At 46.4% G+C, this 144,179-nt stretch overlaps 1 protein-coding gene and 1 long non-coding RNA gene across 2 annotated transcripts; one reads left to right on the forward strand and one right to left on the reverse strand.

The window, feature by feature from the left end:
* Positions 1-3,244: 3,244 nt before the first annotated feature.
* MAP3K1 (mitogen-activated protein kinase kinase kinase 1) lies at positions 3,245-85,828 on the reverse strand. Its single transcript, XM_066377618.1, has 20 exons — positions 85,462-85,828; positions 42,925-43,075; positions 39,348-39,545; positions 36,592-36,792; positions 35,537-35,653; positions 34,660-34,808; positions 29,277-29,398; positions 28,140-28,221; positions 27,842-28,025; positions 24,079-24,351; positions 20,511-20,632; positions 18,160-18,251; positions 17,706-17,895; positions 16,122-17,412; positions 15,619-15,771; positions 14,633-14,795; positions 9,756-9,887; positions 8,079-8,221; positions 7,248-7,379; positions 3,245-5,897 (listed from the first exon to the last, which is right to left on the reverse strand). The coding sequence occupies exons 1-20, from the start codon at positions 85,809-85,811 to the stop codon at positions 5,748-5,750; spliced, it is 4,395 nt and encodes a 1,464-aa protein (XP_066233715.1). The 5' UTR covers positions 85,812-85,828; the 3' UTR covers positions 3,245-5,747.
* Positions 85,829-124,207: 38,379 nt separating this feature from the next.
* LOC136400610 (uncharacterized) lies at positions 124,208-127,881 on the forward strand. Its single transcript, XR_010750343.1, has 3 exons — positions 124,208-124,594; positions 125,833-126,433; positions 126,840-127,881. It is a non-coding gene; the product is annotated as an uncharacterized lncRNA (long non-coding RNA).
* The last annotated feature ends 16,298 nt before the right edge of the window (positions 127,882-144,179 follow it).

Consider the following 144,179-nt stretch of genomic DNA (forward strand, 5'->3'; position numbering starts at 1 on the left):
AGAGCCGCCGCCGCCTGGGTGTGCAGCGCGGGCCCACCGTGCGGTGGTACGGGCGCTTCTGAGCTTGAGGGGAGACGAGCGCGCACGACCCTTTGGAGCAGAGGGGCAGGAAGGAGGCAGAGATGGAGCCCGAGGCGGAGGGGGTGAGGAGAAGGAGCCTGGACAGAGCTTGACACTCGCGTGTGGGTCACTGCGGCGTTCGGCCCTGGGGCGCTGGGAGCCCTGCGTAGCGCAGGTGGAACGCGGTCCTCTGACTTGGGCGCAGTTCAGCTGTGAGTGGCCCAGAAAGATGGTTCTAGTGACCTCTGAGAAAGATCTCCCACTGACCAGAGTTTCGGGGCTTGTAGGGGTTGGAAAAGAGAAGGGAAGACATAGCACAGCCCCCCCGGGGGGGGACCTCCTTGTGAGGAAGAGCCGCAGGGCCTTGCGGACCTGAAGGGTGTCCCATAGTGTAGGGCTGGGCTTGGGTTAGCATGAAGGGGCCCTCTTCTTCCCCATCTCCAGAAGGAAATGGAGACACTGAGTTTATGTGCACAGAGTAGCCGACACCCAGATATTTAATGATTTCTTGGCATTATTTATGTACTTAATATTCTCTATGGGACTAATCAGTAAATAGCTTAGAGCTTTGACTTGGTTCAACTAGGAAGTGTTTCTGAAACTATTAATTGGAGGACAGCCTTGGGTTTGCAGGAATCATCAAATGACAGATATTTCTTTTTCTTTCTTTCTTTTTTTTTTTTTTGGTGTGTGTGTGACAGAGAAGACAGAGAGGGATAGGGACAGACAGTAAGGGAGAGAGATGAGAAACACAATTCTTCGTTGCAGCTCCTTAGTTGTTCATTGACTGTTTTCTCATATGTGACTTGACCAGGGGGCTACAGCAGACCGAGTGACCCCTTGCTCAAGCCAGCAACCTTGGGCTCAAGCTGGTGAGCCTTGCTCAAACCAGATGAGCCCACACTGAAGCTGCAACCTCAGGGTCTCAAGCCTGGGTCCTCCACGTCCCAGTCGTATGCTCTACCCACTGCACCACCGCCTGGTCAGGCTCAAATGAGAGATTTTTAATCCCTCTTCCTTGTTCCTGGAGTAGAATGTGTGTACAGAAGCAGAGATGAGAATCCAGTTATCTTTTAAGCTGGAAATGAAACAGATTTGCCAAAATACTAAAAATGCCCTTTATCTCACTATTGGGAAGATTTAGCTACTTTTTATAATGGTATGTGTAATGCCGCTGATTGAAGTCAGGCAGGTTCACACTGGATTCTGGCAGAGGTTAGAGGAACTGTGGAGCCAGATAGATTCGGATGATTCTTGTTTATCGGAGGCTCGCAGAAACAGGTGAGCAAAAGAAATAACAAATAATAAATATTGTTATTATAAACAGACAGAATAAACAAAAGAAAACTGCTTTTCACAGTAGAGGGCAAGGGATTGGGAACACCGCCCCTCACGGTGGCGGGGAGAGCGATCTGGGAGAACCTCCACGGAGGGAAAGCACCCATACATAGCTTCTCATAGACATACACATGTGGCTTCTTGCCACGTGCTCACACACTGATCGTGCAGTGCTTGCAGCGGGTAACCTGGCGAGGGAGCCTAACACAGCTGTTTTTTTCCACAGTATGTTATCCATATTAACATGTAAGAGATTTTTATTTTATTTTAATGAGTTAATAAATATTTAAAATTTTATGTTTTAATATGATACAGTAAACAGCAGTAGATCCCTGGGATCTCTCCCAAGATTTTTGAAGTGTCATGGGGTCTGAAGGCAAAACCAAGAATTCATTGTTAGAACCACATATTGTGATGCAGAATTTTGGAGAATTATGTGACAGAGCATTTAATCAGTGGTTGAAATTCATGCCAAGTCTATGAATTACAGTCTATTGCATACTGATGAAATTAGATACAAAGTATATTCAAGTTATTTTGTGCTGTGGGACCTGAACTATTGCATTTAAAGAAGGGGAAAAAATGGTTTCTGCTAGCCTTCCTCTGAACTAGCAAAAGCCACATCTTCCTCCAGCCACTTGAGTGTCAGCTAGTGAGACTTCCATGCAGCTAGACTCCAGGTGGGTTTCCATGGTGGCTATGATGTGGAGGTGCTCACGTGAGGAGGCAAGCACAGGTTCCCTGCTCTGTCAGCTTAGTTGGAAATTTACCTAGATACCGTGGTCTTCTGTCCTGCTCTGCCTCTTGTATGACCCATCTGATTCCTACTCCAAGGTGTTGCCAGGGCGATTTTTATAAACAGCAAATATGATCATGCCACTCCCTGTGAAAGGATTTTCAGTATTGTCATCATACCTCATTATTCCTCCCCTGGTCTGTTGTTACCACCCCCTTCCTCCCTGTGTGTCTACATAGATGTTGAGAACTCTTATTAAGCAAATTGACTTTAAAGGAAAATAGCACTTATCTCAGAAATAAATTCATATTATGTGAAAGGACATTTGGGTCATGAGTGCTTTGTCTCACCAGCCTAGCCTGGTTTCCCTCTACAGGTCTGGCAACACTAAGCCAAGGGGCACAAGGCATGAGCTATAGTGGTAGCAGGTTAACTATTATGAGCATGATACCTTGACACTTTTTCTAGATTCTTTGTAACTTTCATTTTATGAAATTATTATTTAACATTAATGTTTAATATTAATATTTAAAATGAAATCATTGCTTCATAACTTAAATATTATAGAACCAAGGAACAGAATATGTTTATTTTCTTAACTCTAGCTTCTGATTAAGTTTGATCGTGTCAGAAATAAGCACTGTGCTCCAAGCGTGCGGGACAGACAGTGGTGAAGTAATCATTTTCCCACAGTTTTACATATGAGGACAGGTTTTATGCTTTAAAAAAAATGCCTTATTATATCCAGAGGGTTGTGTGACTAGAATCAGTTGAATGTGACTGCTGTCTGGGCACTGTGGTATAATTAAGGGGGCATATGTGGCACAAAGGAGGTCAGGAGGAACGCAGGAATGTTCCAGGCTGAGGGAGGGAGGAGACGGAATCGCTCAGGCAGCTCCCATCTTGCTGCCTTTAAGGACCCAGCAGGGCAGCTGCAGACCTGAGTGGGTTTCAGGGTTGAGGGAAGCTGCGAGTCCTGGGGGGTGTTCTTACCTCCTTGCTGTAAGTTTGAGATTATTTCAAAGGAAGTCAGAGGAATCACCTTTGTTCAAAAACTTTATTTACTATAAAGACAAAACACCAAAATAGGTACAAATACTATAAAATTGGTTCAATGGGGTAAAAATTTTAATTAAAATATCTTGATATATTTAAAATAACAATGGATACATTTAAGCCAAATTTTCTTAACCCAGAGATTATTATTATTATTATTATTATTATTTTGTAACATTTGCTTACACAGTAAGGTGCTAATAGTAGTTAGCCCTTAAGCCCTGGAAGTCTTAGGAATCATAGTCACACAGCAAATATAATTTCATTGTGAAAGTGAACTTTGGTAGAAAGAAAAATCTATAGGACACCTGAGGTAGTAGAAATTGGAATAAACAGCAGTAGACGTTATTTACAACTCGAGTACCAAATAACATTAAGAACACAAAAATAATTACACAATACAATTTTCAGTCCAGCTTTGATCCAAAGAAAATAAGAATATTACACATCACATTTGCATTGGAAAAAAAAAACGTAACACACACACAAAACAAAACACCACAATTACCAGCAAGCTGAGGGGAACTGCAAACAAACTCAAACAAATGGATTCGACTTCTAGAGGCTTGTTTGAGTTTGAAATGTGGTGGGCACGGTGATCTACAGAGTAATACTGATTAGCTGAGGTTCCTCAGTGTGTACAGTTTACATTTCCGTCAGACACAGAGTTGATCTGACCAGTGGTCTTCCAGTACATATATGGCAAGAGTGCATCCTTAAAGCTTGCACATGAGAGACTCAGAAACAATCCTATTAGAACGGTGAAAAGTCTTAAGTCGTCAAATGAGAGAGGAAAGAAGCAAGAAAGTCAAGTACAAACACATGTAGAACTACCAAACTTCACATTTTGGTACTAATTTTTTTTAACTCTTCAAATATTGCCAATCTTCCAAAAAAAAAAAAAAAAAAAAAAAAAGCAAAGGAATGTAAAATTTCACTAAGAAACACATTCACATTTTTTATTTTTAAAAACTGCCTTTTAGAAATTATATGCCATCTATCCCCTGTAAACTTGTTAACGTATTTTACTTCCAATTTGTGTTGTACATTTAAAATGTACTCTCGATAGCTTATTTAAGTTTATCCTGAGTCTTTGCGAATAACCAATTCTGTTTCATCCTGCAACAGTTCGGCTGGCGTCTGAAGAGTTATAACCGAACATCTCAACAAGCTGTTTAAATACTGAGTCAGCACTCGGTTCAAAGACTCACAGAGAGAAAGGAGGCTAGAGCCACCGTTTTCCTTTGGGAGTCCACGTTTCCAAACTCAGCTAAGTGGAAAACCCTAGATAATGGTGCAGAATCCAGTGAGTTAGTATGAACAAGGAAATTCAGTTCCTTACTTTTCTTCATGAAAACCTTTTCCAAATGCAAAGCCAACTTATTGTTTAAAAAAACGCCCTAACTCACTGGTGCTGAGTAATGAAGTGAATTTCCTCTCATTATGCCCCACCCGGGAAGGGGAAGGGGAAGGGGAAGGGGAAGGGAAACTGCACTTCCAGCTTCCATTAGCTGGACGGAAAGCAAGTGCTGCTGAGTTCAACCTACATGGTGTGAAGCTTCCTACAGACCGAGCTGATGCGTTAGACACTCAGAACAGACTTCAAGGTCACCTTGATCTTGGTCGTGAGCTGCACAACAGAGAACAGTTGCTTTTCACTTAATTTTACATTTAACCTGCCGGAGAGGAGCAGTGACCGACTCAATGAAGGTAGTAGGAGATTCCAATTTTAAAAACAAACAAAATTCTGTGTTAAAAAAAACTTCTTGCTGTAGCAAGATATTCAATAAACTCTAGTTCACACCTATTTGGGTTTTGTTTGTTTGTTTTTCTGGTTTGAAAAGATCACCTTTCCCTGAATATGAAACAAAAATGAAGGTGAAATGAAAATATAGAACCATAATTTCCAAAAAAACGAAATGAATGGGCCAACAGTAAAATGCACAATGAACCACAATTGCCCAGGCTTTAAAAAAAAAAAAAAAAAGGTCAACCGTGGGTCATAAAGAAGTTACCAACTTTAAAAAATATATCTATTTACTGCTACACATAGCACATTCTGACCTAAAAAGAGGCAGATACTGATTTGTATAGCCAGTGACGAAACAAAACAAAACAAAAAAAACACATGGAACTGCAGAACCCCCTGCTTGTGGATCATGGATCATGGTAGGAAATACAAGAATAGCTGAAAACAGTAAAAACAGATCCTGAGCCCCTCAGCTGCTAATAGTGCTGAAAAAGTGCTCCAAAGACAAGAATGATATGATGCTTCTGTTTACAGTCATGCAAACGTCATTGCTTTCCTGTTTGCCAGGGCCAGTTCCCTGAAAGGCACGGTTTGCAGTCTCTGCACAGGCTATGGGCTCTGCAGACTAAGCTTAGGTACAGACCATGATTTGTCAATCACATACTTAGGTAAGGGCTCCCCACGAGGCTGGTTCATAGCTGTTTGGGGGAGGGGGCAGGAAGCTAGCAGGTGGGTTGGTGTGGTTCCCACAAAAGTCGTCTCTCGTTTGAGCGTCCTGTCTCCATTCCAGGTCATTGGTATCAGCAGCTACCACGTCGTGCGGAAGACTGGGTGCTTCAGTAGCTCTCTCGACGGAGGTCTGTCCTGAGGTTGAAGTTCTAAACAGCGAAGAGCCACGTCTCGTAAACCGGGAGATAGGTGTGACGGGATCGACGGAGCAGTAGTTGCACTCGCAATCTGCAGGGGGAGGGAGGAGAGCAGAGCTGAGGCTTTCCACACAGAGGTGCCTGAGTCCAGGCTTCATGACCCCCCCACACACACACACAACTGTGCCCGGGGACCAAGCAGGAGGGAGCGGCCTCTGACAAGGAGGCCAGGCAGAAGCTCACCTACTGGAGGGTAGGTTTCTTGTAAGAATCCTCCGAATGTTAACGTTTTAGATTATGATCAAACACACCCTGATCAGAGGGACCCACTCTGTTCCTTACTGTCTCAAACAAACCAGGCTGTGTGCCTCCACAGGATGAGATGGGTAAGACACCCACTCAGGTGAGTCTGGCATGCTGCATGCCTCATGGTCCCTGTCCAGGGTCGTCTCTACCTGCTGCTTCCCTGCATGTTTCCTACTTTTTCAGGACAGGGAGATGTTTAGAGTGAGCAAGACTAAACCCCGCCAGTCAGCTGAATACATGGAAACCCAACGGCACAGAGGCTTCGAGGGGTGGAGAAAGTTCTAAGTGTCAGGAGGACTAGGAGAAGCTGCGGCAGGTGACAGGTCAGCGTGCGTGCCGAGGGCTCTGCTCAGGCCAGCGCCTATTCTGTCTGTCCTCATGACAACCCACCACGTAGGTGCTGTGTGTGTGAGACCCATTTTATACACACACACACACACACACACACACACACACACACAATGGGTGGGTGCTGTGTGAGACCCATTTTATACACACACACACACACACACACACACACACACACACACACACACACACACAATGGGTGGATAGAATAAGCAATTCCCTAGTCACATGGCTATGCCAGGATGGAGCCAGGCTTTGAAAGCAGGTGTATGTGACTCCAAAGCCTCAGCATTCCCCCAGCCCACTTGTGACTCACAGGCTAGATCTGACCCTCTGTGTTACTCTTTGGTGGAGGGTATGAGGATGGATTTGACTTGTCGGAAAGGCAGGACGGGCAGGATCTGACAACTGACTTTGTATGAGTTGTTAAAATACAGAGAGTAGTGAACTGGAGTTTAAAGAATGTGTGGGTTGTGTATTGTATGTGAAGAACTTCAAGTTTGTTCAATGTGAAACTCTGATATGTAGATTGACGTACATACTGCAGCCAGGAGCAGTGATTTAGTATCTGCTTAGTGCTCACAGCAACTTTATAGAGCAGGTTGCTGGGTAGAGACCTGACCGTACAGCGACCAACACTCCCGCCACAGAGAGTCCTGGAGTAGTATACATACACGTTTATTTAAAGAAAAACAGGCCTTCATCTTAGATTGATGGATAAGGAGAATCCATGAGTATCTGCTTCCTGCCAATTCTATCAGAAAGAAATGACTTATCTCATAATTACCTTAAATATCAAAGCAAGATGATTGGAGTGTTTTTCTGCATTCCAGGGAGGTTTAGCACAGGCCATTTCTATAATAGCACAGCCGACACTCCATACATCACAGCTCCTGCCGTACTGCTGGCCTCTCAGGACCTGAAAGAGGGCAGAGAGTTACTGTGGAAATATGACTGACTGAAAAAACAAAGCCACTGTAATTATGGATTCTAGTTTTTTACTTCAGAGGAAAACAGGTACAAACAATAATTCTGTGGACTACCTGATGTCTCATTTATTACATTACTGATAAGCTTATGTGGCACAAAAGTATTCTGAAGAACTGTGAGATTCTGACCAGTCACATGAAATGACAGAACCTCAGAGCTGCTCCACTGCATTCAGTGAACTGCAGGGAGAGAGGACAGCCTAGAGTCGCTGCGCGTGAAGGAACGTGAGGGGACCGGACACGATGGAAGAGGCTGAGGTCAGCACAGTGCACCTCGCTCCTCCTCTACTAGTAACACCCGCTTCTGCGTGCGCCTCTTGAGTATTTAAAATTGCCATTGCGTGTTACCTTTGAGTGAACTACAACTATTGTGAATTGCTCCACAAGTCATTGTTACAAACAGCCTTTAAGCAACTCTATTAAAACTTATCTTTCAAAGCTGTTTTCAGACAGAGAGGGAAAAGGCAGGGCTGAAAGGTCTGATACGAGGGATACCATAAAATCTTTTTAGGGCCACAGGCTTCTCCCTGGCAACAACACGCTGGGTAACCCTGCAGAGTGACTGGGTCTCATGCTGTCACATCAGCTCCCACGAGTTTCCCCCCATCACACGCAGAGCTGCCGCTCACCTCAGGGGCCATAAACGCAATGGTCCCTAGTAACTGTCCCTGAAACTCTCCTGCCCCAGTTCCTTTGGATGCCAGCCTGGCTGCCGCTCCAAAATCGGCAATTCTCAGTCTCTGACCTGTGCTGTCAATCAGCAGATTGGCACCTGTCAAACAAAAACAGCAAGTGATCATGCATGTTAAAAACAAAAGGACAGGGGGCCCAAGTTCTTCTGATTGAGCCCTTCCCCTGCCCCCCTCCCTCCACATTAGGACAGGCCCTGGCTGATTAGCTCAGTTGGTTAGAGCATTGTCCCAATACACCAAGGCTGTGAGTTTGATTCCCGGTCAGGCACATGTGAGAAGTGACTAATGAATGCACAACTAAGTAGAACAACAAATATATGCTTCTCTCTCCTCCTCTCCCCCCCTTCCTCTCTGTCTCCCTAAAATCAATTTTTAAAAAAAGGGACAGGTTACAAATTAATAAAATACTGCTGTTACTGACACAGGACAGTGACAGGAGGAGGAAGTGAACTCCAGTCTGAGGTTCAGGGGAACTGCTGTCCCTCTCAGTTCACTTCATTACTGCTGGAGGGACACAGTCTACTGCGTCAAATAAACCCCAAAGCCTCAGAGCGAGAGTCTGATTAAGGAGGTGATGGCAGAGATTTAGGGACACTTTTAAATAAGTGTGGGAAACCTTTCACAGGGTGAGCCACAACAAAATTCCTTCTTCTAAGTTCAAATCTGAGCGCAGTTTACCTTTAAAAAAAAGTTCTTAAAACAAACATTTTGACCTAGACTAATTCAAACTACTGTAATTTCATAATTGTGGTTTAATAAAAAATTGTCATTAAATTACTTGAATTCTAGATAAAGACATTTGTGGCCCTGGCTGGTTGGTTCAGTAGTAAAGCGTAGGCCTGGCGTGCAGGAGTCCCGGGTTTGATTCCCGGCCACGGCACACAGGAGAAGCGCCCATCTGCTTCTCCACCCCTCCCCTCTCCTTCCTCTCTGTCTCTCTCTTCCCCTCCCAAGGCTCCATTGGAGCAAAGTTGGCCCAGGTGCTGAGGATGGCTCTGTGGCCTCTGCCTCAGGCGCTAGAATGGCTCTGGATGCAACAGAGTGACGCCCCAGATGGGCCGAGTTTCCAGGGCATTGCTCTGTCACGACCAGAGCCACTCTAGCGCCTGGGGCAGAGGCCAAGGAGCCATCCTCAGCACCTGGGCCATCTTTTGCTCCAATGGAACCTTGGCTGCAGGAGGGGAAGAGAGAGACAGAGAGGAAGGAGAGGGGGAGGGGTGGAGAAGCAGATGGGCACCTCTCCTGTGTGCCCTGGCCAGGAATCAAACCCGGGACTTCCGCACGCCAGGCCGACGCTCTACCACCGAGCCAACTGGCCATGGCCTATCACAGTTATTCTAAGAAAACCAGAAGAGGAACTTATGGACAGGTCTATACTTGGTATGTAAATGTATAAAATTGGCAACAAGTGTGTAAAAAAGTCACAGCCTCTCTGAGAAAGTCAGATTATGTGACCCCAAAGGTTCCTTCTCATAGTTCTAGTGATGTGATTTAATCAGAGGAAATAATCCTACAGTTGATTTCAAGTGGGACTACCAACAAAGGTCCCCATTTTAAAATTCCACATTTGTTTCCTCCTTATTGCTAGGAAATAGTAATGAGAAGAATTCCCACCTTTGACATCTCTGTGAATGATCTGGTTTTCATGGAGATAGGACAGACCACGAAGCAACTGTTCCGTGTAGTTAATAACCACTGACTCCTTGAAGGCTCCATATTTACTGAGCAAATGAGCCACAGATCCCCCTACAAGGCAGACACAAAATAGTAATGATTATCATAAACTTAAGCCAGAATTAAGTTATTTATTACACTTGGGTTACACAGGTTGCTGTTTATGAGCTCACATTCACATGTGACATGTTCATTTATACTCTATCAGAAATGAAACTAACTTAAAAACTACTCTATTAAAATAATTTCAAAACCTGCCAATTAGGAGACATTTTCATGGAACCTTCATAAACTAAGTTTTTGAGAAGGTCAAGATTCAGAAAGCTTTAAAAGTTAACAATTTTGTATGGAATTATGTATTTCTGAAATGTACAATTCACTTCTCTTTTTGGCCAAGCTTTGCAAAATGCCCTTCTTAATGACTTAAGTGAACGGTGCTAACGTGCCATTTAGCAGAAGGTAGAGAGAATGGGAGGAGCTGGAAGACCGCAAGTTGGACTGGCTATCCTATTTACTAGCTTTGACCTGGGGCAAGTCACAGACTCAGTGAAAATGAACCTCACCGTAACAATCAGCCCAACCCACAAATGAAAGAGATAAGCAATCTTCATTGAAAAAATTCAAAACAATGGTTATAAAGATGCTCAATGAACTCAGAAGAATGGATGAACCAATCAGAACTGAAAAAAAAACCAGACTAAAAGGAATCAACAGCAGTTTAGAGGATGCAGAAGAGAGAATTAGTGATGGAGGACGAGGTAATGGGAATCACTCAATTGGAGTATAGGAGACTTCTGGGACAAAATCAAGCATTTTAGCATTCACATCATAGGAGTCCCAGAAGGAGAAGAAAGAAAGGGACAATTTACTTGAAGAAATAATGACTATGAACTTTCCTAACCTGATAAAGGAAACAGACATCTAAGTCCAGGAAATACAGAAAGTTCCGAACAAGATGAACCCCAAGAGACCCACCAAGACACATCATAATCAAAATGCCAAAAGTTAAAGACAAAGAATCCTAACAGCAGCTGATTTCACACATGGGAACCCCCACAAGGCTATCAGCTAATTTTTTGGCAGAAACTTTGCAGGACGGAGGGGAAGGGGGGTGGGGGAGATGGCATAATACAGGGTGGGGGCAAAAGTAGGTTTATAGTTGTGAGTATGTGAAACAGAGTTCATTCTATTCTTGTATTATTATTGTATTCTTTTCCATATAGATAACTGTAAACCTACATTTACCCCACCCTGTATAGTCAAAGTAAAAAAAAAAAGGAAATACCTATATCCAAGAATACTCAACCCAGCAAGCTTATTGTTCAGAACTGAAGGAGAAGAGAGACAAAGAGGTTTTTTTGTTTGTTTTTTTGTGACAGAGAGAGAGTCAGAGAGAGGGACAGATAAGGACAGATAGGAAGGGAGATGAGAAGCATCATTTCTTTGTATGGCACCTTAATTGTTCATTGACTTCTTTCTCCTATGTGCCTTGACCGAAGGGCTACAGCAGTCTGAGCGACCCCTTGCTCAAGCCAGTGACCTTAGGGCTCAAACCAGCCAGTGACCTTGGGCTTCAAGCCAGTGATCTTTGAGCTCAAGCCAGTGATCCATGGGGTCATGTCTATGATCCCACCCTCAAACCAGCGACCCCGTGCTCCAGCTGGTGAGCCCACGCTCAAGCTGGTGACCTCGAGGTTTTACACCTGGGTCTTCTGCATCCCAGTCCGACACTCTATCCACTGTGCCACTACTTGGTCAGGCGTGACATCAGTCTTACCAGTATTTTTCTGAATATGTCTCCTCAGGAAAGGGCAACAAAAGAAAAAATAAACAAATGGTATTACATCCAAAAAAGCTTTTGCACAGCAAAGGAAACCATCAAAAAAACAAAAGCACACCTACTGAATGGGAGAAGACAAGTCACAAAATGATTCATCTGATAAGAGGTTAAAATCTAAAATATAGGGTGGGTCAAAAGTATGTTTACAGTTCTTTTAGAAAATATAATACAGCCTGACCAGGTGGTGGCGCAGTGGATAGAGCGTCGGACTGGGATGCGGAAGGATCCAGGTTTGAGACCCTGAGCTCGCCAGCTTGAGCGCGGGCTCATCTGGCTTGAGCGAAGAGCTCACCAGCTTGGACCCAAGGTCGCTGGCTCCAGTAGGGGGTTACTCGGTCTGCTGAAGGCCCACGGTCAAGGCACATGTGAGAAAGCAATCAATGAACAACTAAGAAGTCACAATGAGCAACGAGAAACTGATGATTGATGCTTCTCATCTCTCTCCGTTCCTGTCTGTCTGTCCCTGTCTATCTCTGCCTCTGTAAAAAAAAAAAGAAAAAAATACAATACAATAATTAATAAGAATATAAGAACAAACTGTTTTGCATACTCACAACTATAAACCTACTTTTGCCCCACTTTGTATAGAAAGAACTCAGATCTCCACATCAAAAAACAAACAAAAACCACAAATAATCCAATTAAAAATGAGCAGGTGACCTGAAATTTCTTCAAAGAGGACATACAGATGCCAACAGACATAAGAAAAGATGCTCAATGTCAATAATCATCTCATCAGAGAAATGCAAATTAAAACCACAGTGAGATATCACCTCACTCCTGTCAGAATGACTATCATCAATAAATCAACAAACAACAGTGGTGGGCCAGGATGAGGAGAGATGGGTACCCTCCTGCACTGCTGATGGGAATGCAGACTTGTGCAGCCACTGTGGAAAATAGTATGGAGGTTCCTCAAAAAATAAAAATGACTATCATCAATAAATCAACAACAACAGTGGTGGGCCAGGATGAGGAGAGATGGGTACCCTCCTGCACTGCTGATGGGAATGCAGACTTGTGCAGCCACTGTGGAAAATAGTATGGAGGTTCCTCAAAAAATAAAAATAAAACTACACATGATCTAGCAATGCCACTCCTGGGTATTTATCTGAAGAAAAAAAACCCCCACAAATTTGAAAAGATATATGCCCCTCTCTGTTCACTGCAGCATTATTTACAACAGCCAAGATGTGGAAGCAACCTCGTCCAACAACAGATGAGTGGATAAAGATGTGCCGTTTTGCCATTGGTGACAATGTGGGTGAACCTAGTGGGCGTTACGCTCAGTGAAGTGAGTCAGAAAGACAAACACCATAGGATTTCCTTTACACGTGGAATCTAAAGAATAAAACAAACAAAACCAAAGAGAACAGACTCACAAAGAACAAACTAACGGTTGTCAGAGGAGAGGGAGGTGATAGGAGGTAGGGAATAGGTGAAGGGGAATAGGACGTATAAACTTCCAATTACAAAGTAAATATGTCACAGCGATGTAATGTATAGGATTGGGACAACAGTTAGTATCTTAATAACTGTACAGTGACAGTTATACCTTACAATGCAATATTCACTATGTTTAATTACTATATTGTACACCTATAAACATACTGTATGTCAACTATACTTCAACTAAACAGAACTGATTTGTAAATAGATATACACCCTTCAAAAACAGTCTAAGATGTTAAACCAAGCACTTATCTATTTAGTACATCCTCACTCATTTCTTTTATTGTATACACTGAATAATACAACATAAAATGCAACCTTTGTTGAAGCAGATGACAAAGTCCAGTTTTATGCTTCAGTGCTCTTTGCCTATAATAAAATTTTCACATAATATCTTTATTTTATTTTTATGTTGTTATGGTGAAACATCTCTTAAACCTGTCTAATTAATAAAGGCTATCTGGAAAAATATGGATCTTACACCTACCCAGGCTTAAAAAAAATTATTCCTATAAGACAGCTCTACACAATCATTTTATTTTATTTATTTATTTATTTATTTATTTTTTTCATTTTTCTGAAGCTGGAAACGGGGAGAGACAGTCAGACAGACTCCCGCATGCGCCCGACCGGGATCCACCCGGCACGCCCACCAGGGGCGACGCTCTGCCCACCAGGGGGCGATGCTCTGCCCATCCTGGGCGTCGCCATGTTGCGACCAGAGCCACTCCAGCGCCTGAGGCAGAGGCCACAGAGCCATCCCCAGCGCCCGGGCCATCTTTGCTCTAATGGAGCCTTGGCTGTGGGAGGGGAAGAGAGAGACAGAGAGGAAAGCGCGGCGGAGGGGTGGAGAAGCAAATGGGCGCTTCTCCTGTGTGCCCTGGCCGGGAATCGAACCCGGGTCCTCCGCACGCTAGGCCGACGCTCCACCGCTGAGCCAACCGGCCAGGGCTTTATTTATTTTTTTTACAGAGACAGAGAGAGAGTCAGACAGAGAGGGAGGGACAGATAGGAACAGACAGCCAGGAACGGAGAGAGATGAGAAGCATCAATTAGTTTTTCGTTGCGACACTTTAGTTGTTCATTGATTGCTTTCTCATATGTGCCTTGACCGTGGGCCTTCAGCAGACTAAGTAACCCCTTAAGCCGGCCACCTTGGGTCCAAGCTGGTGAGGTTTACTCAAACCAGATGAGCCCGCGCTCAAGCTGGCGACCTTGGGGTCTCGAACCTGGGTACTCGGCATCCCAGTCTGATGCCCTATCCACTGCGCCACTGCCTGGTCAGGCTCTACACAATCATTTTAAATGAAACACTAAAAAGGTTTAAAAGGCAGAAGTAACGGATGCTTTATGTTGAATTGGAATATAACACAAAGTATTTACAGTTCATCCTACCACGTTAGAGGTGATTTGCTTTCAAAAATTCAAACTATTAATAACAAGTGTTCACTAAAAGGATTTTCTTAAATAGTAAGCAAAAGGTTACATCCATTCATTGTTTTTGTAACTAAACGCACGCACGCACCTGCCATCCACTCGATGAACAGGTTGTAGTTGCTCTTCTCGCACGTGGCCCCCAGCATCCGGATGATGTTTGGGTGGTTCAGGTGGCTCATCATTCTTATCTCTTCCCTCAGAGCTTCCACGACTTCCTCTTGCTCAGACGACGTGTTTCTGACGTATGTCACCTGTTTCAGCAAACACCGTTACAAAGTTTTGCACTTTGATGAGTTTCTGTCTACAGTTTTAAATGGACAAATCCAAATTAGCTTACATAGTCATAGCAGATGGCATTTACGCTTGTGGGCGCAATGTAGCTACTTACTAAAATGAGAATCTAGCTTTAGAAGCAGTGAACTATTAGGAACATGACAATAAATAAATAAGCAAATAAATAAATAGATAGGTAGGACACAGGCAATTCTCTAAAACTGTCTGAAGAGTAACATGTCCCATTATAGAAAGTGAACAGATGTCCCCAGAGGGTCCTCGTAAAAGCAACATGGGGCCACGCCTCCCCTGAGCACAAAACACACCCGCAGGAAACAACACAGCCTGCAGGAGGCCCATTGTGAAGTGCATCTTCATGGTTTTTTTTTTTTGTTTTTTTTAATGTGTCTTGACCACGGGCCTTCAGCAGACCGAGTAACCCCTTGCTTGAGCCAGCTACATTGGGCTCAAGCTGGTGAGCTTTTGCTCAAACCAGATGAGCCCTCGCTCAAGCTGGCGACCTCGGGGTCTCGAACCTAGGTCTTCCACATCCCAGTCCGATGCTCTATCCACTGCGCCACCACCTGGTCAGGTGTGAAGTGCATCTTAACAATCCTCAGTCACACTTCAACTTTAAAACAGAATTCATGATACTTGAGCAATGTCTACTTTGAAATTTAGGTTTCTGAAAACCTAACTACAGAACAAAGGAATAGACACACAGGGACATCGCCTTTGTTTTCTTTCTTCACTCATGTTTTGTTACCACGTCGGTCATTCACATCCGCAGTAGGTATTTACCTGTTTAACAGCCATTAGAGTTCCAGTTCCCACATCCTGCGCCTGGTAACACGAGGAGAAGGCCCCCAGGCCTATCTGCTGCCCCTTCAGCCACTCTGTGTCTTCTCTGTAGGGCAGTTTTGCTTTGGTGTGTCCTGGCAGAGTCTCTGGTGTCTGCATAGTCAACAAAAGAAGCTTTTTACTGTTAAGTTAAAAAAGCAAGAATTTGTGAAATTAGCCTGGCAAAACAGGACTCGTGTTTCAGTATGGCTTCCCAAGGAAGCCCCCTGTAAACTTGACTTATGACCTATGTCAAATGCAGAAGTAATCACTATGAATAGTATCAACCAGAAACCTTTGAGACAAGCAAGGAGTATTTCTGTCCAAACAACGATATGGACGTGGTGTAATCTAGGGGAAGAACCTGTCCTAACGAGGAGCGCATGTTAAAAAGCAGCGTTTCTGAATTAAATTTATTTTAGCAGGGTCCAAGCAAGCGCAAGCCTCTTGAAGACTCTACTTACATCCTGTTGAATGATGATGACGTCATCTCCGTTTTCCACCTGCAGCTGAGGCACGCTGGGGAGGGCGTCCTGCGACGCGGACGTGGCCATGGCAATCGCTAAGGCTTCCTCCTCCTCGGCCTCCATCTTTTCCTTGCACTTCTGATTATGACTCACGTCATCTTTGTAGGTGTCATCATGGTCGTCTTTTTCAGGAGAGAGGACGGCCACTTCGGACTTAAAGGTGACGGTGGTGTCGCTGGAGGGCATGGACGCTTCGAGCAGGTCCTCAATGCTGGAGTTGAGCTCTGTGTTGATGTCTAGTCTGCACTTGTCCTCGACGGGGGTGAATGCTGTCTCGTCACTGGGGATGATGGCATCGCTACCACTGCCGCTGCCGCCACCGCTGCCAAAGCTGTTGTCACACCTAGAAGCACTGTCCAGGTCAAGTGTCATGCTGTTCTTTGAGATATCTCCCTGTTTACTGGTACCAGCCGGGGTGGGTCGAGATGGCTTTGGCCTGTGTATGTGACTGGAGGGCAGGGGTCTGGACTGGGTGAAGATCGGGGAAAGCTTTTCTGAGTCTTTGTTTTCGGGACAGTTTCTCTGGAACTGCAGGGAGAACTTGCGCTGTGCTTGAGGTGATGGGGAAGGTCCTGCGCAGGGAGCGAATCCCTGGGGTCTGTGCTTGGAGGCATCCAGGACGGGGCCAGCGGGTGCCAGTGGGGTCGAGGGGGACGGGGCTGACAAGGGCGGGAATGCAAGCTGGGGGTGCTGAGACGAAGGAGAGGAGCTCAGACACTGGCTGTGGGGCCGACCTTTGGTCTGAACCGCCGGCTTTGGCTGCTCCATGGTCGCTGAACTGGGAAGTCCTACAGACACGCCGGCCAGTCTGTTGGAAACATCCTCTGAGCTGGCACTCAGCCTGGTAGCACGTAGTCCTTTTCCAGTTTTCTCTGTGTGGTCTGCACACTCGGTGGGGCTGTTCGTGGTGGTCTCTGGATAGCTCGTAAGGGCGGACGCCGGCAAAAAGCCGTCATGTCGGCCATCCGAAGTGTCTTCCACGCCCAGCTGGATGGCCTCGGCAATGTCTACCTCATCCGCGATAGTCATCAGTCGACGGCGCATCCTGGCAAAGTGAGTGGAGCCGGACGCACCCAGCATCTCTAACAGCTTGGAGAACACGTGGGGCACGGCGGTGACCATCCTCGCAGAACTCAGGTAGATCCTGCGGGACAGCTTCCCCACCATGGAGTGGGCGTTGTCGATGGACTGCAGAGCAAAGGTGAGGAGGGACAGCAGCTTCTTGTACCTGCAAGGATGCATTCAGTTATCACACAAGTCAAAACTCACTGTCAAATACACACAGATACGATGGCAATACTTTACAGCTTGTATGTTTAAAAAATAAAGGAATAAATGTTTGTAACTTTTTAAGTAACTAGTCTAGACTTCAAGTCTCTATGTCAGTCAAATATTAGTAACCTACATATATACTCTGTGATTTCTGAGGCTTTCACGATCTAAAAATGTCTTCTTGGGGGTTAGGGGATGGAATGCGCAGGTAGGCAGCAGCAAGTAACATATTTGCAGAAGAAAAATCACCTGACTTCAACAGGCTCAGCCTGTGGCACATCAGGACTGACAATGTGAGGGTAAAATTCGGCGGGAAATTCCAACAGCAGTCTATCGATAAGACAGAGGCGGCCCAGGAGTTCTTGCCAGTTGTTTGATTCAGTTTGGTTTCCCAGAATGCAACTTAAGACATAATCAACACCACCAATGCCAATGGATCCTACAGAAAGAAAAGTAAAAAAATGAGAATAGTAAAATATGAAACAATGCATGATCAAATGGCATAAGGCTAACAAAAGTACTCTGAGTTATAGTTAAAAATTTCTCTTACGTTCATATTCTATTTCTAATGTTGGCTGACTGATTTAAATTACTAAATGACTTCAAAATCCCATAACTGCCCTATCAGAGATTACGAGATGAGACAGTGTGCTAAGGAAATTGATAAAACATGCTATGTCAGGTTTAAGTAAAAAGTTGTTACCAGCTTTCAGTATTTCTCTGCCAACTGCCAGCTCTCCGGCTTGGCCTTTACACAGCTCCAGCAGAGTAGACACAGACAGCTGACTCGTACGACTGGAAACAAGAGGAAGCAGCATCAGACTCGGATCTTGGGTGAAGTATACATTAAAAGGAGGGCAGTGGTCCTGGCTGGTTGGCCCAGCGGTAGAGCGTCAGCATGGTGTGTGCAAGTCTCAGGTTTGATTCCCGGTCAGGGCACAAAGGAGAAGCGACCATCTGCTTCTCCATCCCTCCTCCTTCTCACTCTTTCTCTCTCTCTCTCTCTCTCCTCTCCTCCTACAGTCATGGCTCAAATAGTTCAAGCAAGTTGACCCTGGATGCTGAGGATGGCTCCACGGCCTTGCCTCAGGTGCTGAAATTGCTCAGTTGTCAAGCAACGGAGCAACGCCCCAGATGGGCAGAGCATCGCCCCTTAGTGGGCTTGCTGGGTGGATCCTGGTTAGGGTGCATGTGGGAGTCTGTCTCTGCCTCCCTTCCTCTCACTGAATAAAATAACAAAAATTAAAGGAGGGCAGCAAGGTGACACTTTGTGAAAAGGAGAAGTAACTTCTCCAGGAGTGTTTGCTTTTCTATCTCTGAATTGCATTAATAATATCCCTATAAATAATAATGTTCATTATTAGGACAACTAGTGTTGATTTAAAGGTCAAACCAGATATGATGAAAAGCTTAAATTCATTATCGTATTTTCTTAAAAACAACCTATTTTTATCTCTGAATTTTCAGAGAATTTCTTGAATTAAAAGCAAAACCTTACCATCCTAAACTTTAGATTCTCTTATATAGCCAGAGTGAGTTCCGAATGTCAAAAATCTCTTTACGGTTATTTTGTACAATGTTCATTTAGGCAACCAGGTAAACAATCTAACTTTAAAATTTTAGAAAGTGGACAACACAATGTCACAAAATCATAAAGTTCTCAGAAAATGACCTATTTTAACACTGAAGAATAGCATGTGTTTTACAAATTATTAACTTGCCTAATGTTTTCAGATAGTATAGTATCCTCGAAGCAACAAGAATACCTCTCATACCTTGCCTTTGAAGAATTGTGTTCAGAAACAATGGAGGCAAAAGGCAGACTTCATGAATGGAGAATCAAGTCAAAGCTAAGACCCTCTACTCACAGGAGAAAGGAGGAAGGCGGGTTGAGACCCTCTACAGAATGTGCCACGTGACCAGGGAGGGCTGGGTGGAGACCTTCTACAAAATTTCTCCTGTCAGTGGGGGTCAGGCAGGGCTGAGACCCTCTATAGAGTGTGTCTGGTGACAAGGGCACAAACAGGACTGAGAGCTCTGAGTGGGTGTCATGGCAGAGGGGACACAGGCACATTCAAGGCTTGGACCACCGAGGTCATCTAGGACGTGAAGAGAGAATGGCCGGACCCTGTGCACAGAGCTCTGCTCACTCACTGCCAAGGCCTCTGTCCTCCCTCTGCGGAGACATGGAGACCAGCATCTGCTGAAGCGTGGCCCTGGCTCCTGCCACCGGCCTGCCCGCACACCTCACCTCCTCCTCCTCCCTCCAGTTGGGCTCATTCTTCCTCCTGTTCTGTGGCTAAGGATAATGTAGGGACGTGTGGAATTTTTCTTTCGGAAGTGGGGTGTGTTGTCATTTGATTAAACTGTCAGAGTAGAAATCCATTACACAGAAAATTATGAAATGAGTGTTTTGGGGGTTTCCTGGTAAGAAACCGAAGCATGTGTAATGATGTTACTGATCTAGGACCCTGCGCAGCTCCCTTATTAAGATGAAATGATACCTTAGAGCAGTGGTAGTGAACCTGGTCCCTACTGCCCACTAATGGGCGTTCCAGCTTTCATGGTGGGTGGTAGCGGAGCAACCAAAGTATAAATAAAAGATAGATTTAACTATAGTAAGTTGTTTTATAAAGATTTATTCTGCCAAACTTAGCGAAAATCCGACATAAAGTACTTGGTAAGAAATTATTATTATATGCTTTAACTTGCTGTAACTCTGCTTTATAAATTTTATAAAGTTACTTACCTACTTTATAAATCACCATTACTGTGGAACCAGTGGGTGGTTAGAAAATTTACTGCTAACAGAGATACAAAAGTGGGTGGTAGGTATAAAAAGGTTGACTACCCCTGTCTTAGAGGGTGTAGAGCAGCTACTGTTCTTATTGGCTGGCCTGCAGATGAGGGGACATAATGGGACCCATCATGGTGCTGCCCTGGGCAGGTCCATGACTTCTTTCTAGTCCCGAAGAGCCTCGCTGATCGACAGGTTCCAAATATTCACTAGTCCAGCCTTCTAACACGAGAGGTTTGACGCAGGTCAGGCCTTACCTGTTGGCGTCTGCACACTTGACCAGGATGGTGTCCACGACTGGCCGGAGAAGTCTCTGCAGTTTGATTCTTTCTGCCAAACTGTGGCAAGGAGTGTACACCAGCATGGCTCTCAGTGTTTTCTGGGGGGAATAAAACTGAAGTCAGTTTAACTGCATTTAAAAATCAGCAGAGACAATGAGTTCACCTGTGACAATAAATAACAGGAACAGACTGCAACCTATAAATAAGAACCCATGATACAAATAAAAGATTGAGTCAATAAATAGATGTTATAGAAAGGAACTCTGAATTATTTCTACAAATTTTTAACGTCTGAATTAGTTTCAAAGTGAAAAGTTTAAAAAGTTATTTTAAAAATTAAATGAGAACAGGAAGCAGCCTGCAGAGCTCCCAGTGGCCAGAGAGCCGAGAGGAAGGACATTGTTCAGAGAGTGGGGACTCTGTGTACAGACTGCACCGCATACTACATACAGCCTTGAGGTGGACCCTAAGTTTCCTGAGTCTGCTGACTGCACTGCGGAAGAGTGTATTTTTTTCTTAAAAGAGAGAAATTCTAAACTCTTTGAGGGTAAGTGTCACGAGGCCTGCAAGAACTCTCAAATGGTTCAGCCAAAAATTATATGTGAGGAGAGAGGGGATGGGACAGAAGGGAAGGAGAGTCCCAAGGCCAGGAATCATTTCTGCCTCCTCAGTGCAGGAAACAAAGCCACTGTGGTGGCCTGACCTGTGGTGGCGCAGAGGATAAAGCGTCAACCTGGAAATGCTGAGGTTGCAGGTTCAAAACCTTGGGCTTGCCTGGTCAAGGCACATATGGGAGTTGATGCTTCCTGCTCCTCCTTCCTTCTCTCTCTCTCTCTCCTCTCTATAATGTATAAATAAAATCTTTAAAAAAAAAAAGTTTCTGAAGCCACTGTGGAGGAACCGGGATAGACTAGGAGCACTCAGAGCCCGGTGCCCCAGGACCTCACACACCTGGGGAAACCCTCTGAACTTGAGAACCAACCACCAGTCAGCCAGTGCATTGAGCAGTCAGGTGTGTCTGAAGGTTTGTGCTGGAAATAGAAGAGGTGAAAGGCTGGGCCAAGAACACTGGTCCTTACTTTACAGCATGCGAGTCCCTCAAGACGCTACATGAGGAAACAGACCGTGGCAGGGTAAATTTGGGAAAGAATGATCCTACTCCTTGATTGTACTGATCAAGTCCCAATGTGTATGAGCTTACTGAAGAATCCCAGACACCTGTCAGTGAACAGATCCAACTCATCTATAATTCAGCGTTCATCAACTTTTTTAAAGTTTTTTTTTTTGTGTGACAAAGAGTCAGACAAAGGGACAGACAGACAGAAAGGGAGAGAGATGAGAAGCATTAATTCTTCATTGCAGCACCTTAGTTGTTCACTGATTGCTTTCTCATATGTGCCTTGACCGGGGCTACAGCAGGGCGAGTGACCCCTTGCTCAAGCCAGCAACCTTGGGTCCAAGCTGGTGAGCTTTGCTCAAACCAGATGAGCCGGCACTCAAGCCAGCGACCTTAGGTTTCAAACCTGCATCCTCTGCGTCCCAGTCCGATGCTCTATCTACTGTGTCACTGCCTGGTCAGGCTAAAGTTTTTATATTCATTACTGATTTTAGAGATACAGGATGGGAGGGAGGGGGAGGAGAGGAGGAGAGAGAGAGAGAGAGAGAGAGACAGACAGACAGACAGGAACACAGATCTGTTCCTGTTATGTGCCCTGACCAGGAATGGAACTGGCAACCTCTGCACTTTGAGACAACACTCTAAGCAACAGAGCTATCTGGCCAGGGTATGTTCATGAATTTTAAGTGAATACAGACATCTTTCTTCAGGGAACCTTTTGCAACCCTGCCAACCTTCCTCAGAATATACTTCAGGAAATGCTGAGGAAGCAACAGAAACCTCTGTTTCTGAGCTGGGGAGTAATCAAAGTAGCAATATAAAAAATGATGGTGATTAGTACATATTCAGTGTTCTCACATTGTGCTAGTCATTAGAGTTAGAGGTTTCTATTTCAACCCCAAGAGGTAAACATCTGCATTAATCTACAGGTGAGAAAGCTAAAGTTGGAGTTCTAAAGTCACACTACTAGCAAACGGGAGACCCAGAATTTGAGTCAAGGTCTTGATAATGTTGACCACACGTCCAGGTTGCCTAGGCTTGCCTGTTTAACTAGCAGATTATTCAGGTATCCCAGTTTGGATGATAAATGAAGTTATTCGATTCTGACTTCAGGCTCATGTTCATAACCATCACAGTATGCTACTCAAGATGCACTAGATACGGTTGCTATAGAATGGATGAGAAAAAAATTTGGAAGTGGAAGCAGAGGAAATAATGAGATTTGAAACAGAGCTGGAAAAAAATTTTTCTAAAGTAGCGGTTCTGAGCTAGGGGGGCAATTCTGACTCTCAGGGAACAGGCAGCAATTCCTAGGAATGGTCTTGGTTGTCATAACTGGTTGGAGAAAGGTTTACTCCTGGGATCCAGTGGGAAGAGGCAGGGATGCCGCTCAACATCCTAGGAAGCCCAGCCCGCCCTCCTGCCTCCAACACAGGGTGATCTGGCTCAGCAGAGCTGAGGCTGAGAAACCCTGTTCTCAACACTGTTCCGTACTCAGAATGGAAACAGTGAAACGAGCCTCCGAAATTACAGACAGACCCACCCCCTCCTCCTTCCAGCTTGCTCATGCAAGATAGCTTCTAACACATTAGGTTAGAAAAACAACTCAGTAGTCTTCTATGTCATGGAACCCTGTTTTGAAAATATTCCTGAATTTCCATACAATGTTTATTAGAAATAAGTTCTCCTTAGCCCTGGCTGGTTGGCTCAGTGGTAGAGCATTGGCCTAGTGTGAGGAAGTCCTGGGTTTGACTCCTTGAAAGGGCACATAGGAGAAGTGACCATCTGCTTTTCAACCCCCCCTTCTTTCTCTCTTTTCCTCCCACAGCCATGGCTTTGTTGGAGTGAGTTGGCCCTGGGCGCTGAGGATGGTTCCATGGCCTCACCTCAGGACCTAAATTAGCTCGGTTGCCAAGCAACGATGCAATGGCCCCAGATGGGCAGAGCATCACCCCCTAGTGGGCTTGCCAGGTGGATCCCAGTCAGGGCACATGCAGGAGTCTCTGCCTCCCCAATTCTCACTTAAGAAAACAAAACAAATAAAACAAAAATCAGTTCTCTTTAGTGTCTACTGATACCAAATTAAAAAGACAACAACAAAGTAATCAATCAATTTGCTATCATCCCATAAAGTAGCCTTAATCTGGTCAAGTGTAAAGTAAGGGAAATGTAAAGATATGAACAGCAAGACACAGTTACTTAGGGGAGGAAAGTAAATAGTATAAAATAAAACTTGAACAGGTTAAAATAAAACCCAAATGAAGAGATTAAATGGAAAACTGCAATTTCCTGGGATTATGAAATAAAAACAAACTTTAGGTTTTCAAAAATTAAATTGTTACTGGATCTTCAAAAATGACATCTATAAGCGACCCAACACTGACTAAGTGCCCCATAATGCTGTGGTTAGAGATGAAAGCTACTTACTAAAGCAGCAACATACACTTTGTAGACAGGGTCGGCACAGACCAGGGACAGGACGCTGCAGCAGGCCCCCACCACGTCCCCGGGCACGCCAGGTGGCGCCGGCCCCGCAGCGGCTCCAGAGGCACTTGGGCTGCTCCCGCCCGAGTGCCCAGTGCTCTCGCCATGCGCCAGCAGCAGCGCCCCGCTGACATCGTGGGACAGACGCCGGAGAGCCATCTCGCGGACGTTCCAGTTTCTTGAGAACAAGCAGCCAACGAGTTCCATTCCAAACACCTGCAATCGACACACGCAGGGAGTGCAACGTGAGGACAAATGCAGGGACTACAGGATGCTGAGTGAGCACCCGCTTTTATCACTAAGGGAAAACGGCACTTCTAAAACTTTTACCGCCCTACACAATTTCAAATTCCAAAAAGGAGTCCAGTCAGTTCTTGACAATCATAATAAGGAACTGACCCTTGAGAGTCACTGGTACGTATCAAAAACCCTTAGCACTTATTAGCACAGGTAAAATTAGGAGTGCAGGCCAGTGGTCAGGTGGAGATGTGTGTGTGTGCACTCGTTTCTGTGTGCCACTGCTCACCACAAAGCAGACACGTCAGAGAAGCCCACTCTGTGTTTGTATGCAGGAAGTTGACAGTAATATCAAGAAAAGGGAAATCAAGAAAGGCCCTGGAAGGGAGCGGTCAAGATACACAGCACTGTTCCTCCGAGGTGACAGGGGACACAGGCTCTGCTCCTCTGGGTTACAGTGGACACAGGCTCTCCTCCGAGGTGACAGGGGACACAGGCACTGCTCCTCCGAGGTGACAGGGGACACAGGCACTGCTCCCCAGGGGACAGGGGACACGGGCTCTGCTCCCGGGGTGACAGGGGACACGGGCTCTGCTCCTCCGAGGTGACAGGGGACACGGGCACTGCTCCCCAGGGGACAGGGGACACGGGCACTGCTCCCCAGGGTGACAGTGGACACGGGCACTGCTCCCCAGGGTGACAGGGGACACAGGCACTGCTCCCCAGGGTGACAGGGGACACGGGCACTGCTCCCCAGGGTGACAGTGGACACGGGCACTGCTCCCCAGGGTGACAGTGGACACAGGCACTGCTCCCCAGGGTGACAGGGGACAGAGGCTCTGCTCCCCAGGGTGACAGGGGACAGAGGCACTGCTCCCCAGGGTGACAGGGGACACGGGCACTGCTCCCCAGGGTGACAGGGGACACGGGCTCTGCTCCCCAGGGTGACAGTGGACACGGGCACTGCTCCCCAGGGTGACAGTGGACACGGGCACTGCTCCCCAGGGTGACAGTGGACACGGGCACTGCTCCCCAGGGTGACAGGGGACACGGGCTCTGCTCCCCAGGGTGACAGTGGACACGGGCACTGCTCCCCAGGGTGACAGTGGACACGGGCACTGCTCCCGGGGTGACAGTGGACACGGGCACTGCTCCCGGGGTGACAGTGGACACGGGCACTGCTCCCCAGGGTGACAGTGGACACGGGCACTGCTCCCCAGGGTGACAGTGGACACGGGCTCTGCTCCCCAGGGTGACAGTGGACACGGGCACTGCTCCCCAGGGTGACAGTGGACACGGGCACTGCTCCCCAGGGTGACAGTGGACACGGGCTCTGCTCCCCAGGGTGACAGTGGACACGGGCTCTGCTCCCCAGGGTGACAGTGGACACGGGCTCTGCTCCCCAGGGTGACAGTGGACACGGGCACTGCTCCCCAGGGTGACAGTGGACACGGGCACTGCTCCCCAGGGTGACAGTGGACACGGGCTCTGCTCCCCAGGGTGACAGTGGACACGGGCTCTGCTCCCCAGGGTGACAGTGGACACGGGCACTGCTCCCCAGGGTGACAGTGGACACGGGCACTGCTCCCCAGGGTGACAGTGGACACGGGCACTGCTCCCCAAGGTGACAGTGGACACGGGCTCTGCTCCCGGGGTGACAGTGGACACGGGCTCTGCTCCCGGGGTGACAGGGGACACGGGCACTGCTCCCGGGGTGACAGGAGACACAGGCACTGCTCCCGGGGTGACAGGGGACACAGGGCAACGCTCTTGGATGACAATGGTGAAGTAAAAAACTTCTGATTTTCGTCTTGTACAAAAAGGTTAAAAAAAATAAAAAGAAAACAGACTAAACAGGTGGGTCTGTGACTGATGGAGTGGAAATATCAAGAAGGAAAAAATTCTTGTGTTCTAATCAGCCGAGGATGCTACCACAGTCCTCACTACCGTGCCTGCAAAGCCGGAGTCCCTCCAGAAAGGAAGGCTCCACCGTCTTGACATTATGGGCCAGTTAGCTAACAGTAAATGTTATAACTAAGATAACTTATATAAAAAATTTTTAAATATTACAGATGGAAAACCAATTTTGGGAAAAGCAAATGACCTATTTTATGTGTGTATGTGTCATACAGTGAGAGTTAAGGAGACTGGATCGCATGAACCACAGGGAGCTCATTACATGCCCAGCGTGGGGAACAGCACATCGCTACTGAATCTTCTTGCTCCTCACATGTCCTCCTTCACAGAACACCTGAAGGTGCAGCCTCAACCAACCCACAGCAAGCACAGATGCAGGGTTCTCCTGAGGACCCATTAAAGGGCAGGCGAGGGGCTAGTTAAATACCATTCATGAACTAGACAAAAAAAGTCAGATGTATTTATTATGTTGCAAATGTTACCAGATTCCGAACAGCTTGCTAACATGGTGAGCAAAGACCCAAAGCTGCAGGAGACAATGAAAAAGGAAACAAAACCTAATGATATAGGAAGCTCAATAAGTTACTGTGCCTGTTTGACAAGTCCAAGAATATGAAACAGAATTTAACATATTATCGAAAACATACTGCTCACAAAAATTAGGGGATATTTCAAAATGAATATGAAGCGGCAAAATATCCCCTAATTTTTGTGAGCAGTGTATGTGGCTCTGGCCTGTTGGCTCAGTGGTAGAGCATTGGCCCAGCGTGTGGAAGTCCCGGGTTCGAATTTCAGCCAGGGCACACAGGAGAAGCACCCATCTGTTTCTCCCCCACTTTCTCTCTCTCTCTCTCTCTCTCTCTCTCTTCCCTTTCCCGCAGCCATGGCTCCATGGTTTGAGCACAGCGGCCCAGGTGCTGAGAATGGCTCCATGGAGCTTCCACCTCAGGCGCTAAAAATAGCTCAGTTGCGAGCATGGCCCCAAGACAGGGTTGCCGAGGGATGCCAATTGGGGTGCATGCAGGAGTCTGTCTCTATGTCCCCTCCTCTCACTTAAAAAATAGAAAAAAAAATGTTACTCTCCTTTGGCTACTGAAGACACTGTCTGGTTCTGGGTTCTAATAAAACAGAATGGACAAAAAAACCAAGTGACTGAAATTCCAGTTTACCAAGGATGAAAAGCAGTTAGTTATCTGGAGGGAAGGTAAAGGAATGGAAACCTTGCCCACTCAGCAATTGAAACCCCTTACAGGCCACAGGGACATGGAAAGGAGAGGCTGTTAAGTGGCCACAATGTAAGAAAAAGGACAGCTTCCCCCGGTGTAGCAGCCAACATGGGGAGGAGGGAGCCCCACAGGGCTCTGGGTAGCCATGCGGGTTGGCTAGTTCAGAGGGTGTGCCTCTGGGGGTATTTCTCACAGCTGAGCTTGGTGATAAGCCACACGGTGCCCAGACCACAGGAGGCAAGAGGGCAGGCCAGGCAAGTACCTTCTCCCACGGAAAACACCTGGGGAGACAGTGCCCACAGCCTACGAAGAGCAAGAACGCCTACCTGAATCCAGGGCTCGGCGAGGTCTTTGTAGGCGGCGGGGATCTGCTGAGCCCCGTAGTGGGTCAGGTTGAAGCTGCTGTCCTGGCCCCGGCGCTGTGGCCCGGACAGAGGCTGTGGCGGCGTGGCGGGCGGTGGGGCGGCCCGCAGAGAGGACGGGGCGTCACCAGGGCTTGACAGCTCGTGACTGAGGGAGAAATCAACAGAACCTGCTCAGAGTGACTCGCAGATTTCAGAACCACTTTGAGAACATTTTAATTTTTAATCTAACGTATCTGCATCAGTCATTCCAAACCATTACCTGTAGAAGTCATGGGATCTCCACTTAGATCTACAGAGGGGACATATCAGAGGCTCTCTATTTCTCCTGCATTCTTCTGCCCCTGGAGAGGAAAGACCTTAAATTACTGCAGGTAATAACTTCACAATGGTTAGTGCAGGACTGACATATGGAGCAAACCTCAGAAAGCAACCTGACGTAACATTTACCCGAGAGCAGGCCAACGCAGCAGCAGATTCAGTGACTCTGATGGTCAGACCCTTTGCAAATGCCATTTTGTTAGTTACAAATGTGGTTGCTCACTGGTGTTAGATCACCTGCCCACGTGATGATCTGCTGTCCTTCCAAACCTCGCTGTGACCTCTTATGGTGCCGGCCCAGGCGTCACCCCTACCCACCCTCCTGTGTGGGCGCCTTCCGGATCACCACTGTTTCCACTCTTTGCACGCCTTCCATCTGTCACACTCGACTACATTTCCTTGCTAACACAGTTCATCTCTCGACAGTTCCTAAACTCCCATCTGTTGAAAACATCACATAGGGCCCACCTAGTTCTTTCCTTCTCTCACCAAGCTCCTCAAAATCCATGTTCAAATCCTAAATAATATACAGTCGACCCTTGAACAAAGCAGGGGTCGGGACCCTGACACCCCCCCCAGCGCAGCTAAGTCTGTGTGTAACTTCTGACTCCCCCAAACACTACCTACAGAAGCCTAGTGCTGACCAGTTGACACACAGAGAACGTTCTGTGTGTAACATACCGTATTCTTACAATAAAGCAAGCTGAAAAAAAAGAAAATCCTAAGGACAAGATATACAGACAGTATTCCCCGAGAAACGGCCGTGCTATCTGCTACCCACTGCTGGGGGAGTGGGGCGGGGAGGGCACCTACAGATGGACCAGCGGGGGAGGGGCAGGAGGGCACCTACAGATGGACCAGCGGGGGAGGGGCAGGAGGGCACCTACAGATGGACCAGCGGGGGAGGGGCAGGAGGGCACCTACAGATGGACCAGCGGGGGAGGGGCAGAGGGGCACCTACAGATGGACCAGCGGGGGAGGGGCAGAGGGGCACCTACAGATGGACCAGCGGGGGAGGGGCAGGAGGGCACCTACAGATGGACCAGCGGGGGAGGGGCGGGGGCAGAGGGGCACCTACAGATGGACATGCAGTGGTGGTGCAGCTTGTTGCGGCAGCCGTCCTCACACACGGTCAGGCTCTCCTCGTCCAGCATGCCCAGCAGGCAGATAGGGCACATCTGCTCCTCCTCGTCCTTCATGCTGCAAACCACGGAGACAACAGTCAGCTCACCACCAAGGGGCCAACAGACGTAGGCCACATGCCAAATGGCTTCAGATTGTGAACACTGAGGGAATCTCGTTTAGGTCCCTCTGACACGTAACTATTTGAAAGATACTTCTTTCTCCTATGGATACAGTAACTTTACACCAGATTCACACCTCTGTGCATTTACGGACTGTGGGTACGAGTGAACCTTATCTCGGTAGGAATACCGCTCCGTATCTAAAGTACAATATTTGAGAGGTAAGTACTGTATCCCAAAATCTGCTCTTGCAACGTTTGCATAAACAAAACTGCTCTAGGATGTGACGCTGCACCAACACACTGCACACTGACAGTTCCAGGATCTCAGGGACTGGAAAGGACCCTACAGATCAGCCAGTCCACATCCCAGGTGTGAAGGCCCATTTCTGACACCCTTTATGGGTGTAAACTGGCCTAACATTTCTAGAAACTAATCTAGAAACATGTCATTTTTTTAATTATAGACAACCTTTCATCTGGATCTCTAGGAATATATCTTAAAGAAATAAAGAGACAGATACCCATACGAGAATTTTCACTGCATTATTATTTAGCATAATGAAAAAGTCAACCTAATGAACATCAAAAGATTAAAAACTGGTAACCCCAACACCATGAAGTCTTTAACATATAAGAGGTCCATAAATAGTAACAAAGAGCAATGCCCACAGTATACTATATGGTGAAAAAAGCAGGTAACATGACAGAATTCAAACTAGTATAGAATGATTCCATTTATGGCAAAATTGTCACTATATTGTGTATATTTGAATTATAGTGTGTGTGTGTATATATATATATATATGAATATACAAAGTGCTCTTAAAAATCAGTAAGAAAAATACTACCAATAAAATAATAAAAAAAGATAAAAAGACAAAGTAAAAATACCAATAACCAATAAACATGGAAAAAGTAGAAAATGTTTACTAAAATGAATGACACCATTTTGTCTTTTATTTTTTTAAATCTGATAGATGAAAGTTTATTAAGCTGGTCACATCTGGCCCTAATAATGAATAGGAAACAGGTTCTCATGTACTGCTGGTAGGAGGAAAAACAAATTTTTGGAAAGGAATTTGGTAGTATTTCTCAAAATACTAAATATACACGTCCATGACCTAAAAGACGGTGCAGACCAGGCTGGAGAGAAGCGTTTCATTTTCAACTTTATACATTTTTTTTGGATACTTCACAATGTGTGGAGTGGCTTTTAACATCAATAACCATGTCCATGACAACACAAAGACAAGGTTCTGGGGTATTGAATAAGGTGCCCTGGATGATAAAGGTGGTTTGTGGTATACTCATCATGAGCCTTTTGTTTAAGAAGGACATCCTCCTCCCTGCGGGCCCCTGGCCTGCCCCCGGCCCTTTCACACGTCTAATTCCTGAAAACAATCTGAGTGACTGACAGCAAAGTCACAGTCCCCCAGAGTCTCCTGAGCTCTACAGACAGGTCAGCCGAGTCGCCCTGTGAGATTCTCGTGCGAGGTCTCCTGCCCTCCCTCTTGGATACTGCCCGCCCGCGGAATGGGGAAAGCTGTCAAAATACGTGTGTTTTAATGACCAAGTTACCAGAGACGTTGTAGAGAGGATTTATACAGTAAAAATATTAGTGGTATAGATGACCCAAGGTCAACTAACCTTTCAAATATTCACACCAAAATTAGCTTATTCAGAAACATAAATAGAGTAGAGGAAAAATAAAGTTCTACAATTTAGTCAAATTTTAAGTGCAACTTATATTATTATTATTTTTAGCGAGAGAAAGAGGGTGAGAGAGAGAGAGAAAGACAGATAAAGGGAAAGAGAAGTATCAACTCATAGTTGCCGCACCTTAGTTGTTTATTGACTGTTTCTCATATGTGCCTTGATTGGGGGGCTTCAGCCAAGCCAGTGACCCCTTGCTCGAGCTAGTGACCTTGGGCTCAAGCCAGCGACCTCAGGGTTTTGAACCTGGGTCATTAGCATCCCAGGCAATGCTCTATCCACTGAGCAAATGCCTGGTCAGGTGTAAGTGCAACTTATTACTTAAATGATCTTCTGACTTAAAAATATTCCATTTTGGGGTATTTTCTGCCCATTTTTTCCCCAAGTATATATTTTTGTGAATATTATTCACAGCACTTATATATAAACATGTACAATTTCACATTCTTAAAATTTTTATCATAGAAATTACACTTGTGGCCCTGGCTAGTTAGCTTACTTGGCTAAGAGTGTTGTCCCAAAACAACAAGGTTGCCGGTTTGATTCCCGGTCAGGGCACACACAGGAAGCCACCAATGAGTGCACGATTGAGTGGAACAACAAATGAATGCTTCCCTTCCCCCTCTCCTCTCTCTCCCTTCCTCTCTCTGTCTCTAAAAAAAAAAATAAAAATAAAAAAATAAGCCCTGGCCGGATAGCTCTGCTGGTTGGAGTCTCATCAATATTCTTCAGAAGTATAATGTTAATGGCCGCACAAACCATCCGGAGAAGGAGTGGACTTTACCTCTCACTCTCTGCGTATTTAAGCTGTTCCCAACTTTTCACCATAAAACTGAAAAACAGCCATCTCTGTAAGTCTGTGCATTTCTTAGATTATAATTTTCTTCATAAAAAAGTGCCTTTACTGGGCCAACAAATACACGTTTTAGAAGGCCACTCACATACATAGGAACACGCATATCCTTACAAGAACTGAACTGTCTCATCACAAAGGTTTCCACTAACTATGCAAATAAATTTGGCATCTTTTATCAAACTGAGCATTGCCTTAGTTATGAGGTGGATGAAACAATTTTTATATGCTTGTTAGCCCTCTGAAAGTCTTCCTTCGTGTGCATCCTTTTCATGTTCTTTGCCCATTTCTGTACTGGAACCTGATGTTCCTGTTTGCAGGCTTTCTTTTTTCTGGTAATTACTTTTTGTAAGTCTATTAAATTTGTCCCAATCCTGTTTTTTCATTGTTTCTTATATACCATTAAGATTAATACAATGCAGCCCTGGCTGGTTGGCTTAGTGGTAGAGCGTCGGCCTGGCGTGCAGGAGTCCTGGGTTCGATTCCCGGCCAGGGCACACAGGAGAAGTACCCATCTGCTTCTCCACCCTCCCCCTCTCCTTCCTCTCTGTCTCTCTCTTCCCCTCCCGCAGCCAAGGCTCCATTGGAGTAAAGTTGGCTCGGGCGCTGAGGATGCCTCCATGGCCTCTGCCTCAGGCGCTAAAATGGCTCTGGTTGCGACAGAGCAACACTCCAGAGGGGCAGAGCATCGCCCCCTGATGGGCATACTGGGTGGATCCCGGTCGGGCACATGCGGGAGTCTGTCTGACTACCTCCCCGTTTCCAACTTCAGAAAAATACAAAAAAAAAAAAAAAAGATTAATACAATGCGACCAGATAACACAGATAAACTAAAAAAAAAACAAAAAACTGAGACGACAAACATGAGCATCCTCACTCACACAGCACCATCTCAGTATATCAAGATTTCACTCCCCGCCCCCCTGGGAACCACAGACACAAAAAACCCACCAACTGGTAGCCACCCCACATCTGGGAGGTGCTGCTCTTCCACCTCGGAGATTTCTATTCAAACTTTGGTTATCTAGTTGTAAGCATTTGTTATTTTTTTTCCAACATAAGGGGCCACAGAAATATCCATCAAAAGGAGACAGAATCTAGAATGAGTCTAACAGGAGGCTTGAGAAATAAAAGCTTATTTTCTTCATCATACTCTGAAGAGCCGAGGGGTGAGAGAGAGAGAGCCTTGAACTAGAAGCCCAGATAACTCCGGATCCGATGCTGCCGCCGCTCAGAGGAGGGGGTGAACGCTTTCGGCTTTACGTATCATTGACCCGTGGGAACTAGGCAAAGGTCCAAAAATTCTTAAAACTTTAGGATTCTAAAATAATTCATTAATCAAATAATAAAAATATAATTCAAACATGAACTTTTCCCATAGATAAGAGAGCCTCTCTTAGTTCTTCCTCCCCTGGGCCTTTGTCCGCACATCCCTTTTCGGCCATGGTGAATGCTGAAGCAGGTGCAGCCCTGAGGACACTGATGGGGGCCAGGGTGGGGCTTCATCCCTTAGACCTGGGCTTCTCAACCCGGGGTGCCCTGGGAACACACTGGAGTTGCCCTGGCAAGAGAACCAGCACTCCTTTCTGGGGTACTGCAAAACCTCACTTCTACATTAAAACCAAAGAAGAAACATGGAAAGCAAGGCAAATTCACACGCGTCTTACCGACAATGCTAGAGACGCCTGTCCTGTGTGGACGCAACGGCTGGCCCAGCCGCTGCCTCCACTCATCCTTTCTCCCTTCTTTCTGTTTTATCGTGAAAACCCTGCGAGGGAACAGGGCGGAAAGAGGGGCTCCCGGGCAGGATGTACTCAGACAGCCATAGAGAAGAGACACAGTACAGATGGTGCGCCCAGCCCTGCAGCAGAGGGCCTTCTGAGGGCCCGTGTGCACACACAGCTCGCAGACCCAGAGCATGGATGGCAGGAAGGCAGACTGGAGGCTGGACGGGTGGATGGACTCTGGGGAAGAAGCCGTAGGCGGAGTGTGTGGACACGCACTCTCCGGTCCCCGGGAGTCACAGCGACTCACCAGACACACAACACACAAGGGACATTGGGGTGACTCTGTCATCTTCAGCAACAAGGCAGCAGGGAGCCTGAGAACCAGAAGGTGACAGCAGCTGTGTCTAGTGTGACAACGCGCCTGTGTGTCTAGGACGGCACGCTTCTGCTCTCACAGGTGAAGTGCCCTTCACAAGCGCCCCCTGGAAATGAGGCATCTGCGGGTGACATGGTGGTGCCCTGCATTAGAGCAGCCGATGGTCTGCACCTGGCCTTGTCCCTTCTCCTGCCCGGTGACACGCCCGAGAGGCTGCCGTGCACACAAACAGGTGTATACCATGTTCGTGCTCGGCACAAGTGCTGGCCAAGAAGAGGGCCCCTCACTCCATCTCTGCCACACCTTTCTTGGGAAGTGGATGTGTATTACAGCCTGATATTTAAGGTGCCACTTCTCTCTCACATACACATACACACACATACACGCATGCTCATATGACCTTTAATGTTTACCCTTGACTTGAACTCAAAAGCCAAGATACGATAGTTAAATCATGCAGAGCAACTTAAGCAGATGTAAAATATCACTCTTAAAACTATAAAGCACCCCTGGGTTAATGCTTTTAACTCTTTAAGAAGGACTGACCTGTTTTCTGAACTGGACGTGGACGTGCTTGGGGATGAGAGCGTGTGCGAGTTAGACATGCGGGACACAAACTTCTGGATGGTGTTGCGAGATGGGGCTTTGATCCGTGAGCTGCGCCTGCTGTGATATTTCTGGAACAAACTCTCAACCTAACATTGAAAAAAAGAAAGTAACAATGACATCTGGGCCAGAACACACATTTGGAGAGTCCTAGAAGCTGAATTATTTTTTTGTTTCGTAAGTTTTTCATAAAGCCAATGTAAGAGCTTTATATGAAGCATACACACAGCTTTTACGAAGGATGGTATTCTTACAGCCAGTCAGTGCTTACTCATTTTTCAGTCTAGAAGAAAAAACCAGGCCCTGGTTGGTTGGCTCAGTAGTAGAGCGTTGGCCTGGCATATGGATGTCTCAGGTTTGATTCCCAGGTAAGGGCACACAGCAGAAGCGCCCATCCGCTTCTCCACCCCTCCTCCTCCTCCTCCCCTTCTCTCCCCCCCCCGCAGCCATGGCTCAACTGGTTTGAGCATATCAGCCCCAGGCACTAAGGATGGCTCTGTGGAGCCTCTGCCTCAGGTGCTAAAAATAGCTCAGTTGCAACCTTGCGCTCCAGATGGGCAGAGCATCAGCCCCAGATGAGTGTTACCAGGTGGATCTTGGTCGGGGGGTATGGGGGAGTCTGCCTCTCTATCTCCCCTCCTTTCACTTGGAAAAGAAGAAAAAAACAAGAAAAACCTAATTTGTCAATGGACAACTATTTATATCCACAAACCTGCAAAATGACCACTATTTAAATTTAGGGCTCATAGAAAATTTTTAGAACTATACCATAAAAATGTGTTGATCATTTTACTCTAAAGCATTTATTTAATATTACCTCAAAATTCTTTAGAGTTTTTCTCCATAGCATCGGGTCCGAAGGTTCCAGCTGAAATACCCGGAGCATGACGAACAGCAGGTGAATGCAGAACGTGCCGCGCCCACAGCTGCAGTTCTACAGGGTTAAAGCAGACCCAACATGACGGTTATGTGGTTCTGTTAGTTCCTCAGTCAATCACTTCTTAAAAAGCATCTCCAAGTATACTAGTTTTTCTATATTTTATTTTTTAATTTATTTCATTTTATTTTTTAAGACTGTATTTATTCATTTTTGAGAGAGAGAGCGAGAGAAAGAGGAAGTGAAGGGGGAGGGAGGAGGCAGGAAGCATCAACTCCCATATGTGCCTTGACCGGGCAAGCCCAGGGTTTCAAACCCGTGACCTCAGTGTTCCAGGTCAATGCTTTATCCACTGCGCCACCACAGGTCAGGCTTATACTAGCTTTTCTATTAATCAATATGCAAGTCAATAGGTATTCCCACAGATTAATCTCTTATTTTTGGTGAATTTATGAAAATAGATCAAATCTGCATTCTAAAGTATATTAAGTCAGAGTCAAGACCTTTATAAACACATTAAAAATAGTTATTAGCCCGCCTGACCAGGCGGTGGCGCAGTGGATAGAGTGTTGGACTGGGATGCAGAGGACCCAGGTTTGAGACCCCGAGGTCGCCAGTTTGAGTGCGGGCTCATCTGGTTTGAGGAAAAGCCCACCAGCTTGAACCCAAGGTCGCTGGCCCCAGCAAGGGGTTACTTGGTCTGCTGAAGGCCCACGGTCAAGGCACATATGAGAAAGCAATCAATGAACAACTAAGGTGTTGCAACGCACAATGAAAAACTAATGATTGATGCTTCTCATCTCTCTCCATTCCTGTCTGTCTGTCCCTGTCTATCCCTCTCTCTGACTCACTCTCTGTCTCTGTAAAAAAAAAAAAAAAAAGTTATTAGCCCAAAATATATTTTAAGCTCGCTTTTGTTGACCGAATTTCAGAAAGCTAGAGTGCGTGAGTCTAAGAGCAGACATCACGAAACACCGCGTGGCGGCGAAGCACACCTGTGGCCCGATGAACACGCGGTACTTGTTGTCGGGGCTGTCCCCTCCGATGAGGAAGGAGTTCGGCCCAATCTGCTGCAGCAGGTAGAGCCGGGCCCGCATCACCTTGTTCACCCTGCGGCTTGTCTCCTCGGGGCTGTATGGTGAGAAGCCATCCGGGGAGGGGGCTCTTCGAGGTGGCGTGATTCTCCCGCTCTGAAACTTCACAACATTGGCTCTTGTTAAGAAAACGGCTTAATTCTTGAAAAGAAACAATTACCCTAAAATGGTCCTATCAGACAGCCATGTGGCATTTTATATCCTGAAAAAAAAACATTGTCTCAGCATTTAATATAATGGGACAAAATGTATTTTGCAAGTGCTTTTTTGTCTGACATGCTCATCACAAGTAAACTTCTAAAATCTCAAGTCATCCCATAACCACGGGGTGATAGTATAAATATTTGAGTTCTCTGAAAAGTACTTTGGAAACCAAAATAAAATGCATAAAAAATTTACCCCACAAGCTGGCAAAATTATTTATTTCTATTAAATTTAAACATCCAGTTCCAGCCCTGGCTCAGTGGTAGAGCATCAGCCCAGCATGTGAAAGTCCTGGGTTCAATTCCCAGTCAGGGCACATAGGAGAAGCACCCATCTGCTTTTCCACTCTTTCCCCCTCTCCTTCCTCTCTGTCTCTCTCTTCCCCTCCTGCAGCTAAGGCTCCATTGGAGCAAAGTTGGCCCAGGTGCTGAGGACAGCTCCATGGCCTCTGCCTCAGGAACCAGAACGGGTTGGGAGCCCATGGCTCATGAGCCAGATGTGTCTCTTTTGATGGCTGCATCTGGCTCGCAGACAAATCTTTAATAAAAAATAATAACAACATTAAAAATATAAAACACTCTCATGTATTACAATCCATTCATTTTCTACTGCTCATGTTCATGGTTGCGGGTGGCTGGAGCCAATCACAGCTGTCCTCCAGGACAACACCAAATTTTTATTGGATAATGCGTAATGTACACAGGTTTAAAATATGTGGCGTTCATGGCTCTCTCAGCCAAAAAAGTTCCCAATCCCTGTGCTAGAATGTCTCCAGTTGCAACGTAGCAACATCCCAGATGAGCAGAGCATCGCCCCCTGGTGAGCATGTGCTTGGCAGATCTTGGGCACATGTGGGAGTCTCTCTGCCTTCCATCCTGTCACTTAAAAAATAAAATAAAATAAAAATAAACAGTAAACATCCAGTTCCTGGTTTTCAGTTAATGTGTTCTCTTCTGCAACTGGTAACTTATAAACAACTAATGCAACTGACTTCCCAGATTACATAGTCGCACTGGAGGCTGAAAGAAACTCTGCTGGCTCCCCTTGAACCTGGGCTCTCTCTCAATGCCCCAGGGCAATCCCAGTTCTGTCTAAGGCCTGAGTGAGGAGCTGAGAGATGATGAGGAGAGCTGGTGAGCACACGTGGTGGCGGAAACCCTCCTACAGGGAAAGCCCCGTGGTGTAGGGATTTCAGAAAACACACCACCCAGCAATTCTCCTCCTCCACACAAACCCGAGGGATGAAGATATGTCCCCACAAAAACTTGTACCCAAATGTTCATAGGAAACATTACTCACAATAGGTAAAAAGAAACACCCCAAATGTCCACCAACCGATGAATGGATAAGCAAAATATGTATATCCACATGACAGAATATATTATTCTGCCATTAAAATTGGTTGGGATGCTCACGGAAGTTATACCATGAAGAACTGGGATGCACAAAGCTAAGTGAAAGAAGCCAGTCTCAGAAGACCACACACACTATGACTGCTTTTATATGAAATGTCCAGAATAGGAGAGTTACACATGGAGCGAGAAATGGGGGTGGCTGCCCAGGGCTGGGGAGAAGCTGGTAACTGGTCTGGGGTCTCCTTTAGGCAGAGTAAGTGTATTGTAGAGCTAGGTCTGACTCTGTGATCATACCAAAAACCGAGGCATTATATAGTTTAAACAGGCAAATTATATAATATATGAATTAGACCTCAATAAAGCCATTTGTTTTTAATAGGCAGTTACTTGACAGGTAACATGTATGTGTACACATGCTGTTTGACACGCTGAGCATTCAGACTACGGATATGCTCACAGATGTGTAAAATCATGGATGCATACGAATACTTCTGCACCATTTTTTTGGTAATAAAAGGTTAGGAAGGAATATATAAACGTGCATTAGTATGTAGTTTATTAAATAAACTGGTTTATCCAGATAATAAAATGCTATGTAGCCACTACAAAGAACGGGGGTGGGGGTGGGGGGAAGACTTCGTCTAGTACAGATCCTAAAGTGTACAGTGGTTGAATGAGTTTTCTAAGATTCTAATTTTTGCTTGAAATCGCAAATTTTACCACTTCTGTTGTTTTCTTCTGGAGTGACCTCCACAAACTCCATCTGACAAAGAAGGTCTGCCCAACACCGAGGAGGGCGGGACAGCGGGGTTTCCGTGGCCTCAGTTTACCTCTGGTGGATGACCATGCAGCCTCCCCCAAACCAATGGGAGCCTCAACACAGCAAGAGGCGAGTGTTATCTCCATTTATTACAAAATTTGTTCTGATGGAGCCACAGAAAGGGTCCCATCCCAGACTTGCCCTGTCCCCCAACCGCGGGTCTGCAGACCGCACTTTGAGCATCGCTGCTCTGACAGGTGGTTAGGCAGGCTTCTCTGTGATACAGATGAGTCTGAAAATTACAGACACTAAACCTATCTGCTAAAACGCTAACTTACAGGCACCGGGGAAACTCTCTTCCTCCTCACTCCTGGGGACTCCGATTTCACCGTGCGTCCGGACGGGGAGCCGGGTGAGGGGCTGCGGCGGCCTCTGGGCGCTGGCGACGCAGGGCTCGTCTGGCCCTCGCCTTGTGACTCAGCTGCCAAGGTGTTGACTTCAGATCCATCTGCTTTAATCGGGATTGGTTTTACCACCTAAATGAAAACCCAACATTTGATTACTTAAAAGTATAAGAAAATAAGCCTATCTGAACATAATAGACTTAAGAAATAAGCTCAGTGGGTTTTATTAGGTGATATTATACAAATATTATACAAATTTAACAGACGTTACCAACCTCTATTTAATATTCCTTTAAGGCATAGATGTAAGACTGTCTTACCCACACAGATTTCGGTCACTCAGGCTTTTTCAGCAGTTAAAATGTTGTTATACATACTTTTTGTAATTTGGGGTTATTATTAAATGTCACAAGTCACTTACCATTCAAAACTGACAAAGGTTATTAAACAAATATGAAAAATAAGCACTTATCACTTCTACAATTTATTCAACCAGATTGGAGCAGGAGTTTCCTTTTTCATTTACACTGGAAAGGCAGGAGTCGAAAACAATATTGAGCATAACCTGAAGTGATCAAGTTGTCTGATTGATTAATAGGAAACCATTCTTGCTAGTTTGGGGGCAACATTTTATATTACAATTGATAGTTTAGACATGTTTTTGCAGAAACACCAAAATATAAGGTCTACCGGAAAGTTCTATCCGTTTCTATCACAAGTTTTGACACGTAAGCACATGTTTATTTGGCGCATGTGTGCCTCTCTATTTTTATTACTTAATGTATACATACTGATGTAGCAAATTAACTAAAACACAGTTGATCACGTTAGTCTTATGTGTGAAGCGATAGTGTACCCATGGCTACTGATAAAGTTCATTTACGCCACTATAATTTTTACAAATTTCAACAAGGAAGAAATGCTACAGAAGCATGTCTGTCGCATCCACCATATTCCCCGGACTTAGCACCCTCCGACTATCACTTGTTTTTGTCCTTACAAAATTTTTTGAAGGGCAAAAGATTCAAAAATGAAGAAGATATCAAATAAGCACTGGTTCAATTTTTCGCATCAAAAGATAAAACATTTTTCAAAAATGGGATATACAAATTGCCCTCACACTGGCATGAAATCACTAATAATAATGGCAATTATATTATTTAATAAGGTTTATTGACGGGAAGAAAAATTTGTATTTTGTTTTATTCCCAAAACGGACAGAACTTTCCGGTAGACCTTATAATAAGCTAGAAGCTTAAAGGTCACTCTCAGACACGGAAATCTGGTTTACAAGAAATCTGCTGTGTTTATAGCACAGGATTTCAGACCCAGTCCCGCTGCGACCCGGGGGTCTAGCCACCTCTGTGGCCCTGGTGAAGTCCTAGCTTAGCAGATATGGCCTGACTCCCTCTCCTCCATCCCACAGGCCAGTCGTGTGCCCAGACATGCCCCAGCCATCCTACTCCTGGGCTCTGACCATGCAGTCGCCTGAGCCTGCACCCCTACCCCCCAGACAACATGTCTCTGCCCGGTGAAAACGTGCCCCTCTTTAAGGCTCACACCCCAACCTCCCCGGAACGTCCCTGAGATTCTTCCTTTTGCTAAGTCAGTGCTGTCTGTCTGTCCCCTATCACACACACACTGGGCACAGCCACAAACTGTTGTGACAGTTCATACCTCACACTATGGTTACTGTGTACAAGCTGGAGATATTTATACCTCTCTTATATTTTAAGAAGGATTTGATATAACTCACATAGAACATAAAAGCAAATGAAATCAGATTTCCCCAGTAGACTATAAACTTCTTAGGGACAGTAAAAAAATCTGAAAATGAGGAGATGGAACGGGTGTAATAGGCACCCTCCTCACCACCGTCCTGCATGCAGAATTTGCTGGGAAGGGAACACTAAGAAAAACCAAAATCTGGTCTTAGGTGACTGGATGGTTTCAGTTCATATGCAATAAGGACACATGGATGGCTTCTTTTTAAAAAGCTGTGATTTCTGCTATGATATCTCAAAAGACCCAGACTCTCCACCAGGTCATGGAGCTCCGGTCCAAACTTTAGACACGGCTATGATTGCTCCAACTTCTCTGTATCACATGGGCAGAAATCCGCCACCTTCTTTCTATGAAATGTTTCAACTGCACGTTCTCCTTCCTAAGGTAAGTCCCCGATTCGTCTGTTTTCATCCTCTGCTGTGATCACCGAGGTGGGGAGGAGTCTCAGCCCAGAACCTCATCCGAGGAGCAGAGGGAAGAAACGCAGCTGCTTAGCTGGACAGGGGAGGACTCGTGGGCAACGTGGCAGTTGAACAAGTTGGCGCAGAAAGGAACGGGCCTTCTTCTGAGCCAGGTCCCCAGGGTACAGGTGGCGGGGAGAACGGGCAAGACCGAGGGCACGACCGTGAGGGGGGTCTAGAAGCTGAGGGTTCTGGGAGACTGAAGAAAGAGGCTGGTTGGCGCTAGACGTCTACCAGAACTTTCTGAGAGGACAGGAATGCTCTCAAACCGCACCGCCCAGTGACAGGGGCCACTAGCCACCAGGGCTGATGAGTGTCTGAAATGCGGCTAGCGTGACTGAGGAACTCACTTGTACTTTTATTCATGTTTGGACGTGACCAGCCATATGGGATGGATACCGGGCTAGACGATCATTTGGCAGGGATATAGTCGAGGGGTTTCAAACACCAACTGAATGGTTTGCTCAGTAACTTTTATGACTATATCCCCTTCCCCTCACCCTGACACACACACACACACACACACACACACACACACACACACAGCCCAAATCTAAAGGGTCATCCCTGTTGAGAAGGATCAGCATGCGGCACGGCATGGACTGGCCCTGGGTCACTGTCCCCACCTGCCCCCCCCCTCTATGAGAATGGAATAGATCTGATGGGCAGGTACAGCCCATTTCACTGCCCACGGCCGTGCTGGGCTTCACTGGGGCTCAGTGGTTTACAAACTGAAGGACTGACCCTCCACTGCCAGGTCGTGATTGGCTGCTGCTTCAAAATGGAAAACCGTGGCGAAGGATGGCGTGCATTTCCTTCCCTAACCCAGGATTTGGTTGCTTCCCCCAAACCCGGGGCATCTTTTAAACTTGATCTCAAAGCCATTAGTTTATCTAATCTTTTTCTGACTTCCTGAAATATCTTTGGAATTAAGATTCAAATATCCTACACCTTAGAGATACAGCATCAACACAATGTTTGAAAAACAATTTTTCTTCTCCAGGCTGTTGAGGGACAGGGCAACGCTCCAGCGAAAGGATTGCAGAGGCAGACAGCAGAGGGCAGTGTGGCCTCACGTGTTCCGGCCCTGCAGGGCCAGGCTGCCACTGGCCACCACACTGCCAGGTGCCCAGTGAGCACAGGGCCAGCCTTTCCTCCCATGTGGCCAGTCAGACCCCGGCATCCACACCGGAGAGGGGCACAGAGCTCCCAAGAGCTGCAGACACACTTGCCCGCCCCGCTCCGCCCTCCGGCGGGCCACTCACCACGGGGCCCCGGCGGCTCCTGCGTTCCAGCCACTCGTGCCGCCAGGCCGGCATGCAGGTGGCCTTCAGCTTCTCCCGGATCACCCGCTCCTCGGGGCGGTCGTCCATCTTGTGCAGCCCCTTGAGGGTGTCTTTGCTCTCCATCTCGCGGCTGCAAGGGGGCAGATATGAGAGGGACTTTACAGATGAGAAATAATTTGCGAGGACAAGTAGAATGATACATTACACTTTCAATGGACACGTAAGGACAGAGATGAACTGTTGAACACTCCCAATGTCGTGAGGAGAAAGACTGTCACGGGGACCACACACATGAAGCGAGGGTGCCGAGTGTGGTCTGATGGCCAAGTGTTACGTCCTCACGGAGGAAGGTTCTGTTTAGAACAGGGGTCAGGAACCTTTTTGGCTGAGAGAGCCATGAACGCCACATATTTTAAAATGTAATTCCGTGAGAGCCATACCACGACCTGTGTACGTTATACATTATCCAATAAAAATTTGGTGTTGTCGGGGCCCTGGCCGGTTGGCTCAGCGGTAGAGCGTCGGCCTGGCGTGCGGGGGACCCGGGTTCGATTCCTGGCCAGGGCACATAGGAGAAGCATCCATTTGCTTCTCCACCCCCCCCCCCTTCCTCTCTGTCTCTCTCTTCCCCTCCCGCAGCCGAGGCTCCATTGGAGCAAAGATGGCCCGGGCGCTGGGGATGGCTCTGTGGCCTCTGCCTCAGGCGCTAGAGTGGCTCTGGTCGCAACATGGTGACACCCAGGATGGGTAGAGCATCGCCCCCTGGTGGGCAGAGCGTCGCCCCATGGTGGGCGTGCCGGGTGGATCCCGGTCGGGCGCATGCGGGAGTCTGTCTGACTGTCTCTCCCCGTTTCCAGCTTCAGAAAAGATGAAAAAAAAAAAATTTGGTGTTGTCCTGGAGTACAGCTGTGATTGGCTCCAGCCACCCGAAACCATGAACATGAGCGGTAGGAAATGAATGGCTTGTAATACATGAGAGTGCTTTATATTTTCTCTTTTTTTGCATTTTTCTGAAGTTGGAAACGGGGAGGTAGTCAGACAGCTCCCGCATGCGCCCAACTGAGATCCATCCAGTACGCCCACCAGGGGGCGATGCTCTGCCCATCTGGGGCATCGTTCTGTTGCAACCAGAACCATTCTAGTGCCTGAGGCAGAGGCCACAAAGCCATTCTCAGAGCCCGGGCCAACTTTGCTCCAATGGAACCTTGGCTGCAGGAGGGGAAGAGAGAGACAGAGATGAAGGAGAGGGGAAGGGGTGGAGAAGCAGATGGGCGCTTCTCCTATGTGCCAGGGCCGGGAATCAAACCCGGGACTCCTACACGCCAGGCCGACGCTCACCACTGAGCCAACAGGCCAGAGCCTATTTTTAACTTTTTTCTTTTTTATTAAAGATTTGTCTGTGAGCCAGATGCAGCCATTAAAAAGAGCCACATCTGGCTTGCAAGCCATAGGTTCCTGACTCCTGGTTTAGAAGACGCAGGCGACTAGGTCCCTGACACAGCCCTGCCCGTGGGTGGTGACCATGGGTCCCGGGATGTACGGCACAGAGGCAGCACACATGTTCATGAAGACGGTGCTGTTTCTAAGGACAGCTCTCCCATATTCCCACATGTGTGATGGAAGAGTATTTGCAGATGAGGGTATTTTACTGCCCTTCTATCCCAGAATGTCCAGTAACTCAGTTCAACACAGACCGAGTCTGGGATATGTACTCGTGTTCTGAAATAAACTACATAAATATGTATGTAAAGTCACAGGTGAAACCTAATAAGTACATCTTCTGTGGCCCCCACATTATTTTTTTCAGATCCTGAATGATTACACTGCATTCTCAGGACAGTGACCCACAACTAAGTATTTGGGGACAACTAAGTATTTGGGGGGCTCCACAAATAGACCACAGTATACATGTGGGACTTTTAAAACCTGGTTCTTGAGAAACAAAGTAACTGCAGTCTGGAGGAAGTAACAGCTTTTTTAAAAGTATGCTAACTTCAGTAACTATTTTGGAAGTTTTATAAAGCTACACAGAACAGTGGTTTTTCCACACAGATATGAAAAGGAAGTACCAGAGACGATAACGAACCACAAGTTTACTGAGTCAAATTCAAACTCCTCTGGGAATTTTCCAGCTTGTCCTAAGTATAGAGTGTCGGCATCTTCAGAGAACCAGCAGCAACGTCAACTTAAGACTTAACATGTACTCGGAAGGAAGCGGCCCGCCGCTGTTACTGAAACATCAGTAACCGGGCAGCTGCTGTGCCAGAGGCTGGCCAGAGAGCTTCAGGAAACTCAGAGAGCTCATGACATCTGACAGCTGTACACGGGTGTGAAGACCATGCAGAATGTCCCCGCCACACAGGTACACAAACGGAAGAAAGGAGGAGGGAGGAAGAAGAGATTGATTCTCTGATTTACTTAGAAGTGTTTGGCTGCTTATCTTGCTCTAATTATATCATAAAATATAATGCCAGGGGTAGGGGGGGTATAAGAGAGGGGAAGGGGTGGGGAGAGAGGGAAGGATGTTTGCCCCAAAATTCATCCTGCTCTGCCAACGCATACCCAAGAAAACTCAGATTTATAGGTGACCAAATTCAGGAGCTGACAGCAGACCCAAGAGTCACTCCCAACTCTGGTTTGGAAAGCACTGCCCCTCAGTAACAGGGGCTGTGGGCAGGGTTCCCAGGCTGTTCTCGGAAGGTACATCCACGTTCATACCAGAAGCCCCTGTCCCGGATCGGCCTGTTATCTCCCCTAGGTCTGTCCTGTGCTCCGTCTCTCCCTTGGTGCCCACCCGGCACCTGGGACACTCCTGGTCTAAACACACTTTCCCGGGTGATGTGGCCTCTTCCTCGCCCAGTGTCGGAAATAACATAATCCTTTGAACCAATTTCAAAATACAAGTCACGGGGGATGAACACACCAGCAGCTCCACTGTGCACCCACCTAAGATGACTTCCTTAGCATAAATGCTCTGAAATGGAAACGGCTGGGTCAAAATGTATACTTTTTGGTACATTAACTAAGACTTCGGATGCTAATGTCAAATTATCTTTAAGACAATGCATACCCATTCACAGACCCCCCCACCCCAAGTCAAGCTGCCAACTTACCTGGTCTGAACGCAGGTGAGCCTCACTCCTTTCCAACAGGCTTCAGGGTACACTCTGGCTCCCCCCACCCCCCACTTAATCCCTCGGCGGCTCCCCTGGATTTAAGACTAAAATCCAACATGGTTAACATGGCCAGTGATACCTGCTACTTCTAGTCTTGGCTCACTCCTAAAAATGCTCCTCCTACTTGGGCTTGGGCACCAGCTGCTTCTCACCTGTCTACTTCTCACCTTGTTGATGTCTAACATGAGCTTTTCTTCAGCTCCCTGGGACCCACCTCAGTCAGGAGCCCGGGTCCCATCCCTGCACATTTCCTTTGAAGGGCTCATTGCAACCTTCAAGCCCCACCCAACCATCAGCCCAGGGGGCAGGTGCCAGTTGATGCTGGATCATGGCAGACCCAACATCTAACAGAGTCTGGCTTGTAACAGGTGTTAAAACATATAATATATTAAATAAATGATTATTTATTAACATTTCTGGCAGTCCTAAGCACCTTTCTAGTTTTAAAATTCAATGACTGCTCCTATTTGATCTTTTTATAGTCTCATTTAACTAAGACTACATTTGTCATTTAGATGCAACTCAGAACAATTTTTGTTCCTAAATTAATATGCAAATATAAACCAAAGTGCCCTTCTTAATGTCTTCATAAGTAATAATTACATATAAATAATTCTAGGCCCTGGCCGGTTGGCTCAGTGGTAGAGTGTGGCCTGGTGTGCAGGGGTCCCGGGTTTGATTCCCAGCTTGGGCACACAGGAGAAACGTCCATCTGCTTCTCCACCTCTCCCCCTCTCCTTCATCTCTGTCTCTCTCCCCTTCCCGCAGCCAAGGCTCCATTGGAGCAAAGTTGGCTTGGGCGCTGAGGATGGCTCTATGGCCTCTGCCTCAGGCGCTAGAATGGTTCTGGTTGCAACAGAGCAACGCACCAGATGGGCAGAGCATCGCCCCCTGGTGGGCATGCCGAGTGGATCCCGGTTGGGTGCATGCGGGAGTCTGTCTGACTGCCTCCCCATTTCCAACTTCAGAAAAATACAAAAAATACAAAATAATAATAATAATAATTCTACAGCCTGACCAGGCAGTGGCGCAGTGGATAGAGCGTTGGACTGGGATGCCAAGGACCCAGTTCAAAACCCCGAGGTTGCCAGCTTGAGCGCGGGCTCATCTGGTTTGAGCAAACCTCACCGGCTTGAACCCAAGGTTGCTGGCTCGAGCAAGGGGTCACTCGGTCTGCTGAAGGCCCACGGTCAAGGTACATATGAGAAAGCAATCAATGAACAACTAAGGAGCCGCAAGGAAGAACTGATGCTTCTCATCTCTCTCCCTTCCTGTCTGTCCCTATCTGTCCCACTCTCTGTCTCTGTCAAAAAAAAAAAAAAAATTCAAAATGTGTATTTTTTTCACATTTTAGTATCTCTGAAATTGGAATGCCTCTGACAATCAAATGTTATAATTTAATGGGCACAGTTTATCACCTTTCTTCATAGTATATACAATAATGGTACAACTTACAGCCAACGGGATCTTAGATTCTATGAAATACACTGTAAATCCTATTCTACCTGTTGGGGAGGAGGGGGGGAAATCATACCTACTCAGTTTCATTTGTCTCGGAAATAGAAATCAAAATGGGAACAATAAAAATCTTTCCTTATACACTTTTATTGTTTTGTTATAATGCTGACAGTCTTCACAGATCAGATACAGAGAGGGCTGTTATTTTTACCAGCTGCATGTGCGCGTACACAGAGCAGTGACCGTCATTTTACCCAATTAATGTAACACCTATGGCAGAAAGTACCTCTTCAAACACACACACGCACTCATCTAAGTGGAGATGTAAAATCAAGGACGATCAGAGGGCCTCTCACACGTGTTGGGGGCAACGTGGACATTTGGGAACATTATTCTTGCCCTATCCATTATCCAGAACCATACTTGTTATCTTAACTAAAATAATAGCTTTTGTATTCGACTTTTCAGCAAAATGAACATGTGTATTTTGGGAATACTTTGAGGACTTCAAAAATAAACAAATACAATTTCAGCCAGATAAAGATGAGAAATTTAAACATTGTTACAGATTAAGCTTTATTTTTCTTCCTTTCCTGTTTATTTAGGAAACACGGTGTTTCTTGCTGTTTTTTGGTTTCTAAACATCCCTCAGAATGAATTTGTGATTGACTCAGAACTTTTCTCCCCAGGTTAGGTTTTCCAAGTTCTCGCCTCTTTCTAGTCTGATAGAATTTACCTGCTACATACAAGATGTTTCAGTGACCCTGACCCTGACCCCTCCCGAGTGGTGGTACCAACTCTAACTCAGCAGTCTGTGGAGCGTTTGTTCAAGTGTCTGCGTCCCTCATCATGCCAGGAGCTCTTCCAGGGAAAGTTCTGACACCTTCCTCACTTTCCCGTCACCAGGGCCTCAGGTCCCGGATGGGCCCCACAAGGCACCACATGGCACCAGAGGGCCTGTGCCACCACGACCACCTCCCCTCCACAGTCCACAGGTGGCAGCAATGTGCCTGGTTCCAAAGGCCCTCTGGACCGGCTGGAACCGCACCATCCACACCTGTTCTCCCTGGGAGTCTGAATGTGAGCTGCTCAGATGGCATCCCTACAGTAGGAAAAATGGCAGCAAGGAGAGAGAGAGAGCAAAGCAGGAAGGAGGAGCAAGGAGGCAGAGCTGAGGGAGAGAGGGAGAACGAGCCTGAGGAGACGCAGTAGGAAATGGAGGGAGGCACCTGAGAGCTGCCGTCCCAGAACGCTACGAGGGCCCGCTGCGGAGTCCCGCCCTGGGTCCCACTCTTCGCTCTGAAACAAACCCTGATGTGCTGCTCCTGCAGCCTCCGGGAGCCGGGCTCACACCAATCCCGCTCACTGCCCTGGCAACATGGGATGGCCAAGAAACACCCAGAAGCAGAGCCCCGCCAAGGTGCCATGACTTGTGCTTTTCTTCAATGGTTCCTCTTTAGCGTGTGGATATTTTGTTAGTTAACAGCTAGTGATGGGGACAATGCCACAGACACATCCTACGTTTGTAACAGCTGGGTGTCACGTGCCAGTGCCCTCTGCCAGCTGCCCTACCAAACGGGCACCACCTGAGCTCAGAGTGGCCAGGTGACATGGCTGGGGGCACAGCTGGTCAGTGGCAGCACCTGGTGTCAATGGTATGGCAGGTCACTGTCAAATCCGAGTCTGTTTTTACATCACCGTCAGACATCCGTGCTGGCACATCCTGATGAGAACACAGAAAGCTGAAACAGTTTCTACAATGGTGACTCTCAGACTAGGAGAGTTAAAGACACACGTTCACACCATTCATTAGTCAAGCACTTCGCCTGTCAGGAGTGACAGAGGCTATAATGATCACAGTAAACCTTCCTGGAAGTGAATGTGGTTTGATCCAGGATACAGAAACATGTCCACACGGTTCAGATATGGCGAACCTTACAAATGAGACGCAATTCCTCCAGTGTCCAAGGGACCTCATGGGACCCTGGCAATCACACAGCACAGCTTAGGACAAACACAACAGCGCCACCAACTGAGGCCTCCTTGTGAAGTTTTCACAGAGGTGAGAATCCACATACTAAAATCCGGGGAAGACCTCTTCCAAAACAGAGCAAGCCCACGGTGGGATCCTTAAAATTTAAGTTTCCAGGTAAAAGGCAAATGAAAGAATGACTTCGGTAAGTGACCACAGAGGCCAACAATTCCTCATGTGATAGGGCACTGGGCCAACGGTCCCAACAAGGCCATCCCAGTCACGTCCCCTGATGGGAATGTACCATCTCACTAGATAACAAAATGACAAGGAGGTTATTATGTATCCAAGTGGGTAAAAGTCTAGATGTGAAAAATGTAAGATGTGCACTCACATGTGAAGGGTTCCCATCTAGTTTCCTGCAGGGCAAGAGGAAAATCATTCCTTGCAAGCACTAAAATTCGATGACTTACATCTGAGGCCAAAACATGTATCCCCATACTGAAACAGCTCTTTTTCTCCCTTAAGATGATTTCTCCAGAGTTGTGCTGTCATGGGTAGTAACTTTTGCCTTTTCCCGTTTCAGAGCGAGGAGGATTAGATAAAACGATCAGTAAAGGCAACAATTTCGTTTTCTTGGAATGCAACATTTATCACATATGGAACTTGACACAAGAAACAGTGGACTTTATCCCGGGTTATGCTCAGTAACATCTGACCCTGAGAACTGAAGATGGTACACCTCCTGTTTATTTACAGTGAGAAGTGAAGAACTTCCCCCCCCTCCACCCCAGGCAGAATAACAGGTATCTTGTCTTTAGCACAGAGAAGTTCTGTTCATGTCTAAATATGGGGGTATGGCCACTGTAGTCACTTTATAATACCATGCTGAGTATCAGACATCTTTATGGGGGATTATTTTGAGTATTCTGTATAAACCTTCCTGTTTAATCCTTTGAGGGAAACAGGCACAGGATTTCACCCTCGGAAAGCTCACAGGCTGGTTAAGTACTTAAAGGGTTAACTCATTCAGAGGTCAAAAAATGAAGACAATAATAAAACTTTTTATCAACATTTAAAGCAGTTTAATATCACCTTAGCAATTCTGACGAACTCATTTACAAATAATTCTAAATTGTCATGTACATACTAAAAATCAATTTATCTGACATCACGGATCAGTTTCTATTAAAATATCATCCCACTCGAGTGTGAACATTAAAATTACTGTCTAGGCCCTGGCCGGTTGGCTCAGTGATAGAGCATTGGCCTGGTGTGCGGAAGTCCTGGGTTTGATTCCCGGCCAGGGCACACAGGAGAGCTTCTCCACCCCTCCCCCTCTCCTTCCTCTCTGTCTCTCTCTTCCCCTCCCGCAGCCGAGGCTCCATTGGAGCAAAAATGGCCCGGGCGCTGGGGATGGCTCCTTGGCCTCTGCCCCAGGCGCTGGAGTGGCTCTGGTCACGACAAAGCAACGCCCTGGATGGGCAGAGCATCGCCCCCTGGTGGGCGTGTTGGGTGGATCCCAGTAGGGTGCATGCTGGAGTCTGTCTGACTGCCTCCCTGTTTCCAGCTTCAGAAAAATACAAAAAAAAAAAAAAAAATTACTGTCTGGCAAAAATGACAGGATTCTGAAATAGAGAAAAAGGTCTAGAACTATGAAGAGTACACATGAAATGAACCAAACTTAAACCTAGAGAATATGATGGGCAATCACACTGCAAAGGCTCACTCATGAGCTGGCCTAGGCCAGCCCAGACAAGCTCAAGGTCTCCAGGGAAGGGCTTCTGCGGCATTTTCTGTAGCTCTGAACAAAACCAGGGCGCCAGAAGCTGTGGGCTTGACAAACCGCTGCTGACTGGGAGAGAGGCTGGTGTCCCTTCAAATCAACAGAGATCTGGGGAATGACATGGGGCCAGCGCTAGACTCAGCACATACAATGGACACACAGCCCACTTAACCCGTACCTCACATGTCTCTTTGGGACGTATCAAGAATTTCAAAGAAAACAGGAAGAATATTCAAAAGCTTTTCCTACTTCTAAATTACTAATTTGTAAAATACTGGCTGGACAATCCTTGTGTAGCTACAACAACAGGAAGGTCATAGAAGGCAGAGAGGGTTACCGGAAAGTATCAAACCATTCTTAAATGGAGTAACTCTATATAGAATTTTTTTTTACAGTTAATTACTAGTGTATGGAGTGAACCATATGCCTCACAATTGCCCCTTAGAGAAGACAAGTATCTCAAAAACAAAGTATACTTTCTGCACAATTCTATAAGCTGTTATATGTATGCTAGAATGTACATGTAAAGCAACTGCTCTTCTACAGATACTGATATTACACTGGTAATTATGACTCAGTGTGCTATAAATTCAGACACCATTGATAAATTTTTAAGTATACCTAAAATTGATAACTACCAACTATGACATTGATGTGATAAATAAAGCATACAGTATGAACTGAAGAAAGAAAAAAAGGTTCTAGGTGGTTTTCTTTTATGAATCGTGTTTCTGTTTAAGTCTACTTGAGACTATTTTATTATTAAAAGGCACCTTTCTTGATCACAAATATTTGAAGGAGTTATGAATGTGATTAAAAACTGTGCTGCAGGAAAAGTCAATTTTGTTAACACACAGACGTTCACATGGACGACAATAGACGGCAAAGTTAGTGACACCAAGGTGAAGCCGCAAGGCTATACTTTCAGGGGGATGTGCTTACACAGGAGTAAATGTCAACCAACCCACAGGGCTGTTTCCTGGGGCTTGGCTGCAACTAAACCAAGAAAAAGATTTATAAGGTCTACTGGAAAGTTCTGTCCGTTTCTATCACAAGTTTCGACACGTAAGCACATATTTATTTGGCGCATGTGTGCCTCTCTATTTTTATCACTTAATGTATACATACTGATGTAGCAAATTAACTAAAACAAAGTTGATTCACGTTAGTCTTATGTGTGAAGCGATAGTGTACCCATGGCTACTGATAAAGTTCATTTACGCCACTGTAATTTTTACGAATTTCAACAAGAAAGAAATGCTACAGAAACATGTCTGTTGCAGCCACCATAGTCCCCGGACTTAGCACCCTCCGACTATCACTTGTTTTTGTCCTTACAAAATTTTTTGAAGGGCAAAAGATTCAAAAATGAAGAAGATATCAAACAAGCACTGGTTCAATTTTTCGCATCAAAAGATAAAACATTTTTCTGGCCAACAGATATATGAAAAGATGCTCAGCTTCATTAGTTATTAGAGAAATGCAAATCAAAACTACAATGAGATACCATCTCATCCCTGTTAGATTAGCTATTATCAACAAGACGGGCAATAGCAAATGTTGGAGAGGCTGTGGAGAAAAAGGAACCCTCATACACTGTTGGTGGGAATGTATAGTACAACCATTATGGAGGAAAGTATGGTGGTTCCTCAAAAAACTGCAAATAGAACTATCTTATGACCCAGCAATCCCTCTACTGGGTATATACCCCAAAACCTCAGAATCATTGATACGTAAAGACACATGTAGCCCCATGTTCATTGCAGCACTGTTCACAGTGGCGAAGACATGGAAACAACCAAAAAGCCCTTCAATAGAAGACTGGATAAAGAAGATGTGGCACATATACACTATGGAATACTACTCAGCCATAAGAAATGATGACATCAGATCATTTACAGCAAAATGGTGGGATCTTGATAACATTATACGGAGTGAAATAAGTAAATCAGAAAAAAACAAGAACTACATGATTCCATACATTGGTGGAACATAAAAACGAGACTAAGAGACATGGATAAGAGAGTGGTGGTTACCAGGGATGGGGGGAGGGAGGACGCAGGAGGGAGGGAGGGAGAGAGTTAGGGGGAGGGGGAGGGGCACAGAGAAAACTAGACAGAGGATGACGGAGGACAATCTGACTCTGGGTGAGGGGTATGCAACATAATTTAATGACAAAATAACCTAGACATGTTTTCTTTGAATATATGTACCCTGAATTATTAATGTCATCCCATTAACATCAATAAAAATTTATTTAAAAAAAAAAAAAAAAAAGATAAAACATTTTTCAAAAATGGTATATACAAATTGCCCTCATGCTGGCAAGAAATCAATAATAATGGCAATTATATTATTTAATAAAGTTTACTAATGGTAAGAAAAATTTATATTTTGTTTTATTCCAAAAACGGACAGAACTTTCCGACAGACCTATGCGATTCTCTCAATCCACCTATTAGCTACTGCTCAGTCACAGAGAAATACAGAGCAACATGGCAGAGACTCAGCAAGTCCCAGCAGGTCCCTGTATCTCAGCAACCTGGCCAATCCCGGTGTGGCTCTGCCCCTCAGAAAGCCACCCCTTAAAAACCTGGCCAATCCCTGTGCATCTACCCCCCTCAGAAACTTAGCCAATCCCAGTGTCTCCACTCCCAGAAACCCAGCCAATCCTGGTGCAGCTCCACCTCAGAAACCTAGCCAATCCCCTGTGTGTCTCTGAGCCTCAGAAACCCGCCCCTTAGAAATCTGGCCAATCCCTGTGCATCTACCCCCTCAGAAACCTAGCCCATGCCAGTGTGTCGCCACCACCAAACCCAGCCAATCCCGGTGCGTCTCCGCCCCCAGACCCAGCCAATCCTGGTATGTCTCTACCTCTCAGAAACCTAGCCAATCCCGGTATGTCTCCATATCAGAAAATTAGCTGGTAGATTCCAATAAAAGCCACACATTCAAATTATTAGCGTGCCACAAACAAATGAGTTTAATATGTATTACTGATGATATCACGCAATAGTGGAACTGAGGTGTTCTATACAAACCTGAAAAAAGAATCATTTTGTCTTCTCATTGTGCCAAGAGATGAATATAAAGACCAACCAAGAGAGACAAGATGGCGCTGGAGTAGGCGGACGTACCAACATCTACCTCCCAGAACCAAAGTGGATTACAAACTAATTTTATGAACTATCACCTGGAAAAACCAACTTTGGTCTAAACTAAGAGGACTCTTCAACCAAGGAATGCTGAAGAAGCCACACAGAGACTGTTGCAGAGCTCCAGGGAAAAGCAACCTGGTCTCAATTCTCCAGGCAGAGGAGAACAGAAGCTCCATATCCACGCATGCTGCAAATGGCTTTTCCAATCTACCTGAATCATTACCAGCTAGAAGCAGCAGTCATTGGGACTTGGACATGAGCTGCAAAATATAGAATGGTGACAACAATTCCAGTGCCATGCGGACTTTTCCTGTGTGGACTTTTCCTGGACTCCTGCTCCCTGTGACAGCTCCTAACAGACTGAACTGTGGTTGGGTTGCATTTTTCAGGGATTTGGCATGGTGATGGGGCCAATTTGGACTTGGTGAACAGGTTAAGGACACTACTCTTTTATGGATTCTTGCTGTATTGGCCAAGAGTTTGCTTAAAGGCTTTTAGTACTGTAAAAAAAAAATAGAAGACTGGATAAAGAAGATGGGGCACATATACACCATGGTATACTATTCAGCTAGAAGAAACGATGACATCGGATCACTTACAGCAGAATGGTGGAACCTTGATAACATTATGCGGAGTGAAATAAGCGAATCAGAAAAAAACAAGAACTGCAGGAGTCCATACATTGGTGGGACATAAAAGCGAGACTAAGAGACATGGACAGGAGTGTGGTGGTTACGGGGGGTGGGGAGAGGGAAGGGGGGAGAGGGGGAAGGGGAGGGGGAGGGGTACAAAGAAAACTGGATAGAGGGTGACGGAGGACAATCTCTCTTTGGGTGATGGGTATGCAACAAAACTAAATGACAAGATAACCTGGAAATGTTTTCTTTGAATATATGTACCCTGATTTATTGATGTCACCCCATTAAAATAAAAATTTATTTATATAAAAAAAAAAGACCAACCAATTTACATAAGAATGAAACCAATTACACACACTTGATCAAGCCAGGAGAGCTGTAAAATAACGACCGGACATATTGACAAGTGTGTAAGTGACGGGTCAGGAAAATGTCACACTGCAAGAGAAGTTCAAGCTCAGCAGAAGGAGGATATAATTGAGAAGACAGCTCAAATACACAGCCAGATTGGGCCAGGGGCGTAAAGTGATGCAGAGACCATTGGCAGTGACTACATTGACAGATATTTTAAAGAAAACTAGAGAAAATCAGAAAAATCAAGTTTGGTTAGTAAGGAAGTGAAAATTCCAGAAGATTAGCAATTTGCAATATGAAAATATTATTTTTTTAAAAAGCAGTCCAGGAGACCAACCAGAGAAGGCAAGGGCAGACAGCTAGCTCTTCAGGCGAGCAGCCTCTCTGTGGGCGTGAAAACACCAACTGAAGCAAAACCAATGTGGTCAGAACCCTAAGGATCTAAGGCTCAAGTTCTATGACATTCGCTGCCATGTCATAAGTGATGAACTAAAAAGTTCTATGGTGATATTTATGTAGACAAGTGAAAGTTGTAAAAAACAGTCCACATGGGCAGAAACGGGTTTCATTATTTTGCATAATTCATCCTGTCACAAAATTTGTGACAATTGTAGTGACAGAAAAACACTGAAAGACAAAACCAATGGACTGAAAGTCACCAGCTGTCCCTGGAATGCTGACTACTTGAACTCAATCCTTCTTAGAAATAGTTTTCTTACTCATGAAAGCAAGCACTTTTTTTTTTTTTTAATTTAATTGAGAGAGGAAGGGAGAGAGACAGAAACACTGATCCGTTTCCATATGTGCCCTGACTAGGAATCAAACTAGCAACCTCTGCCTATCAGGATGATGTTCTAATCAACTGAGCTATCCGGCCAGGGTGAAAACAATCACCTTTGCATCAGTACTCCAAATACTACTGTTGTTCTACGTCTTCCCAGGGAGAAAGATTCACATTATTCTTTTCCCCTCAGCCATAAACTTGGAAGTTCTACCAAGTTTAAGGAACCAATGTTTACACAGGGAGTATAAGACCAATATGGTCCTATTTCTCTCCAACAAAAGCCCAGGAAGGATTCAAATATTTGGATTTTGTAGGCTTGTATTCTTTTTTTTATTTTTATTTTTTTATTTTTCTGAAGCTGGAAACGGGATAGACAGTCAGACAGACTCCCGCATGCGCCTGACCAGGATCCACCCGGCACGGCCACCAGGGGGCGATGCTCTGCCCCTCTGGGGCGTTGCTCTGTCACGACCAGAGCCACTCTAGAGCCTGGAGCAGAGGCCAAGGAGCCATCATCCCCAGTGCCCGGGCCATCTTTGCTCCAAAGGAGCCTCGCTGCGGGAGGGGAAGAGAGAGACAGAGAGAAAGGAGAGGGGGAGGGGTGGAGAAGCAGATGGGCGCTTCTCCTGCGTGCCCTGGCCGGGAATCGAACCCGGGACTTCTGCACGCCAGGCCAACGCTCTACCACTGAGCCAACCGGCCAGGGCCGGCTTGTATTCTTTTGATAGTGCTAAAAATTCCATTGTTTATCCCTTCCTTTGTTGTGTCTTTGATACTTAACAAGATCTTTTAGAAACCTTGGGGGGGGGAGGGAATGGGACATGTGAGCAGCCTCTTTCTTAACTGTTGAACACAGATCAGATGAAGCAAGGAAAAGGATGCTATTTTTTTTTTTTTACAGTATTTGTCTAACTGTATATTTCCTTCAAGAATTCCCCTTCCATGCTACTTGACAAATCTAGGGCTGGAAAGTCTAAGACCACAGACGCATAAATGTAGGAGCTTCTACACCACATCAGAGAAGGGGATCAGGACTCCGTGCACCACATGAACAAGGCAATGTGTCTGCCCTCCACCCAAGAGTACCCACAGAGCTCATGGTACAGAGCAGGTATCAGGGGACAGATAACTGCTCCTTTACCATTTTGGTTTTCATCAGAAAGATACCAAGTGTTAGACAGAGGCTCTGATGTCTGTTTTTCTTTGGAACCTTCTCCAATGGGTGCGGCTACATTTGCACTAAGACAATTATCTTTAATGAGATCTGACAGTTCAGTCTGAGTCTTCTTAGAATCTAAGGGATCAAGTGAACAACACAAATGAATGGCAGAGTGGTCTGCTACTGTCCATCCCCCCCCCCCCAAGAGTTCATGAAAACTGGTTTCAAGTTAAAAATGTGACATTCTGAGCTTCTTCTAGGTTAATGAAAACCCTTGGATTGTTTTTAATGCTTCCGAATTAATGAAGAAGAGGGGACAGTGCTGAGCTGGAGCACAAAGCCCTCTCACAGCCTGTGCTAGAATGGCTCCTTTCAAACCCTGCAGAACAGCTAGTCCTGTCTCTGCAGTCCTTCCTTCTAGCTGGTGGACAGGCATGTCCACTGGGATGCTCAGAATGAGGAAGACTGACTTCCCAACAAACGGAGCTTGCTTCTCTGTGCTTTTCATGCTAGAAAACCACTCCGTTCCATGAACCTTGGCACGCCTACTATATGTATGTGTAAGTTCTGGCCCAGGCAACAGAAGTAAATACAAAGTGGGGTAAAGAAATGAAAGATAAGTAAGGCAGATCTCCACCCCCCCACCCCTCTATCCCCAGGAGCTTAGTCTTAGCACACACAGAAAATACAATGCCATCTCAGCTGTGACAGAAGTATTTCAATACATCATCAATAGTTTCAAGGACGGAGTGATCTTTGTTCTTGATTTTTTCAAGGGGGACCCTGGAAAGATCTACAGACGACATGCTACCTGTGTGAGGAGAAGGAACAGAACTGGCATGTATGGAGCTAGCTGGTGACTGTTGAAAGAGCATTTTCTAGACAAAAGAAACAACTCTGGTGAAAATAATGTTCTATAAAATACTATACAGCTTATAATTCTGCTGTTTAGGAATCATTAGACAAAATAAAGTTAAACCAGTTTATTTCAAGACCTATGTGTGGCCCAGTGGTAGAGCATCAGCCCAGCGTACAAAAGTCCCAGATTTGATTCCTGGTCAGGGCACACAAAAGAAGTGACCATCTGTTCCCCCCCACCTGCCCGTCTCCCTTCTCTCCCTCTTCCCCTCCTGCAGCCTGTGGCTCGGTGGGTCCAAGCATTGGCCTCAGGTGCTGAGGATAGCTCAGCTGATTTAAGCACTGGCCTGGGGGGGGGGGGTTGCCGGGTGGATCCCAGTCAGGGTACATGCAGGGGTCTGTTTCTCTATCTTCCCTCTTCTCACTTAAAAAAAACCAAAACAAGAAAGAGCTATGGAGATCATAATTTTCTAAGAGGGAAAATAATTGGTCTATAGTATCCCTCACACTTGTTTGGCATATAAGTCCTTAACACGTTAGCAGAACACCTTTGATTATTGTCCTGGGCATTTATTGCCAGAAGTCTGTCCTCGGTCATCTCTGAAATCCTTTCTGGCTCAAACCGGTCAATCTGTATGAGAAAAGTCCGGAGAAGACACTAACAGCAGCTGTCACGACGTCTTGAGTGTCAGCGGGTTTTCCGTGTCACTAAGGCTCTAGGAACTCGACGCGGGAGAAAGACGGACAACCAGCTAAACAGACAGGTCAAGTCACCACCACACACACATCCTAGGAGAAGTGGGTGCCACACCTGCCGACCTGGCCCAGTCTGACCACTCGCAGAGGCTCTAGTTCGTCTCTAAGATATGTCCCTGGGTCTACATACACTCACTCTGCCAAGGACTTAGGTCTGCAGCAAGGACAAAGAGACATCAGCCAAAACAAACAAACAACAAAAACCCGACAAGCCATTTTCTCTAAAACAATCCCCAGATGCTTAGAGGAAAGAAAGCACCAGAATATGAAACAGAACGGGGCCCTGGCGCGTGGTTCTCACCTCACTGGAAGCTCTGGACTTGGACACAAAGGGAGTAAGCACTCGTGTGCCTGCGACACTGACCGCAGTGTCCCACAGCGATGGGTTGGGAGCAGATCACAGCAGAGGCAGAAAGACCAGGTGGCCAAAGGGGACAGTGCCCTTTAGGGACAGCTACTGGGCCACTGAGCGAACCCATTCTCCAGTATATGAGAGACCACACGGGGATTTCAGAAAGTACTGGGGTCTGTCGGGGGTACTGATGGGGCAGCAGCCAGCCAACCTGGGTTGTATGCACAACAAAACTAAAAGGGCTTCTTATTCCACAGAGGTGACGTACTTGAGGACACGTCCTAGGACAGGGCAGAGAGATGAAGGGAGAAGTCAGACCATGGACATAAGGCTCATGGACAGCTGACCAGTGATGCCGCAGTGGATAGAGCGCTGACCCAGGATGCTGAGGGCCCTGGTTTAAAAGCCTGAGGTCGCTGGCTTGATCACAGGATCACCGACATGAACCCATGGTTGCTGGTTCAAGCCCAAGGTCACTGGCTTGAATAAGGGGTCACTGGCTCGGCTTGAGCCCCCTGGGCCAAGGCACGTATGAGAAGCTATCAATAAACAACTAAAGTGAAGCAACTACAAATGGATGCTTCTCATCTCTCTCCTCACCCTCCTTCTCTCTCTCTCTCTCTCTCTCTCTCTCTCTTCCTCTCTCAAAAAATAAAAATAAACTGTGGACAGTGATCAGGACATGAGCTGTGGACCCAACCTGCCCATACACACATCAAAGTTCTGGGTACAAGAGGGTTAAGGGGGGATATATGGTGACAGGAGACCTGACGTAGGATGGTGACACACAATACAATATATAGATGACGTATTACCAATAGAATTTTATTAACCAATGTCACCCCAATACACCCAATAAAATAAAAATAAATTTAAACAAACAAACATATCCAAGGTCTGACACTCCCACACGGTTTTGGCTCAGGTCCATCAGCCTCTCTGCACCTCAGTCTCCCCTTGTAAAGCAGGGGTGACAATGCTTGGTGTATACAGTGGCTGTGAGGGTTAACTAAGTTAATCCGTGTTAGTCTCCCTCGTTCCTGCAGTAACACAGAGACATCAGCTCACACTGATGCAGTTCCTGTGTGCCCTCAGTGGTCTAAGCCTCCTGCACACAGTTCTCCCATCAGAGCGGACTCACTGAGTCACAGTCTGCAGGTATGGTCCGTACGGTGGACCCACCGAGTCACAGGCTGCAGGTATGGTCCGTACAGTGGACTCACTGAGTCACAGTCTGCAGGTATGGTCCGTACAGTGGACCCACCGAGTCACAGGCTGCAGGTATGGTCCGTACAGTGGACCCACCGAGTCACAGGCTGCAGGTGTGGTCTGTGCGGTGGACCGACCGAGTCACAGGCCGCACGTGTAGTCCATACAGTGGACCCACCAAGTCACAGGCTGTAGGTGTGGTCCATGCGGTGGACCCACCGAGTCACAGGCTGCAGGTGTGGTCTGTACAGTGGACCCACCGAGTCACAGGCTGCAGGTGTGGTCTGTACAGTGGCTCTGAGCCTCGCATGGGCTACAAGGTAGGAGCTTGTCACCTGCATTGTGCAGTGAAGGCAATTTGCAGGAAGACTGAGTCATTCGACTGAGAACCCACAGGAAGCAGAGACCCTGAGTTTTAGAACCGGTCTCTCCAGCACCAGAGCCCCATCTTCCTCCTTCTGTGTGATGCTGCTTCCTAATTTCTTTGAACAACACGTTTGTTGAAACATAGGTGCAAACAGCAACACGTAACTCTTTTTTTCAGTTCTGGGAGGTAGCGGAGTGGACTAGAGACAGCTGGAGGGTGAGGACTGCTGTGCAGGGGACCATGCGGCCCCTCACCTGTGGCAGATGAAGGGAGCCCGGAGGTCAAAGGGCCCAACTGTCCCTCTAACAGGGGCTTCTTTCCAGCACCCCCCCCCCCCCCACACACACACATCCGACTGCAGCAAACGTGATAACGCAAACAGTTAACATGAAGGCAGAGGTGTCATGGCTGCTCGCTCTACAAGCTGCTAATACTTTCCCCCTGTTATTTTTCTGTATGGCCTTTACACTTCCTTACCAATCAACATGGGCTACTGAACACACTCTACATGGTGGGCAGCATCATGGAGCCCAAGAAAAGTAATGGAGATTCCTAGTCAAGTCCGAAACGAAGGCCACTCACCAGCTGCATGGTCCACGGTGATTCACAACCTTTCTGGAATTCAGAGGACTTAGCAAATAAGACCGGACTACAAAACGGTAGGTCAGGGCTGTCCAGGGTGAACATTATGATTCACTTACTAAAGCCTCTCTCTAAATGGTCCTGGTGAAGGAACTAGAACATCAAAAAATATAAAGCTCAACAGGCCCCACAAACTCCCTTTAACTGAGAACTCCGGAGACTACCTCCCAATGGTTCACTGTGTAAAATATTCTTTGCTCTTCTATCATGCATTGGCCTCAGCCCCCACAGTGTTTTCAAATGTGAGAATCTTTACTTAACATGCCCGTCACTATCTGTGTGGTCACACGTGGATTCATAGACACTGTGAAAACTCCGGCTGGGAAACATCAAACTTAGACCCGGTACCTGAAATGGTCCCTTGTCACTAAAGCAATTCAGACCTAATGACTGAAAGGGGTGAGGATCACATGATGTGAAGAGACTCTATCAAAAATCTCAGGAAACCCTGGCCAGATAGCTCGGCTGGTTAGAGCACCATCCTGAAGCGCAGAGGTTGCCACTTTGATCCCCGGTCAGGGCACAGACAGGAGGAGCTCAATGTTTCTGTCTTTCTCTCTCTCTTTCTCTCCCTTCCTCTCCTTTTCTCTAAAATCAATGAGATACACATTAAAATTAAAAAAAAAAAAACTCTCAGAAAGATTGTCAGGAGGCGCATTCCAGAAAGGAGTGACCACAAAATACAGATTTTTTTAAAAGGTTGTTTTACATTCAAAACATGAATTCTCCTAGTCAGAGATGTGAAGTGTAGCTTGAAACAAGAAACGGGGCATTGGGCTCCCTGGCCCAGCCCCCCATTGTGACAGTGTCCCAGCTTGAATCCTCACTCCCTGCCCCGGGCCCTCCGCAAGGACAGCAGCGCCTGGTTCTCACACAATCTGGTGTCACGATCTCAGAAATGCTTTCTGGGTCAAAGCCACAGAGGGGATGTTTCCCTGGAATACGGCACTAACCGCTAACCGTTCATGACTCATTCTGAGTGCTCACTGGAAAACACAATTTTGGCTAAAATATTTCTGCTTCTGTATTAACGAAAATGATCATGTTTTCAGAGAATGTGTGCCACTCAGCCATAGTCCTTATTCAAGAGGATTGAGGTCACTGCTTTTTCTTTTTTAAGAGCTACTATCTTAGATGGAATTTATTCTTTAAACTGAAAAAAAAATGACTAACTTTGGTGATTACATCTGGTGTTTAAGGACACAACTTAACATACATACATCCTGTTAACTTGGCATATATCTGGGTGAGACAAGACAGGCTTTTGTGAACAAGGTGAAGGGATTAAGCAGAGAAAAGCTCAGAGACACAGACACCAGTGTGGGGACTACAAGAGGGAAAGGCGGTGGGGGCGGAATAGGGTGTGCGGGGATGAATGGAGATGGAAGCAGACCTGCTCGGGGTGGTGAGCACACAATACAGTGTACAGAGGATGCATTATAGAACCGTGCACCTGAAACCTGTATAATTTTATTAACCAATATTATCTCAATATTCAATAAAAATTTTTTTAAAAGAGAGGTATTTTATATGGAGTAAATTCTAATACCTTACACTATATACATATATTTTCTATATACCTATATATTTTCTTTTTTTTGTTTTGTTTTGACTTCAGGATTTTAACACAAAATATCATCCCAGTGCTATTAATTTATACAGCACACTGCTGTATAATTAGTCTGTCTACATATGCAAGTACAAGTCAACCGACTATATAATCTACCTCCTTTTGAAAAGAAAAAATCACTCTCTACTTGCACGGTCTGATAAATGAGTGGAAAAGCGAGAAATAACTGGTACCTAGCAATGAATTAAACCAAAACACCACACAAAAAAGTGTAATTAAACTACAAACCACAGCTATGTAAAATTCACAAATAAAACCTTTTAATTCTGATGCTGCCGTCATCGCCAGCGTTCACGCTCTCAACTTTTCCCTGGTGAGATAATATCTTCTTGTTAGGAATGACCAAAAAAACAACAATAAAACACCATGTGGATCAATCACCTGAGGCAGGTATGTGGCTCTGCAGTTCAGGAATCTCCCCCAAATGACCTGCTGCCCAGTTGTGCTTGAACAATCTCTGTCGCATCCCCTAGGAGGCTGAGATGTCTCCAGTAGATCGTGACCTGTGTCACATGTTCCGCAATCCCCTTCACATCTTCCTTGGGAGTAATACCTTCCCAGCCATCTGCTCACTGAGCTTTAATATGCCCCCCCGCCCCAAACTCAGGAAAACAAGACACAAAGCCTTTGGCCCTGAGTCCTGTGAAAGAGTGGGAAGGTTTGAGGCGTGCAAAGTACTGAGCTGTGTATACATTGAGATGTCGTCTGTACACCTGATTTTGGAGGTACGACATCCCTCTAAGAACATCAGCCTCCCTGGTTAAGCCACTGGAAGAGGGGCCCCAGGAGGGGAACAAACTTCTTGTGTGGCATTAACTATATATTGATGGCACACAACTTGGAGACAACTGTGAATTCAAAGGAAATGTTCTAGGAACAGAAGAGGAGAGAAGGAAAAAAAAATCCTGCTTCAGCAGGTGGCACTGTTTCCTTACAGATGTAACTTAGGCAGCTGTTAGTGTTACAGATGTCATCTGCCTACTAATCACTTGAAAGAGAAGGCCCGGGTTAATGCCCACATGCTGTGCTAAATATAGCCTGAATCCTTACTCTCTGTCCACCTAAATAACGTCTTCCTCCTTTCAACTGGGATTCTGGAGGTGTTCATAAATAGGACAATTTCTCACCACTCTTCTCAAAGCTGCAATTCAGAACCAAATGCATAAATGAATTTATTTTAGACTGGCAGGTTTTGACTTATGACTTAGCCTGGACAACGCTTCAAAAAGACACTCATCATAACTGCCTTCTAAATTTTAATGAATTCCGTTATGAAAGAATAACAGGAATGGAAATGGGGCGGTGACTGTACTTTAATAAACTACATTATTGCCTTACTTGCTTTAAAACATGACAGCCACTCTTTTCCATCCACATGAACGTGAACTCTCTTTGCCTAGAATAAACAGCTCTGACTTAATTTGTTATCCTTCTGGGCTGACATGAACCTCAAAACTTCTAAGCTGAAAAGTGGAAACAGAACTGACAATTGATGTGTGAGCTTATCTAGTATACAGAAGAGGCAAACAAAAAAATTTAATAAAATCTGTCTAACTTTCCCTAGGTATAGCCTCGGTCTTAACACCCTATAGAGTCCCCACCTCCTTACTCAGGTCCCAGAATCAGCCCTTCCTGGGACAAACTGTCCAGACGATGCCTTCAGCCTTCCCCCTGGTCACCGGCCTCTAACTCTGTCTGGAGGTGTGGGTGGGGTCTTCCCACATCCCCACCCAGCAAGCAGCCGTTATAAAGGCCTCATTATCTGTCTGCAGCACCTGGCTGTGAGACCCGCAAGGGCAGGAACTGCCTTGACTTCCTGTCCCCTGCCCTGGCAGAGAACCCATCATAAAGGCCCCTCGGTCAGTGTGTGATGAATAAGGAACATACGTCTTTGGCCTTGGCCTGTGGCTCCCTGTCTCCCACTCTGACACACCCACACTCACTGCGGGTCTTTCCGGAATGAGCCTCCAGACCAGAAAGACCTGGACAGGGTAAACGCACTTCCCTGAGGCCTTGTGTAACTCCAGAACCCACTGCCTGTTCCAGAGAAACCGAGGGAAGAGAGGAGAGTGGGGGACACCTCACAGTAAGATGTGGACATGTCACCAATGGTCGGTCAACATGCTAGGAACTGTGAGCCCAGCTGCCTGTACATCAGTGAAAACAAACTTTCCTTTAGCTTCGCAACTTGCCCAAGTCTCTAGTTCTGTTAACACCGGCTGATTTTCTTGTGGTTAATGGGAAAAGTGTTGAAGAAAGCCCCAAAAGATTTTGTGCCCGAGAAGGGAGAGGCAGAAGCCATGAGATCACATCTGTCAAAAGTGACTTGACAGGGAAAATGGGATGAGCTGGGGGCAGGCCAGGCAGAAGCAGGGCTGGAACCCCAAACCTGGGCCCCTCAGGCCTGGACTGGCCTCGTTTGGGGCACAGTGGCAGGACGCACCTGAAACCTCAGCCTAACATGGAAAACAGAGTGTCGATTCCACAACGCTCATTTTATTCCAAGGGTTGGGAGAAGGGCTGCAGGGACAGTTCCATGCTAATAATACAAATATGAATAAAATATAAAACCCACACGGAATTAAGGTAAACCAGGAGACTATGGGCTTGAGTCAACTTCGCTCACTGTTCCAAGGATGCTCCTGGGTCCTTTCTCTTCGACGAAAGTGTGCGGATGGCAGCCCAAATGCTCACCAATAAGCCAAAGTCGCGGTTCTCAAGTCTCCCAGCTCAATTCCACATTCACACACACACAAGATATGACAAAACTTCAGAAACTGTTTTGGGGACCTAATTTATCAACGGCATGACAGCTAGCCCCATACTAGTAACAGGTCACCCTGAGCAGAAAGAAGAAACGCTGCGTAACCGCCGTGTGCCCAGCCGCCACCTCTACCTCTTCCCATCGGATACATGCATTGGTTAGGAACAGCGGTCATCATAGTCAAACGGATGTTTCTAAATAGGGCCTCAATTATTTTCCTAAACACAAACCATTTTTAAATGATATTTCATTATTGCCAAGAAAGTGCTCACAGCTCACCTGCCCAAGCATGTGTGTCACCACACCTGTGCCTTCAGCATCAGTCTGACCGGCTAGCAGTCGGGCACACATGCTGACCAAGTGAGACAGGGAGCAGGACAGGATTTCTACAGGTGACAATGAGGGAGGAGACAAGCAAGAAGACCGGGAACGGCACCGGAAGCAGCATTCACATCCCCTGAAGGCAAGTCCACAGAACAGGAAGTGCTGTGTGGGGGCCAGGGGGGCACCGTGCAGTGGGCTCCGGGCACACTCCCCAGCGGGCACGCTACTGTTCGAGCCGAACTGCAGAAGAGCAGGGACTTCCGTCTGTCATCACAGGCCCCGGAGCCTGGCATAGCGCCAATGCCTCCTCCATGTGTTGAATGAATGAATGTTTTGTTACAGCATGAGCTACAATCGCTGGGACACAGAGAAAACGGCAATCTACATGTTTTGTAACCACGGAAACCCAATCACAGACTGGCTTCCTGGCACCCTGGGTCAAGCCGCTTCTGGAGAAACATCTGCATTTCAGAACAGCACTCGGCCGTCTGAATGACAAACCCTCCTCTCCCTCCATTGCCCAGCCCAGAAGCATCCACCTGTCTGTCTTCCTGCCTTAAAATAAAACCAACCACACCAAATCAGATGCTTCTTTGCTTCGCCAATCCTCGACTTCCCCTCCCTCACCCTATCCTCCCCCAGCGTCGCAGGGGCGCCTGTCACCCCGTAAGAGAGCACTGGGCTCTGACATGGTCACCCAGAAAACTGTTGGTGTGTAGACCGCCCTGCTGCCCGGCCTCCCAGCCCTGGGACACTGCTGCTGACCAACTCTCCCTGGACACAGTTCCCGCCCCCTGTCCTGGACCTCTCAGGCCCCTGTGTGGCTCCTGCTCTCTTCCAGGAAATACCGCACCCTCAGAGGGAGGAGTCCGCGGGACCCTCCCAGCCGCCCTCCAGGGGTGCGGGGATGAACCCGGCCTGTCCATCACTGAGTTCAAGTGTCCTCAGGACTTTCGGCTCATTCACTCTCAGTCCCGGCAATAGTGGATGACTCTGAGCAGCCCCGGCTCCAACGCGTGACGTCAACCTGAAGCTGAACTTACTGTCAATGAGATAAAACAGAAAGCTGAGTGCACAGTACTCTCCACAAGTTATTTCCTTAAAAGCTGTCTACGCTTAAAAATACACATAACAAAATCATTTTCAGGCATCTGACATGGAAATCATTCTTGACATTTATTGGGAAGGGGTGCCGACTCATTTTTAAGAAGCACAAGAGTTTTTTTTCCTTCATCATCTGTTTTCCTCATGGCCACCATCATCTGTGACCTGAAAGGACCACCGACAAACAGCAGCATGCGTGACAGTCCTCAGCAGAGCACAGTGAGGACCGTCAAGTCCGGCAGAACCCACAACTACCCCTCAGTTTTCTCCCGTTTCCCAGGAAAGTAGCTACCAGTTATCTATAACTCGTTAGAAAAGGCAGAACTGAACGGTCTCATCGCCTCCTCAGTGCCCAGCCCAGGGCACACGTGGAGTACATCAGTCAACACGCGCCGACGTCACACGGTGCATGTCTCCACATGCAGCACATGCACAGTGTACAACTAACGGGGCAGCAAACACGTTGTTGTTACGAGTTAAGAAAACAAAGTGAGGTTATAAGAGAGACGCTGCTCAGGGTGAAGGTACAGTATTTCCCTGGCTGGGAAGGAGATTTCAGGTTTACCTGAGTGGACTTTCTCTAGCTTAACTCACAGATAAGCTCCTTCGTTTGCTGGGAGGCAGAGGCTCAGTTAGACAGATGGCTGGGTGGTCTGAGCCATCAGGCATTTTTAACTATCAGAGAAGACACCTGCTGGACGCACCTACTCAGCGAGCACTGGACACATCTGGTGGGCGGGCATTTGTTCCTTACCGTTACTAGAGAGAACAAATGTCAACACGACAATGACCAGGCTGAAGCTCATTGGGCACAACAATATTGAATGTCAGCCTTGGATTTTCAAATCTTTACTCAGGAAACAGGAGCAACAGCAAAGAAAACACACCTACTCCAAGAATGCTCAAGTCTGAGCTGCGCTTTAATTAAAAACCACTGTATATGGAAACAAGCTGTTGGATGAAAAGATCTGATGGCCAGTCTGGCTGTAAAGAAATACATTTCAAAATGCCTGCAGTTCCTGGGAGGCTGGGAATGCAGGTGTGAGCTGGAGGCGCAGGGAGGGGCAGTGTCTATGCAGCACGGGATACAGGGTTCCATGCGGCCTCACTGCACTCCAGCTGCCCGGGGAGTGATGGCCTCGCTTTTCTGGGCCATTCCCACCAGCTGTACAACGGGGATGATGCCTGCTGGCAGGCGGGTCAGACAGCCCATGCAGGGCGATGGCTCCCACGTGGTCACGAGCGCTTTGTACGGGCACCTCCCACCTGCTGGTAGAGGGTTGCCCGATGGGCAGCCTGAAGCCTGTCCCTCCTCGGGCACAGGGAACACACCAACGACCAAACTGGCCTTACTTCACAGCAGCTCACGTAAGTAAGGAGAAGTGTTCAAGTGTAGGTGTAAATTACATCTACACATAACTTAGCAAGTCATCACCAAGAAGCAGTCACTAGAAGCCAAGACAAGAAAATGAGGAACAGTCATGAAACTTGTGCTTGGGTGTAACTCACATACCCCCCACCTCCTCGATTTAAAAACGACAGAAACAGGCATAAAAAATGATCAAAAAGGCTACGAGCACAGTCAAACTGCCGGGTTCACGCCAGGCTCCTCTGCCCACAAGCTGCCAGGTTACCTGGCCTCTCGTCTGTTTTCTCACTTGTGAAACGAAATAGAGGGCACTTCCCGCACAAGGACAGGCTGCGCAGGGGTGATGAGCTGAATGGTGCCCAGGGGCGTGGGCTCAGGAGTCAGTGCCCCCCCCCCCAGCTGCTTCCAGTGAGGGTGGGCTCCCAGCAGGTCCCGCGTCACAAGGCTGTGTATCTGGACCTAAGCGCTGTGTTCCCACCTCACAAGCAAGGTGTTTTCACCCCCAGCATCTGTCTCCTTGGCCTTCTCAAAACTCAGGAAGCAGGGCCTGACCAGGCAGTGGTGCAGTGGATAAAGCATCAGACTGGGACGCAGAGGACCCAGGTTTGAAACCCCAAGGTTGCTGGCTTGGGCATGAGGTCACCAGCTTAAGCATGGTATAACAGACATGACCCCAAGGTCACTACTGGCTTGAGCCCAAGGTCGCTGGCTTGAGCAAGGCGTCACTTGCTCTGCTGTAGCCCTCCCCCCCCCCCGTCAAGGCACACATGAGAAAGCAATCAATGAACAACTAAAAGAATTGATGCTTCTCATTTCTCTCCCTTCCTGTCTGTCCCTATCTGTCCGTCTCTGTAAAAAAAAGAGAAAAATTCAGGAAGCAGGACAGGTGCTGTCAATTTCTAGCTCACAGGTAAGGGCAGTCCTACTCAAGGCACTGAAGTACCTAGTCAATGTCCTGCAGAGGGTGTGGGACCATGCTGGGGACAGCCTGGCAGGCCTGCACAATGCCCACACCTACTCCACCACCACAGCCGGTGCAGAGAAGGGCCAGTGCCCTTCAGCTACAGCTAGATAGTGATGTCCTGTCCACCAGCTTAGGTGGCAGAGAAGGAATGGGTATGCCCCCTGGAACACTTGAGTATAAACTGCAATTTGATTTGGCTTCTCATTTTAATAAAAACAGTGAAGAAAACTGTAAGTTGTGTATCAGGATAATTTTGGTTTGTAAAATATCCACATTTTCTCACCTTCAGGGAAAAGAATTACTTGACTCTTGAGAAGTCAGAGAAGAATTCTCAGGAAATCAATTTGTTTCTAATTTTTTTCACTAGTCCTACATAAGCAAATAATAGGTATCCTGAAACAGACTAGAATGTTCAACAGGGTTTTATTTTTTTTCCAAAAAGTAAATGCTAAGATACACAGTCAATGATGACAAGTATTATTATTTTTTTTTTTTTAAAGCAGTGGATCTTTTTTTTTAGATTTTATTTATTCATTATAGAGAGGAGAGAGAGAGAGAGAGAAGGGGGGAGGAGCAGGAAGCATCAACTCCCATATATGCCTTGATCAGGCAAGCCCAGGGTTTTGAACCGGCAACCTCAGCATTTCCAGGTTGACGCTTTATCCACTGCGCCACCACAGGTCAGGCTGACAAGTATTATTTTTAATAAGCGCGAAGTTAACACGCTACCAGCTTAGTGAAAGGGCCACCTGAAGGCACACCTGGCACTACAATCAGAAAAACGTTAAATCCCAAATCAGGGACTGAAGGAAATCAGGCCTACATCTTCTGGTCCACCAGCCGTGACAGAAGCCTGGTGAGGCCTGTCGTTTGCCGATGCTGGCCCCAGCCTCCACGCCATGGTCACCCGCCCTGCCCGCTCTCCATTCCATCCTGGTCGGTCTCCAAGACACGCCCATGGGCTGCTTCCAGGCTCAGTAGGCCAGAACTGGCCAAGATCCTTTGGTACCAAGTCCCGTCGCAGCTCCAACCCAAAGGGCCTGTGTTGGGCCTTCCCTCCTGCACCTCGTCCCATAGCCCAGGGTCCCAGGGAAGACCTGGTGGTGCCTCACCTCCCGACCTGTATGTAGCACAGACTCCGGGCTGGGAGAGGGTCCGAAAGCCACTGCAGCGAGGAGTGCTGACGTCACCCTCGACCCGCATGGCAAGCACAGGTGACATGCAGTCCTGGAGGAAGGGGGGCAAAGAACCCCAGACCCACACATATGATCCTAAAACACCAAAAACATATCCCACTTTTACAGGTAAAAGGGTGTGGACAGAGCTGGAATGCTGAAATCATGAAATTTCTAGGATATTTTAATGGTTTATGGAAAGAATGAATCAACATTTAAGTATATTCCTTAGCCCTGGCCGGGTAGCTCAGTTGGTTAGAGCATCATTCCAAGACGCCAAGACTGTGTGTGGGTTTGATCCCCGATCAAGGGCACATACAAGAATAGACCAATGTATCTCCCCCTTCTGCTCCCTCTAAAACCAATCAATAAGAAAACCAGCAGCTGATGTCCTCTTGGGCTAACTTCTGTGACTGACAGACTTGAAAACTCCGGCTTTGGCCAACATGTGGCTCAGGTGCTCCACATTCACACGAAACAACCCTCTCTGGGCAACGGTGACTCAACAAAAGGAGGGAAAGCCAGCCGGGGCGCCAACGTAAGGGTCAGGTAACCCGACGCGGAGGGCAGAGTTGATGACAGATCTATCAATGTTCAGTAAGTGACTTATAAAATGGTATTTGAGTCTAATAAAGAAATGAGGACCGGAGAGGAATGTGTGGGTGCAGGGGCGCTGGAGGGGCCTTGCTCTTACACAACCCCGAGTTCCAGGAGAGCGGCCCCCCATACTCCCCGCAATGGCAAGACCCAGGACAAGCTGCCAGCACAGAGCGAGAAGACAGAACTTCAGCAAAAGATGTGTGTGAGCGTGTGTGCGTGCGTGTATGTGTGCTGGGGATAAGAAACAGAAATTTTTTCTTTGGCTCAGTGCACGGCCAACCAAATGCTCTCCTTAGATATGAAAGTCCTACTCATGTGTTTTTCGTAATTAAACCCTGGGACATATAGCATCTAGGGGGAACCTTCAAACAAGAAGAAAGCACCACGTTACACAATGTGATTTCTGAACACATTTTTTTAGCAAGTTGCTTCATTTGGAGATAAGCTGAGTTCAGACAGTAATGGTTTTCTATCTTATCACCAAACGTGACCCAGGAAGGAAGAGGGAGAAGAGAAAGCAATAAGTTCACGAGCTTAATAAGTCTTTTCTCTTTGATGCCAAACAGCCTTTCTGGACCTATGCCCTCAAAGGCACAGCTCTGTTCTCCATGTGTCTTTGCACTACTTAACATGCTCCTGGCAGACCACCCTGGAGTGGACGAAGGTCCTGCTGTCCACACAGAAAACTGCAGGGTGACTTCAGCTGCTGTGGCTCAGATGACAGTCTAGCTGCCTTAATTATTGGTGACAAAGCCGGCAACCAGTCATCACAGTTACAAGCAGGCTAGAGGAAGACTCAAAAGGACTTTGTTCTGCTTCTTATGAAATGCCTGGGAGTCATGCATGAGCCCTCAGAAGAAGAGTTCTCCCAAGTACCCGCACAGCCCCTCCCAGCAATCAGGGCCCAGAAAGGGGGGGGGGCAGGAAGGACAGCCCTGCCTCTGCCATGGACCTAAGATAAGCAGCAATGACAGAGAGTCGTCAGGGTGTTCTGCAGGGAGTCACAGGCGGCTCCAGGCTGCAGCAACCCCATGATTAAAATGAGAATGTCTCACTCCAGATCTTCTGGAAGTCAAAGCTTTCTAGAAGTTGAGCCCCAAGTTACCAGATCAAAAAGAAAAAAAAAAAGACTGACAGCAAAATTCATACTTCCCAGTAATTGCCAACTCTGTTCAAATCATGTGAAAAGAGCCCCCAAATGTAATGAAACCTGAAGCTCACAGCCAGGAACCAATATAGGTGTCACTAAAGAACCTATTTTAGGTGTACTCTGTATACACACGACGTATGCACAGAAAAGTCTGTGTATGTGTGTGTTTATGAAAGTCCCTTACAAACAACAGAAAAGGTCAAAGGATCACTTTGCTCATGAGAGGTTATCCCTAGGGAATGACCCTTCCTTATACAATTTGAGTTGAGGGGGAACAAGATAGTTTATAATAGTGAAGTTACCAAAAATTAGATTTAAAGTTCTTTTCAAAACTGCCAAGTATATTTCCTAAACACAAATATGCTAAAGGTACTTCACCCTGATTGATTTTTTCCCACTTTGCGAAATATTATTCTCCCAGTAAAGTTACATGCTTAAAAAAAATAAAATAAACCATTTTCTCATCATTTAATGTCAGTTAACAAATATCATACAATTTCTCTCTTTTCCGAGCCATCACTGTTTTTTCATTTTTATTTCTCCTTATAGTTGGTACCCAGGTTTAGAATCCCATGAGTTTATAAGATCAAAAAAACAAAAACAAATTGTTTCAATAGTTAGTTACAACTAAATTTAGCCACAAGAAACAATTTTCAGGTCACACAGTTGGAGAGGTGCTGCAGCTTAAAGGGAACCAGGACTACAAAGCCGACCCTTCTCTTCCCAGGGTGGGGGAACTCTGGCCTGCTGCATCGTAACCCACATCACACAATTCTGAAAAGGTGCAGTTTTCTACTGGGGTAGTTAATTATTTCAAAAACACTGGGGGGGGGGGGGCGAGGAACAATACACAAACTGCCCTCAAGATGATGCAGAATCCCTACCAAACGCGTCTGCTGCACTAACAGTCTCCAGTAAGTCACCCAGTCTCCTGATGCACCCCCACCTGCATAGAGGGGAGGGTGGCATCTCCAGGGCTGCCTGCAACAGTAAGAGCGCAAGTTCAAGTTTACTGAATGAGCTTCTGGGCCAGGAACCATGCTTCCCTCATCATGTCCTTCATCACTGCACTCACCCGTTTTCTAGGTGAGAGATCTGGGGTCCAGAGAAGCCAAGTGCCTCCCCTGGGGTGCCAGCAGCCCTGACTCCGGGGGAGCCCAGGGTCCCGACCACGACAAATTGTGGCTTTGAATGCAGCCTGCGGTTCCAGCAGCACGCAGGGTGCACAAGGCAGGGAGGGGTTTGTGAGCAGGAACCTGGCACGCGGGGGTGGCTGCGGGTGTACAAGCCACAGAGCCCAGACCTGCAGCCTGAGGGTCTCACAGCAGCTCCTATGCATCTCCTTCTCGGGGCCTCCCGAACGCACCAGGTGCACTGTGGTTACGTGACAGGCTAAGTGCGGAGACCTGGGTGGGCCGGTGGGACCACCGAGGAGGCACGCATGCTGCATGTCTCTGACCTGAGCTTGCAACTGCCCCAGCTCCTCTGTCCCCTGCTCACCACCTAAAGGAGCTCCCTGAACCTCACTGCCCCCCCCCCCCCCCGCAGACTACACCCCCTCCTCACTGGCCTGGGTGTGCTCTCCACACTCCTACCCCTCGCTCCAGGCCACGAAACTTGCCTGCAGGTCCCTTTCACCTGTTTACCCCTCTGCATTCTTGGCAAGCCTCCTGCTTCCCAGGAAACACGCCCTACGCCCCCTCCATCCCAGCTAGCCCCGCCAGCTGCTCCCTGTTGTCAGGTAAGACCATTGCCTGTCGTCCTCACAGGCTTCCTCCCTGCAGGGTTCCCAGCACGTTGGTGCCTAGCTCACAGCGGCCCCTCGGTGTCCTTGGAGGCACAGAGGTCTGCAGTGAGGATACTCTGAGCGTGGCATGCACCTCAGCATGGCTACTGCTCTGCCCTGGGCTAGCTCTGTGCTTGAAGCACTCAGCAAGCTTCTTCTCTGATGCTGGCACAGCCTTGGGTTACTCTTGATGACAGCCACACTTGGCTCAGCACCAAAATATCTCTGAGTCCGCAACTCTGAAATTTTAACATAAATGAAATGGAAATCTGATTCAGCTTAAAATGATGTATACTTTACAATCAACTCTTTGTGAACTCTCCTGTCCAGTGAGACATACCTGCATATACAATGACAGCAGAAAATCTAAAAAACGTTAAAAGTGGCAAGTCTAAGCCAGCCGCTGGGGGACTTTAGAGCAGAGTTCAGCAGCACTCAGACGAGAGGACCCACTTCTGCAAACAGCCACACTTACATTGCGTAGTGGGATAGCAATCATTTTTCACTGTGAAGGAAATGAAGCCCCATGAAAACATACCTCACAGCAGAGACAAATGAGCATTCCACAGAGAGGCAACAGCACTTAGCACTTTGAGAGACAGAAGGGTGAGCTGGGGGTGGGGGTCGGGGTGGGGGGCAGGGCATCAGGTGTTTGGGCTTCACCCTGAGGATGGAGAGAAGGTTCCGGGGCGGAGTGTGGAGGTCAGACCTGCACTGCACAAGCCTCACTCTGAGGGCAGCAGCATAGAGAGAAGTCAGAGGACAACGCCCAGAAGCAGGAGGCGGGTCGCATGAGGCTGTGCAGGAACTGGAAGAAGAGATGGTGGCCTGACTCCGGGTGAGCGGCCGTGGGGTGGACTCCAAGGCTGCCACAGTCGCGGCAACAAGGGAACCAGACGCTACCTGACGCTGAGGTCGAGAAAGCCGGGGCGATACGTGGGAGGACCGACGGGCACTTAACTACGATGGGGGGGGTGTGTGTGTGACCGCCTAGCCATGTGCAGCTGCTGCGAGGTCCGGGCAGCACTGGGCCTCCTGGGAAAGCCTCTCCAGAGGCAGTGGGGACCAGGCGCTGTCACTGAAGCCCAGAATATCAGCAGGAACAGGTCAGCAAGAAGCTGCTAATGACCTCACAGGCTTTCTCTCATTAGTCCGGGACTCTTTCTTCATCTTTGCAATGTGGTTATTTAGGAATTTAGGCCCATGGTGGAAAAAAAAAACAGATATGGTAGAAATATATTTGGAAAATTCCAAATATTTGAAAACTCTATATATGATAAAGGGGCTATATACAGTACTGGAACACTTAGCCAGTCATTTGGAGAAAAAGAGAGTTGTCAAGCCCTGTGTCTTCCTGAAACATCAAGTGGACCAAAGATTAAAGTGTTTTTTTAAAACCTAAAAAAATATTATTAAAAAACTCTGATGAACTTTTTATAATTTTGCAGTAGGAAGTAATCACAGCTATCTTGCTATGTGTACCATTCCCCATGCACTGACTGAAGAACTATACCAACATTCCAGGTCTACAAACTTGAAGAAGCACCTTCCTTTCGCAGCTGAGGAAACACAACCTTCCCAGGTACACCACAGACAGCTGTGTGTCCCCTTAATGTCCTAAAAGGCCATTCTATGAGGCCTAACACAGAAAAAAAAAATGAAAGAAAAAATCATAATTAAAATCCCTAAGTCACAATATAAAAGTGAAGAAAAAAAAAATCACAACACATATCAGAGCTAAGATTCTAATACACCAAGGATGCTTACAAACCAGTAAGAAAACAAACAAACAATGCTCTCCTCTGTGTGAAAGGAAACACACAAAAGAAGTCGAAATTGTCCACAGACAAGTTCTATGATGCTAAAAAGTTAAGGAACACAAGAACCAAATCATCTTTCATCCACTAAACGGGCAAAAATGAGGGACCGATGATGTCCCACGTGGGAGAATGTGGGGCCACCGGCCCCCTCCCTCACACACTCGGGGCACATATAACTAACTGGCTAGGTGATCACATTTCTAAATAGGCATGTCCTTTGACTCAGCAATTTTACTTCCGAATATTTACTTTACAGAACTAAATGCATAAATAGGTGAAAATGGGGTATACAAAGGTAATCCCTGAAGCTTCATATAAAAATCAGAAAGCAAACAATACCAATGTCTAAAAATTGGAAACTGGTTAGTGAGACATCTGTATGATGGAATACTAGGCATTAGCTGACAAGACAGCCCTGTAGCCATTATATTCACTAACAAAATTCTGTTAAGAAGCAACCAAACCATATAGCAGTCTACACAGTACAATCCTCCTTCTCGTTAGAAGATAAAGAAACGTATCAGTTGTGTTCCTGTCAGAGGGACTGACAGATCGTTTTATTAATGACGTTTAATTCTGTAAATTCTGAACTCCAGCACATCCCAAGGACTCTGTGTAATGCATGGAGGTGCCTGTGTACCAGAAAAATTGAAATATATTTTCAAAACTCAAAATAAACTTAGATGAAAACACTGAAGCTTTTTCAGAAATACATTAGTATCTGCATTACAATGTGTCACATCTTTCAAGAGCAAAGGTTCAATAAAAATAACATGATTTATTGCCAAAGAAGAATATAAGAACACCAACAGAAGTCCAGAGAATAAGTAACAGATGTAGCCAATTATTCTGAAGGAAAAAAAAATTTTAAAAGTGAACTGTCTCAAAACATTTATCATCTTAGAACACAAAGATATTAAAATACTTTCCCAAGCAGCATCTTATTAATAAACTAGAAACCCTGAAGTAATTAAAAAACTTGGTCAGTGTTACAAAGCTGGGATTTACTGCCTGATCGCTCACTAACTGGGAGAAAAGTCAGTATATTGGTGCAGAGACTTAATTATTAAGTATTTTAAAGAAATACAGAGTATAAAATGGCCAGCAAGCAAAAAAAAAACAAAAACAAAAAAAAAAAAAACAAAACCCAAAAAATCCAAAACAACATTCTTCCACATAAACAATCCACGAGACGTTTCTAATGAGCAGCACCTGTTTTAGGTAATTCTAAAGAAAAAACTCACTTGTTCAGTATTATCAGGCCAAGGACTAACTAACTCTTTCAGGTAATTTAGACGTTGACCTCATGAAGGATCAAAATACTTTCTACAACTATCTCGGGTGGATATCTCCCTGCTTTCTAACTCTGGTCCACCAAGTAGAGAAAGAAACACAGCAACCATGCAGTGACGTGCCACAGTTGCCTTTCTAGAAAAACCACATCACCTCGATCACACTCATTTGACAAATAAGGAGACTGCCAAAAGGCAGTGTTGGGAAGTGCTGAGATGTCAAGTAACAAATTCCTAACAACCTAGAAGGCCAGGCAGGTGTGTGAACGAAATTAAATGTCCCAGCACCAGGTGGCCCCCAACCGTCATGTGCCTGTCCCCTCTCTCTCAATCTCTCTCTCTCTCTCTCTCTCTCTCTCCCTCTCCTTGCTCTTGCTCTCAGGGACCTGCCGCCTGCTCACACCTGCCAGCCATCTCACAGGCTGCTTTTAATTGCTGCCTGTCAGGGACACCACGTGGGTAAGGTCTGCAAGAATACAGTAATATCTTCAATAAGTGTCAGCAAATCCTGAGTGAATGCCCTTGGAACCCTCCCTCCTAAGTATAAAATCAGAGAGCTTCAAAGCGCAGGTTTGGTTACAGGCCTTTTGGCAGCTCCGAGCCTTTTCCCTCACTTCTCAGTGCAGAAGCATGTTCCAGATAAGGGAGGCTGCAGGGTTCTCTTACCACCAGCAAACTGTAAAATGTGTTCTGTTACGTGGGTTCTTGGCCCTTCCTGGTTCCTGAAATCTCATCTAGTCCTTGCCTTGCAAATTTTTTCTTTCATCGGCTACGAACGTCTACTTCTCCCAAATTGAGTTACCGTCAATCACAAATTAATAAATTTTGGATGAAGTACACTGATTAGGACAAGAATCCTAAGTGGTATCTAAAGTTTACATAGCATTATGAAAACTTGAAAAAAAGGAATCATGATCCTAACACTTTTTTGAATGTTTATTCGTGAGTGTGTGTGTGTGTGTGTACAGACATATACACACACTCTGAACTCCTTAGGAGGTGCAGAAGAATTGCACACAGATCACCACACGCTGTAGCTGCTCCCTGCAGACGACGTCAAGCTGTCCGACTTCACTCGAGGCACCTAGTCTGTCTCACATCAGATACCTCTTCATGGCTCTATCACAAGCAGCATCCAGAAGCACCAACTGCCGAGGCTTGTGCCAGACAACCTCATCTCAGCGGGGTCCTCGCCTACATCTGACCAAAGGGGAAGAGCAGATGACCCATGAGGTTGAACCTGCCATGTTGCTAGTACTCTCATCTGTTTATTCAACAAGTATCTAATTGTTTACTCTGTGCCAGGCATTCTGCTAGACACTGGGTCCCCACAGCCCCAGGCTCTGCCCACGCAGGTCTCAGTGTTCCAGGAGAGGCCTGAGACAACAGGTGTAAAAATCCCAGCAGTTAGCTAAGACCTGAACCCTGATAAGCTGACTGGGGACTGGGGAGAGTTCCCGGCAGAGGGTGGGTGCATGCAAAGGCCCTGTGGCAGGAGGTGTGGTCCTGGGTGTGAGGACAGGAGAGGAAGCAATCCTGCAGAGCGCAGGGGTGAGCGTGGTCAGAGACTGAGGCCAGCAGGGACTCACAGGCCTGTCCCACACTCTCTGGTCTTTATACAAATGGACAGCATTTGCAAGTGGTAAAATTAAATTATTTAAACATATTAATTCAAAAGAAATTAATTTATTTTTCCAGAGGAAAACGATTATAGTCCAATATACATTTTTAAGTGATCACTTTGGCCACATAATATGGCACCCAGACTGGAGGGAGAATGCAGGGGCACAGCGCACGCTAGCAGACCACCACAGGAGTCCACAGGAGAGACCAGGAAGCCTGCACCAGGGGTGTGTGGGCGGGTCCCATCACCCACCTCTGACAACAAAACCGATCCATGGAGCTGTCAAGATAGCTCGTAGGTGCTGCTTCTAGCACTTCATGAGCAAGGAACATGTCAGGGGGACAGTGTAGGAAACATCCTAAATTTGGTTTCAGGTTTCTGAGTATGGATGTGTCCCGTAGACATTGAGGTGTAGGTCTAGAGTTTAGGAAAGGTCGTGGCCAGAATAACAAACTGCAATCACGTGTGAATGGCCAATAACTGATCCAAAGGCACAAATGTGACCAGCGTCAGGCTGGAGGTGACAAAGGGAGGCCCTGGGACCAGCCCGAGGATCCTGTGACATCGGAGGAAGCATGCTCAGGGTTAACAAAGTCAGGGGCGCTCGCCCATCAGCCCAGGTAACCAGATCCTTTCAAAGATCAAGAAACTTCAGTTTTCTCAGCATCTGATAGTGCAGGCATGGCTCCAATTACTTTGTTAACAACACAATAGTTATTAAACTAGTTACATTTTATATGATATAAAATTAGTCAGGATTATCGACCTGTGTGTTAAGTACTAACTACTGCTACAAAATAGCAAACAATGTTCAAACACTCCTTAGAAACAGTTCTTGCCTTCAGAACTTGCCTTAAGCTACACCATGATTAAAATCGCACCACCGTAGGTTACTGTAATCTTCCAATACACTAATTTGAAAACAACCACCCTGAGAAAAATTAATTCACCTTAACGTTCATGGGCACCTGACACACTCACCAGTGCCAGACTTTGGACTGGGTGATAGGAAGACTAAGACATGAGTTCTCCAACTGTCAACAACTGACAGGCATGACTCAGACTGCTGTGAGACCAGTTTGAAGATTGCTTGATAATATATCAGTTTAACAATCACTTAGGTAGTAGAAAAGGTAATGATCACCTCTTCTTAGTCAGTAGTACAGCCTCCCCCCCATCAGCGCCCAGTGTCCACACTTGGTCACTGCATGTATGCTCCTCAGCATGTTCTCAGGCGAGTTAACCCACTCACTACCACGCTCTGTAAGCGCCAGGGCCCTCCTCCTGTCTCCAAGATGTCTGATGGTTTCCTTAATATATAGTTCCCAAGTGACAGGCTGTACTTTCAGGAAACATGCTTGCTGAGCCCCAAGAATTGAACAGTTCTTGACACTGTACAACATCTCTACCTATCACGCCAAATTAATCAGACTGGTATTTCAAAGCACTCAAGTCACTGGCTCCACAGGACACGCTCCCGTACCAAACATACCTGAACCACCTGTATATACCACAGAGTAAATGAAGACCGGGATGGGTTCTCCGTGATCTTACGCCTCAAGAGAGTATTTTACATTTTCTTACGTTGTTTTCTTAACTAGCAGGGCTGCTGTTTCTAACAAGAGTGGGTTTTTAAAACAGCATTGGTAGATACTGAGTTTCTTGTTCCCCAGGTCCCCAATTTTATTTAGTCTTTCAAGAAAGAAAAAAAAAAACAACCCACCACATCTAAACTTGCAGTTTCATCTATATTCCTGTTAATTTAAGAGTGTGGGCAGAAAACAGTTGGAAAATCATCTGTATTTGTTACTCCTTGTTTCATTACCGTGAGGGAACGACAGCATAGATCTGTCCACAGGAAAAGGAGAGACCAGAGCAGAAAGCAAACAGCGGCAGACCATGTGACAAACGAGAAGAGGAACCAAGCTGCTACCCTCAACCACTACCCTGGCAGGACAGTCCATCCCCGGAAGTCAGAGCACCACCAGCCTCAGCAGAGGAACGCAGCAGCGAAGATTCCCATGGACAAGAGTCAAGGCACCTGGGTTGACCTGGGGTGTGTGGTGTTCTAGCCCCTCTTCACACTAAAACCTACCAACAGGGACCGGCTCTGCACTGATGGTCTTTCTATCCCTCACATGGACCGTCACATGGCATCGGGGCTCATAAATGTTGGTGAATGACACCTGACACAACAGCCAAGGGGCAGGACCAAAGACACCAGAACCCTTTCTCTCCACGTGGGACATTAGGATGGGTGAGGGACATTAACTTCAGCTCTTTTGTTCCCTTCCACTTACAATGGGACACAGCACAAATCAAGAAATCTACACAACACTGGATGCTGATCAGTCAGTTACTCTCCTCACCTGACATGAGGAGGTGATGAGCTAGGTAGTTTATTCCGGAGTACATGACCAAGGCCAGGTTACAGAAAGCTGCATGCTACCTACAAGTTAAGAGGGATGCACTAGTTAAGGGCACTGGACAGAAACCCATCCGTCTCTTACAAAACAACTTCCTCCTTCAAGACCATCAATTAGGTCTGATTATTAACTTGAAAGAGAAACGGAAGGTAGCAGAGAATGGAGTAGAGAAAAGATCTGTGCAGTCAGACAAACTTGAGTGTGAGTCCTAGCTGTCTCCTAATTGTGTGATAATGGGCTTCAGCATCACACACAAGTTTCCGCCTCTCAAAAACAGAAATGGCAATGCCTTCAAAGGCAGTGATGACGATGCCACGTGGAAGGCAAGGAAGGTGACTGTGGGAAGGTATCTCAACATTCATGCTCAATAATCATGTTTTAGCCTCAGCTAAAATCCTTTCCTCGCAATAAGAGCCCGAACTAATCTCACCATGGCTTCACAATGAGCCCTTTGCTTTCAGTCTGCTCCTGATTATTCCTGTCATTTAAAAAATGTTCTTAATAAAGTATTTCTTAATGACAACTTGGGTTTATTCTTAATAGCGTCCATTTCCTCCCATTCATCTTCCACCCATTTCCACTGTTAAGGAGCTCTAACTTTTGACTTAGGGGGCACAAAGGAGGTCAGGACTGAGGGCAACAACCGAGTCTAAGGACAGAAGTGGTCTATCTGATACAAGCCATGCACTGCAGGTTACGATGCAGACACCCCTAGCCCTGAAGCAGCCTCCAGAGAGGATCAGTTTCCCAATGCCACATTTCCCTTCTGTTTCTTCATAGAGAAATGCCTTTTTAACCAGGGAAATGGGCTGCAGCACACAAAGGCTGTATGTGCTTCCTAACCCAGAGCACTGTGAATGCCCTATTTCCTCCTCAGGGGAGTCTGTCCCTGTGGACCACGGCCTGGCCACCCCGTCATTTCTTCCGGAATGCTCACAAGCCGGCGTCACGGGCTGCTCACAGGCGGCTGAGGCAGGCTATAGCTGATTCTCTCGCTCTGGTTGAAAGCAAAGAACACTCACTCCTTTCTTTTCATTATTTTGCAATCTCCAAGTCGACAAGTCAGCGACCCTCTCTACAACATGCCACCTGTGTGTGAAGTGAGATGCTGGGGGGGTGGGGGGGACACAAAAAGAGTACCAAGCGGCTGCTTCCTGCTTTTCCTACCTAACAAAATGGAGTTATTATGGTGTATTGGAAATCGTGTTATTAAGGAATGCTGGTTAACCAGTCACCCCTGCCAAAATCAGATAGGAAAAGAAAATAGAGGCTGGCAAGAAGTCTGGCTCTCACATTTCTCTTTCAGAATTATATTTAATAAAGTTAATCTCTGAAGAGTTGCATTCATTCTCTTACTTGATTTAACACAGAACTTGGGAGACTATGCTACCACACTGACCCATCCACGGAAGACTAACTTCTTAATCTAAGTTATACCTCTACTGCTTTGTAAAATCACCACCTTTTTTAAAATTTATTTTTAGGCAATCATGTTTCTATACCTCCTCTAGTTTAAAAAAAAAAGTCGCCACATTATATTTTTAGCCTTGCAGCTCCCAGCAGGAAGTGAAAGCTAACTGCTGTGTGGGGTATAAAAGCAGCCTATGAAGAAGCAGCTTTACTTTTAAACAAAAACCAACACTAACAAGTACGGAGTACCTTGTTCTTTCATAGGGCCAGCAAATTGAGAGTTAGGTGTGTTTTTTTCAAGTTACGAAAATAGGATGGAGTAATTATATCTACCAATCTCACAATAGCCTGTTCAATGGAGAGCAACACTGTAATTCTTTTTTCCAGAGACAGTAAATAGGAAGGAAAAGCCCCTAGTTCTGTAATATAAGGAAAAAATTCCAAACCCTTGGGCGCCACTTACAGGCACCAAGCTTTCACTGATTTATTTCAGCTTTGACCCTGACAAAGACGGACAGACTTAAAACAGCTCCTGTGTTTCATACGAATATGATTTATATAACTTATACTTCACCAATGTATTTTCTACATATTTTTCTACATCCAAAGATTAAAACCCAAAGAGAATTCTGAAATAAGACATCACAGAATTCTCTTTAGACAGAAGGGGTTCCCCCCCACACCACTACTGAAACATAAAAATAGTTCAAAATCTATTCAATTTTCTTCCTGAAAGTATGAATGCATCTATTGTAAAAAAAAAAAAATTCAGATGTAGAGTTCAACTGAAATTTTACTGAACAGCTTATAATAAAAGTGTTTATACCCATAGATTCAAATGAATTTCAACTGTATCTACACACAAGAAACCGGGGGGGGGGGGGATCACCATACTTAGAGAAAAAACATTTTACCAGAAATAAATTCTTTAGGTATGACATTTAGGGTGTACAAACTAGCATTCTGGCCAGTGAAATTCACTTTTAAAAAATGATTTTGCGGATGAGCCCATTATTTCACGTACTGTGCAGTGATAAGGCACCCCTTTATACAAGGAGGGTGGCAAACACCCAGGTTATAAAAAGCAAAACTTAAACATGCATCGATTGTTCCGTCCCTGAATTAACCTCCTCCCTCTGCCTTACTCCTCCTAGCTGCATGGAGACCAAGCTAAACCACCTTTATACTGTATATACATTATCTTGCAGTGGTTTGCAGTTCTACATCCACAGCTCACTCAGACCAGATGCTGACACTTGCTGAATTTACTATGTATTCAAAAAGGTGGTCTCCTAAGAACAGGTAAAACTAACTTCTCAAATTTGGGGTTTCACGTTTTTTATCTGGAGCTTTATCAATAGTAACAACTGCTTTCAAAGAAGTGCTCTAGTGGAGTTTTCACCCAATCTGCACAGAGGAACATAACTCTTGTAAGACCAAGTTACGTGTTCACGAGCGCACACAGAAAGTGAACAGTCACAAACGTCCTTTCCTCCCAAAGTTGCCACGGCACAGCGGTGACCATATTTTTTAGGATTGGGGGTGGGGGGTGGGGGTGGGTCAACCGCCAAGTAATACACTGTAGTTAAAAAAAAAAAAAAACAACGAAGTTCAAAAAAAGTGCCAAATCACTTTAGAAAATTAACCGAAACCAAAGTCACGTACTGTGGGCTATCTTTGAAACACTCAGAATAAAGGTCAGAAAACTGCACCAGGCAGTGGGTGACCATCACAGAAAATCTTCCGGCAAACTCAAAACACCCAAGATTGTGCTATGCACACGCTCGTCAGATTTAAGACACGGATTGCAGCTGTCACACATAAAGGAATTTCATTTAACATAAAAAAGTGCAATTGCCCAAAATGCGTCGGCACGACCCGCAGGTGCGAGCTCTGCTGCTCGGCGGCCGGGCCGTCCTGGCGGCTGCGCGGGGCCCGGGGTCGGCGTGCGGCGGCGCAGCTGCTCCGAGCCGGGTCTCCAGCCTCGCCCGGGAGGCTACGGGGACAGCCACCGTCGGCAGGGACGCGAAAGGGTCGACACACGCGGCCCTGAGCCCAGAGCCCACTACACACAGAAGTCACTGGGGTCTTCGTGGTGCAGCCGCGTCCCGGGGAGCACCGAAGCCCTGCGTCCCAGGCGAGGGCCAGTCCCGCCGCTGTGACAGGCGTCCCCGAGCCGTTCCCCCCCCAAGTCGGGCCCGTCCCTGCGCGGGGCTCGCCTGTCACGGCTGCGGGCCTCGCCGCTTCCCCTGCGACCCCGGGACAGTGACCCGGTCGTGGGTCCCCTCGCCCCCAGCGCACGCCTGTCACACAGCCGCGAACAATCGCAGCCCGGTCCCGGCGGGCGCGCAGCCCGGCGGTCCGAGCGCCCATTCTCCGCGCCCGCGCCCCGTCCCGCCCGCGGCTCACCCGGTGGCTGCAGGCGGCGGCTCCGCGCGCTCGGTCCCCGCGGGGCTCGGGTCGCCGCTGTCCCCCGGCTCGGGGGCGTGGGCGCCGGCGCGGCTCGCAGCTCCAGGGGGCGGCGGCTCCGGCACGGGCTGCGCAGCGCTGCCGCCCGCGGGCTCGGGCGACGGGGACGGGGACCGGGACGGGGACGGCGGCGCGGGCGGCGAATCCAACTCCACGCTCCGCACTTTGCGCAGCTGCCGCCGCCGCCAGTCGGCCCGCTCGCGGCCCCCGCCCGCCTGCAGGGACCCTCCGCCCGCCTCCGCGCCCGAGAGTCCCGACGACGACGCGCGAGTCCCCGCCGCCGCCGCCATTTTCTGTCGCGGCCGCGTCCGCCGGGCGGAGGGAGGGGCGGGCGGAGGGGCGGGGACGCGCGGGGGGCGGGCGGGGAGCCTAGGCCGCCTGCGCAAGTGCAGGAGCGCGGCCGCGGGCCCTGCGCGCGCGTTCAGGGGCGGGACCTCGGGGGGGCGCGGACGGGTACAGCGGGGTCCGGGGCGCAGGTAGAGAGGAAGTCCTGCATGCAGGGGGCGGGGATAAGGGTGGGGGCCTCGGGGGCACCCGGGTCGGGGGCGGGGACAGTGGGGTGGTCGCTCGTGGAGGGCACTCCGTGCGCGCCGCCGCCAGGTGGTCCCACTGCCCCTGCGAGAGGAGGGGGCCGCGGCTCGGATTACGGTGTGCAATGCACGGAGGGGGCGCCGGCGACAACGTTCACATTTGTCCTCTGCCTTGGGCGTCGGGGAACCGGCACAAACCAACCCCACCCCCCCACCCCGCCGGACGCGACCCAACGTCCAGCAGAAGCGCCACCGCGGACCAAAGAAATAAAGTTTTGTTGTTTGTTTTGTTTTTTTCTCCTAAAGCTCTCCTAGTCTGCTGCCCGCTCCCCTCCCCATTCGTGCTACAAATAAAACTTCACAGTGTCCGAATCTGCAGCCCAAGGTGAAGTCACGGACTTGGGGTCCCCACCCTGCGCCCTGCTGCACAGACACCTGTTCCGAGCGCGCAAGGGCGCGGGGCATCGGCCACGTTCGGAGAGGGATGACGATGAGCGCTAGGTGCGTGGTGTCCGGTGGGCCAGGTCTGTCCCCGCCCACCCCCAAGTGCCCCACCCCACATCCGACGCCCCAACCGGCACGTCCCTGCGCCCAGCCCCCACTCGCGGACCGACACACCAGTCCCCAAGGCGGGGCCATGAGGTGCCTTGCAGTGAAAACGCACATTTACAAGTTAACGATTTGCGACCTTCTTCGGGCGCGTGGAGCCGCCGCGTCGCGCTCACGTCTCCAACTGGCCTCCAGCCGCCACCCTGAACAGCTTCCCCGGGACTTAGGAAACACGGAAGTGCTGGGGGCGGGGGTCCCTCCTGAGCCGAGGGGACAGCGCTGTCTTGTCACCCTTCGTGTATTCGGGGAGAGTCCGAACTGTCCATGGAATCACCCTCGGACTTCTGGGGATTAGATCACAGGACATCTCCTGTCCTGGGTGTGAATGTTAACCGCGGAGGTCGAGGATACTCGAGGGGTTTTTTATCACCGTCCTGATTTCATATTAGCTCCATGTTTTGAGTATCCTACGACATCTGCCAGAAGATACTTTTAGATAGTTACATCCAACAGGGCAAGTTTTGAGAGTTTAAGTAAATCTGTTAAAATTTTAAGTCCACATGTAGGCTTTAATTATAAGCTTTTGTAATGGTAGCCATGTGTATCATTCAAACCAGAGTAGTTATAATTCCCAGGTCTTCCCGGATGGCCACACCCACCAAACCCTAAATTGAAAGTGATCCTTTTTCCCTGTTTCCTGTTTAAGTTGGAAGACCTGTATAATTTACACACATGCTCAGGCACCTGTCACAGAGAAAAGGGAAGTGGATGACCTTTAGCCTTTCAAAATTTTGAAGTTTGGCCAGAGTAGCAAAGTCAAAAGGATTCCAGCAAAACATTTCCATTGGCCTCTTTCTTTGTCTGTGGTGATGAAAACAGTGATGAGACTGCATGGTGAACCCGCACTCCAAGTGACAGAGGTTCCAAATGCCACACTACCCAGGTCCTCTGACCTCCTCTTACCTACCAACAGACCTCAAGTGGTGCTCTTTTGCCTGATTCTTGATGCCTTGAGTTAATTTCTCCTTGATCTTTTATGTTAATATTTGGGTTGTCATTATGCATCTTTACACTGAAAACTGATTTGTTTTTAAGAGATAAAAACAATCAAAGGACTTGCTTGACAGAAGGGTGTTCTTTCTCTGCTAACACAATCCTAGGAGAATTCAACCCATGGATTGCTGTCATAGTTTGTCTTAAGCGTGGGTAAGATTCCAGCTCTGATTTCAGAACTGTCGGCTCCTGCCTTATATGCCTTCACAAAGGCATCTGCCATATTACCTTCATTTGATTTGTTCTTTCATGATAGACTTGTGTCTCTCCCAAGGTTGCTCGTGCACTGAGAACTCCAGTTATGTTCAAACTCTGTATTTCCCATCCTCTGTGAAAGAAACGTTGCAACCATTTCCATTTATGCAGTGACAATGTCGTAATCTCTACACCAGAGTTTTCCAGACCACTGCCCCCACCATAGTGCTTCTGGGAATTGCCCAAGTCACACATCAGTTCCTGCCCCAGTATTCGCTTAAAAGATCCAGTTTAATATTGGTATATCTCCTCGTTGTGCATACATATTACTGACATTAGCATGGACAGATTCAATGTGCAATGGCAGAAATTTTAGCCTGTGCACCATCGTAGATTGATTAAACACCTGCTAAGCACATGCAAGGAGCTTACTTCTTCTTTGAGGATAATGCCTGTTGTTTCATCCTTACAGAATTAAATAAATAAAACATTCCCATCTACAACTATTTTTATTAGTGGGTATTTATCGGGCTAACTTTGGTAGCATTGCAGATTTGTGTGTGTGTGTGTGTGTGTGTGTATGTGTGTGTGTTTTCATGCCTCTGTGAGACCTATGTCATAGGTAAACATAAAGGGTAAGAATGCAATCTTCAGAATAGAGCAAAAGTTGGTGTCCTATCAGACTTATAAATGTCATACTCTGGAATACTCACAGGAAAGTTAGGGTGGGAAGTTGGTTTTTCCACACTCTTTCCAGATACCAAACTTCCCAGGTGTTTCCATATGTTCAAAGTCAGGAAATTTTGTCATCGATGGGATCATTGGCCCCCAACAAGGCACCATAGGTAGTAAATCATAATAGAAAGTGTGTTAACCAGCTTTACCCGGCTGGCTCATCCAGTAACATACCCGCCATTTCCCGTGTGGCCAACAAGTGCAGGAGGGCGAGTGCTCATATACCTGCACACATCTCCTCCCGCCAGGTATGTCACGGGCCCCAAGAGAATCTGTCATACTCATTCCCAAGCCTGGTTACGCCTATGACACTGTCCTTAGGAAATGTAATTACATTCTACTAAAATTGCTTATTACATTAGGAAAACACTAGCATCTGGGTGCAAAAAGAAAGTTGTTCCTGATGAAAACTAAGTTAAATGCTTTGAAAGAAGGAACGAGGGTGAGGCACTGAAAAAAGTCTCCATCAAATTAGTTCTGGGAACAATGATTGCGAATGATGGAGCTCAAAGCATTCAACTCTGTAAGAACTTTCTTTGCAAGACTGACTACTTTTCACTTGGTTTTAAAGAAACTAGAAGTGGAAATTGTCGGCAATGAGATGTTTGAGAAAGATACATGAGACTGCATGGTGAACCCTCACTCCAAGACATAGGCCCTGCAGCCAAACACTGGGAAAAAAAAAAGCCAAACCACAAAACAGAACCTTGTTATTTACATTTTAAGATAAAGTAAAATATTTAAACTAGATAGGGTGGAGGCAAACATAGGTTTTCAGTTGGGAGTACATGAGACACACGGTTTCTTGTTTTATTGTTAATTGTTAATTATTGTTTTATTTTCCATACGAGCTGTAAACCTATGTATGTCCCATCCTGTGTATGATTCCCTTTTTATCAACCAGCCTGCTAAACATTTTGCATGTATCTGCATGGACTTAAAATCAGAAACTAAATTTCATTGTAAGTAATGAAAAGCAGCTGAATTGGGATTTTATATTTAAAATCTAATGGATCTAACCGCAAAATCCTGCTTACCTTTACTACCCTGCATGGATTCTTTTACATTCTTTGAATGCGCCAGGCTGGTTGCTGTTTTTTGACATAGGGTCAGATATTCTTTTTTCTGTTTGACATTGGTGGCTTAATCATGACTATTGTTTTTGAAAAAAAAAAAAAAGTTAGAAACTTGATACATTCTCCCAAGGTCCTCTGTAAGAATCATCAACTTTCTTCTACCTTGTGTCCTTGTTGGCGTCTCTGCCTTTATGCTCTGCTGGTCCAACTGGGCTGCATCCCACACTGAAGAGGCTCCACAGGTGATCTGAGGGGCTCAGGACCACATCCGGTGGCCAAGTCTATGGCTGCATCTTTTGCAAGATTTGAATCTTCATTTTCAACTGGTTTGCATTGTTCTGGGGAGAAGCTGCAAAAAAAGGGGTACAGAATGACATCCACAGGAGCAGTACTGTCCAGGAAAATGCGGAAGCTACACATGCAAGTCACATGTGTAATTTAAAACTTTCTAGGAGCTACAGTAAACAAGAAAAAAGAAGAACTAAAAAGAAACAGGTGAAGGTAATTTCAATAATGTTTTGTTTTACATAAACTATCCACAATATTAATCTATAAGATGCTGCTAATGGGATTATTTACCATTTATTTTTGTACTAGATCTTGGACACCTGGTGTGTATATTAGACTTCAGACTATCTGACTATGCCAGATATCATTTTGGACTAGCTACACTTCAAATACTCAAAAGGAACGCATAGCTAGTGGCCAATGTCACAGACAACACAGCCCTCGAGCCATTACACCTAAGATCTACGAGTTTTAGGAAACATTACCTGTATGGTTGGGCCAGATTAGTGTCTAATAAATATCCACATTTATATGTCCAGGGAATAAAGGATCATAATAGATAGAAAGCAGTAACATCTAACTAGGTAAACTAGTCTTTCTGCTTCCAGTAGCCAGTCTCTCAAATAAATGTTAGGCACCATTGTCTGAATTACCTTTCTGATCTACAATGCTGATTCTGTCTGCTCTTTTCAAACTCTCCACATGGCACAGAGTATAGAATCCAAATTCCTCCTTTCATTCATTCAGGGAGATAGTGTGTGCGTTAACACACGCACACACACACACCATGAGGGAGGCTCTGGAGGCCCAGGAGCCCTGCGGAGACTAAAGTGGGCACACCTGTACCCTCCTTGGGCTCCGTCTCTCACCTCCCTGACTTCCCACCCCTGACTGTGCGGCTCTCAGCATGACCAGCCGTTCTGGAGCCTGGGATCCACCTCAGTGTCTGCTTCCCAGGTCAGACCTGTGTCCCCAGAATTTCCTTCCTGGGGCTGTCTTCCCCTGAACACACTCCCTGAAAGCCACCTGTCCCCACTGAACCCTGAACCCTGACCACCACCGCCTAGGGCCAAGCCGATTCCTAACACTCGGAGGGCCAGGGGACTACTGGTAGGGCCCTATAATGTTTTTAATTGTCTAAAAGTGAAAATGGAAGCCATCAGTAAAAAATAAAAACATGTTCTAGGTATCCTACCTTGATGAGTGTGTCTTTTTTTTTATACAGACAAAATTAAATACCCTATGTGAAGGTACAGTTTTTAAATACCTGACAGGATGAAAATCAAAGGTAATTTACTATAGTTATACCTATCTGGGTTTTCCATTGATGAGATGACAGGGTTTGGATGGGGCAGAAAATCAAGACAGACATTAATTTCCTAGCTTTTATCTCAACAAAATGGCTAATTATGTTGTTATAATTAAGATTGTCACACCTGATCTGTGGTGGCACAGTGGATAGAGCATCAACCTGGAATGCTAAAGTTGCCAGTTCAAAACCCCAGGCTTGCCTGGCCAAGGAATATATAAGAAGCAACTCCTAGTTAATGCTTCTCACTCCACCGCCTTCCCCTCTCTCTAAAATCAATAAATAAAATCTTAAAAAACAAAGATTGTCACATAAGTTGTGATCACTGGAAACAATTTAGTTATCTATTATTATCAAAAGGCAAAATTCTATTCTAAGAAACAAATTTGGCGAATGTCCAAATTTTATTATTTTTTTTCCCACTGTAGGAAATACATGTATTACCAAAAAATATGTGAAGAGGAAGCAAATGAATGTCAAAATTTTAAATAAAATTATTTAAGCACAGCTGATTTTTAAAACTTTCTGTAAGGAGGGGTTATAAACCATTTTATGAAAACCACTTACAATTCTCACGTGTCTAAATGAAATTTAAGATCTATAGTCATTTGAAGTAAATTTTTTATGTCTCGTATATGAAGATTTTTTCAAAGATTTGAAACAGCTTGGAACTTTGGGTTAAAAATTTAAAACAATCCAGATGGCAGTACCCTGTCCCCATTCAAAGTGCTGCGTTAGTAAAGGCCCTCGAGGGAAAATTTTCATTTGAGGCGTGTAAAGCATTAAGAAATAAAAACTGCATTGGGGCAAGAACTCCGAGAGAGCTCAAATATTGTTATGTTCACTGATAAAAATGACATCTATAACCATAGGTTATTTTTAATATCATTTAAACAAAAATATTTTATGTATTATGTTAATAATGATGGAGACACATGGCAGCTTTGAGGTTAAAAGAATGGGCTGTATGTAGAGCCTAAGTATCCAAGTTCAAATCCCCCTCTGTTCCCGAGATACTTTCCAGGATCCTGTTCCCACAAATGTTGATTTGGTTTTCTGTGTGACCGAGAGTACACACACCTGGAGACATTCCTTTCCCTTCATGGGCTCCTGTCCCAATGTTCACTGTTTTTGGATTTTGTGACCCGCCCCAGCACCACCTTTACCCCCCACACCCCCGGCCACTTCCCGAGGTCCCTCCTCTGGCCTCTGATCACTGACAGTCCTCTCTCCTCCTGAGGCATCACTGCGGAACCTTCTGCTCCTTTTCCTCCGTCCTCTCCTGCTCGTTAGGTCCCCACTCCCTGGTCCTCTCTCTCCTTTCTCCCTCCTTAATGCCCTCCCAATTAATCCCATAAGAGACCATCAGACTATAGAGAGAAATAGATTCTCACGTGTCGTGTCTAAAGACAATGCACAATTCAATTTGCAAACGAAGTAGCATCACTTTAAGAAAGAGGACTGCCTATTAGGGAAGAAATGCTTGAAAAAAAGGTCAAATCCTTAGGAGTCTTGGGCAGTTGGTGTTTTGTAGAGTCACCTAAATCAACTGTTAAATGATCGTCTACCACACGCCAGGTGGGAGCTCGGGACCCTGGGGCAGCGAGAATGGAGAGAGGAGATGATCCCTCTCCCCAGGGTCTCATAAACAGGTGGGAAGTGTGGACTTGGACTAACAGTGGCTCTAATCTGGGCTGAGTCTCTGAGGCAAAGGGCCCTGTCCCATTTTCTCTCCTCCCAGCAGCCACAGCAGGGTGTGCCCCTGAGCAGCCCAGGGCAGGAGGAGGCTGCCCTTGGCACTGTGCTTCAGAATGCACCTGGTGTCACCAATTTGGAAAAGTGAATTTACTGAAGCACACACCGCTGCCCTGGTCACTCGGGTGTGGTGTGGAGTGCTGGTTCAGCTGGACCCATGACCCTCAGTGTCTGCTCTCATGACCAGCACTTCTGGGGGGGGGCACACACGGCTTTTATGCCTTGCCCATGACCTTGAAAAGTTGGATGTGCTGCTCTGATGCCAGAGACTGACACCACTTAGGAGTCAGAGAGAGTCTCGCTGGGAGCAGTGTTTAGTAGGAGAAGAGACAATGTGCTAGCTCCCCTAGGTAACAGGTGTGTGATGGTGTGATGGATGCCTGAATAACAACGTGTCACATCCTAGTACTTGAGGGTCTGTCTTCTTGCTTCTTTTGTGTCCCGGTTCGTGGAGCCTGAGCTACTCACCTACAAGGGCAGCCTTCACAGGGGCCGCACACAAATGCCGGGGAGCCCTGTGCAGTATGAAACAATGTGCGTGGATGCAGTGAAGTGTGTCGCTGTTCCTTGCATTGTCAACTGATGCAAACTTGACAGAGTTATCACAGGTGAATCATCCACCCTGAGGATGGAAATTATGCATTTAAAAGTCAGTTGTTCTAACTAGACAAATCACTCCCCATGACTTTTTAAAACTTTCATTATTTTACAGAGTTTTATGATAATATATCAAAACTAGATGTATGAAAAAAGACTTGAGGTCAACCCCTCACATATCCAAAAAGACCAAGTTAGAAGCAAGTCTCACGAGACATACAGATTGGCAGGTTCCCTTTAGTTGTTGGGGGCTGTAGAGTTCCAATAAATTTAAGGTCTCTGGCCCCCATATTGATTTGGATTTTACGTGAGCAACTGTCAACTTTTTACTTCATTTTCTACTTTGGATTCATGTGTTGACTTCATGTTTTATGTCAGCCTTGAGCAGGGGTGTAGCCAGGATTCCATGACTATTAGTGTTCTAAGAATACATTGCAACTTTGAAACCGTTGAAAACCTTCAGAAGCACACTGTTGCAAAGTGGCTTGCAAGGATAGACATCTGATATTTTATTTTCCTTTAAAAATAACCCTTTGTGATGTCTTTATGGTGAAAGTATAAATAACATTTCTGATCTTCATGTACCTTAGTAGCAAATGAGATGTTATTAGACACTTATCAGAAGTGAAGATGTTTTGGAAAAGCCAAATGATCATTTTCTAGAGAACCGGCAGCATGATTTAGTGGGAAAGGCAGCAAGCCGAGAGTCAGGAGTCACAGGTTGGCCCGTCGCTGCCTGTGTCCTGTCCTGTCGGGTGAATCATGCAGTTACTGCCCCTTCCTGGCTCTTAAGTGTCTTCGTTTTCAAAAGAAGGAGCCTGAACTAGATGACATTTGACACCTTTATTAGTGTAAAAAATTTTACAAAAGTCTGACCCACATGGACAGAGGCCCCCCATTCAAATTGTGTAGCTATTATGTGCTGGTCCTGTATCAGCATTTTGAGGGCTATGCAGCAGTGGGAACAGACTTCTCGGGTCATGTCTCTTGCTATGCATGGTCCTTGTCGTGTTGGGTGTTGGATGGAGAAACTTTCACTTTTATTTCTGTATTGTTGGTACATCTTGAAACTGACAGGTTTCTTAAGATAATACATTATAGAGAATAAATCTGTCACTTTAAACAACACAGAAAATATAAACTAATACATCTTTTTTAAAAAATCTGTCTTATTACCAGTGATTTTGTTTTGGTTAAGTTTTTGTTCAACTTCTAAACCTTTTGAAAACAAAGGTTTTTTTTGTTTTGTGTTTTTTAATCACAAGTTCACCCATTTATGAACATGCTAATGTTTACATTTTCGGTGGGAGGGTGGCAGTTAAATGTTAGAATATCAAATTCTCTTTTGGAAACAGAATGTTTTATGGCATTTTATCTACTTATTGCCCAGCAACCTCAGTTGCAAAACTTTGAGTCACGGGGCCTTTGCACTTCAGTCTGAAATGGCAGTGTCTTTGCAATGGGCTCTTCCTGTGCATCCAGGAACTAAATAGAGTGTTCTTGCTACATTGAGAAAGAAAAACAGGAAGCCAAGAAATACAGCGCCTCAGGTGGGGGAAACAACCTTGATTTTGGAGTTGGTGTAGTAACTACTCTGCCTTCCCTAAGAGTTCTCCTGTCTCTGACTTCTGTCTCTAACTGAATCAGAAAGAAACACAACCTTCACAATGAAGAAATGAAAGTGGAATTGTAGCAACAGCTCCCACCCAGGATCTCTCAGGGGAGAGCCCACCCCTCCCATATTTACTTGCAGTTATAGGGTCCTCTGAGGATGCACATGACCCAGGGGACAGAGCACCTGCTGGGCCCCATCCTAGAAGAACGAAGCAATTTCTTCTCAATTTTGTAGATGACGGAGCAAGTCATAGCCCATCTGACAGAGGCCAAGGTTAACTAAGGGCAGCTGTTCTTTGAGAAGTGTTTGAAATGGTGGGAAATGAATGACACTATCTTCTTTGTTACTAAATAGGTTAGGGTGCAGTGGGTGGGCTTTGTGTCATAGCTCTTTGGTGTACGCAGGCGTCCCCAAACTATGGCCCGCGGGCCGCAATGCGGCCCCCTGAGGCCATTTATCCAGCCCCCACTGCACTTCTGGAAGGGGCACCTCTTTCATTGGTGGTCAGTGAGAGGACCACTGTATTTGGCAGCCCTCCAATGGTCTGAGGGACAGTGAACTGGCCCCCTGTGTAAAAAGTTTGGAGTCCCCTGGATAGAAAAGCATTGGAATGCCAACACATTTTAAGGAAAGAAAATGCTAGATTAGGCAGAGTAACACCACAGAAGTCAACTTTTCATCTTATCTGAAATCACTTCTGATATTACCAAGGGTCTCAAAATTTTGTTTTAAGGCTCTTCATCTTTAAAAACTGGATATTAACAAAAGGAGCTGAAAGAATTCGAGGAAGATTTTCTGTTTTTTTTTCTTCCAAATATTAAACTATCCAGGGATAGAAATTAGATAGGAATATCATCAGAAATCACAATCATCTGAGGTATAAGAACATTTCTAAGTGAGTTTTTAAATTGCCATCTTTTCCTAAAAGCAACTCTTTACCCTCCCCAAAGAGCTGACTGTGTGTTGGTACCCAATTCTGTGGTGAGGGCTGAGGAGACCGGGTGTTGGGTTTTTCTGTCCTTCAGTGGCCTGGCAGGCTTGTTGGCTGGGACAGGTGTGCCTCAGGCAGCTTCGGGGCGGCCCGTTCTGCCCGTTCACGTGGCTGTCCCATTGGTCCGGGAGCAGAAAGGGTGGCTCCCAGACGCTCAAGCCATCACACACTGACGTGATCAGCGTCCTAAGGGGCCCAGCACACCTTCACAGGGGCCCCTTCTGACTTGGCTGGACTGGTTGTCTCCTACTTCTTCCTTGAGTGCTATTTTTCATTTTATTTGAAGAAAAGCATCTCAGCATCTGTCACAACTTTTCATATTAACCTAATCAGGGAATAATAATAATTGTGTCAGCTGCCAAGAGGCTGCCCTGGAGGACAAGTTGGGTTCTCTGGGAACCGCTGCCCCGTTCTGCACACAGGGAGGTCTTCATGGACTGCCTGCCTCCCTCGCTAGGTGTGCTCGGGAGCCAGGGGCTGCTCTGTGAGCTCACCTGTATCTCAGGGATCTTCATCCTGTGTATCAACACTAATATTTACTATTCCTATCAGGTGCCATGCACTGGAAGGCTTCTGAGTAATGATGGTGTAGTAATTACTCAGCCCTCAGCCAATCCTACTGTGAGTAGTCACACAAAATTTTTCCTGCAGGCTGGGGGTCGGGTTTGGTCAGAGGCAGAAGTAAAAAAATTTCTCTAAATATGCTGAATAACTCAAATGGTACCTGTGCCTGCCCACATCACCTCATTACTTTGTGCTGCAAGTCACCAAGATGTTAGGCCCACCCCTGAGCACGGGTGCTGGAATTTCATAACAGATTCTTATGCATTTCACTAGAATTATCCAACATGAACAGTAGGCATTCGGGATGCTCAAATATTGATATCAGGTCTACCGAAAAGTTCTGTCTGTTTCTATCACAAGTTTTGACACATAAGCACATGTTTATTTGGCGCATGTGTGCCTCTCTATTTTTATCACTTAATGTATATATACTGACGTAGAAAATTAACTAAAACAAAGTTGATTCACGTTAGTCTTATGTGTGAAGCGATAGTGTACCCATGGCTACTAATAAAGTTCATTTACGCCACTGTAATTTTTACGAATTTCAACAAGGAAGAAATGCTACAGAAGCATGTAGAAATTTATTGAAAGTATTTGGTGAAGGTACAGTTTCTGATAGGACATGCAGAAGATGGTTCGAAAAATTCAAAACAGGTGATTTCGACCTTTCTGATAAGTCACGTTCTGGGCGACCATCTTTGATCGATGACGATGTTGTTAAGACCATGTTGGAGCAAGATCCTTTTCTGACAACATCGGAGATTGCAGAGAGGCTTAATTCAGCTCAGCAAACCATTTCGGACCATATTCGGAAGATAGGATTGGTGTGGAAATATTCAAGATGGGTGCCACATGAATTAAGTCAGAAGAATTTGGATGATCGAGTCGTCATATGCACATCTCTGCTTGCTCGGAACAAAATCGAGCCCTTCTTGAACCGGATGAGAACTGGGGATAAAAAGTGGATTACCTACGAAAACATCGTAAGGAAAAGGGCATATTGTGAACCCGGAAAACCTAGCCCTTCCACCTCTAAACCAAATTTGATTCTGAATAAGAGAATGTTGTGTATATGGTGGGACATTCGAGGACCAATACATTATGAGCTTTTAAAACCGAACGAAAATCTCAATTCGGGGTATTGTCAGCAACTGGATAATTTAAAGACAGCAGTCCAAGAAAAGAGGCCAGCAATGTTCAATAGGAAGAACACCATACTGCATCATGATAATGCAAGGCCACATGCTGCTTTGGGGACTCGTCAAAAAATTGCAGAACTAGGCTGGGAAATTCTGTCACATCCACCATATTCCCGGACTTAGCACCCTCTGACTATCATGTTTTTGTCCTTACAAAATTTTTTGAAGGGCAAAAGATTCAAAAATGAAGAAGATATCAAACAAGCACTGGTTCAATTTTTCACATCAAAAGATAAAATATTTTTCAAAAATGGGATATACAAATTGCCCTCATGCTGGCAAGAAATCATTAATAATAATGGCAATTATATTATTTAATAAAGTTTATTGACGGGAAGAAAAATTTGTATTTTGTTTTATTCCAAAAACAGACAGAACTTTCCGGTAGACCGTATATAATACTTTCAGTTTGGCAAGCTTGGGTCCTTCACCCACAACTTCTTAGCAAGTCTGTTTCTAAGTTCAGCTCTTTCTTCTCCTTCTTCACCTAGAGAGACTCACATAGATGAGGAAGAAAAAAGATCTAACAAAGGCAGCCAGAAAACATTTTGCTTTATAAAGGCGTCCTAACTGGAGGAACATTAATCAAACTTTCTCCCTAAATTAAATTCTGGGCTGACTCCAACATGGAAAGCTCCAGCTGCCAAGGATACAATCCCAGAAATTTGCAAACACAGGCCCACCTCATTTTTTTGTGCTTTGCCTGATTATGCTTCACAAATTGAAGGCCGACCCTCCACCAGCAAAAAGATGATAATTGGCTTCATTCCAATGGTCTGCAGCCGTGAACAGGTTTGCCTTGCAATAGGAGAAGATGCCATGTAGAATTGATGGGAAGTCTCTTTGGAAGAGTGACATTAGAGGAGCTACCAGTGTTAATTCCTGGTTCCCAGAGAACCCAACCTATGATCAGGATAAATGGGATGCTTCTGATGATTGCCACATAAAAAGGATGCAATATACAAAGATTAGAAGTGAGGCAAAAATCTGACCTCTGGTGGCGCAGTGGATAAAGCGTTGGCCTGGAACGCTGATGTCGCTGGTTCAAAACCCTGGGCTTGCACAGTCAAGGCACATATAGGAGTTGATGCTTCCTGCTCTTCTCCCTTCTCTTGCTTTCTCTCTACCCCCTCCTTAAAATGAATAAAGAAAAAGAAATTAGGCAAAACAAAATAAACTTCATAGGAAGCATATAGTGGGCTACATGATGTTTCCGTATCTAAAGACGGGAAATTATCCCACAAACAGGAAATTCATTACTTCCCCTGTGAGAAGGGTTCTGAAGCGTACTGCCCTGATCCACTCAGGGAACCTCTTGTAGGAGGAGGCCACGGTTTGTTATCTTTACAATGTCATGTAAGACCAGACATTCAGTGCCAGGACCAAAGCCCAATGCTTGTGACAACTGATGAAGGCCACCAAGGTATCAAGGAACACAGAAACCAAGGGTGTCATGGGTCTTTATTCTCACACAGAGAGCCTGACTCATACCGCAGAGACTTCGAATGCCTGGTAGCCATGTTTGTACCTTCCTGTGGAACTGTGGAATGGGAACTAAGGACACCTGCTGGGTGTGGTCTAGCTTTGCTCCCTAACAAGAAGCCCCACAAAGAAGACATCCCTCCTCCTCTTCTTTGCTCTGATGATCTTGCCCCCTGAAACAGCAGCAGCCATCTGCAACCATTAGGAGAGACACTTCACTCCAGATGACAGCTCAGTAAGACAAGGGAGACTGTGTCCTCGATCCCTTCAGTGAGCTGTCGGACCAACTCACGAAATAATTCCAGTCCAGAATTTTGATTTTGACACAACATTCCCTTATTCTCAGAGTCATTCTTTTTCCTTAGGTATTCTGACATGCAGCCAAAAGCACCCTGATTAGGGATGCTAATTCGATGGTTTTGTTTTGCAGATAAAGGAATTGAGACTGAGTAACTTGCTCAACACCTACAAGGATTCAGTGACAGACCTACAACTCCAATGCTGGTGTCCTGACTCCCTCAGTCAGTTCCTAGAGAACATTCTAGCTGGAATAGAAGGAGATAGGGTTGAAGAGAGGCCCTGCAGGCTCTGCAGGGAGGAAATCTCAGGCACTCACAGAGAAAAGGGCTTCTGCTGGTACGTACAGACTGTCAGGACAGGATTTCAGCCAGCTGTGAGCGACTCTCTTGCCTTGCTTCTGACCCCTGAGCCCATCCCTTGTGTCTCCAGAAAGCCAATTAAAAATAAGTATTGACCATGTCACTGTCCTACATACATAAAAATAACATTACTGTACATGACCAAAAGTGAACCAGATTCTCTGAATTTTTTTCCAGCTTCCAAAAATAGTTAGGACTTTCTGCCAAGGGAGCGAGGCTCAAATTCCCATGAAAAAGAAACATCAGCCCATGGCATTTGCTCCAGTGTAGAAATAATTAAATACACGCTGAAGAATGGAATTCTCAGCGCTCTCTCTCCCCCCACCAGCCCGTTGTCAGAAAGGAAAGGAAAGAAAAGAAAAGGAATAGGGCATTCACCATGTAGAGAAGAGAGCACTACACTTGGAATCAGGAAAATTGGGTTCTGGTCTGTGGAAAACATTTGCCATTCTTTTCAGTCACCCGGGATTTGACTCTTTTTTTCTTTTTACAGGTTTGAGGAATTTCTCATCTTAAGACACAGAAACCATGTTTCACTGCATAAGCTTAAAAGACCAGATCCTTATTGTGCCAGCCTCCCTTGCAGCTAGAATTTGGGTACATGGCTTAAAGTCACTGTGATGGCTAATTTGATGTGTCAGTTTCCTGGGCCACAGAGTGCCAAGATACTCAGTTAGACAACATTCTGGGTGTGTCTGTGAGGCTGTGTTTGTGCAAATGTTTCTGGGTGAGACCAGCATTTGAATCAACAGACTAAGCAAAATAGATTGCCTTCTTTAATAGGGTAGGTCTTGTCCAACCCATGGAAAGTCTAAACCAGGGGTCTCAAACTTGCGGCCCGCGGGCCGCATGCGGCCCGCCAAACAATTTTGTACTGATTTTTTTTTGTTTTCAACTGCAGTGAGAAAAGTGTTGCGTAACAGTTGCCTTTTGTAGACCTAGTGCGGCCCGCCGAACAGCTGTGATCTTGCTCTGCGGCCCACATGCTGAGTTGAGTTTGAGACCCCTGGTCTAAATAGAACCAAAGGGCAGAGTAAGAGAAAGTTCATTCTTGCTGCATAACCTTCCTCAAGCTAGGACAGCTTTCTTCTGCCTTCGGATGGAGACTGAAACTACACTGCTGGCTGTCCTGGGTCCGAGGTTTGCCCACCACAGACCCTGGGGCTTCTCAGCCTCCATAACCATGCGAGCCAACTCATGACAATCAAATTCCTTATAATGGACCTCATTCTTTGTCATATAACTCCTGATCACAAGTCCTAATAAATCATCCTCTTGGTTCTGTTTCTCTGAAGAATCCACACAACTAGAGCCACCAAAACCCACCATCCTCAGACTTTGAACAAGAAGCCACTGTGGCAAGTAAGGACCTGGAAAGAAGGTTTGGTGAAGATGGGGGGGGAGTTGATTAGACACAGCTCGTTGAGATGTGACCCTCAATCACAATTCTGAAACAATTCTGTAGCTTTAGACACAGATGGAAAGCGTGTGTGAGGCTTTGGTTTTCTCTCTCGGTGTTGCAGCGCTGGACATGACTGACTCACAAGTTCATCTTTGACTCTTAGCCAAACTAGAAGCTCCATGAGAAGAGAAACCCTTCACTGGCCCATCCACTTCTGTGTCCCCAATATCTAGCTCAGCCCCCAGGGCCCAGTAACTGCTCATGATATTTGTTTAAAAGAATCACATCTGCTTTGTATAGGAACACATCAGCCATTCCTTGCAAATAAGATGGTTTTACTTTGAGATCTTTTACACTGATTGAATCAAACCTTCCTCAGGGTAGGAACATTGAGGAAACCTCAGGCTCACAGAAGCAAAATAATAACCAAAGAAGTTTGAATTCGGACTTCACCTTAGCTTTGACTTTGATTGGAAGAAGTCACAACACTGAACATTTCTCTGACAATGAAAAATCTAGTGATCAGTGTCTTGTCTGGAAGGTAACATTTTGTAGCCACACACACTCTCGTGCCAAGATGAGCTGTGGCGCAGCGTCCTGACCTACCCAGACCACCTCCAGCCCAGTGCTCCCCGCAGTGGCCCAGCTCCCATTCTGGTCTTGCTCCTGACATCTTGCTGCTGCCAATCAAGGGTGAGGGGAGGAGCAAGGGGGCAGGCAGAGTCCTCCTTTACAGCTCAGCTTGTCTTCCCATCTTCAAGTCTCTATTTTCTTTTTTTGTGTGACAGAGAGAGAGAGAGACAGAGAGAGGGACAGACAGGGACAGACAAAAAGGAAGAGAGATGAGTAGCGTCATTTCTTCGCTGCAGCACTTAGTTGTTCATTGATTGCTTTCTCATGTGTGCCTTGACCTGGGGGGCTACAGCAGAGTGAGTGACCCCTTGTTCAAACCAGTGACCTTGGGCTCAAGCCAGCAATCTTAGGCTTCAAGCCAGAGACCTTTGGGCTTAAGTCAGCAACCACGGGGTCACGTCTATGATCCCATGATCAAGCCAGCGACCCTGCACTCAGGCAGGGTGAGCCTGTGCTCAAGCCGGGACCACAAGATTTCAAACCTGGGTCCTCCATGTCCCAGTCCAACACTCTATCCACTGTGCCACTGCCTGGTCAGGCAAATCTTCATTTTCTTGATGTGTTTATTATATTACAAGAGAGCTTCCGTTCAAAAGGCAGCAGAGGCCTAAAGTTAAGATTTGTACACACGCAGAAAATGCAGCTCGTGTTGTTAGAATTGTACTTCTTTGGGTCAGCAAGGGGGTGTGGTGGGGCACAAACAGACCCTCAATCATTCTTAGTTGGGACAGAAACTTCTCTGGGCTGATGCTGGCATCCTAACAAGCTCTAGCATACCATAGACACGAGAGCTAGTTCTTCGGAGCAGGTACGATGTGGCAGCCCCTGTCTAAGCACTTCCCATGTGTTAACTCCTTCCAAATGAGCATGTGACCGTTGTCATGCCCATTTCACAGATGAGGTGAAGCGGGTACAGAGAAAAGTAACTTGCCCATGTTCCTCAGGAAGGGAGGAACCAAGATCAGGACACAAACATCTGGCTCCAGAGGCTGTGCCCAGAGCCACAACCCTGGGGAGCATCACCCAGAGAACTGGATGCCTCCCGCCACAGACCACGTGGTGCTCACGGCCAAAGGCCATCCGGCTAAGCATCGGCGAGTGACGGAGGAACTCCTGACCAGAGAACACGTGTAAGGTCTTAGAAAAAGCCACAGAATCCCCTGACTGTAAAAATAATACGCTCACAGAAGCAAATGTGGGAAACATGAAAAAGTGTTTAAAAATAAAACTCTCACAGAAATGGGGGTCCTTCGTACCCCTTTACTGGTCTCAGTGCTCCTCTGCCCATCTCTCCTACCAACGACCCCCCTGCCTGCTTTATCCAAGTGCTGTGCTTGGCTCTAGGAAGCCGGGCAAATCACACAGAGGAGCTCAGCTGTGGTTACTTCGTCAGAGGACACATAGCACATCTAAGAATCATCTTTTATTATCTTCAGTGTGAGGCAACCTATATTTCAAAGTGATCCACACAGAGCACGGAGGATTTTAGGGCAGCAAACTGTGCTGTGTATGCTGTATCGCCCATTTGTCAACACCCGCAGAACGTATAACACGGAGCAGGAACTCTAAGGTGAACTCGCTCTCTGGGTGATAAGGATGTGTCCATGGCAGGTGCGTGGGTTGTAACACAAGTGTCTTCTCCAGGGTGGGACTGTGAGTGGGCGAGGCAGTGCAGGTTTGGGGATTGGGGAAGGGTAGGGGAAAGCCCTGTACCTTCTGCTCGGTTTGCTCTGGACCGGAAATGGCTCTGAAAAAAAGCCCCAACATTTAGAACTGCTCAAAAATATTTAAAACTCAATAAAAATGAAAAAAGTAGTTTGAGAAAAAGGGATGCGGAGTTAAAATGGAAACCAGTGCCCTGTGAGTGTGTCTGTGTGCCACACGCACGGCTTTAAGAGAGTCAGTGCAAATGAACCCATTCAGTCCTCAGGACGGCCAGCAAGGTGAGACCCCGTTTTCCAGCCCAGAGTCAGCGCCGCGTGAGCTACAGCGCAGAGAAGCTCAGTCAGTTACCCGGAGCCACAGCCAGTGAGTGGTGGAGCCAGTGTTTGAAGCAGGATGGGGAGCTCCACAAGGCTCACTCCTAAGACTGTCCCCTGCTCTGGGCAGGTTTGGGACAATGAAGGACAGAGGGATCACTTTGGGTGAGGGCAGGGGTGTGGCTCCGGGAAGCCCAGCAGTGACATGTGAGGTGGGAGAGGTGCTTTCAGCGCCAATGAGGTGAGCATGAAATGTCATTTTCTTGTTCCCGAACATTCCAGGGCCTCGCAAGGCCATGGGGTCACAGGATGCTAGTATTCTGGCCACCCCGGGTGAAATGACAACCCTTCAGAGAAAGACAGGGGAGGTGAGACCAGGCAGCATTACCAACCACCGTCGAGAGCTGTGTCTTCAGGCTTGCTAGCAGGTGGCAGGCAGGGTACTGTTAGACTGCTTGCTGGAGTTAGACTTCCCCCTCCTCCTCCTGATGCAGGCTCTCCGACCTTGAGCAAATGATTAACTTCTGTAAGCCTTCATCCCCTTATCGGAAAGACGGAGGCCATTCCAGAAGTGACCTCACGGGGATGCCGGGCAGGCTGAACACAGGGCAGCCCACACAGTGTGCTTACATGTTCAGGGGCTCTCTAGGTGGGGGTGTACTTACCCTTTCTTTCCAAAAAGTGTGGTCACATTTGATATGGTTTGAACCGTCTCCCACCCGCCCAGACATAGTCTGCCCACATTATGTTGAAAGATCTTTATGCAGGTAAAAAGATCAGGCCGCCAGCATTATACATTCTGCAGCAGGGACATCGTAACAACATGATGTTCCACAGTCCGTCAGTATCCTGGGATGGACATTCACAAAGGGAGTTTGGAAATGGGAAGAAAGAGTCCCATTTAGGCTTTTGCACACTCTGTCGGGTGTTAGACACGACAACAGGAGGAGGTGCAAGGAGGAGAAAAGGAGCAGCTACCATGTCCTATGCTCCCCCCACCCCACCCCATGCCAAGCAGCGTGCCCAGGGCACTGAATCCTCTTTAGAAGTATTGATTACCCCATTTTCCAAATGAGGAAACTGAGTTTGAAGGAAATCAAGCAGCTTTGCCTAAGTAAACGGGTGAAGTGGGACTTGAACCCATTGTGTTTGATTCCAGACCTCTGCATTCCACCACAAGGAGCATCTCCCCAGCAGACCCACGAACTGGGTGTCACCCAGAATGTTCTGCAGAGTGACCCCTCAGCGGGTTCCCATGCTGGAGCTCACAAGACCCTCTCCGGAACGGCCACTCAAATAGGAACTACCTGTTCAGAAGCTGACTCCATGCCATACCGTCAAACACCCTCTCTATGGAGATTGTGATGTAAGGACACCTGAGCGGCCCCGTCTTGGTGCCGCGTTACCGAGCACCCGCTGCTCCCAAATCGAGGCTCAGGGGGGTCTGCCTGCCCCCTTGGGTCGCCGTGATCCCAACACCGCCCAGCCTTACCTGTGGCTCTTGTCCTGGGTTTGCCCCTCTCACGCTCACTGATGCTTTGCTCTAATACCAGTAACCTTCTGTCACATTCTCGAATAATCCACCCCCAGTCCTTGCAAAGTTTCCTAGAAAGCTCTGGGGAATACACATCCATTCCTTTGCCGGTGAGCTCGAGAAGCCACTCTTTCTGTGGTTTTAACAATAAAATGGGGGAGGGGAAAGAAAAAGGATGCTCAAAATTATCATTTGTTATTTCTAGGAATCTACTCTATTGATGTTTTTCAAGAATAAGGGGGAAAAAAGCCTTGTCAGGCCCCTCTTGCCCCCCACAATTCCTTGGCAAGCCTTTTGCTGGTGACTTAGAGTGTGACCCAGACAGCGGGTCACCCTGTATCTTGGGGCTGGCTGAGCCTAAGGAGCTACAGCTGCTTCCTAACAGTTCCATTATGAAGCTGGAAGACTTGTGATGTGGGTCTTCATGCACAGAGTGCTCTGCTTTTTAAAACCACAGACCCACTAACTCTAGAAGAGAAAAGCCCATGGGCTTGTTCCCCAGCAGAACCACAGGAGAAGAGGTCACAGACCACACATCTGGGCCCCATTTCTAGAGGTCCTGGGTGAGGTCTGAGAGTTGACCTCCCTGACAACTTCCCAGGTGATGCTGGTCCTCAGACAACTCCAGGGCACCTACACCAGGATTGGGAGGTAGAAGACACTCTCACTGTGTCTGTGTTGTTGATTCATTGAAAATAAGCCATGTTTTGCAGCTTCAGGATTCTTAAACAAACAAACAAAACCCTTTCAGGTAAGAGGATGAAATTCACTCGACCTGGAGATTATCCAATGAAGTATCCATGTAAGAAAAATTAAGTAGAGCTGTGATTCATGCTGTTAACATTCTTTTGTTTTGTTAAGGAGAGGAAAAATTTGGATCTTCAAAAATTCAGGAAGAACAAGGACGTAAGGAGCCAATCCGTCCTCTTCATGATTTCCAACACTTACGGGTTATTATCATGACTATCAGGAATAATCTGTCTATTAAACATTCGAGGCAAGGCACACACACTTTACTAACAAATTAACCAGCAGTTTTCAATCCCTGCTTTTCTTAAAAGACCAGATCACATAGATGCATACTCATGGTCATGGGAAGAGAAAGCTGAGGTTTATTAATTCCCATTAAAAAAATTCTGAGTATGTCCTGGATTCTATAACTGAGTTTAGGAAAAGCAATGAGAATCAGAACATTGCATCCTTAGTCAGGGTTCACCAATGTGAGCTCATGGGCTCACATGGCCAACTGGGGAGGTGGGCACCAGCACTCCTGCTTTTGTGGACGGAGGGACAGAGGGAGGCTGTGACTTGCCCAAGGTGAGCGTGAGTCAGCGCCTGTGCAGAGTGCATGCTAGGTTAAAACATTTGCTTTGATGCTTGTCTCTTAAGAATCAAGAAATACAACACAAAAGCAAAGGAGCAAATACCGTATTTTTCGCTCCAGAAGACGCACCTGACCATAAGATGCACTTAGGCTTTTAAGGAGGTAAATAAGAAAAAAAAAAAATCTGAACCAAATGGTGTGTTAAAATATTTAATAAAATATACCACAATAATATTTCAACAATGTAAACTCAACAGCAGCATTAATAATCATTAGCACTGTTATAAACAAACAAGAAGAGATTTTTATGTTCAAATACTCTTCTAGTTGTCCGGGAACCCATAGCAGTTAAAACAAACAAACAAACAAAAAAACATTCTCTTCATAAGACGCACGGGCATTTTCCCCTTCCACTTTTGGGGAAAAAAAGTGCATCTTAGGGAGTGAGAAATATGTTAACTCAATTTAGAAAACCAAGCTTTTGGTAAACAAAATAGGTATTTCTTTTTTTTTTTAAAGCTGAGAACACGAACTAATAATTTGCCTCCCCTACGTTCCTGCTATTACCCACCTCCTCTGCGTTATCTTCCTACCCAACAGGAGGTGGATAACAACTCTCTCTCTTTCGGCCTGACATGCTTTTCCTTTTAATGATCAGGTTCTTGTGGAACTCCAATGAAATAGGTAGTGAACTCACCCACGTTCTGGCAAACATGGGCTCCCTTTTTTGTTTACATCAGTTACCCTTCAAATTCGAAGCTGAAGAAAGCGCGTCTCATCCCCAGCTCTTCCCTAAATGGCTTCACAAACTCCAACTAAAGTGTGAATGTGTTAAGTCAAATCCTCCGGGAATTTGTATGTTGCTTCACGGAAGCCTTTCAACTGTAATCATCTTGCAAGAGAAGCTGAGCAGCTGCTGTTTGGGTGGCATCATGTCTGTCTCTTTCACACAAGAAAATTCGAAAATGAGTCACGTAGGCAGGAAGACCAGATTGCTTTCCGTGGTCAATATTTTCATAGGCTTATCTCACAGCACTTGCAAAGTGCCAGAAAAGTAAACATCAGAAAAGATCCTGCATTAACCATCATCCCACAGGAGAAAATGTTGCTCAGTGAGACGCTGGACCAACCTTCCAATGGACTTGTATTTCGTGTGCCATGGCTGTGCTCTAGCCGGACACCTGGGCCAGTGAAACGTGAGTCCTGCCTCAGTGGAGGTGTGAGGACTGACTTCTCCAGTCACCTGCTCTGCAGCGCCTGTAGCTCCACCATTCCATTCAGGTCTGTTTGCTTGTGTGCAGCAAGAATCAGAAGCTGGTGACAAGCACGCGCTTACAAATCTGCTCACTATCTTCCCAGTGCTGGGTAACGCATATAAAGTCACACGGTGGGCTATAGAGAGCAGTTCCCCTCGGCCGACGGGGATGTTATACAGGGCCATAATGCAGTCTCACTGGGCTTTTGATGGAGTGCTGGTAAAAAGAAATTAACATTTGGCCCTGGCCAGTTAGCTTAGTTGGTTAAGAGCATCATCCCAAAACAACAAGGTTGTGGGTTTGATCCCCGGTCAGGGCACACAGGGGAAGCAACTGAAAAATGCATGACTGAGTGGAACAACAAATGCTTCCCTTCCTTCTCCCTTCTCTCTCCCTTTCTTCCTCTGTCTCTTTAAAAATCAATAAAAATTAATCCCTGACTGGACAGCTTGGTTGACTGGAGCATCATCCCAGAGCACAGAGGTAGCCAGGTTTGATTCCCTTAATCAGGGCACATACAGGAGCAGCTTGATATTCCTATCTCTCTCTCCCTGCCTCTCTCTCTCAAAAAAAGAGTTATATTGTATGTATAATTAATTTTTATATATATACTGCTCATATGAAGTGATAAAATATCCCCCAATTTTTGTGAGCAGTATAATTATAGTACTTATAATTATAACAAAGCAAGTCCAGAATTCAACTTCTATAAAATCATCTTTCACTTGGAAAAAAATATATACAGCAATGGGAAACAGACAACATGGCATCTTTATAACATAACAAACCAATTAGACAGAATGTGATGGGCCTCATCAGAGTATACTAAGCTCACCATTTGACTTGCTGAGCCAACGCCAAGGTCATTGTGTTGATTTAGCGGTTTTGTATCTTAAGCTACGTACAGAGGTAACTGGCGTGGAAGAAACACATTTTCTTAGCATGTGTGTGTTCGGGTCAGAGTACCTGGAAGCTTTTATAGCTTCATCTACAGGAAGGAACGTGTCAGGATTTGGTGAACATACTCTGGTGCGGTTGTGCCACTCAAAATGAAGGAAGGGAAACATACATGCTCTCTTGGTTTTAGGGTGAATGCTTTGGTGGCTCGTGTTGTGACACAGCACCGTGCTAACTGAAGGGTAGCCCACGCTGGACTCAGACTGGACTAAGCCCGGACACCTGAGTCCATCATTCATTTATTCCCCCGCCTTTTTTTTTCCTGCAAGTTTGCAGGCTAACTTTATAAGACATAAATTTCCTGTTGACCCAGGGCATGCGGGCAGATTCCCTTTTTTGTTTTGTTTTGTTTTGTTCTTTTTATGAGAGAAAACACCAATGTGGCTCCTAAAAGACATACTATTTCCATAAGTGACATCGCTATCTTTCGACTTTCATCTTTCCCCTTTCTCTAGAATCAAAGGCTTGGAAGGCTCCTGGGTGGGACAGTATGCCTGCCCACCTGAAGGCGCTTGGGTACCATCAACAGGTTATTTTTTCTATGTGTTGGTTTAGCACGGAGCAACGTCCCAGTAAGAAGAAAGTCCGAGAATGTCTTTGTTGGCAGGAAAGCCTCCTGTCCTTATTTCAAGGACATTCAGATTTCAGTGGATTGCTAGTATATTAGGGTATATCCACCCGTCCATCCACACATTTTTAAAATCTTTTTTTTTTCTTTCCTCCTGCAATCCATTCAACAGGTGCCTGCCTAGTGAGTATCTGGAAGATAGATACCCGGCACTGTGCTCAAGCCTGCGAGACAAGCATAAAACACCTCAGTCCTCAAAGTCAAGGTGCGTTCCTTCCAGGGGGAGAGACAGACCTTCAGAGCAGCAGTGACAGTTGGTGAGAGGTGCGCCACCACACAGGTGTTAAAGAAACAGGTGCCTAGGAGCCCCTCTCACATACTAATTAGTGCGATAATAACTTCCGAGAGATTCAGATTAGCTTGAGTCTCACCCCGGACCAAGCCCCTCTGACTCTGTGATTGTGTGGCCACAGACAAGTTAGGTGACCTGGTCTGTGCGTCGATCTCATCATTTGTGAAGTGCAGGTAATAATTATACCTCTTGCACAAGGCTGACACTGAGAGAAAAGAAGCTGATATAGGCAAATCACTTACATAGGCTGTGTAAACGCCAATTATCATTATCATGCCTTCTTTTCAAGATGGACTTCACCCTTCCATTAGAGCAGTAGGTCTCCAAAGAGAATTCACCAGGGGCAGGGAGAAAATACTAGAACTTTGGTTCCTATTTATTGTTCTTTTCCGTTTTCACTTTCTAGTTCTGTGTGCCTTACATAGATCAGTAGAAAAGTGTACAGGTACATTTTATGAATGAATGAATAAACAAGTCGTTGGATAGGAGGGTAAATGTTAATACTACAATATAAACTTTGACTGAGTCTCCTTCATGTTGCTCTTGAGAACTTTCTCGTGGCAATCACATGCAAGGGCCACTGCCCGTAACACTGCCCACCAAGTGCACGACTCCTCCCTTTAAGAGCTCTGCCTGTCTGTCTTTATGTCTCCTCCGCAGGACAAGGCCACCACTGTGTTGATAAATCTTTACTGAACCAAGTCACTGCTGAGATACGTATAAAGGCAGCATTTTTCAAGGGATTATTCACCGGGAAGATCAGAGGGGAGTCCAGTCCTGCCACTGAGGTGGACTTGCAGAGCGGCTCACATTTGCATGCTCATTTGCACCAACTAAAGGTTGTGTTAAAACACAGATTCCGACTCAGCGGGTGGGGTCTGAGAACCGCAGTGCAGTGAGCTCTCAGGGGCTGTCCACACAGTTGGGGGTGTGGGAACCCCCAGGCGGGACAGTGAAGTACGCAAGGGCAATACTGTGTCCCAGGGTGTGGGGTTAATGGCCCACATGGGGACAGAGATGTGGCCTGGGCCCTCATGAAGTAGGGACCTAAAGCTGAGACTTCTTCATAAAGTTGGGACCCACTGAGAGAAAGGACCATGTGGGGGCCTTTGATCCCCAGCAGAGCGTGGTGAGTCCAACCTAACACCACTAGAGGATGTGGGGAACCCAGAGCGGAGCCCTGACACCCCCTGGGGCGGGCAGAAGCGCACAGGAAACCTCCCCCGGGGAAGTTCCCACAGCCCAGGGAGCGGATGGTCACCAGCAGGCAGAGAGAGAAAATGTAAGTGTGGGGGAAAAAAAAGAGGGATTTTCAAACAAGGAGAGTCTGTCATTCAAAAGACCTTGGCTGAAGGAGTCCCTAGACATTGTACCTCAGTGCAGAGGAAGTTGAACTGAGAAAGAATTCCTTACAATGCTACAATAAAATGATACCCTAATTAAAAAAATGAGCAAAGAATTGGAATAGACATCTCTTCAAAGGAGAGAAACACAGGGCCAATGAGCACGGCTGAGACCCTCAACGTCATCAGCCTCTAGAGAGACACAAATCAAAAATCACAGGGAAATACCACCTCCCACCTGCTAGGACAGCCACAGTTTTAAAACTGATAACAACAAGTGTTGATGAGGATGTTGAGAGGTTAGAAACCTCATACATTTAGTGCAGGAATGTAAAATAGTGCAGCTATTTTGGAAAAACGGTTTGGCGGTTCCTCGAAATGGTAAGCACAGAGTGATCAATCAAATGATAACAAATTTCACTCCTAGTTAGACACTTGGAAGAATTCATGTTCTCTCTCTCTCTCTCTCTCTCTCTCTCTTCATCTCTTTCACACACACAAAAGCTCATTGCCTTTACTTCAGCCAATGCTCTCTGGTGTCTTCTGTCCTATTTTTTGCCCTTAAAAAATATACTGGTTAGAAGGTGACAGAAGACAATTGGACTTTGGGTGATGGGAATGCAGTATAATCAAATGTCAAAATAACCTGGAGATGTTTTCTCTGATCATATATGTACCCTGATTTATCAATGTCACCCCATTAAAAGGAAATATACATATATATATATATATATATATGTAAAGTTAAACATAAAAAAATGTACTGGTTATAATCCAATAACATGGTTTTTTAATTCCCCAATTCCACATTAGTGTACTCTTCTTTTGTTGTTGATTCAAGCTCTAAAAGGGTCATCCCTTTGAAGGCCCTTAGTAAGAACGGAGAAAAGTGGGGGACAAGGTATGTTCTTTGGGTGACCATCTCTGAGGACACCCCCCCAAAGCTAAGCCTAGACCAGTGGTCGACAAACTGCGGCTCGCGAGCCACATGTGGCTGTTTGGCCCCAAGTGTGGCTCGTCCACAAAATACCACTTGCAGGCACTACCTCGATAAAGTATGTACCTACCTATATAGTTTAAGTTTAAAAAATTTGGCTCTCAAAAGAAATTTCAATTGTTGTACTGTTGATATTTGGCTCTGTTGACTAATGGGTTTGTCGACGACTAGCCTAGACTAATGAAATTATTTGTGTGACCTCTCAGCACCAACAAAGCCAGTTAGAGCCTAGCTCCTCTATTCTCTGTCTTGGGTAAGACCACCTGTCCTTCAAGGTCTAGTTCTCACCCTGTGTGCTCTTAGCCTCTGTGAGGTTATTACCTCCTGTTGCCTCAGTGCATGCGCCAGTTTGTGAACACCTGTGACCTTGATGTGCCTCTGCGGATTCCTAAAAATAAGTGGGGAGGGGTGTGTGCATTTCAGAGGGGCCATCCAGGGGCTCTGTGGGGACAGGCAAAGAAACACCAGGAATTGGATATTATTGATATTGTTGTGACTTCTTTTGTGCCCATGGGAAAGTGTAGGAACATGTGATATATATATATATATCATATATATATATATATATGATATATATATATATATATATTTTTTTTTTATCTCTCTTGGTGTTTTGTTTTTATCATTGTAGATCTGTATGCTTTGTAGCATTGTGGATAATTTTAGAATCAAAGAGGCATGACTTTGAGTCATGGCTCAGACACTTAATATCTTTTGGGAAATCATTTACTCTTCCTGAACCTCAGTTCTGATGTTAAAATGGGGATAATGAGGCCTACGCAAATAGTTTTGGGGGGAGGGAATAAGATAATGTACAGACAGTATCTTCACCATAAGGCTAAACAATGACATGCACATTATAATTATCATTTTCTCCCCACCTCTGTTTTAGGCTTCAATAAGGCCTTATTCATGTTTATAGCCCCGCAGTGAATAGCATGATGTCATCAACATTATAGGCACCAACTAAATATTTGTTAAACCAATTCAAGGTAACTTGAGCGGTGCTTTGATTTCCTCAGTTAGAATGCCCTGTATAGGTGGTCCCTGGATCTGTTTCTTGCTTTGGCAGTGTCTGGACAGAACAGGCTCAGGGATGTCCCTTCTCCCATGTTCTGACCACCCTCCAACCTCTTTTCCTATGACCACCTTCAGAGCTACCTCAACCGACCTCAGCCTCTGAGACCAGCCAACACTGTTTTTTAACCTTAACTCCTTATTGCCAACAACCATGAGCCCCCAGATTTGTCATAATTATTCTACCCAGGTAGAAGCTGCTGCAACTGATTACTTGCACCTGTGGGCCTCCCATACCTGCCTCTCTCTGGGCTTCTGTTTTGACTGTGATGATGTGGCCTGGACAGCATGGGTCACTCCTTACACAAGTGGACCAAGAAGATGCATGAAGCACCCAGCATCCTTTAGAGACGCAGAACCAGCGTGGCGCTGCTTCCTCTTCCAGGACGTGCTGAAGCCGTCCCAGGATGAGCAAAGTGAAACTCAGGACACCACGGAAGCCACCATGGCTGGGGAGAAGAACCTGTACCAGGCTCTTCGGATCTGCAGGCCCTGGATTCTACAACGTGGACCCTCTTCTCTGACTTCCTGGAGAACCGCTTCCTGGTTTAGCAGGTGGAACTCATCAGTAAGATGGGCGACACCTGACTCTCCTCTGTAGGCCAGCCCTGGGCCACCAGGCTGGGCTGAGCGAGTATTCCTTTGAACGGCTCAATCTCATGCATGACCAGGAGCCTTTGGAGCCCTGAGCCTTTGAGGGGCCCCTCTGTGTCCCCCTGGTGCCTGGCTGCTGCCTGAGCATCTACCTGAAATCATTAGGCACCCTTCTCCCATACCCTGGAGCCCTCTCTTGTGCATGGGACTAAATGCAAACATTAACACTTTTTGCAGCAAAAAGAAAAAGGATAAAGAAATGCCCCGTACACATTCAAGATGTATGCATCACACGCCTTTAGATGACGCTTCCGATGCCTTGTCTATAGAACACGCGTGCCAACGCTGTCTGGAAGCCATATTGGGCGTTACTCAGTCAGGTCTGCCTGCTTGCCGCGTGCGCTCTGTGCACCTGTGGAGAGCAGGGCCATGCACAATGGCCGCAAGCTGGGGCTGGCGGAGGGAACCCAGTGACATCACCAGACTCGCTGCTGTGCCTTGAGCCTCTACCACAGTGCTCTGATGAAGTGATAATCAGCTGTGATCAGTAATTCAAGTGTCCGAGGTGAGCTGAATGCCTGGACAAGCGATGGAGGGTCCCACAACAAAGGCAGACAGGAGCAATGGTGGAAACCGTCCCTGCTGCAATACAACGTCTCACCCTGCATGGGCAGACGGGTTTACTGCACTGCAGGGAGCCTCTTAATCCCATTTCTACCTCTAACTGAATGGAGTCCTAGGAACCCTGAGGATGGGTCACGACTCCACTGGTGAATCTTTGGTCCTATACATCAAAACCCAACAGAAGTTCTTCCCACAGAACACAGACAGGAAACAAGGCTGCTGGGGTCACAGAGAGTAGCACATTAAAAAAAAAAGGTATTGAATTGTAGAGCACTTGCTATATAATACAAATATAAACCCCACAATCCGATGGAAGGAAGTTGAGGATTCCACTTCCAGGCGTTCATTAAACGTGGTAGCTGCAGACGGCCAGGCAGAGCCAAAAGGGCTGGTGAACCAAGGCTCTCGATATTTATTTGGAAAAGGAGCCAATTTAGAACATGTTCTTGTAACTGAAAGCCACCATGAACAGCTTTTCCAGTACACTTTTACTTTCTTTCTTGTTGCTGGCTGACGTTTGCTGTCCTCATGGCTCTCCTAATTCACACTCCAGAGATGATCAACAATAGGAGTTAAAAAAAGAGACTTGGTTTTTTTGTGGGGGTGTAGCAGGAGCAGGTGGTGGATAGGGAGGCGGGGGATTTGTGCTTTGGGTCCTGAAATGCCCCGTAATCACTGGCTGAAGAGAAAACACATCGGGCTGAGAGTATTCAAAGATCTATTTGTCCACTTACGTAACCAAATCACTAAACCTGGGGTGCCCGAAGTTTTCTGCCTCCGCACAGTGGAAATACTTACAGGTGTTCTTAGTATCACAAACATTGCTTACCGGTACAGTTACGCAGGTATGTGGAGAAGTTTCTCGCAGCATCTCTTAGGCATTTTCTGTTCCCAGCACGAAGGACCTTGTGTACTCCTTGCTCAGGTGTTCCCCCTGTTACCCAAACAGCAGCAACAACATCTCAGCAGAGAGCTACTCCTTCTGAATAAGAATGAGAGTTTAAAAAATAACCATCAAAAAAGAAGTGAGTCACACCACACCAAGTCCAAAGTGCAAGGTTGGTACTATAAACACAAGTTCTTGGACCCAAATATGAGATGTTTCTTCAGGATCTGGGGGCCCAATTTTAGGGTATGAGGAAGCAAGGAGCGCCTTAGTTCCTTTTGGGAAACTTCGTTGTGAATATGGAACAGGAACATGGGGGTGTATACTGAAAGGGACCTGGGAGGATGCTGACAAAGGACAGGAGCCCCCCCTGAATCTGGAATGACAGAGTCCTCAATGGAAATACCCACCCTAAAGATGCCAGCAGCTCATGCCCAAGCTCTCGGACCATCTGGAATGCCAGACACCATCCCCTCTCCTTTCCTGTGGTTCCTGCCTGAACATGTGGGGGCTGTGCCCTGGCTGCCGATCCCTAGGTCAGGTGTGTCACTGGGGTGCTGGGTCCTTCCAGCCTCATCCCCCAACCTCTCGCTGCAACGCCCATGCCCTACGGTTACAGCCTCCTACCGTATGATGACATACAAGAGGAGTAACACAACTTTCCAAAAAGAATCCGCAGACACCTGGCATGATGGCCCTGAGCCATCTTCAGGGGGTCGGTGAGGTCAGAACAACGTCTGTGATGATTTGAAGAACTTACCTTTTGACTGCATTTTTTTCCTACTTGAACCCCAACAACATATCAGAACAGATTGCAAAAGCAGGAGGGCCCAGCCATCTTTTACTAAAACTGGACATAAAAAAGATCAACAAAAATGTAAAACAACGCCACTCTTCTAATTTCTTTTTGCTTTGAAAAATGCAGTTATTTTTTGATAAGATATTACTTATATTAATGTAAAATGGGTTTATTATTTTTAATTCATAAATATTAAAAATTTTCTCAGTTTTAATTTCCAATGTAGTATAAGTTTATACAAATGACCTATAAGAACAAAACAAAACAAGCTCTTTGGGGTCTTAAATAATTTTTAAGAGTGTAAAAACCTCCCAAGACCGAAATATTTAAGAAGCATTGGTTTATAAGATAGAACAATTGGTTGAATTCTACAGGGTAATCAAAAAATCTGCCAATATGGCAAATACACTTAATCAATGATTTTTATCTAGTTCTATGCTAATACGGTGTGTTCTTTGTGCTGTTCTCCATGCAAAATTGCAACAAACCTGTGCGTTAGCCGCACATTCCCATCCCTCTCTGCACGAGCACCAGAGATGAGTGACAGGCAGGTAATCTGTGTCTCTGGTCCTCATTAAATGGACCCGTGCCTTTAGCATAACCCAAAAGAAGTTACCTGGGGGGTCAGATCTGTGAAGAGTAATAATAATAATAATAATTATAATAATACTACAAGATTGTATTTATGTTCTACCCATAAGGACTGTCTTCTAGCTCTGCCCTCACGTGTGATGCTCCCTTCAGTTTGGCCAGTTCCACCCTATATTTTTGAGGGATGAAGAAGATACTTATGAGAAATGTACATAAGGTCCTTATCATTAATGACTTTGATTAATGACACCATGGCTTTCTTTCTGATTCTTTGAGAGTGTTTGAAGTGTAAGCTTTCAAAGAACCGTCACTCAAATCTCTCTGTGTCTCTGGGAAGGCCCTGGATCCCCTTTCTTAGGTGAAATGGGTTAGGTAGTGTCTTCGGATCCTAAGGACCTGTGCTGTGTGAGCCCAGAGGAGTCCACTAGCTTTTGGATTACATTTTACCAAGAAATATCTCTTTGAAGTAGTGCCTTTGCCAGCGAAAGCTGCAACGCAAGGCAAGGCTGCAGAGGGGATGGAAATATGTAGATGGGACGTTCATTTTCCGACTGGACACTGTCAGTACCCTCAGCCCCGCCCCCTGCCCTCCTGGAGTGTGTGATCTCCGACATGGGCACAGCCACTGGATGGAGGGTCCTGGGGTCAATGTGCCCTCCTCTGGAGCTGTTCACATTTTGTACGTATGGAGAACCTTCTGCTCCCTGATTGAGCCCAGGGAGGAAGCGCCTTGTTTGTGTGGTGGGAAGGGGGTCACTCGGAAAGGAATTCTGTGGCCTTAGGGATGAAAATGTGCTGACGGCACCCAAGCCCAGCGCTGTGTATTCAGGCCCGTGTCACAGCCAGCCTGCTTTCAGACGGGAGCTCAGCACAGCCTTTGACCCAGCCTTCGTGGCATGAGGCACCCTCTGTGGCCCAAACGAACTGAGCGGCTCAGCAGAGGCCTGAGAGATCTCTACGTCAACATTGCAGACCCCCTGCCACATGGAGAGATTCTTTTTTTTTTTTTTACAGAGACAGAGAGAGAGAGTCAGAGAGAGGGATAGATAAGGACAGACAGACAGGAACGGAGAGATGAGAAGCATCAATCATCAGTTTTTCGTTGCAACACCTTAGTTGTTCATTGAGTGCTTTCTCATATGTGCCTTGACCGTGGGCCTTCAGCAGACCTAGTAACCCCTTGCTCGAGCCAGTGACCTTGGGTTCAAGCTGGTGAGCTTTGCTCAATCCAGATGAGCCCACACTCAAGCTGGAGATCTCAGGGTCTCGAACCTGGGTCCTCTGCACCCCAGTCTGACGCTCTATCTACTGCGCCACTGCCTGGTCAGGCTGGAGAGTTTCATTTTATTCTATTTTACAGAAACGAGAGTGCCAGAAGGCCTATGACTGAGGAGGCTCCTTGCTGTAAGGCGGGGGCAGGCTTCCTATGGCCTGCAGTCCCATCAAACAGTGGGGAGTACCCTGTGTGCCACCGTTTAGGACCAGGATTGGCCATCGCTGCTACAATTTGTGGTTGGGCATCCCAGTGAAGAGCAGTATTCCGGAGTTGGACACTGCCATGTGGCGCCCTTATCAAAAATGATTTGACCCAATAGTCAAGGATTTATTTCTGGGCTCCTCATGTGTGTCTTTATCCCGAGGTGACTGCTGGTGAAGTCGATGTGTGTCAATTCCATGACATGTTTGCATATATCCATGTATAACTTACTTCGTATGCTTTAGGTTTTTACTTGCAGACTTGTGCTATAGTCAGCATGTTTATATACCCCCTCCCACTCCCCTCAATCCACAGGCTCAAATCCTAACTCTCTAGGGTAAGAAGTGGGGCTTTTAGGAGGTGATTAATCACAGGGGCAGAGTCCTCATGAGTCAATTAAAGAGAGTCCAGAGGGTCCCCTTGCTTCTCTTCCCAGGGAGGACAGCATGAGAAGTCCACTGTCGACACTCCAGAAGTGGGCCTTCCTCAGAACCCAACCGTGCCGGCACCGTGATCTTCGACTTCAGCCTCCAGAAGGGGGACATACACATTTCTGTTGTTTGTAATCACCCTGTCTATGGTATCTTTTTTTTTTTTTATAACAACGCAACTAGCATACTATACATAGCCTTTTCCAGAATGAATTTCTTCATTTGACAATATATTTTGAGATTTATGCATTCGAAAATGTGTATACCTAAATTTTGTTTGATTTTTGTTTTGGTAGAATCTCTGTCTGCTGTATTTCCATTGATTCAAAGTATTCAAGCCCACATCTCCAATGTGGGCCAGTTAAGCTGCTTCGAAGGTTTGAAAAATAAATAGCACGGCCATGAATATGCTTCGCCCATGTCTCACACGTACAAGAATTTTCTCGGGTAGAAAACTAGAGGAGGAATTACTGCCATCACAGAATAGGTAGGGAGCTGATAACTTTAAACAATGTCACCTGGACATTCTGGACTGAGATGGATATAGGCAATAAAGGACTAGGGACCGGAGCCATCACGAGTTACTTGAGTAGATTACATACGTTCCTTCCTAATAGATATATTCTCAAGGCTGCTGTTTTCGTGAAGAAGATGGGATGATGGATGAGTCTGACCATCGGGTGTGCTTTGGTCACATGGCTGAACCTTCCCAGAAGGAGGACTTCTGTAGCATCTCTGCCAGTTCGGCCTCAAACCCCACCCACCCCACTATTCTGCCCCTTCAGACAAGTTGAGACTCTGACATTCTGAAGCCAACCAAATTGGTTTCAGCCTCCTGAAATAGTAACTATGAAGGTATCCTCAGTTTTTAGAAATAGTTCTCCATTTTTAATCAGGAATCTGAATTAAGGGTGAAGAAGATAGGTTACCTCAGAAGCAGATAACTTGAGGCGGTTATGAACTGAAATCAGTTAACATCTTATTTCTCCGAACATGTGTCTGGCAGAGGGATAGCATGAAGAAGGACTTGATTCTTTGGTCTATGACATACAAGCCTTTGGTCTGGATGGTGAGCCAGCCCTGGATGGTTCTCTCCCTGCAAGATAGGTGGTCAGACAAAGAGAACTGATAAGTTACAGACCCAGCTCTAGAACCGGCCTCGATCAGGAGTTCTTTGCAAGACCTACTTGAAACTTATTACATTTTTCATGTTAAAATAAACATCACACTCTTAAGCATTCCTGAACCAGTCAAAGCCCAGCAAAATAAAACCAAACAAAATGTGCCCTGTTCAAGGAGCAGAGAGGTGATTACCGAAGGCTGGTGGGTAGGGAAAAGGAAGATATTGATCAAGATACTTAAGACTTTTAGTTATAAGATGAGTAAGTTTTGCAGCTCTAATTTACAGCATGGTAAATGTGGCTAATGTATTATTATATACTTGAAATTTGCTCAAGTGTTCCCAGCACACACATCACACACAAAAATGTTTCTATGGGAGGTGATGGATATATTAATTAGATTTTGGTAATAATTTCCCAACATATACGTATATTGAAATACCATATTGTGCACTTGAAATATATACAATTTTTGTTTGTTAAAAATGAATAAAATGAAAAACTAAAAATTATTAACCCTGCTCTGTTTTAAAACGTATTTTACACGTTATGTTGCTGTTGGCTTTTATAATTCCATAGATTTGATTGAATCTTTTGATTGTTACACCCCAGGGTCAACTGCAACAGTCAGTTTGGTTTTACAGACTCCCCAAAAAATATTTTTTAAAGTTTTATTGATTTTCAGTGGGGGCAGGAAGGGGAGACAAAGAGAGAGGAAAAAAAACCACATCGACTTGTTCCATTTATTTATGCATTCATTGGTTGATTCTGGTATGTGCTGTGACTGGGGATGGAACCCATAATCTTGCCATGTCAGGATGATGCTCTAACCAGTGGAGCTACCAGGCCAGGGCTCAGACCCAAACCTTTAGAAAGCAACATAGATCTTTAACAGCAAGGTCATTGAAGTTTTCCGAGTTAAGCATTGCTGAGCCCATCACCAGTCAGGCTGAATGCTTCCACCCCAGAACTAGACCTGTCCAAGATGCAGGAGGCCATAGGGAGCTGTCTGTGTTTGAACAGGCGCCAGAGTATGAACAAGGACACTGGCCTGAGACCCAGCATTGAGGTCTGGTCTTGTCACTCCCTATTTAGATGTTCAGGGTGATTCTCTCTGTTTGTCTGAATTCTCAGTTTTCTCATTTCCTGAAAGGCGGTAGACAAAGCCATCTCGCTTGTCGAGGATTAGTACAGACTATAAACTGTCACGTAAACACCACGGTTCCCTCCTTGTCTCTGAATGCCCAGGTTGTGAGCAGGAGCTGGCTTAGGCTGCATGTGCCAATGGCAGAGCCAGCAAAGAGGGGCTCGGTGAAAACAGCAAGCAAAGCTTCAGCGAGAGCTCTTGGTAGGTTTTTATCCAGCCACGACTAAAGAACTTGCAATGTAAAATGCAACAGAAAGTACTTACACTTAATTAATATTTCATCACTTTTCACTCTGCCAAGGGAAATTTCAACCTAAGATAGTTCTAATAATGGCGTGCCATAAATTTAATTTACTTTTCCAAATTAACTCGTTTCCTTAATTTTTTAAAAAATTAAGTCATTTCCTGTTTCCTAACATAAGGAACAGCACAGTTACTGCCCCCAGCCTCACAGATGATGAGGCTGCTCCTGGAGACGTGTGGAGAGCGGCCGGCCACCTGTCCCTGGACGCTCTCTCCAGGTGGGAAAGGGAGGCCGTCAGAAAGCTGCCTGAGGTATAAGCACACACACAGCAGGAACTAGTGGGAAGCCCAGGTTGCTGGTTATGCAACAGTTTTGCAGAAATTTAACAAATGAAGCAATAATAAGCACACATGCCAAGATATTACATTCGAAGATAGTGTTACGAGAAACGGATGCAGCCTGTGTTCCATGAATGTTTGAGAGAATCCATTTCGGCAGGTAAAGTGGCCACGCAGTTTTCTGAACGGGTCCTCCCAGGTCTGGTTCTAACGCCCATGCATCTGATTGATTTTTGAAAGAGATCCCGTTTAGCACTTTTATTTATTTATTGTTCCTTTCCCCAGTTTCATGAAAATGTAACTGATATGACATTGTATCAGCTTTAGGTATACAGCATGTGATTCACTGTATGGATATGTTATGAAATGATCTAGCTCCAAATTTCAATAACATCCATCATCACGCATGGTTACATTTTCCTTTCTTGCCGTAAGAACATGTAAGATCCAATCTCTTCAGATACAGTGTTGCCAACTGCAGTCGCCTGGGCGGGACCTCACATCCCCAGAATGATATTCCTCTTGTCACTGGAAGTTTGTATCACTGAGCACCTTCTCCCATTTAGCTCTCAGCCTCCGGCAACTGCCAGTCTGTCCTCTGGGTCTGTGACAGCAGTTGTATTAATAGACTTTACATTTTAGAGAGCGGTTTTAAGTTCACAGCAGACCCGAGCAGAAGGAATGGAGAGTGTGCCCACCCACCTGCTGTACTCAACATCCCCCACCCCAGTCTCTCCACTACCCCCCCCCCCACCAGAGCTGTCTGTTTGCTGCAGGTTGATACTGTTTTCCAATGCTAGGGATTGTGGTATTAATAACAGCTGTGTAATGGCACGTTTTACGGTGTCTTTTCTTGATTCTCCATTTGCTACGAGATTTTGACTTTTGCCCATTTCCAATTTTGCAAACCACGCAGCAATTCGTGGACCTCACCTGAGCAGGTTGGTCAAAGGGGTGTAGTTACAAACTGAGGCCATGACCTTGAAAAAGCAATCTGACTGAGGTCCTTACATTTCTTTCTTGTGGTTGAGGTTGAACCGGTTGTTTCAGTGAAACATTCAGGAATTTTGGGATAGAGGCAGTTAGGGCTCTGCAGGGGTTCATCCTACGAAGTGTAAATGTACTTGTGTCTTGGCTAAGGGCCGTTCTCAGGTTATATATAACCAGATAACAGGGTCTAAGCATAGATAATGACCCTGACAAATCAATATGAACTGTTATCATCCTGGAGATTATGGTATGGACACAATGCACTCTTTAAATGAACAATACCTACACCGGATAAAACACGGCAAAGGATAAAACTGGCAGCTGGGATGTTTTGATGCAGCTTGTTTGCAGAAATAAATGTCGCCAGCCACCCTCCCCACCCCCACCTACCAGCAAAGTTGTAAGAGGCAAAACAGGATTTCCTGCATGCTACCAGAAGGATTCGTGTTTGTGACTGATTTTTTTTTCTGTGCCCATTCTAAAGTTCCCCTTTTGGGCTTTTCGATCTCTTGCTCGGGTTTTCCTGAGCCCCGAGTGGGCTGTGCTTCAGGCTGTGCCCTGCAGAAGGGCACCCACCCAAAGTCATAGTATGCAGGGCTGGACTGCAGCCGGGAGCCCTCCACAGGGCCGTATGCTCAGAAGAAGGTGTTGGAAAGCCTAGCAGAGGTTCTGCTGTCTACCCCAAGACTACCTTCTCCTCCCCATTCCCCATCTTCTATTCTTGGGCTTGGGAGCTGCCTCATCACCCCCCACCCCACTCCCGAACAGCACCTCTCCAGGGGCCCACCCCTCAGGCTGTCCCAAAGCTCCTGCACCCTTTGTTCCCAAGGAACCTCTCCTAACTCGAATACCTCTGGGAAGTGCCATTCGGAGCACTGGAGGGCAAACAGACCTCCCTGGTTTGGTGCAATGAGAAGGATGGAAGCTAAGTTGAATAGAAATGTGAAATTATTAAAAAAAAAAAAAAAAAAAAAGCAAAACAGGAAACAAATGTTTGCTTAGCCAGGCGTTTCCTGCGGAGGCGCTGGGTGTAGTGTGCTATAAGGCAAGGTCACTGCTTAGCCCTGCCGTAGACAGAGTGAAGACCTGCGGGGACCACGTCAGCACCAGGCCCGCGCTGTGGCCCGAGGGCAGCTGTGCGGCCTGTGGTCTCTGAAAGCTTGTCTTCTCACAGGCCACATGTCAAAACTACCAGGGAGCAAAAAGGGGCAGCCCCACAGTGACCCTGGCCCACTGCGTCCTGCCCGCGGAGGGCAGCTCTGCTGACAGTTACCCGTGGGCCTGTTCCGTTCGGCTTTAAATACTTCCTCTTTTCTATTTTTGGGAGCAGAAGGGATTTAGGTCAGCCTAGCCCCTCTCACGGGGATCCTCGGCCCAGGAGGAGCAGGGCTGCTGTGTTCTGTAGCTATCAGCGCTCTTCCTTCTCAGCACCTCCCAGTGATTTTTATTTTTAAATATCCAGGACACAGATTTATGGAAAGGAGTCACGGAGTTTTCAGCCCGATCAGCAGCCTCCTAAATTTGGCACATTCGTTCCTCCAGCAGCAGCATGTCAGAGATCATACGAGTGAGCGGCAGAGCCCGGCTTCTGTGATGAGTGAAGGAGTCCAGGCTGGCGAGCACATGACCATCGAACGGTCTGCACGTAAGCAGAGCCGACGTGCTCCGGAGTGGCTCGGGACTGGTCAAACGCAATTCCATTCCGGAGAGAAACAACGGGACGCCTGCGTCATCTCAGATTAGCTTCCTCTGTGTCCATTGCAGCAGGAGCTGCAAGCATCCCAGGCTGGAACACTGAGGACCCTGCTGGTGAGCAGGGGGACCCGCTGCCCAGAGCAAGCCTTCCTCATTTCACATCCTCTAATTCTGTTTCTGCGATTGATCAATCACTGCTGCTTTTCCTGAGCTCACAGCCACCTACCTCTGCTGGCTCTCTAACCATCGTTGCGGCTTTGCAAGGGTTGTCTTTATATTCAGATAGCTCAAACTTCTTTAAAAAGCAATACTAATCCCTTAAATTCTCCCATAAAATAGGGGGCTGGCATTCTGGCTGAACACAGAACTGGGGAGCAGGAATGTCTCACTCCCCCGCCTGCTTCAGCCCAGCCACCTCCTACCCGTGGTCTTAATCAGGGTTTCCCTCAGTGACTATAAAACGGTGACAGTCTCATGCTTGGGAAGGATTATCCTGAGAAGGTGTAAACTGGAGAAGCCTCAAGGGGTGGCCCCAAGGTCACCTTACATTTCTGCCCATGGTAGCCTCTGGCTTGACCTTCTAGAAACCATGAACCACATACTCCATGAATATTCTGCACAGCCTACCTGTGCCACATTTTGATTTTATTTTGTTTTGCAGAGAATGAATCAAAGAGACACCTACTGGGATGGAGGGGGGGGGGGCGTTGAGAATTAATTCTAGGCACTTTGTATATGGATACTTGACAAGAGGAAAAAAAACCCCAACCAACTAGGTCAGGGGTCGGGAACCTATGGCTCACGAGCCAGATGTGGCTCTTTTGATAGCTGCATCTGTCTCGCAGATAAATCTTTAATAAAAAAAATAATAACACTAAAAATATAAAACATTCTCATGCATTACAATCCATTCATTTCCTACCGCTCATGTTCATGGTTGCGGGTGGCTGGAGCCAATCACAGCTGTCCTCTGGGACAACACCAAATTTTTATTGGATAATGCGTAAAGTACATGGGTCATTGTGTGGCTCTCACAGAATTACATTTTAAAATATGTGGCGTTCATGGCTCTCTCAGCAAAAAAGGGTCCCGACCCCTGAACTAGGTTATATGTGGGTTTCCTGCACTCGCGATTTCTCTAGGTATATTTTACAGACAGGATGGTTTTGGGAAGCAGGCAGCATCACCTAAGTGGCGGTATTGATAGTGAGCTGAAAAGCTATGTAATAGCTTAAATTTTTTTTTTTAAAAAGCCGTCTTTAACTTTTCTCCAGAGCATTTTTACCCTGCTGACTTTTTAGGTGTTATTTTAAATGTGTTGCAATATCTGGTGATTTTTTTTTCTCTTTTAGTGAAGCAAAATACGTCCTGCTTCAGAATGCCTCTGCAGATCTTCAGGGTCCAGGGTTGGAAAATGTTCCAAGGAGTCGAAGGAGCACACCGTGGCTCCTTCTGAGATGCACTCCACCACTTGGCAGGATGAGGTGTTCCAAGCAGGTGCTGGGTGTCTATAAACGGATGACTTATAAACAGCGCTGACAACTGGGAAAACAAGAGAATTGGGATGCTGGCATTCCAGGGCCCAGGGCTGATGGCTATCAGACGGCCCTGAGCGCGGAGTTATTGATAGCTGCTGTTCTGAGAGGGAGCCAGCTGGCTGGGGCGGACCAGGGCTGCACCTCAATCCTGCCTGATCTGCTTGCCCGATACTGTAAATAGGTCAGTGCGCGTTAGCTTCTGTGGAGCGGGTGCCGCCCTGATGGGCAGTGGCGTTGTGGAGTCTTCTCCTCCCACCTAACTGGACCGAGGCTCACTCTCTCCCCTCTCTGTGATGTGGGAGGAAGGACAAGGACCGGGAGAAGTCAGACTGAGATGAGAGGAGCCCAAGGGCAGTGGGGGAGGACACAGAGCAGCCCCAGCGCCCAGGGCCAACCAACACAGATCCCGGCTAAGGCAAGTCACGTGTGAAGCCAAGGGCAGCATTTTTGGCCAGTGTCCTGGGGGGAGCGGGGGGTGGGGCTTTGTGCTCCCAGCATCAGAAATATGCAGCAAATGGGGCTCACTCCTCCTTCACTGCTTGTCAGTGCCAGTGCACCTCCACCGGGCATTCTAATGGTCACACCCATAGCTTCCATTGCTTTTGTTGATCTTTTTTGGGACAGGCATTGCCCCTGGAGACAAGTCTGGTGCCGGTTCCTGGGTTGGTGCCGCATTCTCGGGCTGGTGCCCAGTGGGACTCAGAGCTGGTGGAGCGGTGGTACCTGTTCGTTCTCGCTGCAGGAGCGGTTTCCCCAGGAGACTTTGGTTTGGCTGGGTCTTGCACTTTCTACTGACCACACCCTGTTGTTTTTCTCTTCAGAGGCGCAGGCTGAGGACCTGATCCTGCAGAGACGCTGCCTTCCTTACAAGGAGCGAAGGTTATGCTGGCCTGAAGATGGGTAATTGAATTGGGCACATATCCCAGCATGAGGGTGCACATCCAGCAGGAGGGTGCACACCGAGCATGAGGGTACACACCCCAGCAGGAGGGTGCACACCCAGCACAAGCGTGTACACCCAGCACAAGGTGCACACCCAGTAGGAGGGCGCACACCCAGCGTGAGGGCGCACACCCCAGCACCAGGGTTGGTTTGTGCGTGAGGCTACTGGGGAAGGAAGCATAGGGCTTTGAGGGAACTCAGAATGCTTCCTGTTTGGTGCCTCAGATGGCAGACGTCACCAGATGATAGCGAGGTCAAAGGCACTGAGGTGGTGGAGACTTCTGTCAGAGATGGGAGGTCTGATCTATGCGTGGGAACTCCTGAGAATCTTGCCTCTGGGACTCTCAGCTTCAGCAACTGCAGTGGTGAGTTCCATGCAGACAGATGACAGATACACCAAGCATCTACTATCTTCAGAGAGCTGTACTGGGTACAGGAAGTACAGGAAACTCTAGGCACAGTACTGCCCGCCCGGAGGTCATGATGTGGTTAGGGAGAGACATTGCTTTCTTGTGGGAAGATAAGTCTGAGCAACAAGGTGTGCAAAACCCATAGACATCAGGGGAGGCCCAGAGGGGCAGGAGTGGGAAGTCTTGATGAGAAAGATAGGCTTGGAGCTGGGCCCAGAGGGGGAATTTCAGTGTTTGGGGATGTGGAAGGGAGGCTGTAGGAGGCTGGGAGAGACCTCGCTGAGAGTCCTGGTGGGGAGGGGTCCTGAGCTTGGGAAGAGGGAGGAAAAGGATGCCCTGGGAGGTACTGCTGAAGAACCACAAGGATCTGGGGGTCACTCTTGACCAGGGGAGGGAGACCAGCGAGCAGGGTGTCAGGAGGGTGAAGCGGAGAGAGTGGCAGTCTCTGCAGGAGGGCCTCACAAGTGACCAGGGCTGAGGGCCGTAGGGCGGATGTGGGGACGAGTCAGGAGCTCTGCCCCCACCCCCCACCCCCTCACCCCGCCCCATGTGCACAGACAGAGCCCACCCTCCCAGTGTCCCTTTTCCTGCCGTGCTCGCCGTCTGACTGAGCCAGGGCCTCATGGGCTTTTTTCTCACGGAGTGTCCCTGCATGCTCAGAGCCAAAGCCAAACAGAGGACAAACCATGAGTTCTCCAGTTCAGCGCTTGACTTGTATTCGCTCATGGCTGGGTTCCAGTCGGTGTCTCCCTGACTGGTTTGCGGGCCTACTGAATGGTGGAGGATGGCTCATTCACGGAGCCGACTCGGAAGGCCGTCCTCGCATTCCAGCAACATCTGCTCAGCTTGACCAGAAAGTTAAGGCAGAGCCACGACCGTGGGCAGGGAGGGCTCCCCACTGACAACCGTGGGAGGAAGCACGTGGAACTCTCTTTCCTGACACTTTCCCCTCATTTCCTGACCCTCCGCTGTGTGGCCTGTGGACAGACAGGTGGGCATCACCCGGAAGCCAGTTACCAATGCAGCATCTGCAGCTCCAGCCCAGACCTACCAGGTCAGGATCTGGGTGTTGGGCAAGATCCTGAGGGATTCACACACACATTAGAGTCTGAGAAACTCTGGATGGAGGATCACCTGGAGCTTTTAAAACCTTCTCTGGCGGACTGCCTGCCCGGCAATTAAGTCAACATCTTCTGGGGAGGAGCCCTGGCCTGGGTCATTTTTTTTTTTTTAAAGTTTCCAGAGGATGCTAAGTGCAGCCCAAGTTGAAAACCACTGGCCTACCGTCAGGGTGACACACTGTTTCCAAGGCACCCAATTTCCCTCCTGATGTAAAACAAAACACCAGGAACTTTCACCCACAAACCCAGACAGTGAAATTGACGCTGACTGAGCATTCATTCGGAAACTTGTTAGGACACTCCTGGCTGAGAGGAGACGGAACCACTGGACTCACTCTGGAGTGTCAGGATGGCAACTTGTGTGAACTCCGAGTCTTGAGTGTTATACCCTCTGGCTTTGGAGCAGGCTCCACATGTAGCCAGGAGATGAATGCCCTTGCCTCCTGTTGGGCAAATAAGTTTGTAAAATTTGTGTTATTTGATTTTGCTCACTTTTATTGTTAAAAATGGCCACTGCCAGGTGAAACTATTAATTACCCTCCTGCTTGGGAAAGGGCTTGGTTATGCTAATGTGTGCTGGAGGAGGAATTTTCACGCCAAAAAAGTTTTAAGAAGAAGGAGAAGGAAGAAGGAAGCCATGTTTTTGCAGAATGAGAGAAGGGAGAAGCAGCCAAGATGGCAGGGTGAAGGTGTGCAGATGGGGAACCAGAGGTGACTGAGCTAGTAGGGGCCTTTGATTCTAGGAAAACCCAGATGTGTCAGTAGCTTCGTGAGCGCTGAATGAGTGGGTTTTGGAGCCCTCTGTGTGTTTGTTTTTACCTTTATTCTAGCCAGGTGCGAGGCTAGAGTAAAGGTATGGCCCACCAGTTTTCGGCTCCGCTTTTTCTTTACTGTCTGACCAAATCTAATGGGAAACTTGCACGTGCCTGGCCATGATGGCCACGACTGATGGCCATACACCCCCCATCTTGGAAACGAAGGAGGGGGCACACAGGCCTGTGCCCCAGGAGCCACGCTCCCTGTTTGCTCCCAGCAGCATTCAGAGTATTAACTTTCAGACAAATGCTCACTTTCCAGAAGCACAAAACAGTGTAAAAGCAGCTTTCCACCAATCCCCAGGCTAGGGTAGATGTCAGGTTCGCATGACCACTGTGGTTATTTTGGTACATTTTCCTTCCCACCGGGGCCCTTCAGTTGTGCCAGAGTGTTCCCAACCTTCACATTCCTCCCAGCTTCGCTATAATATCAGGACCTTCCACCAACAGGTGCACGCCCTGAGGCATCTTGATCAAGGCCTATGGGGTGGGGTATAGGCATATTATTGGCAGCCTTAGCTCTTCTTCCTGTCCTGGGGTGGGGGTGGCCAGGGCACTGCTGTGGCCTTTCTCCTCCTTTGCCTCACGCCTTACTTTTTGTCCTCTGAGAAGTAGGTTTGAAGCATAGCCTGTCTCCTGATTCCTTTCTAGAGACTTCTGTGACCTGGATCCCACTTTGAACCAGGACATCCTGGACTTAGTGTGCTGATACTTGTGTGTCCACTCAGCAACCCAGAACGCCACACATCCTGGTCAGCACGGAACCCGAGGTCACCTGGCCCCTTTGCGCAGTGTGGTGTGGACTGCCGGCCACTCCCCTGAAGGGTTCACTTCTGACCCGGCCACGTGGCCTTGGGCTTGGCATTAGGGTCCTCACCCAACTCAGTGATCCCACTCCCCCAAGATACCATAGTGGCAGCACCCACTTAAATGGGACCACGGGAAGAACGCCAATAGGACATGGATAACATTGTTTTTTGGTGATGAGAAAACAGATCTGGGGACCCCGCCTTTCTCGCCTCTAGTCGGAAATATTGATGTTGCCTGCAGCTCTCCGTCCTAACATTGTCCGTCAAGATGACCGTGGGGAGAAAAAATCCAAATAACCGACATGAAATGCTACATTGATGCTAAACTGAAGTGATGTGTTTATATTTGGCTTTGTGGTTGGCATGTATGTGTGTATGTCCATATATACTAATATATATAATATATAAATACATCCATGTTGAAATATATAAATAAATATAGACATACAGAAACTGTAACAGGCATTTGTGAAGTGGACACCCAGTCCAGAAATAAACACGGATGCTTCTGGCGCAGGTCAGGACGGCTGCTGCCTGTCCGGTGGGGGTTTCTAGGCTGCCGAATTGGCAGCCCCTTCAGGGACAACAGAGCACTTACGTTCTCCGGAAGCAGATTCACGAGGGAGGTCAGAGCATGTTAGACACTGCTGCTGTCCATAAAAGAGCTTATAATTGTCCCTTTGCTGTACCCACGTTGCTCCTAGGCACACTCAGTCTGGTGCTTGAAGTTGATGTGCCTTCTGTCCAGACAAGCGGCCTTCTGGGCTGTTAACCATGTAATTAAAAGCCTAAACCTTCTCATTTTAAATGATAATAAAGTGTTTAAGAGCCAGTGGCTTGTAAAACTATTTTACTTTTTGTCTTTCCACTGCTTTCCCTTTCATTGCCCTCTGCTGAGGGAGGGTTGGCGAACTGGCCCCGGGCCACACTCAGGGTTGCCCATTGTTGTTGTAAGACAAGGTGATGTCAAGACTCCTCATGCCTCAGGTCAATAATCTGGGGCTGCAGGAGCTGATGGCTCTCCTCCTGCCCCTTGCCTGGGAAGGCACGTTGTCCTGGAGTGGCCAAGTCTGTGAGGACAGACACCGTGAGGGAGCTGGGAGCTGGTGAGGTGGCCGAGAGCCCTGGCTGATACAGGAATGTCAGGTTGGGCAACGACTGCAGGGACCAGAATTTATGGAAGAACTGACGGCCTCATTTTAAAGACATTCCCAGTTTTAAAGATATGCAGTGGCCGGGCTCCCTTCTCACTCCTGGCCAAGATGCATTCACTGCGGTCGGGAAATCTCTCAGACCGACAGGGGCGGAACCCAGTTATCAGCAGTGCGTAAGTTCAGGCTTGTGTGTGGCTGGGTCACATTCGGCCTCTGAGGGTTTAAAGCCACACATCTCCTGTTACCTTTCCTTGGGTGTTTCACCACGAGCCCTTCTGGGGCACTACAGGGTGGTTAGCAGCTAAACATGCTTTGAACTTAAAGGTCCTTCTGTCAGTTTTGTAGAAATTCCTATTGGAAGAGGGCTACGTCTCCACAGGTTGGAGCAATCTTTTCTTTTTTAACAGAAGCTCAGAGGAGCTGACTGGGGGAAAAGGTAAGCGAGGTGCTTTCCGTGGTGATAGAAACAGCTCGTGTGCTTGTCTCTCACAGAGTGGCGAGAATCTTCAAACACAGGACACATAATACGAGGCAAAGACACAAGAAAGATGCTTAGGTTTTTGGTTGCTTGATCTTTGCGCTGGGCCCCGTTTATCGTTCAATGTGTCAGTAGAGGCAGATGTCATGGTGAGAGCCTTCCTACATTAACGTCAGCAGTCCCGGGTGGTGCGAACCCTCACCTCAGCATAGTCATCCACCAGCTGCCCTCGCAAAGCTTGGCCTTTGGGATCCCAGGTGCCCAGGAGGTAATGATAACCTCACACTGCCACCCCAGCCTCCCCACCCCAGCCATTAACTACAGGAGAGGCAGGGGGCTAAGAACAGAGGTCACCAGGTATGCGACTAGGAGGCCCATGGTGTCTCAAGGATTTTCATGGATTAGCATGTCTTTTTACTCTGTGTTGATTGAGAAATTACATAATGTAAGAAAGGAAGCCGTGATGAATTCAGTCATGGTCTCTGTTTTTAAATGTACTCAACTATAACTGTTCATAATTTTTTTTTTTTTTGGTTCTACAATGAACATATCTGCCTTTTCACTGAATAAATTACATGTGGCCTGTAAAGGTGGGGTCTCCTTCTCATCCCTTGACCTGAGCCCCTCCCTGGAGGAACCAGCTGCCAGTAGTTCTTCGTAGCTTGAATCTGTCCGTACCAATGCGCGGCTCTCCTATACGTCCATGCGCATCTATAAAAATAGTCAGTACTGCCTTTCTAAGTGTGGTGTGTGTATTTTTAGCACGAACTGCATCAGGCTGTGTGTATCACGCTGCACTGCAGACTGTGGTCTTAGAGCAGGGGTCTCAAACTCGTGGCCCGCGGGCCGCATGCGGCCCGCCGAACAATTTTGTGCGGCCCGCAGACTAATCCACGAAGTTCAAAATATTTTAGATAAAATTAAGTAAGCCTAGGGGCCTACTTGTATTTTTCATTTCTCTAGCATCCTAGCTAGATATTAGCTTAGTTAACAGCAGTTGTGATGCGAACTACAGTTTCTGGTCGTTTTGTGACACTGAGTAAACTGCATGTACGATTGTGCTTGTTGTACTGATTTTTTTTTTGTTTTCAACTGCAGTGAGAAAAGTGTTGCTTAACAGTTGCCTTTTGTAGAACTAGTGCGGCCTGCCGAATGGCTGTGATCTTGCTCTGCGGCCCACATGCTGAGTTGAGTTTGAGACCCCTGTCTTAGAGTCACTTCATGTCAGCGCATAGGGAACCCCGTCCCTTCTTAGCCCTGGTGTGACATTTATCCAGGGACCTTCTGTAGGTCATGTCCTTATTCCCTCACATTTCTGCTTCTATGGAAACTGTTGTGAGAAACACCCTGTGTGCCCTTTGGGTATATTTGCTTCCTTAGCACCGTGTGGCCATTGCTTCTCTGGTGTGGAAACCAAGACGTGGACCTGCTGAGAGTGTCCCCTTTTCCTCCTCCTCTTCCTCTTCTTCTTTTTAGAAAATTAATTTTAACAGGGTGACATTGATCAATAACTATACATAGATTTCAGGCAAACATTACTCCATCATTTGAATAGTCAATTATGTTGTCTATCCATCACCTAAGGCCAAATCATTTTCTATCACCTTATATTTGTCTCTCTTTACACCCTCCCTAACCCCCTTCCTCCCTCCCCCTCAGTCCCCTCCCCCTGGTAACCACTTCACTTTTATCTATGTCCATGAGTCTCAGTTTTATATCCCACCTATGTGTGAAATCATACAGTTCTTCGCTTTCTCTGATTTACTTATTTCACTCAGTATAATGTTCTCAATATCCATCCATGTTGTCATAAATGGCAATATGTCATCATTTCTTATGGCTGAGTAGTATCCCATTGTATATATGTACCACATCTTCTTTATCCAATTCTGTATCGAGAGACATTTTGCTTGTTTCCATGTCTTGGCCACCGTGAATAATGCTGCAATGAACATGGGGGTCCATGTGTCTTTACGTACCCAATATTTTCCAGTTTTGGAGGGATGGGAGTGTTACTTTTAAATGAAGTTATATTTAGTAAGGTGACCAACTTTTTTACAATGAAAAGGAGGACAAAAATAAATCAAAGAAAACAATATCATAAATAAAATAAACATTTTATTCATTGCAACAATAATACACTATAATATGATAAATGCATAATAAAAACATTTGTAATATTTTATATTGTAATTATGCTTACATGCCTATTAATTTTTAATAATAATGTAAGAAAAAATACTCATTTAGATACAATGAAGTGAACTTTAAAAACTCCCCACTGGCCTACAGAAGTTCCAAGGAAGGTCATGAATCCCCTGGGCTCTGGCGGGAAGGTTACCTCCCATGAGAAATCAAAACTCCACGAGCATGCTAGGCCTGACTGTGAAATCCAAATTTACCCAACCTGAATCTTGGGAATCCCAAACTGAAAAATTCATGTAGAAACTGACTCTGAATTAATAGGAGCGCTGAAAGTCATTCTCTAAGCACATTTCTATAATTCACAGTATATACAGTTCACACCACACACACACACACACACACACACACACACACACACACACACCTCATACACCATAAAATGAAATGGTAGGAGAACAAAAATCAAGAAAATTTATAAGGCAGTACACAATTCAGGGTACTATAAGTGTGTTTAACATAATTAAAGGAATAAAACCTAGGGAAATTGGAGCAGAATACAAAAAAAAAGCAGGCTCGTTTGAAAAACATCACTTGAAAAATCTTTTAGAAAGGAACACTTAAAGCTATTGAAATAGCGCTTTGTGCCTGACCAGGCGGTGGCACAGTGGATAGAGCTTTGGACTGGGATGCAGAAGACTCAGGTTCGAAACCCTGAGGTCGCTGGCTTGAGCGTGGGATCATAGACATGACCTCATGGTCGCTGGCTTGAGCTCAAAGCATTGCAGTAAACTGAGCCGCACAGCACAACTAAGCCAGCCTGCTGTGAACACCTAAAATCAGAAGACGCCGCAATCTTTCGTTCCTAGGAGGGGAACTTGATTTCATGGCCACTCCACATGGCTGTTTTGAGACAGACCTAAGCTGGCTCGGGTTTTCCAAGCCATGTGCACCATCCATAAATCTATGCCAACGCCCTAAGTCTCAGGGTTTTAAATTTAATGGGCTGCACTCAAAAGTGTTTGATCGTGCAAAAAGCAAGAGAGAAGTGCATTAAAATGAGTGCCACAGAATGCAGATGGTTCAGAGTTATACTGAACCTGGAAAATTGATACATTATTCCACTTAACTCAGGGCATTCAGAAAAGTCAGCCCCTAAACAGAAGTGGGTAATTATGTTGTCATTTTCAAAATGTAGCTTCAAAGAACATTTCATGTCCTGAGATTCTGATACTGTGGTAATGAGGGAAATAAAAGCAGATGACAAGGTTGTTTTGGAACAAACCAAAGGAACACATAAAGGACTTAAAATTAATCAGGAAGAAGATTCACCATGATCGTCCGGGTGGTAGGATTCAGTGTGCTTTCAATTTTCTTCTCTGTATTATTCTGTATATTCTCTAATGGGTTACTTTTTATTTATTTTCATAGAATTTTTAAAACAAAGAAACAAACAGCATGACTAGGTAGTGGCGCAGCGGATAAAACATTGGACTGGGATGCTGAGGACCCAGGTTCAAAAACCCGAGGTCTCTGGCCTGAGTGCATGGTCGCTGGCTTGAACCCAAGGTTGCTGGCTTGAGCAAGGGGTCACTGGTTCAGCTGTAGCCCCCTGGTCAAGGCACATATGAGAAAGCAGTCAATGAATAACTAAGGTGCTTGCAACAAAGAATTGATGCTTCTAATCTCTCTCCCTTCCTGTCTGTCTGTCCCTATCTATCTCTCTGTCTCTGTCACAAAAAACAACAACAAACAAACAAAACCATAAGAGAAATGAAAGTGAAAACGAATGTTATCTGGCCCTAGAATGAAAATCCCACAGCCGAGGAGAAAAGAGCTGCCAGGAAGGCCGGTGGGTCCTGAGGAGGCCGGAACACGGAGCCTGGAAGCCAGGAACTGGGTCAAGTCTGCGTGAGCCTTCTCTCTGCAGCTCGTGCCTTTTTCCTGCTGCAGGGCCTCCACCTCTGTAGGGCTGGTCCCCCTTTCATCTCTGGAAGGCAAGCTTCTGAGCTAATCTCAAGAAGATCGCCTTTGGCCCTGGCCAAGCTGTCTACCTGGCACTGCACCCGTGAGTGGTGTTTGTTTCAGGGCTGCTGACTGACTGCACAGGCCGCCTTGCAGGCCACCGTGTGGGCAGCTGTCCCGAGCTGGTTTTGTGTGGTGCTGCCTAGACTTCCCTGCTTCCCCTGGTGCACCTGCGTCTGTCTGTCACGGTCTGCACTGCCGCACAGGTGAGGCCCCCGCCTCCCCGCAGCCTGAGATCGCCTCCGGACTTGGCATGTGAACCGATTTTGCTTCCAGATACCCTCTTACTCAGCAGATTCAGAACCTCAGCTTTCATCCAGAGCTCGAGGACGCTCACCCCACAGCGACAGTGCTCTGAGGTTGCGCCAAATGCTGATCCCAAGAAGAAATGTGCCCGGGTCTCCTGTCTGGGCATGCCCGCCCCACCCATGGAGGCTGGTCTTTGTGTGAAGGCTGGGTTTGCAAACAAGTGCATGAATTCCAGACAAGAACACCTTCAAGCTTGGTTTTAGAGGGCTGTGTTCTGTGCTTTGGGCTTGAGCCTGAGCCAAGATGTAAAAAAAAAAAAAAAAAGTTAGAGTTTACAAAGCAGCTAATAAAGTGGCTGTAATTATTTTGGTGAAATAATTTCTTGAAAATAACCTCTACACTGGATTCCGTGTCGTGGGCATGAACGTAAGACATCCTTTGTTCCAAATATGGCTTTCAAAAGATACGATGCCTGCTCGTGGCTGGCCTGCACTGTAAACACGTGAACTCCTACAGTCAGCTCATCGACCACGTTGGTGGGCAGCCCCAGGCCAGGCTCCTTGGGGTCAGAGGACAATTTTAATGACAGCAAACGGTGCGCTTGGCTTCTGGACCAGACCTCGGTCTCAACTCCAAGGCTGTTATTGTCAGTCACATATTCAGCTCCTCACAAAGAACATTTTCTCTTGGAGGAATGGGTGTTGGGGAAGGGGAGGCCCTGATACATGATACGTCTCAGTGGACTTGCCTGCCCCTATTTTAGACTCCATGGAATGACTCGACTATTCAACTATCCGGAGGAAATCTCTCATAATGAACTGGGCTTAATTCAGCTCCCTCTAGATGACCAGAGGGATGTGGGCCATGATCTGGTGAGATGGGCATTTTCTTTCAACAGTTGAGGAAAAGTTATTTAGTCAACTTTTTTTTTTCCATCCATAAACTTGGACGCAATTCACCGCAGACAGATCCGAGCACCTGGAAGATGGGAAGATGCCTATCACTCCTGCAAAGAAAACACTCATTCCTTTGAGTGTTGGGTGGGGGTATTAACATGACTAAGTTTGGTAAATTCTTTCATTAATGTGGTTGTTATCTGGCCGTCTCCAAAATCAAAATTCAAAGAACTACACATTCTTGGCAAAGCCACTTCTCAGGGTGTCTCCTCCAGTGCGTGAGGAGTCGGCCCAGGGAGGCTCTGCCAGCCCGTGAGAAGTGGAGACGTGATAGGCTCTCCCTCTCATGGGCTCTCCCGTTCTCTGAGGCTCTTCCCCCAAACCCGTCTTCCTGTATCATTTCCTCCCATCAAGGTACCCTCACCCTAATGGAATTGGAGACTGCCTTCCTCCTTTCCTCCTTCCTGCCCTTTGTTTCTTCCTTCTATATGTTTTTGTTTTGTCTTTACCCTGTGATAGCATTTTATTTTCAATTACTTAGAATGAGAACACTGTATCTCCTTCTGGATCCCAGAATATGCACCCCCCCCCCCCCCCCGCATTCCCCATTCCCAGAAAAGTCAAGCGCAGGAGAACAGTGGACATCCACCAGGGATGGTGACTTCGGGGAAGGTCTTCCCATCAGATTCTGTGCAAACTCCCATGTTCTCTCCAATTGCAATAGGGTTGCTCCAGGAGGAAGATCCACCCACATGGCACCATTATTACAATTGTTAAAGGATTTTGTTTTTAGAACAAAGCAGGCCTTTACTAATAACTCAGGAGTATTTGTGAGGTCACTTAAAAAGATTCCAGGATACCTACTTTTCAGAAACAACATGGAGTTTCTGTTCCTCATTAAATTAGGTGGTTTTGTCACTTCTGGTTCAGAGGAGAGCCCCCTGCCTTTGAGCTGAGCCCTGGGGACATGGGGGTAGAGGACACACCTTTCAGGAGTCTCCCTTCTTTATAGGGAAAGCAGAGATGTTACCAACGTGGGGGGGGTGGAGAGGAGATGGGGTGAGGGGATGTTCTTTTCTCAGTGTAAGATGCACATTCACCATCGTGGATGTAGCGGGACATGACTCCATGCCCAGAGGAAGCAGGCAGAGTGAAACCGGAAGACCGTATTATTACAGACGATGGTAGACCTCTGAGTCAAAGCATGTCAGTGGTTCCAGAAATGTCGGTGGTTCCCTCGGATGCCGGGTTCAGAGGAACCCTGTGCCCTCACGGAGCTTCAGCCCTTTAAATGCCTCACCAGGTGCCCAGCATCTCATCCCGTTTGCCCTCCCATCTTGCGGCATGGGTGCTGAGCTGTGGTTCTCACCCCTGAGTGTCCATCAGAGCCACCTGTGGAGGTCAGTAACCATGCAGTTTCCAGGGGCCACTGTTGTTCAGTTCAGCAGGGCTGCGGGAGGCCCGGGGAGCTGTGCCTGTGATCAGTGCTCTGGGTGGTTCAGGTGCAGGGGTCTAAGGGATGGATGGTGAGAAGCAATGTTTTGGTGCTGCTTCTGGTCAGTGTGGTTTTTATGGGAGAAGAATTGAGAAAGGTTGGGATGGGCTGCCATTGGTCCATAGAAGATCACTTAAAAACATCAATGCATTCAGCGGACTCATGCAAGATGGTACGTACCTTATCATGACATCCAACAAGTGTTAGATGATTGCTCCAGGGTCTCATCCCAAATATGTTTGAAGCACATTTGTTACTAATAGGTGGCTGATTGCTTCCTGGGAATTTCTAGAATCACGATGATTTTGAAAACTTCCTTGCCAGCATGAGCATTCAAAATGTAGATTGAGGTTTTGAAAGGAATCAATTCATAGACACCCTCCACCCCCACCCCATGTCTCACTTCAATGAACATTTACTCCCTTTCTACCATGAACCCTGTGCTGGGTCCCCATCCGAGTTTACATGCTGGCTTTGCTTTCAGGTCTAGTGATAGGAGGCAGAAAGAAAATGTCCCCTACTAACCACAGGACAATGGAATGCAATTAATGTCATACTAGACTGACCAGAGAAGGCCCCGGAAAGCAAGATGAAGAAGCAAGTATCTTGACGTAGAAGGAAATCATCTTAGAGACAGTTGTCTAGGTGATCATCACTTGTGTCACAAACAGAAAGTTGGGACTTAGAATTAGGAAAACTTTGGTATCTTCATTGGTGTGAAAACTCCTCAAAATCTACATCATGCTTTTTTTGGCCCACCCACATGAATATTGTAGATGATATTCAGTGTGTGTGTGTGTGTGTGTGTGTGTGTGTGTGCGCGCGCGCGCGCATGTGTGTCCTCAAATGAGAGAACACTGTAAACATCACTTTATTACATCGTTTTCTTTCATTGTTTACTGTACACCGTCCTTTGGACCTTCTGAAATACCTTGGTCACTGGGGTTACCATACCATCCTTTAACTTGGTGAATTGTACACATAGTCATGTTGATCAGCACACACAGGCCTCCCTAAAACGTGTCTCTCCAGCTCCCGAAGACTAGTCCTGTGGAGCCGTGGAGTTAGTGTCAGGGCTCAGAGACTGGGTTGTATTTTGGAAACCTCACACCTCCATGACAAGAAATACATTTCGGAAAGGGTTTGGTAGTATCTTGACCTGGGGCATGGGTCAACGTAGGTGTCCTAAAGCAAAACAACAAAAGACAGAGATGTCTCTCTGCACCGCCCATTCCTCTCAGCCTGGAAATAGGTGCGGAGAATGCTGTGAGCTCGACATTTCCGCAGACAGCGTCCAGCAGACCTCTGAGCAGGAGTCTCCCAGGTCAAGGCTGCGGGAGAGAATCAGGCTGGAAGTCTTCTTTCAGGGGCGAAGTTGAAGAGGTTATCATCTCGTTAAATCTCTCTTTTGGTAAGCTCTAATCTGGGGCTTACAGGGAAGAAAAATTCTGATTGGCTTGTAGCAGAACCCTTGGCCTGGTTATTTCTACACTATTATGCAGAGCAGATAACAGAGTTTATAGAGGGCAAAATGGGCAATGGCGTGATTTTCTTGATCCAAGCATTAACGTTGACTCTGTGGTTTGAGGACAGAGCAGAAATGGAATAAATGTGGAGAATCTCCCTTCCCAGGAGCCCCTTTAAAAAAATTCAGTAGGGATCAGCTCACTTGGCCTCTCCACTCTCAAAAGAAAGAAGGGGAGTGGCTAATTTGCTAAATATTTTCTGATCAATTTCCAACTTTGTTTTGGACAGCTGGGCCAACTATGAACTATTTGGAGAACACCTCAGAGTGTCAGCAGGTAAAATAAAATCTTAGCGTGTCCCATCTCCACTTTGGGGACTGTGGGACGGGCGCAGGAGTGAGGAGGCCTGGGTTCCAGTTTCTGCTGTGGTGGTGGTGGTGGTGGTGGGGCTTCAAGACAAAACTTTTGGAATTAGAGAGACCAGTTTTATATATACCTGTTACTTTCTTGCTGGGTGAACTTGCAGTTATTTAGTGTTTGAAGCTACAGCTTTCTTCATTACAAAATGGTGGGTGAAGCTACCTGGAGAGTAGTTGTGAGTGAACGCTTCCCTCACTGGGTGGTTAAGAGTACCATAGGGATGAATTCACATTTAGGACAGTACTTGGATCATATGTAGCATATGACCAATAAGGAGTAACTACTTTTCCTATTACTAGTTGATGGTTTGGTACAAATCACTTAATCTGTCCTCTCTCTCTCTTTCTCTCTCTCTCTCTCTCTCTCTCTCTCTCTCCCTTCCTATCTCACTAAAACTCAATAAAAAGAAAAGGAAAGAAACCTGCTTTTAATCAAGAAACAAAAAGTGTAGCCCCAGAGAATGACTGATGGTCAGTCTAAATCAGTCATAGCAACTCTATTCTATTCTTTTCCAAGTGATTGGCCCAGAAATGGTCATGTGACCCAGCTCTGGCCCATAAGACATAAAGAAGACATTTGTTGGCTATTTCTGGAAAATATTTGTCTTCTGCAAAAATACATATTCATCAGAAAAAAGTTCCCCTCCCCACATTGTCTAAAGAACTTGTCGTTGAAGCAGCTATCTTGTGACTATGAGGGGAAACTTTGCCAAAAAAGTGAGAATTGGCAAAGTGGAAGGGTGGGAAGGGCCTGAGTCCTTCATGGTATCTGTGAGCTAGGAAGAGCCCTGGGGCTCACAGACTTCCTGTTCTTATCATGTAAATACTATGTGTTCTATGATACAAGCCACTGTTCATCAAGCTTTCTGTTAATTATAGGTTAACCCAGTTAACAATAATAATAATGGTAACACTTAGAGTTCTTATATATTGGAAACTTTTCAAGTGCTTCATATCAACCCTAAAAGATAGTTATTATTCTTTTCCCCATTTTACATCTGAGGAAATCGAGGCACAAAGATACTGACTTGCCTAAGGTTACAACAATAGTAAAATGTAGAGTGGGCATTTACAGCTCGGCATCTGGTCCCACTGCTATAGTAAACCACCTTGATATAGCTGAATTATTTATGATAACATGTAAAAATCATTAGGTTGAGCTGCCTTATTTTGACCAGAGAGCAAGAAAACACTAACACACTTATTTATTACTCTAATAGCAGAAAGATCATGACCAAGAGACAAGAGCCAATGTAATGGTTATTTCATATATTTACTGAAGAAATGAAACATATTTTTTTTCTACATTTTCAAAAATAGGTAGAAATGTAATGTAAGTACGAGGAAACACGTAATGAAAATGTTATTTTACGGAGGAATGATTGACTACTGAACAATCATTTGAAGTGGTTCAAAAATGAAAATCATAAAAGATAACTTACAGAAGGACAGAAGACTAATCTCACTTGATAACCCTGCAGTAAGAGGTCCTGGGATGGGACAGAGAAGGACTGGTCAGTCACTGCTTCAGCAAGTGACATTCCTAAGTCAAATAATGCAAGCTTGGAAGGCAGCTATGCTCACCACTATACCACCAACGCAAATAATGCAAGCTTGGAAAGAGCTACTTGTCTGTCTTTTCAATGGGGCTAGTAAGGGCTAGTACTGAAAGCTTATTTTTATTCATTATAATTATCTACCAGTTGATTTTTCATGAGTCAAAGAAGCCAATAATGAGGTATTCCAATAATATACCTAATACATGAGAATGAGGCTCTTTTCCCTCTGCTTCCTCATTTGTCCCTCAAAGTGAAGGAACAAGAAGGGCAACAATGGCAACAGGACGTGTGGCACTTATATGCCCTTCTGCTTGTCCCACATGCGTATGTGGAATTTTAAAGAGAAGAGGCCACATGAATTGAAGTATTGGTTCAGATGTTTGCAGTGACAAATAATAGAAAATCCAAATCAAAATGGCTTAAACCATGAAGAAGATGGATTATCTTACACTTTAAGAAGACATGATGCAGGGTACAATGTCAATCTTATAAAGTTGCAATGACAAAAAGGAGTTCCTGTAACACACTTATACCGAGGCACATAGATAGCACCTAGTAAGTATGAGCTACCATGATCTTCCTGTCCAGACTTGTGTCACATTGCCCATGCTTGCTCCAATCACCAACAAAGGGAATGGTGTTGTCTTGATTATTTTAAATTCATCTGGATTGTCTTCTGACGTGGTGAGCCGGGTCAGGGTCACCTTCCCCGAGAAATGGCTAATTAGGGTTCTGTCAACAAAGAAGTAAGAGACACAGTTGTGCTTGAAGACCAATAATATGAACACAATTGTGTTCAGTGCTACTGGGGAGAATGTTTACAAGGCTCCATGCTCATTTGGGTGTACTGACTGCCCTAGGTCCATAGGAAGCCAATAAAGTCCAGTGGGAAATTGGAAAAGGCCCTGTTGACTTAAGGTTCTGACCTATCCCCAAAAGTTGGAACTCACAGAAAGCTCAGAACCAGGAGAGGTCAGAAGAGTAGCTTCTGGGAAAGGGAACATGCCTGTTTATGTTCACAGATGAGGCTGCTTTGTATCATCTGGTTTGGAACCACCTGGGAAAATTTAAAGGGGGAAGGGGCAGAAAACTCCCCAGTCAAAACCCACACATTTGTACCACCAGGGGACTGTTCCTACGAAGCCACAGATGGGTCTCAGCCTCTTTATCTGTGCAATCACCTACTCCAACCACAGTTGGCGTTTGTCTCAAGGTAGTCTCCTGCATTCTTCCAGTCCTTCCTGCCAGGCCCAGGGGCCGATCTTACCATCTCCTTATGTGTAGCACCCATTTCTCATAGTTGCTCAGTTCAGTAGCGAGAGGGGGAAAGTCCTCTGCCTGGGGACTTTTGGTTCCAGGGAAGAGAAACCTACTCAAGCTCCTTTAAGTACATTCGTTGAGGGATGTGACTTTTAAAACACAAACAAGCTTCTTGCAGTCCAAAGAGCCCCAGGCCTCAGAAACAGGTCGTGGAAAGTGACTCAGGCTGCTCTGTGTGCGTCTCCTGCAGGCTCTATGGGGGCTGACATCGACCTTACCACACAGACCCAACCTGGCACTAGGTGGGAATGAACTCCACGTTCTTAGCATGACTTCTCAGCTCAAGTACTTTCTGCTGACTCAGTCCCTCATTGTCTTTATTCTAAATGCCTGAGACACAAATTTAATTAGTTTCCCTTTATTTCAGAGCAAGTGTAGGGTACCATGGAGGCAAATTAGTGATTTGATATATGAGGGTACTCTGCAGTGATTGGAATTATTGCAGTGAAAGTGAATTATTTAGAATGTGTGGCAGATTGTGGTCGATGAACTAAGCACTGAGTCATGAGCTTAGAAACCTGGGTTCATTTTCTGATTAAGTCACTACCTCACGTTATAAAGTCTTAACTTCTGCAAAAATGAAATCAAGATAGATGTTCTCCAGGGTTCCTCTTGCCCTAAAGTTCTAGAAATTGTCATTCCATAACCTGATTATGGCATGTTACAATTCCTGAATTATCATGGAGTAGGTTATACCTAAATTGATTTCATAGATCAGTTTAAGAACGTTTATCTTATCAATAATATGCTTTGCACGTCTCATTGTGGAGTGGCTTACTTCTGGGAATGTTTTCTGTGGACAATTAGTCCAAGATGTCTGAGTTTTTGTTTAAGTTTTTTAAAAAATTTATTTGAGAGAGG

Source organism: Saccopteryx leptura, chromosome 1, assembly GCF_036850995.1.
Source record: "Saccopteryx leptura isolate mSacLep1 chromosome 1, mSacLep1_pri_phased_curated, whole genome shotgun sequence".
Lineage (NCBI taxonomy): Eukaryota > Metazoa > Chordata > Mammalia > Chiroptera > Emballonuridae > Saccopteryx > Saccopteryx leptura.

Coding starts and splice junctions, on each gene's coding strand:
- MAP3K1 (XM_066377618.1), bottom strand. CDS start 85,811: ATGGCGGCGGCGGCGGGGACTCGCGCGTCGTCGTCGGGACTCTCGGGC. Junction 43,076..85,461: donor CCGCCGCCTGCAGCCACCGG/GTGAGCCGCGGG, acceptor GCCCCCTTGCAG/CCGCGAGATGGAGAGCAAAG. Junction 14,796..15,618: donor CTCTAATGGCTGTTAAACAG/GTAAATACCTAC, acceptor TTGCTGAAACAG/GTGACATACGTCAGAAACAC.